At 44.4% G+C, this 144179-nt stretch overlaps 6 protein-coding genes and 2 pseudogenes across 12 annotated transcripts; 4 read left to right on the plus strand and 4 right to left on the minus strand.

Annotated features, from left to right (window-relative positions):
* The first annotated feature begins 14711 nt into the window (after positions 1–14711).
* Positions 14712–16749, plus strand: LOC121270599 (zinc finger protein 436-like). The gene has a single exon (XM_041175979.1). The coding sequence runs from the start codon at positions 15661–15663 to the stop codon at positions 16528–16530; it is 870 nt and encodes a 289-aa protein (XP_041031913.1). The 5' UTR covers positions 14712–15660; the 3' UTR covers positions 16531–16749.
* Positions 16750–21461: 4712 nt separating this feature from the next.
* LOC121270598 (gastrula zinc finger protein XlCGF7.1-like) lies at positions 21462–27085 on the plus strand. Of its 4 annotated transcripts, none has more exons than XM_041175976.1 (3): positions 21538–21591; positions 21986–22122; positions 25567–27085. In XM_041175976.1, exon 3 carries the CDS (start codon positions 25919–25921, stop codon positions 26819–26821), a length of 903 nt encoding a protein of 300 aa, XP_041031910.1. In that variant the 5' UTR covers positions 21538–21591; positions 21986–22122; positions 25567–25918; the 3' UTR covers positions 26822–27085. The 4 variants fall into 4 exon arrangements, with proteins under 4 accessions (XP_041031912.1, XP_041031910.1, XP_041031909.1 ...); XM_041175975.1 differs by lacking the exon at positions 21538–21591 and adding an exon at positions 21600–21783; XM_041175978.1 differs by lacking the exon at positions 21986–22122 and having other exon boundaries at positions 21462–21591.
* LOC121270601 lies at positions 26854–49376 on the plus strand (annotated as a pseudogene).
* An 11244-nt stretch (positions 49377–60620) lies between these two features.
* On the minus strand, positions 60621–74437 carry LOC121270282 (annotated as a pseudogene).
* A 1437-nt stretch (positions 74438–75874) lies between these two features.
* Positions 75875–79984, minus strand: LOC121270600 (gastrula zinc finger protein XlCGF8.2DB-like). 2 transcript variants are annotated; one of them, XM_041175981.1, is made up of 3 exons: positions 79002–79984; positions 78426–78612; positions 75875–76858 (listed from the first exon to the last, which is right to left on the minus strand). In XM_041175981.1, exon 3 carries the CDS (start codon positions 76778–76780, stop codon positions 75995–75997), a length of 786 nt encoding a protein of 261 aa, XP_041031915.1. In that variant the 5' UTR covers positions 76781–76858; positions 78426–78612; positions 79002–79984; the 3' UTR covers positions 75875–75994. The 2 variants fall into 2 exon arrangements, with proteins under 2 accessions (XP_041031915.1, XP_041031914.1); XM_041175980.1 differs by having other exon boundaries at positions 78311–78612.
* A 2233-nt stretch (positions 79985–82217) lies between these two features.
* On the plus strand, positions 82218–88594 carry LOC121270597 (zinc finger protein 239-like). 3 transcript variants are annotated; one of them, XM_041175974.1, is made up of 2 exons: positions 82218–83166; positions 87340–88594. In XM_041175974.1, the coding sequence occupies exon 2, from the start codon at positions 87449–87451 to the stop codon at positions 88493–88495; it is 1047 nt and encodes a 348-aa protein (XP_041031908.1). In that variant the 5' UTR covers positions 82218–83166; positions 87340–87448; the 3' UTR covers positions 88496–88594. The 3 variants fall into 3 exon arrangements, with proteins under 3 accessions (XP_041031908.1, XP_041031905.1, XP_041031907.1); XM_041175971.1 differs by lacking the exon at positions 82218–83166 and adding an exon at positions 83350–83719; XM_041175973.1 differs by lacking the exon at positions 82218–83166 and adding an exon at positions 83350–83719 and having other exon boundaries at positions 87343–88594.
* Positions 88595–122291: 33697 nt separating this feature from the next.
* On the minus strand, positions 122292–124517 carry LOC121270596 (gastrula zinc finger protein XlCGF8.2DB-like). Its single transcript, XM_041175970.1, has 2 exons — positions 124401–124517; positions 122292–124232 (listed from the first exon to the last, which is right to left on the minus strand). The coding sequence occupies exon 2, from the start codon at positions 123871–123873 to the stop codon at positions 122710–122712; it is 1164 nt and encodes a 387-aa protein (XP_041031904.1). The 5' UTR covers positions 123874–124232; positions 124401–124517; the 3' UTR covers positions 122292–122709.
* A 15068-nt stretch (positions 124518–139585) lies between these two features.
* Positions 139586–140755, minus strand: LOC121270283 (interferon-inducible GTPase 5-like). The gene has a single exon (XM_041175599.1). The coding sequence runs from the start codon at positions 140753–140755 to the stop codon at positions 139586–139588; it is 1170 nt and encodes a 389-aa protein (XP_041031533.1).
* Positions 140756–144179: the final 3424 nt, after the last annotated feature.

Consider the following 144179-nt stretch of genomic DNA (forward strand, 5'->3'; position numbering starts at 1 on the left):
TGGCCATCACCACCTGAGGCTGTGTCCAAATTAATCCAGACCTGTGAAATAAATGATCCCATTGGACACAGCCATCTGAATGATGTCCTCTGGGAAACGCTGCAGATTAATTATACAGGCCCACTGCCCACAGTAAAAACAAGGGACTGGTATACCCTGGAAGTTATAGATATGTTGAATGGCCTCTCCCCGGTTTGAACTCGCTGGTATATTAGAAAGTCAGTTGAATGAATGAATCCCTTCCCCTACTTGGAGCAGGTGAACAGCCTCTGCCCAGTGTGAATGGTGTGTCAGCAACTGGTACCTGTTTTTAAAACTCTCTGCTGGATTGAAGCTTTCCCCGTCTGTAAAAATGATGCAGTCACTACAGCTAAAATCTTTTGGGAACCAGATGGGGCTTTCTGAAAAGGATAGAGAGCAATAATGTTTCTTATTGTACAGCAGAAGTAATACAGCAGCTCTGTCATCTCGTGGGTGTGGAACCATATTTCCAAACCCACCTACCACCCAGAGCCCTGTGCAATGGCCAAGATCTTAAATCACTCTGGAGAAATGACACTGAAAAAAGCTGTCATGAAGGTAGCTGATGATATGGTCAAGGCCAATGACTGGGTCACTGCCTCGCCTGGTATCTCAATGACCATTCACTCCACTCCTGTTCACTCCCCCGGTCACAGCCTATTACAGCTCGGCCAATCCAGATTGTAAATCCTCCCCTCCGGGGTCCCACTCCCCATTGCTACTCAACAGACTCAGGACCAGTTTCTCCAGAACCTCCACATCCTCCCTGCCACAGGCAGTGGAGAAGATGGTGCTGCCCATCTCAACACCTCCAGGGAGAAACGCCCCACCCGTTACATTAACTGTTCAGTTGGAGATAAAGCGATATTAAAAGCATTGTTAAACAGGGGGAGCCTGGGTGGGTTACTTGGGAAGGTCCATATGATGATCTACATAAATTGGGAAAACAAGTCTTAGATTGAGTATTCAGTAACAAAAGAAGGAAACACAATATCTATGTTACAATGGAGATCAGTGTAAACAGTAAAAACTGAAAACGTCAGATGGCCAGATGGACAATAAATGCAGAGATAAAAACAAAAAACTGCGGATGCTGGAAATCCAAAACAAAAACAGTTACCTGGAAAAACTCAGCAGGTCTGGCAGCATCGGTGGAGAAGAAAAGAGTTGATGTTTCGAGTCCTCATGACCCTTCCACAGAACCAAGTGAATCTTAGGAAAGGGGTGAAACATAAGCTGGTTTAAGGGGGTGGGGGGAGTTGGGGGGGTTGGTGTGGTTGTAGGGACAAGCAAGCAGTGATAGGAGCAGATCATCAAAAGATGTCACAGACAAAAGAACACAGAGGCGTTGAAGGTGGTGAGATTATCTAAACGAATGTGCTAATTAAGAATGGATGGTAAGGCACTCAAGGTACAGCTCTAGTGGGGGTGGGGTGGAAAGGCTAGCAGGGCATAAAAGATTTAACAATAATGGAAATAGGTGGGAAAAGAAAAATCTATATAAATTATTGGAAAAAACAAAAGGAAGGGGGAAGAAACAGAAAAGGGGTGGGGATGGAGGAGGGAGTTCAAGATCTAAAGTTGTTGAATTCAATATTCAGTCCGGAAGGCTGTAAAGTGCCTAGTCGGAAGATGAGGCGCTGTTCCTCCAGTTTGCTTTGGGCTTCACTGGAACAATGCAGCAAGCCAAGGACAGACATGTGGGCAAGAGAGCAGGGTGGAGTGTTAAAATGGCAAGCGACAGGGAGGTTTGGGTCTTTCTTGCGGACAGACCGCAGGTGTTCTGCAAAGCGGTCGCCCAGTTTACGTTTGGTCTCTCCAATGTAGAGGAGACCGCATTGGGAGCAACGAATGCAGTAGACTAAGTTGGGGGAAATGCAAGTGAAATACTGCTTCACTTGAAAGGAGTGTTTGGGCCCTTGGACGGTGAGGAGAGAGGAAGTGAAGGGGCAGGTGTTGCATCTTTTGCGTGGGCATGGGGTGGTGCCATAGGTGGGGGTTGAGGAGTAGGGGGTGATGGAGGAGTGGACCAGGGTGTCCCGGAGGGAACGATCCCTATGGAATGGCGCCAGGGGGGGTGAAGAGAAGATGTGTTTGGTGGTGGCATCATGCTGGAGTTGGCGGAAATGGCAGAGGATGATCCTTTGAATACGGAGGCTGGTGGGGTGATAAGTGAGGACAAGGGGGACCCTATCATGTTTCTGGCAGGGAGAAGAAGGCGTGAGGGCATATGCGCAGGAGATGAGCCGGACACGGTTGAGGGCCCTGTCAACGACCGTGGGTGGAGAACCTCGGTTAAGGAAGGAGGAATGTCCTGGGTATAATTAACAACAGAACAAACCACTACAGTTAGGTGTGAACTCACTGGAGTCTCAGCAGCTGGTGGGTGAGCAAGTAATTTTTCTTCCCCATTCACTGAACATTTAAATCACATACTTGCCTGTAAGAGACAAGTGGATAAAATCCTTTGAACTTTTAAAGCTGGGGTGTGAACAGGTTGGCAAACTGAATAAATCCCATTGCACAAGTGTAATATCTGAGTGGTCTCTCTCCGGAGTGACTGCGCTGCTGTGTCAGTAAATGGAATAACTGAATGAATCCATTTCCACGTTCAGCTAGTGAACAATCCACTCATGGGTGTGAATTGACTCATCAGTTTCCAGCTCAGATGGGGATCTCAAACCCTTCCGATGATGAATTCCAGATTCTCAACCTGTTCCCAGTAAAAAAAAGAATACTGCAGATGCTGTAAATCTGAAATTTAAACAGACAATTCTGGAATTTTCTGCAGATCTGATAGCATCTGCAGAGGGGAGATATAATTTACATTTCAGATCTGCAACCTTTCATCAGAACTGCACTGTGTCAGTGCACAGAGCTGAAATGTTAATTATCTTTCCCAATCCACAGATGCTGTCAGACATGGTGAGGATTTGAAGCATTTTCTATTTGTATCTCCTGATGAAGGCATATCTCCTGAATTGCACATTAGTTTTATTGATGATGAATTTATATTTATTCTCATCCATCTGCAACTGGAAACATCTTCCACTTGTCTTCCCTGTCAACCCCTTTTATAATCTGAAAAGCTCAATCAGGTTATCTCACTCTCTTTACCAGAGAAAACATCTCCAGCTTGTTCAGTCTTTCTTGATAGGTATAACCTTGCAGTTTTGGCATTATTCCAGTGCATTCCAGTGCAGATGCAACAATCACCCCTTCACCTCCTCAGTTCCCATGTTCTAGGGCCCCAAACACACTTTCCAAGTGATACAGCAAATTACTTGCACTTCTTTCAATTTAGGATCGTGTATTCACTGATTATGATGTGATCCCCTCCACACTAAGGTGAATAAATCAAAATTGGGCAACTGCTTTATGGAACATCACCATTCAATCTTCAAGTATATTCCTGAGCATCTGGTCATTTGCTATTTTAATTCTCTGGCCCATGCCCGGTCTGACCTCTCAGTCCTCAGCCTCCTGCACTGATCATAATCATCACTCCCATTTTTTCAGCAGATAGGTGCTGGTAATGGTTCTGCTATTACTATTTATGCCTATTCTGGACCTGTCTTTTATTTGTTCACTTGTCCCATAAGTTTATTGTCTCATCACAGAATTTTGTCTTGCATTATCCCCCTTTATCATTTAATAACTCCTGCCTTCCATCAACAGTGTTCATTCCTCCTCTTCACCTCTTATCCTTGACTCTGTACTTGTTTGTGAACTGTTACATCTCTAAATTCTTCAACTTTTGATGAAGGTTCACTCACCTTAAGCCTTGATGCTATTGACCTCTCCATAGAGGCTGTTTGACCTGCTGAGTGTTTCCAACAGTATCTGTTTTGAGTTCAAATTTGCAGCTTCTGCAGTATTTTGTTTTTGGGTCGCTGTGGATCAGTTTTCTCTCACTTAATGTGACCTGTTTAAGAAGTTAAAGAAGGAGCCATTAAAGAATGAGGCAACAGTTATTGTCACGCTGTTCAAAAACAAATGGAACAAAATGTTAATTGATCATTTTTTATATAGTTTGATGGGATGTGGGGGTCACTGTCAAGACCAGCAGTTATGACCAAAGCCTAATTTCCATTGAACTTAGTGGCTTGATCAACCATTTTAGAAGGCAGTTAAAAGTCAACCACATCACCGTGGGCCAGGAGTCAGAAGTAGGTCAGACCAGGTAAGGACAGCAAATTTCCTCCTCTAAAGGAAATTCGAGAACCAGGTGGGTTTTTATGACAATCGATGATAGCTTCATAGTCACCATTACTGAGACTAGTTTTCCATTTCAGACTTATTGATGAATTGACTTTAAATTGCACCCACTGGCATGGTGGGATTTGAACCTGTGTTCGCACTTCTGGATTATTAGTCCAGTGGCCTGATCATCTACCCTTAGCAATTGAAACACAAAGTTTCCACATTGGCTCAAAGCAGGAATTTCACGTGTAAAGCAAACATTCTGCCCACTGCACTATGGAAATTAGTGTCAAACACCCGCAACCAAGGGGAGCTGACCATACATCTCTCAGTCCAATTCACAAAAAGGAAATGCTGGGCTTACTGAGTGGGTCAGACTGAGTCTGTGGAGAGAGACATAGTTAATGGTTCAAGACACTGAACTTCCATTAGAACTGGAAAAAAGACACCCAATAATTTTTTTTAAACAAATGCACAGTCAGAGAATGGGGGAGGGGTAAATAACTGAAGAGGAGGTTTGTAATCGGTTGGAGGTATTGAATAACAAGGTTGAAGGTAGGAGGTATTGAATAACAAAAGGATGATGATGCAAGGCAAAAGTTAGAGTAATAGAACTACTGAAGAAACTAAAGGTGGGAGAGCCATTCTGTATCTGTCATCTATTTCTGCTCTGATTGGAAATGTTGATCCATTCCTTCTTTGTTAATCCATTTCACTTCTGTCCTACACTGAAAATTCTCAATCCTTCTCCACCGTTACCTTTTACAAACATTTCATTGAACAAACACACACAGTCACACAAGAAAACAATCACCATTTTGAAGCACTGAATCAATGAAATCATAGAAATATTTTCATAACCATCTTGTTCATGCTTCATATCAATATGTTAGAGGTAATTTTTACTTTGGGGAAGATTAAAATTGTTAGGGTAAGGTTATTGAAATTCTGGACTTTAGAAATTGCCAGGACACCTCAAGAAATGACAGTTCAAAGGCTGGTCCGTGTTTGTTCAATATGATTAGAATAGAAAAGAGAAAGAGAGAGAGAGATCTATAAAATGGCAGAGGAGCTCGTTTAGCCAGAAATCTGGAGACAGAGTGTGTGTGAGCTGTATGGTCCTGTCTTTGTTAAAGAGGTGAATTATTTAAGCAGACTTCAGGGTTAAGAGGTTTGGTTAATTAGTGTAAATATCTATTGGTACATGGGCTCTTTTTAAAAAATGTCATTATACATTGTACATTAGGTCACACGTACAAACTTGTCCCTTGCACTTCCTGTGAAGCGGAGGGCAGTTTTCACTGGCAGTTTCAGTGGATTGAAGAACAGAGTGATGCACAGACACAATGCGGTTCTGATGAAAAGTCACAGACCTGAAATGTAAACGATGTCTCTTTCTCCACAGACGCAAGCAGATCTGCTGAAAATTCCAGCATTTTCTGTTTTATTTCTGATTTCCAACATCTGCAATATCTGGTTTTCCTTAACTGGAGAGGGCTGAGAATGTGGAACTCATTGCAGGAAGGCAGAAAATGCTGGAAAAACTCAGCAGGTCCAGCAGCATCTGTGGGGAGAGAAACAGAGTTAACGTTTCGAGTCTGTATTACCCTTCTTCAGAGCTGAAGAAAAGTGGAAATGTGATTAAATTTATACTGTTAAAGGGGGTGGGGCAGGTGGAGCTGGATAGAAGGCCCCAGTGATAGGTGGGGACAAAGGAGGGATTGACAAAAATGTCATGAACTAAAGGACAAAGGGAGTGTTAATGGTAGTGGTTAGTGCTAAAAAAAAAGTTGCGGATAGTGGCATAAAGATAAGAAAGCAGAATGTGATAATAGCAGAACAAGAGTGGCATTGTGTGAAAGAACAACGTGGAACAAGTAACAGATGGCCCTATAGGGGATGGGGTTTGGGGAGGGGTGGAGTGGGGTTGGGTGGGAAAAAAGGATAGAAAATGGGATAGAAGGGGGATATAAAAAAGAGGATAAAACAATGGATAAATGAATAAAAATGAAAATAAAAACGTGGAAAAAAAACTGAATGTAGAAAAAAGGGGATTAGAAAAAAGGGGTGAGAATGGAGGAGAGAGTTCACGGTCTGAAGTTGTTGAACTCAATGTTAAGTTCAAGAGGCTGTAAAGCGCCTAATCAGAAGATGAGGTGCTGTTCCTCCAGTTTGCATTCGGCTTCACTGGAACATTGCAGCAGGCCAACGACAGAGATGTGGGCATGAGAACAGGATGGACTGTTGAAATGGCAAGTGACCGGAAGGTCTGGTTCATGCTTGAGGACAGGCCGGGGGTGTTCTGCAAAGTGGTCACCCAATCTGCGCTTGGTCTCCCTGATGTAGAGGAGACCACATTGGGAACAGCAGATGCAGCAGACCAAATTGAAGGAGGTGCAAGTGAAGCAGTGCTTCACTTAAAAGGAGTGTTTGGGCCCTTGGATGGTGAGTAGGGAGGAGGTAAAGGGGCAGCTGTTGCGCCTTCTGCGATTACATAGGAAGGTGCCATGGGAGGGGATGAGGTGTTAGGGATGATGGAGGAGTGGACTAGGATGTTCTGGGGGGAACAGTCCCTATGGAATACTGAAGGCTGGAGGGGGGGGGTGGCGGCGCCATCTACCCCTAGCCCCTTTAACAGTATAAATTTCATTACATTTCCACTTCTTGTCAGCTCTGAAGAAGTGTCATACGGGCTCAAAAAGTTAACTCTGTTTCTCTCCCCACAGATGCTGCTAGATCTGCTGAGTTTTCCCAGCATCTTTTGTTTTTGTTTCAGATTTACAGCATCTGCAGTATTTTGCTTTTATCTTTTCAGGAAGGGTTTGAGATTCTCATCTGAGCATAAAGTAATGGGTAAGATCACAGCATGAAAATATCATCACCAGCTGAAGGTGGAAAGGGATTCAGTTGGTCATCCCATTTACTGCCACAGCAGCACAGTCACAGTGCAGAGAGACCTTTCACATATTTCACGAATGAGAAAGGATTTACTTAGTTTTCTCACCTCCCAATCCACCAACTTTGAACGTTCAAATGATTTGATTCACAATCAGTGCATTCTGACTAGCAAGAGGCAGCTTAAGTGTTCTGTGTCTTGAGAAAACTCCACGCACTGACAGTCCAGTGAGTTTCCATCTAACTGTTAAAGTATTAATTTCTATTAATTACACCCAGGATAGAAATATGGTAGAGGACCCGTGCACTTTGGTTGCCGTATCAATTGATTTAATAATATTATATTTTGGCCCTGTGACTCCAATCGATCACAAAACATAATTTTCTATTCAACAATATCATGTTTCAATGACCAGAGTCTTACCCAGCATTCGCGGCGGGGCAAAATGTGCCCTATCCTCGCTGCAGGAGCTTCTTGCGCAGGCGCATTACCGGGTGTGACTCGAGCATGCACTTTGCGGGCATTGAGCAGAGCATGCGCAGTCGAGGCCGCACCAGGAACTGGTCGAAGCTGTTCACAAATATCGAGTCCAGGCGAGTAAATGAAGCCGGTGGATGGGGAGGATTGGAGGCGGCAGAGAGGGTGGGGAGGCTTGATAAATACCCACTGCTGGCCTCAACGTCGGAATAAGGAGCTAGTGCTGCCGAGGTCGCAGCGAACGGGGAGGTAGCTGCGGGCCGCGGTTCTCAGTCACAGGCCGCACTTAACGGCCGCCATCTTTACAGGGGGCTAAGTGCAACAGAGCGCATGCGCGGAGATCCCTGTCCCTGTCAGCAGGAGGAGAGCATATTGTGCATTTCTATCCTGGACTGACAGGGATGGATTTTGGAAACTCCTTTTACAGCGATTTAGAAAGGGAGGATTTACACACAGCAAACTCAAACTCCTCTGACATAGGTCTTTAAAATTCTGATTGGGTTGGACAGATAGATGTGGACAGAATGTTTACACTTCTTGTTCGTAATAAATCCAAGAGGAAAACGGCAGATATTTCTGTCCTCAGACAGTTGTTAGAATTTGGAACTCGCTACTACAGGAAGTGGTTGAGACAAATCCCTTAAATGCTTTCAAAAGTAAACTAGATGAGAACAAGAGAAGAAAAGGATTAGAAAGATAAACTGAAAGGCTGAGATGAGGTCAGCAGAATGGGAGGAGACGCCTGTGGAGTAGAAACTCCAAGACATACTAGATAGACCGATTAGCCTGTTTGTGTAACGTATGTTCCATGTAATTCTTTGTAAACTTATTTTACAGAAAAAAGAAGAGGAAGATTTGCACTCAGAAAAAGTAAACCAAACTTTACATCAAAATCTGACAGTCTCTCAATTCATCTGGATCTGAAGATTTGTATATCTGAAGGATTTAATTGACTGTCTCAGTTGGAAACCGGTGAGAGGCTGTTCACCTGCTCTTCCTGTGTGAAGGGATTGATACAGCTGGTAAACATGCTGACATGACAGCGAGCTCACAATAGTGAAAGGCTGTTCACCTGCTCTTTTGTGAAGGGATTGATACAGCAGGTTAACATGCTGACACAACAGCGAGCTCACAGTAGTGAGAGTCTGTTCACCTGCTCTGTGTGTGGGAAGAAATTCATGTGCTCATCCAACCTGCTGGCACACCAGCTCAATCACTTTGATGAGGAGCCTCTTCAATGCTCTGACTCTGGAAAAAGCCTTGAAACTTCTGAGGAACTGGTCCAACACCAGCAAGTTCTGATGAGAGACCGTTCAGCTGCTCCCACTGCGGGAAGAGGTTCAGGCTGTCCTCCCGCCTCACAGAGCACCAGCTCCTTCACACACACGAGAGGCCATTCAGCTGCTCTCACTGTGGGGAGTTGTTCAGCAAGTCATTGCATCTCACTGAGCACCAGCAAGTTCACACCAAGTACAGGTTCAGCTGCTGCCAGTGTGGGAAGAGATTCGCTCAGTCCTCCCATTACACTGAGCACCAGCTTGTTCACTCCAATAAGAGACCTTTTAAATGCTCAGAGTGTGAGAAGACCTTTAAAAGACACAGTGAACTGCTGAGACACCAGCACACTCACACCAGCGACAGGCCGTTTATTTGCTCTGTGTGTGGGGAGAGCTTCACCCATTCAGTCCAACTTCTGAAGCACGAGGGTGTTCACAATGGGGAGAGACCCTTCATCTGCTCCGTGTGTGGGAATGGATTCACTCGGTCATCCAACCTTCTGGCACACCAATGGGTTCACACCGGGGAGAGGCCATTCAACTGCTCTGACTGTGGGCAGGGATTCACATGGTCATCCCACCTGGTGAGACACCAGCGAGGTCACACTGGGGAGAGGCAGTTCATCTATTCCACTTATGACAAGAGAGTTCCTGAATACACCCAATACACTGAACACCAACGTGTTCACTCTGATAAGAGAACTTTTAAATGTTCTGAATATGAAAAGACCTTTACAAGAAGCAATGACCTGCTGATACACCAGCGTATTCACACCGGGGAGAGGCCGTTCCTCTGCTCCGAGTGTGGGAAGACATTTGCGCATTCATCTGATCTGGTGAAACACCAGCGCACTCACTCTGGGGAGAGGTCATTCCACTGCGCCGAGTGTGGGAAGAGATTCATTCAGTCATCTGATCTAGTGAGACACCAACACACTCACACTGGGGAGAGGCCATTCACCTGCTCTGAGTGTGGGAAGGGATTCACTCTGTTAGCCAACCTGCTGAGACACCGGCGAGTTCACAGTGGGGAGAGGACGTTCCTCTGCTCCGAGTGTGGGAAGAGATTCACTCAGTCATCCCACCTGCTGAGACAGCAACGCATTCACACTGAGGAGAGACCTTTTAAATGCTCTGACTGTGGGAAGTGCTATAAAACTTCCGGAGAACTGATGTACCATCAACGTGTTCACACTGAGAAGAGACCGTTCAGGTGCTCTCACTGCAGGACAGGGTTCAGGAAATCACCTCAACTCACTTTACACCAGCGCATTCACACTGGGGAGAGGCCGTTCACCTGCTCCAAGTGTGGGAAGGGATTTGCTCACTCAGGCACTCCGCTGACACACCAGCGAATTCACACTGGGGAGAAACCGTTCACCTGCTCCGAGTGTGGGAAGGGATTTACTTGTTCACACCACCTGCTGAGACACCAGCGAGTTCACAGGTCACCGGCAAAGTTGGATTTTCTTGTTTTTGCTGCTGAGAATCACATCCAGGACTGAACCTTTTCTCCTTTCTAACTCGAGATTATTTCAGTCCTCATAGCATCAGTTACTCTCATGGACAAGTCCCAGCTCCCCATACCTTCTACAGTGTCTTTCTTAGCCTTGGGATCCAGGGAAGACATTGGTAACACACTCAAGATCACGAAACACAAAACTCAGCCTGTTAATCATTTTCAGCTCCTGAATGTGTGTGTGTCCCACAGCATTTCTCTCACCTTCGATGTGTGAATGGATCATCACATCTGAAAACCTGGCTTAAATTGAAATCCACTCAGTAAATGTATTTAATGAAACTTTGAAGCTGATGAGACAATGTTGAGGTGCCAGTGGGCGGCTGTACTGCTGGGTCAGCCATGGCTCAGTGGGTAACACTCTCACCTCTCAACCAGAAGGTTGTGGGGTCAAGTTGCACTTCAGCCACTCAGCACAAAAACTGAGATTGACTTTCCAGTGCAGTACTGAGGGAGTGCCTCACGGTCAGAGATGCTGTCTTTCAACTGAGAATATTACACCAAGGCCCCCCACCTGGCTGCTCAGTTGGATGTAAAAGATACACTGGCCTTTGTTTTGAAGAAGAGCAGGGGAGTTATTCCTGATGTCCTGGCCAATATTCATCCCTCAGCCAATGTGACAAACACAGATGATCTGGTCATTATCATGTTGCTGTGTGTGGGAGCTTGCTGTGCGCAAATTGATTGTGATGTGTTTCCTAAATTACAACAGTGACTGCGCTTCAAAAGGACTTACCTGATGTAAAGCACTTTGGGACATCCTGAAGTGGTGAAAGGTGCTATATAAACGCAAGTCTTTCTTTTCTCTGTGTTTTGCCTGGAATGGAAAATGCCTGAACCTTTGCTGTTATGAAATGTTGGGGAATATTAATGAGCCTCACATCCTGTTACAATTGTGTAGAAAGGGGATGTGTAAAGATCTGGTCTTTGTATGCGATGTGAACCAAGGAAATGGTATGTGTGTGTGATAGTGACACAGCCTTGTGCTCACACTCAGAGCAATGCACCGATATCCTTGTGGTTACGGTTCGAGCAGAGTCATCACAAATGCAGTGAACAAGTTAAATATAAATATCTCCAGTGTAGCTGTGGCTTGTTAGATCAGAGGTGGAGAGAATGGGGCAAATGAAATTGAACACAGATAAATGTGAGATAGCAGATTTTGGTCAGAAGAATAAGCAGGTCACTTATTACTTGGAAGGTCTGAGTCTGGGTGGGGTAACTCTTATTGAGTTAAAACAATCAAACTAAATTAACAAAATTGGGATAAATCAGGCACAGCCCCTAATTCAGGTCAGCTGTAGAACCAAGAACAAGGTTTAAAGGAAACTTACAAACTTTAAATTAAAATGTGATTAAAGGGGTCTACAAAACACCCCAGTCCCCGCGGTGCCCACTGGGCACGGAAGGCCTTGAGAGTGCCAGCAGACACCGTGTGCTCCCTCTCCAGGGACATCCGGCCGCGAACGTAGCCGCGGAAGAGGGACAAACAATCGGGCGGGACTCCCCCGTCGATCGCCCGCTGCCTGGACCTGTTAATAGCTCTGGGTGGGGTAGAGGAACAAAGAGATCTCCGAGTATAAATACAGCAATCAGAGCAAGGCCATAAAAAGAGAAAACCAAGTGCTAGGTTTTATTTTGCAAGTAATGGAATTGGAAAGTTGGGAGGTTCTGCTAAAGCTGTCTGGAACCTTGGTTAGACCACACTGAGAATAAAGAGTGAATCTGGTCACCATTTTATAAAAAATGATAGCGAGACACTGGAGAGGGAGCATAGAAGATTTATAAGGATGATTAATGAAATACATGTAAATCAGAATCACAGTGCAGAAGAGGCCCTACAGCCCATCGAGTCTGCACCGACACGTGAGAAACACCTGACCTACCTACCTAATCCCATTTGCCAGCACTTGGCCCATAGCCTTCAATGTTATGACGTACCAAGTGCTCATCCAGGTACTTTTTAAAGGATGTGAGGCAACCCGCCTCCATCACCCTCCCAGGCAATGCATTCCAGACTGTCACCACCCTCTGGATAAAAAAGCTTTTCCTCACATCCCTCCTAAACCTCCTGCCCCTCACCTTGAACTTATGCCCCTTTGTGACTGACCCTTCAACCAAGGGGAACAGATTCTCCCTATCCACCCTATCCATGCCCCTCATAATCTTGTCCATCTCAATCAGGTTGCCCCTCAGACTTCTCTGCTCCAACGAAAACAGCCCAAGTCTTTCCAACCTCTTTTCATAACTTAAATGTTTCATCCCAGGCAACATCCTGGTGAATCTCCTCTGCACCCCCTCCGGTACAGTCACATCCTTCCTATAATGTGGTGACCAGAACTGCACACAGTACTCCAGCTGTGGCCTCTTTGTTAAATTACTCCTTCCAAAGTGTATCACCTTACACTTTTCAGGGTTAAATTCCATCTGCTACTTATCTGCCCATCCCATCCCATCCCATCTATATCTTCCTGTGGCCCAAGACACTCAACCTCACTGTTAATCACCCAGCCCATCTTTATGTCATCCGCAAACTTACTAATCTTACCCCCCACGTAGTCATCTATGTCGTTTCTATAAATGATGAATAATAGGGGACCCAGCACAGACCCCTGTGGTACGACACTGGCTTCCAGTCATGAAAGCAACCTTCTGTCATCATCCTCTGTCTCCTACAACTAAGCCAATTTTGAATCCACCTTATCAAATTACCTCGTATCCTATGTGCATTTGCCTTCTTTATAAGTCTCCCATGTGGGATCTTGTCAAAGGCTTTATTGAAATCTATATAAACTACATAAACTGCACTACCCTCATCTATACACCTGGTCATCTCCTCAATAAGTTTAATCAAATCTGTTAGGCATGACTTCCCTCTGACAAAGCCATGCTGACTGTCCCTGATCAAACCTTGCCTGATTAGGTGTTGATTACTATTTGAAGCTTAACTAGTGTGAGTCATCTCAGCTCACCTCAGCTCTATTTCAGAAATGGACTATTAGAAGCACATGAGCAGGGGAGAGACCTCATCCTGAGTGAGACACAGCCAGAGTGAGCGTGGGTCTTGGTAATTTGCTGCACAGTGGGAATTGAACTGATAAAGTCTTTCCCTTTAATTTCTCTGAGTTCAGTAGTCTAGTTAAAAGATAGCTAAGGTAGCTGACTTACCTGACTGTGTGACAGTTAACTGTCAATCACCTGTAGCCTGATTAAGGCCTGAATAGGTGTTGGTTACTATTTGAAGCTATATTCAACACATTACTGCAGTTGATCCTCTCTGATTATCACCAGACCCGACCATGTCTCTATTTATATTGCACATGACTCTGTTATTTGTGCCTTTGATGCTGTCTCAGTTGTTACAAACTGGACCATGTTTCTGTTTATAATTCATTAGACCCTGTCTCAGTTATTTGACCATGTCTCTAATTATATCTACCTATATTACACGAGGCCCTGTATTAGTAACAACATTACTAACAATTCAAAAGTACCTAATTAGTTGTAAAGTGCTTTGACAAATTTGGTGCTCATGAAATGAGCTATATAAATGCAAATATTTCTTAATATTATTTTGAGCTGCACTAGACCCTGTCCAGGTTTATAGTACACTAGACCCGGTGTACTGATTACTGCACTAGACCCTGTCCCTGTTTATAATGCACTCGGCCTTGTTTTGCTTTTTACTGATCTTGAACATGGCTCAGTTATTGCTATATGAGACCAGCCCACTATTTGCACAACACTAGTCAAAGTACCTACTACAGTGCCACTGTAATTTGGGCCCTCTATCTGTTACATTACAGTGGGTCATATCACAATATATCTTAGTTATTCTGGCACTAGAGTCAGACCATGTCTTGCTTAATATTCCATTAGGCACCATCCTTTTCATTACTGCACTAGATCAGGTCTTGGATTATTTTACTCCTCCTGCTGTAACAGTAATCACTGCACTGGACCCTATCTCAGTTGAGATGAATCTGGGCCCTGTCTCAGTCATCCCTACACTAGACCCTGTTTCAGTTAATATTAATCTAGGCCCTGTATCAATAATCAATTGCAGGGTTATGGAGAAAAGGCGGGAGAGTGTGATTAGCTAAGTGATTCTCGCAGATAAGACAGGCCAGTTGTCCTCCTTCTCTGGTGGAACCATTGTTAGATTCTTAGGCTAATGGCGGCCCCGGTTCCCACAATCCGCCGCGTCCCAGAAGCAGGTCTATCCAACTCGCTCCTTTCCCCAGGCGCTGAGAGTGCGCATGCTCCCCAGGGACAGCCGCGGGGCATTCTGGGCGGCTCCTTTGTTGTGAGTCGGACTCGGTGGAAACGGGAGAAGAAACCGGGAAGCGGCGGCCAGGATGGGGGAGGCGCTGCAGCATCGCTTTAATGGGCAGCCCCCACCCCCCAGCCCGGAGAGGTCACCGCACGGCCGCCGGGCACGGCCTCTGTCATTCGGCCTCTGAGAGCCGCACTCGCTGTTCCTGAGGCTGCGCTCGCCTCCCGCTCAGTTTCTCCATTGAATCCTGTTTCTCTCCTTGTTTTTCCCAACTCAGATTCACCGCCTCATTTTCTTTTCTTCCTCTGAGCCCCTGAACTCCATCTGACAGGGTCATGTTGGAGAGCGGGCATTGACTGTCCTGGGAAACAACAGCAAGAGGAGCTCAGAGGCCGGAGGGGCAAAGGGAGCAGCAAGTTCAGTCACCAATCGCGGGGATTGAGGACTGGACCCTGAGTCAGTCAGTCAGGGGAGTCAGAGTGAACCCCTGGGGAATCAGTCATCTCTGAAACATTAAATGAGAATCTCTTTTATCAACAAAACAATTTAACATTTATCAGTTTATTTTTTTATTCTTTGTTATCTCAATCCTAGGACATCGCTGCAGGAATTCCTCAGGACAGTATCCTGGGCCCAACCATCTTCAGCTGCTTTATCAATAACCTTTTTTCTATCATAAGTCCGACTTGGGAATATTTTGCCGTTCCTTCACTGTTGCTGGGTCGAAATCCTGAAACTCCCTTCCTAACAGCGCTGACACCACATGGACTACAGCAGTTCAAGGAGGTGAACAGGAAGATTTGCTGACAGGAAACTCAAACCAAAAATCACGTCAAAATCTGACAGATTCACGCAATACATCAAGTGCTGGATATCATTGAACCTTCAATGTAGAAGGAGAAATGTTTTAACCAGTTGCACAGCCTGAAAAAACATCTAATCATTCACAGTGGGGATAAACTGTATATGAGGTTTGGTCTGACCATCCAACATGGACAGCCACGAGGACAACAGCACCATGGAGAAACCATGGAAATGTGGGGACTGTGGGAAGGGATTTGGTTCCCCATCAAAGCTGGAAATTCATCAACGCAGTCACACTGGGGAGAGGCCGTTCACCTGCTCCGTGTGTGGGAAGGGATTCACTAATTCATCCAACCTTCTGAGACACCAGCACATTCACACTGAGCAGAGTTCAGTCATCTGCTCCGTGTGTGGGAAGGCAATTGGTCATTCATCAAACTTTCAGAGGCACCAGCAAACTCACAGTGGAGAGAGGCCATTCACCTGCTCCGTGTGTGGGAAGGGATTCACTCAATCATCCTACCTGCTGACACACCAGCGCATTCACACGAGGGAGAGTCCGTTCATCTGTTCCTTGTGTGGAGAGGGATTTAATCGATTATCCAGGCTTCTGAATCACCAGAGAATTCACACTGGGGAAAGTCCATACACCTGCTTTATCTGTGGCAAGGGATTTAATCGACCATCCAAACTACTGACACACCAGCGAATTCACACTGGGGAGAGGCCATTCACCTGCTCCATGTGCGGGAAGGGATACATCAATTCATCTGACCTGTTGACACATCAGCGAGTTCACACTGGTGAAAGGCCATTCACATGTTCCATGTGTGGAAAGGGTTTCATTCGGTCATCCCACCTTCTGACACATCAACTTGTTCATACTGATCAGAGACCTTTTAAATGTTCTGAGTGTGAGAAGACATTTAAAAGTGAAAAGGATCTGCTGACACACCAGCGAGTTCACAGTGGGGAGAGGCCATTCACCTGCTCCGTGTGTGGAAAGAGATTCACTCAGTCATCCACCCTGCTGACACATCGGCGAGTTCACAAGTGACACTGGGTTTGAAATCTGTGGTTACTGTTGCTGTTAATCCTGTTCAGGGTTGAATTCTTTTATTCTGACAGCTGGAGTTTGTTTCTGCTGAAATATAATTGTGCAAAGATGGGTAGCAGCTCAGAAGACTGGATAGAATTTAAAAAAAGAAAAGAATGATTGAAAGTTTAATAAGGAGAGAAAAAGTCGGGTACGAGAGAAAGCGAGGTAGAAATATAAAGACAGATAGTAAAAGTAAATATTGGTATTTAAAAATGAAAAGAGTTAACAAAGTGAGGGTTGCTCCTATAGAAAGTGAATCTGGGGAGTTAATAATGGAAAATAAGGAGATGGCAGATGAATTGAAGAGGTATTTTGCATCGTCTTCACTATGGAGGATACAAGTAACATGCCAGGAATGGCTATAAATCAGGAATTGGAAGGGATTGAGGAGCTCAAGAAAATTATAATCACCAGAGAAGGGGTACTGAGCAAATTGTTGGAGCTGCGGGCTGACAAGTCCCCAGGTCCTGAAGGATTTCATCCTTTGTCTTAAAAGAAGTGGCTGGTGAGATAGTTGATGCATTGGTTTTAATTTTCTAAAATTCGCTAGATTCGGAGAAGGACAGGAACATCAGATAGGAAAATAGGAAATATAACTCCTTTATTCAAAAAGGGAGGGAGACAGAGAGCAGAAAACTATAGGCCAGTTAGCTTAACATCTGTCATAGGGAAAATGTTAGAAGCGTTATTACAGGGCACTTAGATAAATTCAAGTTTAATCAGGCAAAGTCAACAAGGTTTTGTGAGAGGGAAATCATGCTGAACCAATTTATTGGGGCTCTTTGAAGAAGTAATAGGTGCTGTGAATAAAGGGGAACTGGTGGATGTACTGTACCTATATTTCCAGAAGGCATTTGATAAGGTGCCTCATTAAAGGTTATTGCAGAAAATGAAATCTCATGGTGTAGGGGGTAACATATTGACATGAATAGAAGATTAGCTAGCTAACAGGAAGCAGAGAGTAGACATTAATGGATCTTTTTCTGATCAGCAGGATGTGATGATTGGTGTGCCACAAGGATCAGTGCTGGGACCTCAACTTTTTAGAATTGATATAAAAGATTTGGATGAAGGAACCAATGGTATGGTTGCTAAGTTTGCTGATGACATATAGGTAGGAAAATAAATTGTGAAGAGGACATAAGGAGGCTACAAAAGGATACAAATAGGTTAGGTGAGTGGGCAAAAATCTGGCAAATGGAGTATAATGTGGGAAAATGTGACATTGTCCATGTTGGCAGGACGAATAAAAAAGAAGCACATTATTTACATGGTGAGAGATTGCAGAGCTCTGAGATTCAGAGGGATCTGGATGTCTTAGTGCATGAATCGCAAAAGGTTAGTGTGCAGGTACAGCAAGTAATTAGTAAAGTTGAAAGAATGTTATCTTTTATTGCAAGGGAAATTGAATACAAGAGTAGAGAGATTATGCTTCAGTTATACAGGGCACTTGGTGAACCTACATCTGGAGTACTATGTGTTGGTCTCCTTATTTAAGGAAATTGTAAATGCATTGGAAGCAGTTCAGCGAAGGTTTAGTTGATCATTACCAGGAATGGGTTGTCTTACGAGGAAAGGTTGGACAGACTAGGCTTGTATCTGCTGGAGTTTAGAAGGGTAAGAGGCAATTTCACACATTGTTGTACAATTTTGTCTTTTGTATCTGAGTGTTTAACATCACCTGGCTGGAGCTCAGAAAGGACAATCTGGGGGAGGATCATACGGCAGGAACAGAACTTCAGCCTGGACACAGTCCTTCAGGGTCACACTGAGAGGGACAAACGGCACTTTGGTCTTTCTCATCTCTCTTCACTGACAGCAAAACCTACATGTGGATTAATTCTGGGGTGGAAGAAATGTGTCACAGCCACTTCTGTGCAGTACGTACAGACTAAAGATGACCAAGGTCAGGCTGTGGAGTCCAAGGCCACATAGAAAAATGGATGGAAAAATACAAACACCCTGTAAATCTAACCCTCCGATTTCTGTTTTGTGACCATCATGTTTCAAAGCTGCTAGGCAGAGAGCAGAAGGCTCCTTTACAACTATGGTTGTACAACCTGAGTCAGGCAGTCTGGAAATGTGCTGTTAAATCAGAGATTGATGTAAAACTGTGCACTGTTCCTGACTGAAACTGAAATGGCATGAATAAGTCTCCAGTTTAAAAATGACTATGGTGATTATTCTGTGAAGTTCTTAAGATTTATTGGTGACAGTCCTGAGTCCACTACTTTAAGCCAATGTCAACAACAACTTGTACTGACATAGCACCTTTAACATAGTAAAATGGAGCTAAAAAATAAATACTGTAAAGTCTGTCTTAAAATAACACAAGGAGGAATTCACAGGATCCTTTTAACTCCTGGGACAATTATACAACAGACATTTGATCTCCAGATAAAGAAGGACCTACACCATGTTTCCAAGAATTCCCTGCTAAATTGATGTGTGTGTGTGTTAGATCCCAGGATTTTGTTGCAGTCTTTCTCCAGTATTAACTGTACTTCCCAATTTGGGAATCAATTAATTCATAAATAAATCAGTTCATCACTTCCTCATGTCATTGTACACTCTGCTACTGAATTAAAGATTTAATGAACTGTACAACAAAGTTTTGTTAACTGGGAATTCTTATCTGTGATTTACTGTAATTCTGCTCCCAGATTTTAAAATTGGGTTTCTGATTTCTGAGTCCAAATTGTTTGTATAAATTTGAATAACAGTGGTCCCAGCATTGCCCCCTGTGGAACATCAATTCCCACCTTTTACCAGTCTGAGTTGCTACTCTTAACCTCTTCTCTCTGTTTTCTGTTTTGTAACCCGCTTGTTATCCATAACAGTGTGTACAAGGTGACCAAGATCAGGCTGTGTGGAGTGAAGGGCCAGGTAGCAGATGATGGAAAGATGGCTACAAAACCGAAATCAGAGGGTTAGATTTACAGGGAGTTTGGAGCCATCTTTTCATCCATTCTGCTCTGTGGCCTGACCTTCACCGAGACCATCGATATAAGGGGAGTTATCCATAATACCAATAGGAAAGTAGGGGCTGCAATTATGCAAAGCTGTCCTGTATTGTCTAAAATCTCCCACCAGGGCTGATCACCAGGGTGGCCATAGACCACCTAATATCTATTGGTGGCTTAGCTATTTGTCATTGTGTCTGTTCAAGATGTTGTCCATTATAGATTAAGGTTCAGAGAAAGTGCTGGAATTAGATAGTCAAAACTGCTTTGAGTCCCTGGAGGGTGATGTTTACTTGAGTTTCTATAACTTTTGGTCCTTACAGACACTGATACTTTATCACCAGTCTTAGCAGTCGGGTTGGCGGTGTGAGGCAAAACTTGGTCCACCCGACCGATAAGAAGTGTATCCTTGTGGGTTTGTGTGTGTGTCAAACCAAATGGAAGGTCCAACTTCCTTTGTAACAACATGAAGAGTCTGCTTTTTTTTTCAAAATCCCTTCCTTTCCCCTCACTATTATCCTCAGTTCAGAAAATCCTTGTGTACATCATCCTCCAGCATGCTACTGTCTCCACTAAATACTTCCACCGGTCTTATTAACAGATAGAAATGGGAGCACTGATATCACAGGAATAATTTCTGAAATGCTGTCATTCTGATTTTAAAGCTTCCTGGAGTAAGACATTGATCCAGAACTTCCCACCTAACACCAATCTTTATCCCCATCTGAGTTCCAGATTTTAATGTGATTGTCCCATATGTTTAGCATCTGTCCGTCTGTGAGAGATGATGGGAATGCAGCCTCAAAACTTTGGTGAGATCAGATGAGATGAACTGCTACACTTCATCTGATGGCTGAACAAGCCGATACTGTAAAGGCAAAAGTGCCTCAAATGAAGGTATTCCTGACTTGTGTTGTGGGATGATCTCTGCTGACACCTTGTTTGTCTGTGTTGGAGTTTCTGAATATCAGCAACTTCAACACCTATGTGTTCTTTTGTTCTGTTGTCTGTGACATCTTTTGATGATCTGCTTCTATCACTGCTTGTTTGTCCCTACAACCACACCACCCCCCCCCCCCACCCCCCCCTCCACACACACACACACACCTTAAACCAGCTTATATTTCACCCCTTCCTTGGATTTACCTAGTTCTGTTGAAGGGTCATGAGGACTCGAAACATCAACTCTTTTCTTCTCCACCGATGCTGCCAGACCTGCTGAGTTTTTCCAGGTAATTCTGTTTTTGTTTTGGATTTCCAGCATCCGCAGTTTTTTTGTTTTTATGTTGCTGTGGTGGTGAACTCCTGTCCACAGCTGGTGTTTCAAATTGCATCAATCATCAGTTAGCTTCCCACTTGTCACGATTAATGTTGAGGGCTTTCATGTCTCATCTTTGAAGCTTTGTGATTGTACAATATAGAAAACATGTTTAATCTCTTTAAACCTGGTTCAGCACATCCCCTGTATGCACGTTACAACAAATTGTTTTTTAGATCAGTTTTTCCTTTACATTCTGTGTTGTTCTGAATATTAACCTTCTCCCTGACCTGTCCTAACCCTCCTGCCGGTTCATTTATTAAAACCTCGTTCCAATGGTGAATTCCCTGTCTGTATAGTTATTCCTTTAAGTTTGTGCCTTGTTTCACCGTTCCCACATTTCAGTAACAAATGTTGAAATATTTGCTCCACACCCACAGGGTTTCATCTGTTTAAAGTCACAAACAGAAAGGTCCAATTTTCTCCTGGAGTTTGAGGCAAATCTGCTTTCAAAATGATGCAGAGTCTCAGATTATGAGGGAGATCCGGGCTCAGCCCCGCCCCTCATTCACTCCAATTGGCTGGAGGGCCAGCAGCTCCCCTTTTGTTCCTGCGGTCCTGCAACCTCCTATTGGTCTAGAGCTGGCATCAATCACCCAGGCATTGGGACTGGAGCATGCGCAGTGTGGCTGCTGGAGCTGGACATCAGTGAGCAGGTGTAATCCAGCCTCGCGTTTGGAGCATGCGCAGTGTGAGTGAGGGCGAAGGAAAGCTGCTTGTTTGTCAGGTCCGCAGCCGGTAAGATAAAGGGCGGAATTGAGGGAGAGATGGAGCCGGCGGGTGGACGGGCAGGCTTTGTAAACACCTTGAGCCGTTCTTAAACCAGAATAACAAGCTACCGGTTCCTCGCTGGTATCTGTGGGCGGCAGTTGCCCCGATCCGCGTTCCTCGATGAGGGACCCGGATGAACGGCCGCCAGTTTGTGCAACGGTACGCATGCGCGGTCATCCATCCCTGTGAGCAGGAGGAGAGAATGTTATGAATTTCTATCCTGGACTGACAAGGGATGGATTTTGGAAACTATCTTTACAGTGGGTTAGAAGGGGAGGATTTACACACAGCAAATTCAGATCTAGAGAAATGTTTGTCCCTTCTCAGTTTCTATCCTGGATATATTATTGTAAACTTACAGAGCACTGGAAGTGGAGGATTGACAGACGGGAAACTCAAACCAAACATCTGACAGAGTCATTCGATTCTTCAGAACCTGAATATCACTAAAGTTTGAATGTAGAAGTGAAACAGTTTGTCTGTAGCCAAAGATTTCAGGTAAGCATGCGAATAATGAACTCCAGTGGGGTAAGAATGGATCTGACCCAGTTAAATCGGAATCAAAGGTTGGCTGGTGAAACTGGAACTGAAAAATTGGCTGCTTTGAAAAAAGAGATAGTTTGGACATAGTTAAGATACATTCCCACGGGACAAAATATAGGGGAAAGAAATCCAAGCTCTCACAATGACAAAAACAACAGAGATTAAGATGAAGAAGAAAAAGTGTACTTTATTGCAGATGTCAGATGTAAAGTAGAACCAAGCTGAATAAAAAAGGTTCAGAGCAGAATTGGAAAAGCAATTAAGAGAAGCAAAGAGAGAGAATGAAAAGAGATTGATGGCTAATGTGTAAATAAATTAAAATGTCTTCTATAGACATACAAAGGATGATGAAGGGATGGGTGGGGCTGATTTGGAACCACAAAGGGGATTCACACGTGGAGGCAGGGGGCAGCATGGCTGAAGTATTAAATTAATACTTTGCACCTGTATTTACTAAAGAAAAAGACATTGCACAGGTCATGGTGAAAGAGGAGGTAGTTGAGACCCCTGAAGGGTTTAAAATTGATGAGATATTGGATAGGCTGTCTGTACTTAAAATGGACAATGTGCCAGGATGGTTTGCATCCACGGATATTGAGGGAAGTGAGATTGGGAATTGCGGAGGCACTGGCCAGAACCTTTCAATCTTCCTTATACTCGGGTGATGTCAGAGGACTGGAGAATTCCAAAGATTCCACCCTTGTTCAGAAAGGGTCTGAAGATAAGCTCAGCAACTACAGGTCTATCAGTTTAACTTCTGTGGTGTGGAAGCTTCTAGAAACGATAATTCAGGACAAAATTAATAACAGCAAATCATGTTTATCTAAAATAAAAACAAAGTTCTGTAAAAACTCTGCAAGTCAGGCAGCATCTGTAGAGAGAGAAACAGAGTTAATGTTTTGAGTCCAATATGACTCTTTCTCAGAATCAGCTTATCTAACTTGCTTGAGTTTTTTGATGAGGCATCAGAGAGGGGTGATGAGGGTAATTCTGTTTATGTGGTGTAGATGGACTTCCAAAAGGCATTTGATAAAGTGCTGCACAACAGACTTGTGAGAAAAGTTATAGCTCATGTGATCAAAGGGACAGTAACAACATTGGTACGGAATTGGCTGAGCGCCTGGAAATAATGAATAGTGGTGCAGTGGTTAATGGTTGTTTTTCGGACTGGATGAAGGTTTATAGTGGAGTTCCCAAGGGATCAGCATTAGGACCTCTGCTATTCCTGAAAAAATATTAATGATCTACACCTTGGTATACAGGGCTCAGTTTCAAAATTCACAAACATTACAAAACTTGGAAGCATTGTGAACTGTGAGGACGATAGTGTGAAAAGGACGTAGACAGGTTGGTAGACAGGGTGGACAAGTAGCAGATGAAATGTAATGCAGAGAATTGTGACATGATTCATTTTGGTCAGAAGAATGCTGGGAGACAATAGAAAAGAAAGAATACAAGTCTAAAGTGGGTATAGGAGCAGAGAGACCTGGATGTATATGTGTATATGTTGAAGGTGGCAGGGCAGGTTGAGAAAGCAGTTCATAAAGCAGACAGTATCCTGGGGTTTATTAATGGGGACATTGAGTACAAGAGCAAAGTTGTTATGTTGAACTTGGATACAAGACTGGTTCGGCCTCAACTGGGGTATTGTGTCAGTTTCTGGGCACCACGCTTTGGGAAGGGTGTGAAGGCATTAGAGAGAGAGTGCAGAAAAGATTCATGAGAATGAAGTCCCTCATCCCTGGGACCAGTTACAAATATAAATTAGAGAAGTCCGGACTGTTCTCCTTGGAGAAGAGAAGGTTGAGAGGAGATTTGATAGAGATGTTCAAAGTCATGAGGGACCTGGACAGAGTGAACAGGGAAAAGCTGCTGTCATTGATGGGAGGATGGAGATTCAGAGGACACAGATTGAAGGGAATTGGGGAAAGAAGCAATGGTCATATGAGAAAAACTTTATCACACAGCCAGTGTTTAGACTCTGGAATGCACTGCCTGAGAGTGTGATGGAGGCATATTCCATCGAGACATTCGAGAGGAAAAGATAGTATTGTTTGAAAAGGAAGAATGTGAGGGGCTACAGGGAGAAGGCAGGGGAGTGGCACATGGTGGATATCTCCTTTAGGGAGCCAGAACAGATGCAAAGGGCTGAATGGCCTCATTCTGTGCTGTAACTATTCTGTGATCCTGAAGCAGTGTGACTGGAAAAGCACTGAGACACACAAACCCTGGAGCACACCTGGAGAACCGTGTTCAGTTCTGGGCAGCAAACCTTAGGAAGCAAACCTTGGAGGGAGTGTAGCACAGATTTAACTGAATAATATCCGAACCCAAAGAGTTAAATTACAAGGCAAGATTGCACACAAGAGTCATGGAGACGTTATGACATAGAGGAGGCCATGCGGCCCATTGAGTCCATGCCAGCTCTCCAGAGCAATCCAGTCAGTCCCATTTCCTTGCTCTATCCCTGTATTCTTGCAGATTTATTTCCCTCAAATGTTTATCCAATTTCCTTTTGCGATCATTCACCATGTCCATTGCCACCCCCCTCATAGGCAGCAAGTTCCAGCTCATTGTCATTTGTTCTCAGAGGGCCAATAGGCTGTGGAATTCTCTTTCCCGAGACCAGTGGGGCTGGGTCATTGAATTTTTTAAAGGCTGAGTTTATCGATTCTCGATTGACAAAGGAGTCGCAGGTTATAGGGGATAAATAGGAAAATAGAGTTGAGGCCACAATCAGATCAGCCGTGTTCTTATCAAATGGTGGAACAGGTTTGAAGGACTGAATGGCCTACTGTTGCTCCTAATTCCAATGTTCATATGTGTGGAAACTCAGTACAGTCCTGCCAGGGTGAGGGTGTTCAGCAGTTGAAACCAGTGAGGACTCTGATCTCTGGGAAGGAAGGAAACCCTGGGGGGTGGGCGTGAAGGATTCAGAAACACTCATTGGAGACCTGCAGGTCCTGCATTTGCTGCTCTGGGGCTTCTTCCCAGGAGCAGGCCCAGATTAACGGCCGTCAACTTGGTTCATCTGGGAGCAGACGCATGTATGGCCACCTCGATGATGCAACAGAGAGTGGACGGGGCTTGAGGGTGTCTGTGACCAGGAGGGAAAATGATTAATTCATTGATTTTATTGTCAGTCTGCAGAACAGGAGCTGGAGAACTGAACCCAGGCAGAGGAGAGGGAGGGAGAAAACCGGGAGTGGAGGAAAGAAATGGTGGAGATGGTGAGATGGGTTTGGGTTTCAGCCCAGGGAGGAGGGAGAGTGTGTGGGACGGGAATTTACAGCTTTGGGGGAACAAGAGAGAAAACAATATTCCATTAAAACTAGAATTGTCTGTTCTGAATTTCCATCCCTGACTGTCAGTAATGACTTTTATAAACTCGTTTTCCAGGGAAAGGATTTGCAGATGTGAAACTCAAACCAAACATCTTCTGACAGAGTCACTCGATTCACCAGGACCTGAATTCCCTCAGACTTTGAATATGGAAGGAGAAATGTTTGTCTGTTCTGTCAGTGGGGAAAGATTTTGAACTTCAGTGTCACCGGAAAAACACCGAGACACACATACACACACCCGAGTGAGAGTATCCCAGTGAACTGACTGTGGAAAGAGCTTTCACCAGTTAAACAGCCTGAAAAAGCATCACATCGTTCACAGTGAGGAGAAACCATACACATGTTGTGTGTTTGGACAAGGTTTCAACTGATCATTCAACCTGGAGAGACACAAGGACACCCACACTATGGAGAAACCGTGGAAATGTGAGGACTGTGGGAAAGGATTCAGTTACCCATCCCTGCTGGAAAACCATCGACGCAGTCACACAGGGGAAAGGCCATTCACCTGCTCTGTGTGTGGGGAGGGATTTACTCAGCCATCTGGCCTTTGGTCACACCAACGAATTCACACTGAGGAGAAGCTATTCAGCTGCACTTCCTGTGGAAAGAGATTCAGACACTCTTCAGCACTCACTGTACACCAACGCACTCACACTGGGGAGAGGCCATTCACCTGCTCCGAGTGTGGGAAGGGATTTACTCAGTCATTTCACCTTCTGACACACCAGCGAGTTCACACTGGAGAGAGGCTGTTCACGTGCTCTGTGTGTGGGAAAGGATTCATTGGGTCATCCCACCTGCTGTCACACCAGCGAATTCACATTGAAGAGAAACCATTCAGTTGCACTTCCTGTGGAAAGAGTTTCAGACAGGCATCCTCTCTCATTTTACACCAGCGAGTTCACACTGGGGAGAGACCATTCATCTGTTCTGACTGTGGGAAGGCATTCACAGTTTTACCCACCCTGCTGAGACACCAGCGAATTCACACTGGGGAGAAGCCATTTCGCTGCACTTCCTGTGGAAAGAGTTTCAGACAGTCATCCAACCTCACTGCTCACCAACACACTCACACTGCAGAGAGACCGTTCACATGCTCCGTATGTGGGAAAGGATTCAGTCGGTCATCCAACCTCACTGCACACCAGCGAGTTCACACTGGGGAGAGACCGTTCACTTGCTCGCTGTGTGGGAAGGGATTTGCAAAGTCTTTCAATCTGCTCACCCACCAACGCACTCACACTGAGAAGAGGTTATTCAACTCTCAGTGTGTGGGAAGGGATTCACTCAGTCACGATGCCTCCTGAGACATCAGCAAGTTCATAAGTGACTGCAGGGGTTGGATTCTGCTGTTCTTGCTGCTTGTAAGCTTGTTTAGTATTGATAGTCTGGCAATATTTTGTTTCTGCTGATGTTAACAACCCTATAACTGGCTGGAGTTTAATATTCTGGAGATGTCACTGATTTTCAGGACTGTAGTGTCCCTTTTTAAAAGCACCATCTGTGATCCTTCCCCTTAATTTCAAAAACTTTCAGTAGGAACCCCTTGACAATAAAATTATGAACTTTTACTACAATCGTAAATTGATATTTGGTGAAAAATCTACAATTCAGTGTCTGAAAGATTTAACTGCAGGGATCTAAATTTTTTTTTCAATGCCAGTGGGAAGAGGATAACCAGGGAAAGAGTAGCACCCATTAGGGACCAATGGTCCTTGAAATTTTGACTAACATTCAAGGCTATGGGCCAAGTGCTGGTAAATGGGATTAGGTAGGTAGGTCAGGTGTTTCTCACGTGTTGGTGCAGACTCGATGGGCCAAAGGGCCTCTTCTGCACTGTGATTCTGTGATTATGAGAAGATTTCAGGTGTGACTGGAAAAATGCAGAGACACACAAACCCTGGTTAGAGCACACCTGAAGAACAGTGTTCAGTTCTGGGCAACAAACATCAGGAAGGATAGAATGGCCTTGGAGGGAGTGTAGCACATATTTACCTGAGTGATCTGAGCTCCAAGGGTTAAATTACAGAATGAGATTACACAAAAGAGTCACAGAGTCATTATGGCACAGTGGAGGCCATTAGGCTCACTGAGTCCATGCCAGCTATGTAGAGCAATCCAATCAGTCCCATTCCCCTGCACTATCCCCATATCCTTGCGAGTTTATTTCCCTCATGCTTCTGTCCACTTTCCTTTTGAAATTACTCACCATGTCCATTTCCACCCCCCTCATAGGCAGTAACCTCCAGGTCATTACCACTCACTGTGTAAAAATATTCTTCCTCACATCTCCCGCACCTTTTACCCAAAATCTTAAACCTCTGCCCTTGAGTCCTTGTACGATCAGCTGATGGGAATAGCTTTTCTTTGTCCACCATATCTAAACCTGTCATAATCTCGTACACCTCTACCAATCTCCCCTCAACCTCCTTTGCAGGAACCATTCTGGTAAATCTCCTCTGCAGCTTCTCAACGACCTGCACATCCTCCCTAAAGTGAGGTGACCAGAACAGTATGCAATTCTCGAATTGTGGCCTAACCAGAGTTTTATAAAGAATTCAACATAACTTCCCTGTTTTTGTTCTCAATGTCACTATTTATGAAGCTCAAGATCCAATCGGCTTTGCTAACCCCTCTCTTAATACATTCTATCACCTTCAGAGATCAAAGCTATGACGCCTCAGGTCCCTCTGTCCCTGCACACTCTTTAGAGCTGTGCCATGAATAATATTTTCCCTCTCCCTATTCCTTCTGATAAAATACATCACCTCATTGTGAGGGTTGTAATCCCTGGAATTTATAAGATAAGAGGTGATTTGATGAAAGTTTTCAGGATATTAATTGGAACTGACAGGATAGATAGAGAGAAACTGGTTGGGGAATCTAGGACGAGTGGGTGGAGGCTAAACATAGAATCAGGTTCTAGCACCTTTTCAGGGAGAGAGTTCCCGATCCGAAAAACTCTCTGTTGGTGCACTTCCCTGTTTTTGTACTCAGTACCTCTATTTATGAAGCCCAAGACCCCATATGCTTCACTGATACCCCCTCAATCTGTCTTGCCACATGAAATTGGTTCAATAAATGGTTTAATCATCACCCGTACTCACAAAGCCTACAGAATGATACAAAATTTAAAATAGTTCCTGTACTATGTGCCCTGAATACCACACACCCGTCCCCATGGTTATGTCATCCCATCTACAAGGACCTTGATGTTTGGTTGATAAGGGAATTATCCAGGGATTTCAGAAGTCAGAATGCAGGGAGAGAGATGGGTGGACTATGACCACCCAGTAGCCAAGACCCCAATGTTAAGGCAGTTTTTGGAAAACACCGCGATCGTCCCTGTGATAGTGACACCAGTAAAATGGGTGGAGGGAAGAGAGGGATCAGTGACTGGGTTGGAATAGGGGCCATGGCTGGCACGGCGCTGGGAAGCACTTAGACATGGAGAATATGTGGGAACAGGATGAGGCTGTGAGGCAGCAATGGACAGGAATCTTCAGTAAAAGAAATAAAAGGCAGAGAGATGAAATCCTGGAACAACAAAAAGGAGTGAAATCCAGAAACGAGATGGTGGACGGACTAATCAAGAGAAAGGGAACGGTCAGTGAGGTCGTTTAGCAGAATAACACTGAGGTGAACAGTCAGAACATGTCTAAAGCGGTTCCCTGTGTGACGTAAGGAGGGTTTTTATTGGATCAGGTACAACAAGGCCAGGAGGACTTTGAAAAATAATAGAGTCCAACAATAGAGAGCACAAGGATCTGGAGCGGGGAGAGTTAATAAACCCAGGGAATCACAGGACCAGTAGGACATTGAAAAAGAATAGAGAGCTCAAAAGGGTCTGGAGGGGGAGGGTTAATAATCCCAGGAAGTCACAGGCTGCACAAACTTCAAATGTGAGCCCAGACCCATTTTAAAACAGTGAACAAATAAATCCCTGATTTTACTGAGACTCTTTTCCGTGTCTCAGCTCCTGTAAATACTGACTGGAAAGGGAACAGAATCTCAGGAGGTTCCACACCGCTGGCTGCTTGTGAGGAAGTGATTTCCGACCAGATTAATGTGCTTTTGCTGTGAGTATTTAATAAAGTGTCCCAACCTCTCATTGTGCTTCCTGTCCAATATCCCCCTCATCCATGGATCTTCTATTTTACCAATGGGGAAAAAAAAATGCCCATTCACAGATTGGTCTCGATGGCGGCTGGTTTACCCAGAATCCCCATGGGTCAGAAAGTCCCCTGTCAATGAGAACGGGAATCCATAGCGCTGGAATGAGGGCCAGGCTGTGCTCTGAGGCAGGGGCACAGCTGGGCGATGTTACTGAGGTGGAAATGGGTGGTTTTAGTGATCTGTAGTCAGAAGCTCAGTTTGGGCTGAAATATGACAACAAGATTGTGAATATTCTGGTTCAGCCTCAGAGAGCTGGTTAGGGAGTGGGGACAATGGCTTTCAACTTCCCAACGTTTAAATGGAGGGAATTTCTGCTCATCCAGTACTGGATGTCAGACAAGTCAGGACGGTGTGTGAGTTGGAGGTGATGGTTTCACTGACACCTGTTACCTTCGTCCTTATAGGTGGAGGAGGTTGAGGGTTTGGGAGATTCTGTCAAAGTTCTGGTTGAGCTGAAGATGTATTAAACACATCTTCACCCCCTGCACCTCCCACCTCTCTCTCTCCTCCCATGGAGGCCAGAGTCTTGTGTAGACCCAGACCAGGTGGCAGGTTCCCTTCCCTGAAGGACATTAGTGAACCAGTTGGATTTTTATGACAATCCAGCAGTTTTCATGGTCACTTTTTCCTAGTGCCGGCCCCACAAATTACCAGATTCATTCAGCTCAGTTTCACAACCTGTTTTTGTGGGTTCTCTCTCACTCCCTTTTTACTGTTTTAAATCAATTTCACAGGGGATTAGAAGGGGAGGATTTGCAGTCAGGAAACAGAAACAAAACATCACAGCAGGATCTGACATTCGTCTGATTTATCATATCCTGAATATCATTTGATTTTGAACATGGAAAGAGAAACCACCGTTCACCTCGCAGTGAAACCGTACACGTGCTCTGTGTGTGGACGACGCTTCAACCAATCATCCGGCCTGTCAAGACACAAGTGCAGCCACACCAGGGAGAAACCATGGAAATGTGGGGACTGTGGGAAGGGATTCAGATTCCCATCTGAGTTGGAAATGCATCGGCGCAGTCACACTGGGGAGAGGCCGTTCACCTGCTCCACTTGTGGGGAGGGATTCACTCATTCACCACACCTGCTGAGACATCAGCGAGTTCACATGGGGGAGAGACCGTTCATCTGCTCTGAGTGTGGGAAGGGATTTCCTCGGTCATCCCTCCTGCTGACACACCAGTGAGTTCACACTGGGGAGAGGCCATTTAGCTACCCTCAGTGTTGGAAGGGATTCACTCAGTTATCTAGCCTGCTGAGACACCAGCAAATTCACACTGGGAAGAGGCCATTCACCTGCGCCCAGTGTGGGAAGGGATTCACTCATTCACCCCACCTGCTGACACACCAGCGAATTCACAAGTAACAACAGTGATGGGATTTTGCTGTTCATCACATCTAGGACTGAATCATGTTCATTGGGGTCTGTTTCTGCTGATGTTAATAAACTACAGCCCACTTACAGGGTCTAATCTGGCGAAAAGTCAAATAAATTAGTTTTGTGTTAAAGACACAGTGTGTTGAATTTTTTTAATATCACTAACACAAGTTAGTTCCTTTTGAAGGGCTCTCCGTCTCCCCTGTCTCCTCCATGCTCACCTCCAACAAGTGTGAAGAGCTCATGGAGCTCCTTTGTCAATAAGATTGAGACAATCCGATCAGCTGCCTCTGCTGCTTCCCTCCCTTCCACTCACCCTCCCTAAAGTTCCCCCTTACCCAAGCCCTGAACTCACATCTTTCTGTCATTTCCCTCCCATCTCCCCTCATGCCCTCTCAGAGCTCATCTTGTCCATGAAACCCACGTCCTGCTCCATCGATCCTACTCCCACTAAACTGCTGATCACTCAACTTCCCAATGTCCACTGACTCTGTTAATAGTTGTCTCTCTCAGGTACTGTCCCTCTCTCCTTCAGATTTCCCATCATTATACCCTTCTCAAAAAACAAATGCTTGACCCCACTGTCTTTCCAAACTATTGCCCCACCTCCAGCCTCCCTTTTCTCCTCAAAGTCCTTGAACATGTTGTCACCTCCCAAATCCCTGCCCATTTTTCCCAGAACCCCATGTTTGAATCCCTCCAATCAGGTTTTTGCACCTGTCATAGTGCTGAAACAGCTCTTATCAAAGTCACAAATGACACCCCATGTGACTGTAATGAAGATAAACTCTCCCTTCTCATCCTTGACCCGTCTGCAGCCTTTGACAATGTTGACCACGTCATTCTGCACCTTCGCCTCTCCCCTGTCGTCCAGCTGGGTGGGGCCGCTCTCTCCTGGTTTCATTCTTCTCTATCTAATCATAGCCAGAGACTCACTTGCAATGTCTTCCCTTTCCAATCCCACAGTTACCTCTGGTATCCCCAAAGGATCCAGCCTTGGTCTCCTCTTATTTCTCATTAAACTGCTCCACACAATGACATCATCTGAAAACACTGTCAGTTCTCACATTTACACTGACAGCTCCCAGCTCTGCCTCACCACCACCCCTCTCGACTTCTCCACTCTTGGTAAATTATCAGACTGTCTGATATCTGGTGGTGGATGTGCAGAAATTTCTTCAAATTAAACATTGGGAAGACTGAAGTCATTGTCTGAATGACTGGTAGAAGCAGATTCAGTAGTAACTTTCAAAAGTGATTTGAATTTCAACTTAAGTAAAGGTTTGGAGTGCTCGGAAAAGGGCAGGGGAGTGCGACAGATTGGTAACATTTTCAGAGACAGGACAGGCACAATGGCCAACATCCGTGCTCTATGAGATTCTATCATATGTTTATTATGAATCGTTCCATTATTATAGATGACAGAATGTCATCAAGCCACAACAGAGAAGAAGGCCACTTGGCCTATCAAATCTGTGCTGACAAATTCGGCAAGCGACCCAGTTAGTCCCACTCCCCCATTCTTTACCCCATCCTAGCATCATTTCTCCTTCAAGAATTTATCCGATTCCCTTTTGAAGGTCATTCTTGAATCTGTATCCATCTGATAGTGAATTCCAAATTCTTACAACTTGTTACTGAAAAGATTTCCTCATGATGCCAGCATAAAAGCAAAATACAGCAGATGTTGGGTGTCTGAAATAAAACAGGAAAAACTCAGCAGGTCTGAGAGCGCCTGTCGAGAGAGAAAGAGAGTTAACATTTTGAGTCCATCTATCACTCACCTTCATTACAGAATACCAAATATAGAATAGCCTGTTCCCTAGTCTGTTCCTCAACATTCGAGTCTAAAAAAAATCTATTCACTCCAGGAATTCATCCACCACAGTAATATTGCTAATTTGGTTTGCCCAACCCATATGCAGCTTAAAGTCACCACTGATTACCATAGCACCCTTGTAACATGCATCTCTAATTTCCTGTTTAATACTGTCCCCCACCTGATCACTACTGTTTGGAAGCCTACAGACAACACCCAATAATGTTTTCTTCCCATTGTTGCTTCTTAGCTCCAACCAGTCTGATTCTATATCTAGATTTTCTGAGCCAATTTCCTCTCTCATTATCGCACTGAATTTGTCCTTAACTAACAATGCCATACCACCTCCTTTTCCATTTTTCCTGTCTGTCCCTAATATTGAGTATGCTTGGACATTCAGTTCCCAGACTTGGTCACCCTGCAGCCATGTCTCTTTAATCACAATCATATTGTATCCGTTTACATTTACTTGCACTGTTAATCCATCTACCTTATTGCGAATGTTCTGTGCTTTAGACTTTTTAACAGTTTTACACTTTTTTGTACAATGGCTCTATTTACTACTAGCCCTTGTTTCCTCTGGCTTCCACTTTTGTTTTCTACTTTTCTGTCTCTCATTTCAATCTTTATTTCCCTCTTTTGTGTCTCCCCACTCAGTTTCCCATCCCCCTGCCAGTCTAGTTTAAACCCTCCCCCACAGTACTAGCAAACACCCCAGCGAGCATATTGGTTGCAGTTATACTGGGGTGCAACCCATCCACCTTGTACAGGTCCCACCTTCCCCAGAATCAGTCCCAATGTCTCAGCGATCTAAATCCCTCCCTCCTGCACCATCTCTCCAGCCATGAATTAATCTGGTATGTTCTCCTATTCCTGATCTTTCCAGCATGTGGCACTTGGAGTAATCCTAATTCCAGGGGAATCCTGGGGGTCTTGCTTTTTAATTTATTTCCTAGCTCCTTATATTCTGCTTTCAGGACCTCATCCCTCTTTTTACCTACATCATTGGTACCTATATGGACCATGACCTCTGGCTGTTCACCCATCCCTTCAAAATGTCCTGCAGCCACTCAGTGGCATCCTTGATACTGGCACCAGGGAGACAACATACCATCCTGATGTCACGTCTGTTCCACTTATGATTGAATCCCCTGTCAATATTTCTCTTGCGTTGTCCCCACCTTGTGCAGCTGAACCACTCATGATGCCACAGGTATTTTTTAATTCATTCATGGGATGTGGGCATCACTGGCTGGGTCAGCATTTATTGCCCATCCCTAATTGCCCTTGTTCAGAGGGCATTTAAGAGTCAACCACATTGCTGTGGTCTGGAGTCACATGTAGGCCAGACCAGGTAAGGATGACAGATTTTCTTCCCTAAAGGGACATTAGTGAACCAAATGGGTTTTCACAACAATCGACAATGGTTTCATGGTCTTTAGACTTTTTAAATTCTAGATTATTTATCAAATTCAAATTCCATGGCGGGATTCAAACCCAGGTCCCCAGAGCATTACCCTGGATGTCTGGATTATTTGTCCAGCAACAATACCACTACGCCATTGCATCCCCTTTGCTTGGACCCAGGGACCCCTGCACTACCTGCCTAATGTTTTTACTCTGTCTGGCAGTCACCCAATCACTTTCTGCCTGTGTACTCTTTACCTGCGGTATAACCACCTTAAAGTATGTGCTATCCACAAAGATCTCTTGTTTGCTTTTGCTCCACAATGACTCCAGCTCCAGCTCTGAAACGTGGATTTTGAGTAGCTGCAACTGGAGACATTTCCTACATACTTGGTCACCTGGAGACTGGAAGTGTCCCTGACTTCCCACATTGCACAGGAGGAGCATTCCACTTGGCCAAGCTGCCCTGTCATGAATTAACTGTATAAGCCAGTTAACTAATGGACTAGCTGCAACTGCAAGCAGAGCCTGTATAATCTTGGTTTTAAAGCTGGGCTAAAACTCACTTTCTCCCAACCCAAAGAGTAACTTTTAGCAATACTTAGAAGGACAAGGGCAGCAGACAGAGGGGAACACCACCACCTGGAAGTTCCCCTCCAAGCCACTCACCATCCTACCTTGGAAATATGTTGCCATTCCTTCACTATTGCTGGATAAGAATCCTGGAATTCCTCCCTAACAGCACTGTGGGTGTACCTACACTATGTGGATAACAGTGGCTCAAGAAAGCAGTTCACCACCAGCTTCTCAAGGGCAATTAAGGATGGGCAATAAATGCTGGCCTAGCCAGCAATTCCCATATCCCATAAATGAATAAAAAAATTTAAAGTATGGTTAGACTTTAGAGAGAAATTAATCCTTAAAAGTCCCTCTCTTACCAAACACCAACTTAAGCACTCCAATGCAACCCAAAGCAACACTCCAGTGAAGATAAAAGCATAACTATCGATGGCTTGCTTTTATGCTGCCTGAATCTAGCTTTTAAAAACCTGTTTAAGCCAGTTAACTAATTAACTAGCTGCAGCTGCAAGCAGAGCCTGTATAACCTCTGTTTTAAAGCTGGACTAAAACTCAACTTCTCCCAACCCCAAAGAACAACTTTTAGTTAGTTGCTAAATTAAAGAAAGATTATACTTTAGATAGAAATTAACCCTTAAAAGTCCCTCTCTCATCAAACTCCAGCTGAAGCACTGTGATGCACCCCAAAGCAGCCCTCCTGTGCAGACCAGTGAGGGTGATAATGGAACATTTTTATATCAAAGTGCAGTGATACCTGATCACCTATTGAGTGAGTGAGCCTATAACATTGTTATTCAAATAATCACAGCTACTGCAGGTGATTCTCTGGCTACAATTTGATAGGAAAGGAATCAGGAGGGTATTGTCCCATCTAGCTGGGCACCAGAGGATGGGCATTGGGGGAAGATGGTTTGGTTCATGGTGTCAATGACTGCAGAGAGGCCGAGAAGGACAAGGAGGGAGAATTCGTCTTGGTGACATGGAATATAAGTTGTGATTCTAAGAGCTCATTCAACACTGTGACAGGGGCAACAGTCATATTGGGGGGATTCAAAAATGGAATTCTTGGAAAGATAGGCATTGAATTGGAAAGTGACAAGGACTTTGGATGCAAAAGGAAAGTTGGAGATGGGGTTAGGAGTTTGTAAATATGTTGTGGTCAAGGGTTGGTTTTATTGAGGAGGGGGTGATGATGGCAGATTTGAAGGACAGAGGGACAGGACCTGAAGAGAGAGAACCATTAACAATGTCAGTGAAAATGGGGAAGTTGGAAGATCAGCAGATTAGTGGGAATAGGGTCAATGAAGCAGGAGGTGGTTCTCATGGACAAGATGAGCTCTGAGAGGGCATGAGGAGAGATGGCAGATAAACATAAGAAATATGGGAGTTCAGGGCTAGGAGAAGGAGCAACTTGAGAGGCAGTTCAGCCCAGTGTGTTAGTGGAAGGGAGGAAAGCAGCAGAGGCAGTTGATAGGATTGTCTTAACCATAGTGACAAAGAAACTCCATGAGCTCCTCACACTTGTTTTTTTCTAATTCAATCATCGCAGTCGAGGCCAGCATTTATTGCTCATCCCTAATTTCCCTTGAGAAGGTGAGGGTGAGCTGCCTTTTTAAGGCAGTAACGTGGTGTAGGTACACCCACAGTGCTGTTAGGGAGGTTGTTCCAGGATTTTGACCTAGTGACAGTGAAGGAACTGCGAGATATTTCCAAGTCAGGATGGTAAGTGGCTTGGAGGGGAACTTCCAGGAGACGACGTTCCCATCTATCTGCTTGCCTTGTCCTTCTAGGTGGTAGCGGTTGTGGGTTCAGAAGGTGCTGTCTAAGGAGCCTGGTGAGTTGGAGTTTGAGAATGGAGGAGACAGGAAAGGGAGAGCATTTCAAAGGACACTTGTGTTATAGATATTAAAAAGACTCAGCACAATGTGTGTTTAACACAAAGCTGATTTATTTTAATTATATCCAGAATATTAACACCTATAACTAGTCTGGAGTTTATTAACATCAGCAGAAAAAGAGCCCAATTTAGTCCTGGATGTGATTAGCAGCAAAATCCAATCACTATACTTACTTGTGACCTCGCTGGTGTATCAGCAACCTGGAGGACTGAGTGAATCCCTTCCCACACACGTGGCAAGAGAATGGCCACTCCCCAGTGTGAACTTGCTGATGTGTCAGCAGGTCGGATGTCCGAGTGAATCCCTTCCTGCACTTGGAGCAGATGAACGGCCTCTTCCCAGTGTGAACTTGCTGATGTATCAGCAAGGTGGATAACTGCGTGAATCCCTTCCCACAATCGGAGCAGGTAAACGGTGTCTTTCCAGTGTGAATACGCCAGTGTGTCACCAGGTGGGATGACCGAGTGAATCCCTTCCCACACTCGGGGCAGGTGAATGGTCTCTCTCCAGTGTGAAGTCGCTGGTGTTTTGTCAGGTGGCATGATCGAGTGAAACTTATCCCGCAGTCAGTGCAGGTGAATGGCCTCTCCCAGTGTGAGTGCGCCTGCGACTTTCCAGCTGAACTGGATAATTATATCCCTTCCCACAGTCTCCACATTTCCACAGTTTCTCCCTGTTGTGACTGCATTTGTGTTTTGATAGGTTAGATGATCGGCTGAAGCCTCGTCCACACACAGAACACGTGTACGGTTTCTCTCCACTGTGAACGGTGCTTTTTCCTTCCATGTTCAAATTCCAATGATGTTCTGGTTATGATAAATTCGGTGACTCTGTCAGATCCCAATGTGATGTTTGGTTTCAGCTTCCTGACTGCAAATCCTTCCCTTCCAATATCCTGTGAAATTGATATAAAACAGAAAAAGAGAGTGAGACAGAACCCAGAAGACACAAAGGTAGGTTGTGAAATTGAGCTGAATGAATCTGGTAATTTGTGGGGCTGGCACCAGGAAAAAGTGACCATAAAAACTGCTGGATTGTCGTAAAAACCCAACTGGTTCACTGATGTCCTTCAGGGTGGGAATCTGGTCGGGGCCTAAACAAGACTCTGGTTCTATGGGTGGAGAGAGGGTGTGTGTGAGAGAAAGAGAGGTGGAAGAGGCAGGTGGTGAAGGAGAAAAATTTCATATCTATAATTTGACAAGAACGTTGACAGAATCACCCAAACCCTCAGATTCCACCACCTAGACAGACCAGGGTATGTGAACACCAGCAGCTCCAAGTTCCCACCCAAGTCATGTACTATCCTGACTTGTCTGACGTCAAGTACAAGATGCGCAGAAATTTCCTCTGAAGCTGAACCAGATTGTTCACAACCATTGTGTCATATTTGACTCCCAGATGAGCTTCTAACCACATATCCACATCATCACCAAGGCTGCCTATTTCTACCTCAGTAATATGGCCTGACTCCACCTTAGTCTCAGTTTATCTCCTGCAGAAACCATTATCCATTTCTTTGTTACTGCAAGGCTAAACGATCCTAACACACTCCCAGTCGACTTTCAACATTAAACCATCCTCCTCCACCCCCATAATCTTGAGGTCATTCAAAGCTCTGTTGCTTGTGTGTTTAGTCGCACTGTCTTGTTCACCCACTGTCACTGTGCTCACTGACCTACAAAGGCTCCCAGTTAAGAAGCGCCGACTTCAAAAATTCTCAAACAAAAACAAAAATAGCTGGAAAAACTCAGCAGGTCTGACAGCATCTGCAGAGAGGAATACAGTTAACGTTTCGAGTCCGTGTGACTCTTCATCAAAACTAAGGAGAAATAGAAATGAGGTGAATTATAAGCTGGTTGAGGGGGGTGGGACAGGTAGGGCTGGATAGAAGGCCAGTGGAGGCAAAGAAGAGATTGCCAAAGATGTCATAGACAAAAGGACAAAGGATAAGGTTCTCATCCTTGTTTTCCTCCATGGTTGTGATCATTCCTATCTCCACAATCTCCACAACCAGCCACACAATCTCCAAGATCTCTGCACTCATCTAATTCCAGCCTCTTGAAAATTCCCGATTTTAATTTCCTTCTTAAACCTCTCTGCCTCTCCACGTCATTTTCCTCCTTTAAGATATTCCTTAAAACCTATCTCTTTGACAAAGCTTTTGGTCACCTGCCCTAATATCTCCTTATGTGGCTGTGGCAAATGTTACTTTGTAACATTTATGTGAAATGCATTGGAAATTTTTATACTGTTTAGGGCATAATATAAATACAAATTATTGTCATTGACTTGGACATATATCGTTGTTCTGCCTCATCAATAAGACATTGTAACTCAAAATATGAAGCAGCTTGATGGACAATTGTTCACATTTTGTCATTGGAAAAATTTCAATAACATTGCTCCCTATAAAGATGGAGGCCGCGCATGCACTCCGCTGCAAATTGCCCCCAATAAAGATGGCGGCCATCTGGTTCTGGAACTGGGAGAAAGCGGCGGCCCTGCTCTGTGCAAAAGAGGGGAACTATCCTGGGTACCGGTTGGTTGTTTTTCGAGGTTTACGGTTTATATAACATTTACAAAGCCTATTCAACCACCGTCCGGATTCCGCCATCGCTCCACCCCGCCATCCCACCCTTTTCGCCTTTACCGAATGCGATCCAAGAAAAAAAAATTCTCTCCATCGCCATTAATCACACTGAGCATGCTTCACTCAGCCCCGCCCCTTATTCATTCCGATTGGTTGGAGGACAGCCGCTTCGACGCGCCTACGGCCCCACCCTCTCATTTCCTATTGGTCCAGATCAGCCGTCTATCAGCCGAGCATTGTGAGATGTCAGGTGAGAGGTCACTGACGTGAGCCGGTTAATAAAAACAGAGGAAATAGAAGCAGGTATAGGTCATTAAGCTCTTCGAGACTGCGCTGCTATTCAATATGATCATGGTTGGTCTTCTGTCTCAACGCCTTACTCCCACTCTCTCCCCATACTCCTTGACGCCTTTAGAGTCTAGAAATCTGTCTGTTTCCTTCTGAAATATATTCAGTGACTTTGCCACCACAGCCCCCTGTGATAGGGAGTTCCACAGGTTGATCACCCTTTGAGTGAAAAAATTTCTCCTCATTTCAATTCTAAATGGTGTACCCTGTATCCTGAGATTGTGACCCCTTGTTCTAGACCTCTCCGTCTCCCCCCAACCCTGCCCCCCGCCACCAGAGAGAGGAAACGTCATCCCTGCATCCAGTCTGTCCAGCCCTGTCAGAATTTTATACGTTTCAATGAGATCCCCTCTCATTCTTCTAAACTCCAATAAATACAGGCTTTGTTGGCCCAACCTGTCCTCGTGCGACAATGCTGCCATCCCAGGAATCAGTCTGGTCAACCTTTGCTGCAGCCCCTCTATGGCAAGTATATCCTTTGTTAGGTGAGGAAACAACAATTCACACAATGCTCCAGGTGTGATCTTACCAAGGCCCTGTATAACTGCAGTAAGTCATCCTTGTTCCTGTACTCAAGTATTCTCACAATGAAGGCCAGCATACCATTTGCCTTAACAGCTCGCTGCACCTGCATGCTTGCTTTCAGTGATTGGTGTACAAGGACACCCAGGTCCCTTTGTACATCAACATTTCCCAATGTAACACAATTTAAATAATACTCTGCCATTCTGTTTTTCCTACCAAAGTGAATAACTTCACACTTATCCATGTTATACTGCATCTGCTGTGTATTTGCCCACTCACTCGACTTGTCTAAATCACCTTGAAGCCTCTTGACATCCTCCTCACCACTCACTTTTCCACCTAGTTTTGTGTGGTCAGCAAACTTGGAAATATTACATTTGTTTCCCTCCTCCAAATCATTGATATATACGGTGAATAGCTGGGGCCCAAGCACTGATCCCTGCAGTACCCCACTATTCACCACCTGCTATTCCAAAAAAGACCCACTTATTCCTACTCTGTTTTCTGTCCACTAACCAGTTCTCAATCCATACCAATATATTACTCCCAATCCCATGTGCTTTAATTTTGCACGCTAACCTCTTATGTGGGACTTTAACCTTTCTGAAAATCCAAATACACTATATCCACTGGTTCTCCCTTATCTATTCTGCTAGTCATGTCCTCAAAAAACTCCAGGAGGTTTGTCAAACATGATTACCCTTTCATAAATCTATGTTGACTTTGTCTACTCCTGTTGATATTTTCTAAATATCCAGTTATCACATCCTTTATAATAGATTCTAGCATTTTCCCTACCACAGATGTTAGGCTAACCGGTTTGTAATTCCGTTTCTTCCCTTCTTCCTTTTTTTAAAATCATGGGGTTACATTTGCCACCTTCCAATCTGCCGGGACTATTCCAGAATTGACAGAATTTTGGAAGATGACAACCAACGCATCCACTATTTCCATGGCCACCTTCTTTAGTACCCTGGAATATAGATTATCAGGCCCTAGGGATTTATCAGCTTTCAGTCCCATTAATTTCTCCAGCACTGATTTTTTTTAAGTAATACTAATTTCCTTCAATTCCTCCTTCTCATTAAACCTTTGGTTCCCTAGTATTTCTTGGAAGTTATTGTGTCTCCCTCCATGAAGACAGAACTAATGTAGTTGTTTAATTGCACTGCCATATCCTTGTTCTCTATTATAAATCCTCCTATTTCGGACTGTAAGTGACCTACATTTGTCTTCACTGATCTTTTTCTTCTTACATGCTTGTAGAAGCTTTTACAGTTCTCTCCTATGTTGCTTGCAAGTTTACGCTCATACTCTATTTTCCCCCCTTAATCAATCTCTTGGTCCTCCTTTGCTGAATTCTAAACTGCTCCCAATCCTCAGGCTTGTTATTTTTTCAAGCAACTTTATATGACTCCTCTTTGGATCTAATACAATACTTCATTTGTTTTGTTAGCCATGGTTGGGCCACTTTTCCTGTTGTGTTTTTGCACCAGAAAGGAATATATAACAGTTACAATGCATACATTCATTCCATATATAAGCTATTGCCTATCCACCATCATCTCTTTTAATGACATTCCCCAATTTATCTTAGCCAGCTCACGCCTTATACCCATGAGTTCCCTTTGTTTAGATTTAGGACCTGAATTGGACTACTTTATTTTCCAACCTGAGGAAGAATTCTCTCATGTTATGGTCACTGTTCCCTAAAGGACCCCGCACCACAAGATTATTAATTAACCCCTTCTCATTGCACAAAACTAAATCCACGATAGCCTGTTCCCTAATTGGTTCTTCTACTGGTCTAAAAAACCATCTCATACAGACTTCATAAATTCATCCGCCACAATTTTATTGCTAATTTGGTTTGCCCAGTCTACATTAGATTAAAGTCACCCATGATTACTGTAGCACCTTTGTTATATGCATCCCTAATTTCCTTTTTAATACTGTCCCCTGCCTTACCACGACTGTTTGGAGGCCTGTACACAACCCCCACTAATGTTTTCCACCCCTTGTTGCTTCTTAGCTCCACCCAGACTGATTCTACAACTAGACTTTCTCAGCCGATATCCTCTCTCACTATTGCATTGATTTCATCCTTAACTAACAATACCATTCCACTTTCTTTTCCTTTGTGCCTGCCCTTCCTAAATATCGAATACCCTTGGATATTCGGTTCCCAGCCTTGGTCACCCCTTAGCCATGCCTTTGTAATCGCAATCATATCATAACTGTTTACTTCTATTTGCACTATTAATTCATCTATCTTATTGTGAATGCTCCATGCATTCAGAGACAGTGCCTTTGGAGTTGTCTTTATTCACATCTTCTTTTGTACTATTGCCCTATTTGCTGCTAGCTCCCGTTTCCTCTGCCTTCCACTTTTGCTTTTTACTTTCCTGTCTTTCATGTCTATCTTTGTTTCCCTCTTCCGTGTCTCCCACTCAGGTTTCCATCCCCCTGGAGTCTGTGGGCTGTGGTGCAGGTGCCAATGATTGTGATTTGGGGGATCCCATGGAATCCCCTCTGGGGCAGCTTTCCTAGTGAGCCAGTCTGCCTAGTTATTACCATCACCCTCTTCACTAACTCCTGCTGCTGATGTACCTTCACCTTACAAAAAGCAGTTTGTCCTGGACACTTACCAGCAACATCCCGAATCATTCAGAGTTTGTAGTGGTGACTGGGTGGATTCCTTTCTGTTGTCGAGAAGCCATATGTTTTTTGCCAGGATGAAAGATTCTGCATGAGGGAATTACAACCAGAGGAGCTTTCAGAATAGTGGTGCTTCTCTCAGTAACGGTTTGAAGGGCTGTGATGATGTTTTCTAGGCTGAATATTGTGGTGGTTATTTAATAAGGATATTACAGCTGTCATGAGGAATCAAAGACACAGAACAAGTCTGTTTATAAAACAAAGATCCATCCAGACGAACAGTGGAGTCTAACAATGATGTGTCTTTTACTGGTTCATTGTACATAGCCTCTTTCACCTGACATGTATGTGAGGTTCTTTCATACTGCAACATCCCAGCCAATTCTTAATTGTGAGGTTGCAGGATATTAATTCATCTACTCTATTACATCAGCGATACTCCCTTAATTGACCCTGTATTAAAAATGTTACTGTGGTATGTGGGGTATGTAGAATTATTGAATTAAGCTCTACCAGGAAACTCTGTGTGCTTAATTAACCAGTGAACTATTCATATCTGCTTAGTACACTGGGCAATCGATCTTTGCACAAGGGTGAGTATGTCTAAGAGCTGTCCAACTGAAAATCTTCTCCATTCATCTCTTGCATTACGACAGCAGACTGACAGCAGACTGTTCTGACTCCGCCAGCAGGGCTGTGAAATCAATTTTAAAATCTTGCAGAGAGCCAGCACAGGCATGATGGGCCAAATGGTTTCCACCTGTGCTGTATCATTCTATAAAACAGTGAATATTCAGTATCTGGAGACAAATGAGAGAGGAACCATTAAGAAAACCTTTATAAGTTCTGTAGTTCCACAGCAGAGCAACAGTTTGAATCACTTTGAGAAATAGAACATAGCATTGCACCCGTTCATAAGCATGTATGTGATTTCTTAAGTTAACGTATCCCAATTTTTAATAAAATTATTTTCCATTCTCTGTTTGGAGAATCAATAGAGCTACTGTTACCCAACATGCCCGGCGGCTGTGAACGTGCCCTATTCACGGTACAGGAGCCCAGTGCGCAGGTGCAATGCTGGATTCCATCTCGGGCATGCGCAGTGTCACTTTGATCAGAGCTCTGTGAGTGCAATGGAGCCTTTTTTTCTGCGGGTAAGAGCTGGTGGGGCAGAGTGCGGAACAGAGCCGGGAGTCCTGGGTGGGGCGGGTGGAGAGAGGGGAGATTTTATAAACAGCGCTGGAGGCCACAAGCTCCGAATTAGACCCTGCAGGTCTGGCGTTTGTACTTCCGGGGCTTTTTCTCTGGAACAAGCCCAGATTAACGACCACCATCTTTCTTCAGCGCTGAGCAGAGCGCGTGGGCTGCAATCTTGGTGACGCAACAGAGTGTGGGCGGGGCTCCAGGTTCCTGGTGAGATTGACAGGTCCGGGTTAACGGCCGCCATCTTTCCAGGAGCCAGGTGCTTTAGGACGCATGCGCGACAATCCTAAACACACAAGACATCAGAATTAGGAGCAGGAATAGGCCATTCGGCCCATCGAGCCTGCGCCGCTGAAGAAATAAACTCATGGCTGATCTGATTGTTCCTCCTGCCCCCATAATCCTTAGGTCCCTTGTATACTGAGCCTCCATTGCTCATTTGGGAAGAGAATTCCACAGACGAATGACCATCTGAGAGAAGAAATTTCTCCTCATCTCAGTGTTAAATGGAAGACTTCTTAGTTTTAAACACTGCCCCTTAGTTCTAGATTCTCCCTATGAGGGGCAACACCTTTCAGCATCTATCTGTCTAGAGCCCTCAGAATCTTATACATTTCAGTAAAATCCTCTCTCATTCTTATAAATTCCAATGACTACAACCTCTAACCTTGCTTCAAATGAAAAACTCCCTCATCCCAAGAATCAGACTAGTGAACATTTACTGAACTGCCTCCTGTGCAAATAATAAGTCTTAAGTATTCCTGGGACTGGAAAAAGGAGGGAATGTTGTGAAATTCTATCCTGGACTAACAATGATGGATTTTGGAAACTCTTTTTACAGGGGATGAGAAGGGGAGGATTTACACACAGCAAGCACAATTCAAGAGAAAGGTTTGTCTATTCTGAATTTCTAACCACTACTGACACTTATGACTCTTGTAATCTCCTTTCACAGGGAGCTAAAGATTTGAAAACTGTGATATTTTTCCCTGACTCAGTGCTTCTGATATCTTTCCAACTGCAGGCTCCAGCAGGAGATTTTAAATTTGAAAACAGTGAAATTGTTTCGGAGGTGAGTACTATTGAACATTCATCTACACTTTAGAGCTTTTAGTGCTGTGCTCTGGCTCCATGACTCTGGAGCTGGTGTGGCCCCTTTACTGTGGATCTGAATCCATGTCCATCTATTGCTCTGTTCCACCTCTGCCCTCCCTGATCACCTTTCTGCTATGGTCTAACTTCCTGTGCCTGCAGTAGTGGTTGTGATTTAACCATGTTTGGTATTTTACTGTTCTTTCTACAGTTACTGCCTGACCTGCTGAGTACTTTCAGCATTTGCTCTTTTTATTTCAGTTTTCCAGCAGCTGCAGTATTTTACTTTTGTTTTATTCCAAGTGTTTCCCTCAGAACTGAGTCTAGAAACACAGATAGACCAATTAAGAACTGATTGGTAATGGGCTGGGTGTTGGTGCAAAGGTCCCCGGCCCCAAGAATGGGTCCTTTTTCACAGAATCATTGAATGGTTACAATACTGAAGGAGGCCATTTAGCCCATCATACCCGTGCTGGCTCTCTGCAAGAGCAGATCAGTTGGTCCCACTCCCCTGCCCTCTCCTCATAGCCCAGTAGTTTTTTTTTCTCTCTCCAGGATCTTATCTAATTCCCTTTGTTTTGTTGCATTAGTTTGAGCTGGAGTGGAGTTGGAGTAGAAGCTGCTGAGTTTAACCTCAAGGACTTTGGAAGCTAGTTGGGACCAACGATTTTAGTTGTGAAACTGTCAAGGGAGGAAGATTCCAGGGGAGATCTGGTTGCTAAACGGACATTTAGGAACAAGCATTTCTTTAGATGCTTCAATCTATTTTACATATACATATTTTAAAAGTTTGTGGAATTTGGGTGACACTAACAAGACTAGCAGCAGATATTGTCAATCCTCAGTTACGTGTGGAGAAAATGATGTTTGACCTTCTTGAACCGCTGCAGTCAGTATGGTAAAGGTGCTTCCACAATGCTGTTCGGTAAGGAGTTACAGGTTATTCACCCAGTGGTGATGAAGGAATGGCGATATATGTCCAAATCAATGGCAATGATTTGCATTTATATTGTGTCTTTAACATAATAAAACTTTCCAAGACATTCACTGAAATATTACAAAGCAACATTAGACACCGAGTCACATAAGGTGATATTAGAGCAGGCGACCAGAAGCTTAGTCAATGAGGTAAAGAAGTGGAATGATTAAAGGAGGAAATTCCTGAGCTTGGGCCAAGGCAACTGAAGCAATGGCTACCATTGCTGGTGTGATTAAAATGTGGAATGCTCATGATGCTGCAATTAGATGAGTGCATGTATTTCAAAGGATTATGTGACTGGAGGAGATTACAGAGATACAGATGGGTAAGTCTAGAGGTAACAAAGGAATGGAGGAGAGTTTCAGAAGCAAATGAGCTGAGACCAGGAATGAGCCGAGCAATGTTACTGAGGTGGAAATAGGTGATCTTGCTGATGACGCGGATCGGTGGTCAGAAGCTCAGTTTGGGGTAAAAGATGACAGCGATCTTGTGAACAGTCTGGTTCAGCTTCAGGCAGTTTCTGAGGAGAGGGATGGAGTCAGTGGTTATGGAGTGGAGTTTGCAGCAGGGACTGAAAACAATGGCAATCGTGTTCCCAGTATTTAATTGAAGAAAATTTCTGTTCACCCAGGACTAGATGTTAGACAAGTCAGGATGTGGTCTGAGTTGAAGGGGAACTTGCAGGCGATGGTGCTCACATACAGCTTCTACCCTGGTCCTTCCAGGTGGTTGAGCTTGATGGTTTGGGAGGTTCTGTCACCTTTTGGCCAAACTGTAGATTGAAAAAAGGACTCTCTTTCATCCGCTGCCTCTCTCTTTCTCTTTCTCCCTCTCTCTACCTCTCTTTCTATATCTCTTTTTCTCTATCTCGGGCTCACTCTCTCTCTCTCTCTCTCTCTCTTCCTCCTATAGTGTCCAAATTCCCCTTTAGGTCCAGACTGGGTGACAGTTTCCCGTCCCTGAAGGACATTAATGAACCAGTTGGGTTTTTATGACAGCCCTTCAGCTTTCATGGTCTTTTTTCCGATTGCAAGTCCCATAAATTCATTCAGCACAATTTCACAGTCTGTCTTTGTGTTTTTGTGGGTTCTCTGTCACTTTTTTTTCTGTTTTAAATTTCACAGGGTATTAGAAGGTATTAGTCAGGAAACTGAAATCAAACATCACATCAGGATCTGACGGAGTTGCCCAATTTATGTTAACGTGAATATTATCGGATTTTGAATATGGAAGAGAAAAGCACCATCCACAATGGAGAGAAACTGTACGTGTGTTGTGCGTGTGGACGAGGCTTCAGCCGATCATCTGGCCTGTCAAGACACAAGCGCAGTCACATTAGGGAGAAACCATGGAAATGTGAGGACTGTGGGAAGGGATTCACTCATTCATCCGCCCTGCAGAATCACCAGCGAATTCACACTGGAGAGAAACCATTCACCTGCTCCGAGTGTGGGAAGGGATTCACTCGGTCAGCCACCCTGCTGAATCATCGGCGAGTTCACACTGGGGAGAGGCCATTCACCTGCTCCGAGTGTGGGAAGGGATTCACTCAGTCATCCCACCTGTTGACACACCAGCGTGATCACACTGGGGAGAGACCATTCACCTGTTCTGTGTGTGGGAAGGGATTCACTCGGTCATCCCACCTGATGACACACCAGCGAGTTCACACTGGGGAGAGACCATTCACATGCTCTGTATGTGGGAAGGGATTCATTCAATTATCCAACCTGTTGGCTCACCGGCAGGTTCATACTGGGGAGAGACCGTTCACCTGCTCCGAGTGTGGGAAGGGATTCACTCAATCCGGCAGCCTGCATTTACACAAGCTCACTCACACTGGGGAGAGACCATTCATCTGCTCAGAGTGTGAGAAGGGATTCACTCGGTCATCCGACTTGCTTATACACCAGCGAGTTCACACTGATGAAAGACCTTTTAAATGCCCAGATTGTGGGAAGTGCTATAAAAGTTCCGGTCAATTGATCTCCCACCAACGTGTTCACACTGAGGAGAGACCGTTCAAGTGCTCTCACTGTGGGACTGGGTTCAGGCGATCAACAAACCTCACTGTACACCAACGAATTCACACTGGAGAGAGACCATTCACCTGCTCTGAGTGCGGGAAGGGATTCTCTGATTTATCCACCCTTCTGAAACACCAGCGCGCGCACACTGGAGAGAGGCCATTCACCTGCCCTGAGTGTGGGAAGGGATTCACTCAGTCAGCCAACCTGCTGAGGCACCAGCGGATTCACACTGGGGAGAGGCCATTCACCTGCTCCGAGTGTGGGAAGGGATTCACTGACTTGTCCAACCTGCTGAGACACCAGCGAGTTCATGAGTAACTACCATGATTTGATTTTGCTGCTAACCACATCCAGGAATGAACCATGTTCATTGGGATCTGTTTTTTCCTTCTTCCTCTTCCTCCCATTTTACTTGGGGTCACCACAATGCTGCTTGATCACCTTCTCTATCTCCTTCTGTCACTCACACATTCCTCTTTCAATCCCACTGCATTTCTGTCTCTGGCCACCACATTTTTCCATCTGGTCTTAGACCTTCGTCTTCTCCTTCTTCCTGACAGTCCCATGTCCATCACTCACCTCACCACATTTCCTCTCTCTCTCCACAACAAATGACCAGACCATTTCAATCTCTTCTCAGCTATATTCTTTGATGTTTCTACAATCTTCACTGACCCCCTGTTGTACTGGTTTCTAACCCTGTCCTTTCTTGTCACTCCACACATCCATCTCAGCATCTGTATCTCATTAGTATCCAGTCATTGTCCTCTCTTCTTGATATTGTCCAAGTTACTCCAGGTATTTGAAGCTACTCATGTTGTCCAAGTCTTCACCCATCATCTTTACACCTTCAATATGATTGTCTTCCTTAGGCTCAAACCGACAGTCCATTCATTGGGTCTTTGGTTCACTAATATCCTTCAGGGAAGGAAATCTATATGGACTCGAAACGTTAACTTGGTTTTTCTATTTCCATAGATGCTGCTAGACCTGCTGAGTTTTTTCAGCATTTTCTGGTTTTATTTCAGTTTCCCAGCATTCATAGTATTGTGCTTTTATTTTTAAAATCTCCATGTTGTATTGACCTTCCCGGTATTTCTCCATCACTTGTCTCAAAACAAAAATAGCTTTGGAATCTGTTTCTGCTGATGTTAATAAACTCTATCCCTGTTATATGTGTTAATACTCTGGATAAAAGTCAAATAAATCAACTTTGACAGACAGTATGATGAGTCATTTTGATCTCTCTCACAAATTAGTGCCTTGTTAAGGTCTCTCCCTCTCCCCTGTCTTTTCCTCCTCACCAACAAGTGTGAGGAGCTCATGGTGCTTCTTTGTCTCTAAGATTGACACAATCTGATCAGCTGCCACTTCCTCTTCCTTCCCACTAGCCCACCAGGAAAAATTTTGCCTCAAGATCGGCCCAGCTGTAGCCCTAAACTCACATCTTTCTTTAGTTTCTCTCCTGTCTCCCCTTTTCCCCTCAAGAGCTCCTGTTGTCCGTGGGACCCACCTTCTGCTCGATTGACCCTATTCCACTAAACTGCTGACCACACAGAAGAGTTTGAAGGAGGATAAGTTTATGCAGGGTGGAAGATGGGGGACCAATCAGGAGAAGATTGGAATTGTCGATTCTGGATGTAACCAAGACATGGATGAGGATTTCAGCAGCAAATGTGCTGAGGCAGGATGGAAACAACTGATATTACAGGGGTGGACGGAGGTGATCTTAGTGTTGGAGAGGATATGTCCTCCGTAACTCAGCACTCACCTCAGGGTCAAATAGGAAACTAAGGTTGCAATTGGCCTGGTTCAGCCTCAGACTGTGGTCAGGGAGGGGGATGGAGCTGGTAATGAGGGTAACAAAATTTATGGTGGGGGGAGGTTTCATGGGCCTGACCATTAATCCACCTCCTGGGCCACACTGTACAGACCAGAGAATTGATCCAATTCTGCTTCATTGGATTACAAGCCATTTGGTCCCATCTCAACGTGTTAGCGAAAATTACTGTTCACCATGTGAGAGAATGTGCCTCATCAATGACTACAGGAGTGTGATTCCTCAGCACCGGATTGTACTCTGAGCATGTGCAGTGCAAGTGGTGGATGTGCAACATGCTGATCAGAAGCTGGGCAGTGAGGACAAGGAATATTGGGTCCAGGAACAGACCATTTGTTTCAACTAGCCTGGGTGGTTATCTTCAACATGAATCTCCTTCCATTCCATCTTCCTCATTTCAGTCTTTCAGCTTATCTTTCTATTCTCTTTTCTCTCATGTAACCACCCCCTTTCCTTTTGAAAATATCTAAGCTATTTCACCTCAACCACCTCCTGTGGTAGCGAATTTCACATTCTAACTATTCTCTGACTAAAGACGTTTCTCCTTATTTGCCTGTTGGATTTATTAGTTACCATCTTGGACATATGGCCCTAGTATTTTATTCTCCCAGAAGTTAATTATTTAAAAGACCTCTAACACCTCAAAGTCTCTTGTCGAAAGATAAAAGCGCAAACCTGTTCAATATTTCAAAAAACTGCAAAATCTGTTATGAGATTTATCCTTGCAAATCTTTTTGCATTTTCACCTGTGCTTCTTTGTCCTTTCTATAGAACAGAAACCAGAGCTGTTCACAGGATCTTACATGAATTGAACATAATTTCACTACTTCTGAATTCTGTAGCTCTAGAAATAAATGCCACTCCTTTGTGAGCATTTTTAATTGATGTGCTGACTTGCAGTGATGGTTTTAATTAATTGTTCACTTCTATCCAGAGATTGCTTTGCTCTTCTGCACCAGTAACTTTTTTATTTTCTCAGGTGCATGTGATGTTTGTATCTTTCACATCAAAGTGCATCGTCACAACTTATCTATGTTAATGTTCACTTACCACTTCACTGCCCAGGCTGGAAGTTTTGTAATGTGTATGTTACAATTTCCCTCAGTTTTAGATATATGCCCCTAGTTTGGTATCAGCTGCAAATCTTGACAATGAATTACTTGTTCTCAGGTCCAAATAGCAGTGCTACGAGAACTTGTTGATCACCTTTTTTGACCCTTTTCCAATCTGATATTGGTGAGGGAGGTGGGGGTGCATTGCACAGACTTCGTATCAGGTATGGAAGGTCCAGGCTTTTGATTTTCTACATATTATAGGCGCTTACATTGTATTGCGCCTTTGGCCCCGATCTCGCTTGGGATACCAAGACATTGATTTTCAGTCAACAGCTCAAGCTGTCAATGGCGGTTTGTTTACCCACAACACGCCGCGCTGCAGAAAGTCTCCTATCAACGACGATAGGAGTCCAGTGCGCAGGTGCAGTGTGGGTGTGCGCTCTGAGCATGCTCAGTGTCAGTCATGGTGACAGAGTGAGGAGGAGCAGATGGTTCGGGAGGCGAGAGGAGATTAAACTGCCTTAGCCATGTATGGTACGTCTTTCCCCTAGAGTCTTTTTTCTCAATGGAATGTATCTTTCTGAGTATTATGAAATATCTCCTTAACTATCTGCCACTGCATCTCTACTGACTTAACACTTAGTCTAATTTCCCAGTTCGCTTTGGCCAGCTCTGTCTTCATACCCTCATAATTGTCCTTATTTATGTTCAAAACACTAGTCTTAGACCCCTTCTTCTCTCCCTCGAACCGAATACAAAATTCAATCATATTATGATCACTGCTACCTTGGGGCACCTTTACTATGAGGCCATTAATTAATCCCTTCCCATTACACATTACCAGATCCAGAATAGCTGCTTTCTGATTGTCTGCAGCACATGCTGCTCTAAGAAATTGTTCCGAAAACACCAGGTTAACTTTGCCATTCGGATTCATCCAATCTATATGTAGGTTAAAATCACCCATGATTGTTGCTTTATCTTTCTCACAAGCCCCCATTATTTCTTAAAAGCAAAAAACTGCGGATGCTGGAAATCCAAAACAAAAATAAATATAAAAATACCTGGATTAATACCTACCATTATTTCTTCCTGGATACCCCGTCCTACAGTGTGGTTACTGTTAGGGGGCCTATAAACTACTCCCACAAGTGACTTCCTACCTTTATTTTTTATCACTACCCAATCTGATTCTACATCTTGATCTCCAGAACTAAGGTCATCTGTCTGTTGTACTAAGGTCATCTGTCTCTGTTGTACTAATGTCATCCTTAACTGACAGATCTCCCCATCCACCTTTTCCTAGCTTCCTGTACTTCTGAAACATCATGTGCCCTTGAATATTCAGGTCCCAGCCTTTGCCACTTTGAAGTTATGTCTCTGTAATAGCTTTCAGATCACAATACCTCTCCCCAGTATGTACAGTTTAGTACTGTGTACAGTTTTGGTGTCCTTAATTAAGGGGAGCTATTCCCAAGAATAACTTGGGAGCAGTTCAGAGAAGGATCACCAGGCTGATTCCTGGGATGAAGATGTTGTCTTGTGAGGAAAGGTTGGGCCTGTACTCATGGGAGTTTAGAAGAATGAGAGGTAATCTTACTGAAACCTATAAGATTCTGAGGGGGGTTGACAGGGTAGATGAAGAGAGGCTGTTTTCCCTCGTGGGGGATTCTAAAACTAGGGGAGCAGAGCCTCAAAATAAGGGGTCTCTCATTTAACATGGAATTGAGGAGAAATTTCTTCTATCAGAGGGCCATTATTCTGTGGAATTCTCTTCCCCAGAGAGTAATGGAGACCAAATCATTGAATATATTCAAGGCTGAGTTATACAGACTTTTGATTGACAAGAGAGTCAATGGGCCTTGGGTGACAGGCAAGAAATTGGAGTTAAGGTCACAATCAGATCAACCATGATCCTATTGAATGGAAGAGCAGGCTCGATGGGCCAAATGGCCTACTCCTGCTCTTATTTCTTATGATGTTATGATCTCTGTGCTGAGGACAGAAAGCAGCTCTTACAGGAGAATGGGGAGAGTGTATATTAGGTACAGCAAAGTGAGAATGGAGGGAGAGGGTGTGGGGCAGAGATTTACAGCTTTTGGGGAATGAGAGAGGAAAGAATGATCCACAGAAACTGGAATTGTCTGTTCTGAATTTCCATTCTGTACTGACGGTGATGACTTTCTGTAAATTTGTTTTACAGGATATTAGAAGGGGAGATTTGGAGACAGAAATTGCAAAACAAATATCACATCATGATCTGACATCACTTGATTCATTGGGATGTGAATACCATTGACCATTTTAACATCAGTTTGACTGGAACAGCACCAAGTCTCACACCCAAGTGAGAGTGTTCTAGTGCACTGACTGTGTAAAGAGCTCTAACCAGTTACACTGCCTGAAAAACATCACACCATTCACAGTAGGGAGACCCTGTGTTCTGTGTGTGGACGAGGCTTCAACTGATTATCCAACCGGGAGAGACACAAGGACACCAGCACCATGGAGAAACCGTGGAAATGTGGGGACTGTGGGAAGGGATTCAGAACCCTGAGCTGGAAACTCATCGACGCAGTCACACCGGGGAAAGGCCATTCATCTGCTCGAAGTGTGGGAAGGGATTTGCTCAGTCATCCACACTGCTGACACACCAGCGAGTTCACAGCAGAGAGAGGCCATTCATCTGTTCTCAATGTGGGAAAGGATTCACTCAGTCTTCAAATCTGCTGAAACACCAGCAAGTTCACTCCGGGCAGAAGCCGTTCACCTGCTCTGAGTGTGGGAAGGGATTCCGTGATTCATTTCATCTGCTGAGACACCAGAGTTTACACTGGGGAGAGGCCGTTCACCTGCTCTGCGTGTGGGAAGGGATTCACTCATTCATCCACCCTGCTGGCACACCACCGAGTTCACACAGGGGAAAGGCCATTCACCTGCTGTGTGTGGGAAGGGATTCACTCAGTCTTCCAATCTGCTGAAACACTGGCGAGTTCACTCCGGGCAGAAACCATTCGCCTGCTCTGAGTGTGGGAAGGGATTCAGTGATTCATTCCACTGGCTGAGACACCAGAGTTCACATGTGATTACAAGGGTTGGATTCTGCTGTTAATCACATCCAGGACTGAACCATGTTCCTTCTGACAGTTGGTGAAGTGGGAGGGTCAGAGGGTTTCTTTCTGCTGGACTGGCCAGTTTCACGACTTCCCTTCCAGTGGACTGATGCTTTTCGAGCCTGGGAGTGCACATTTCCAGTGAAATGATCAACAAAGGCAGATGAAGTACATTTATTTTATCCTGGATAGTAAATAGTATTTTTCCAATACTACAGGTGTCTTATCTTGTTTTTCACCTGTCTTTGTTTCGAGGGTTGCCACACTATGAATAATCTTTCTCCACTGATTTCTATTCTCTGCTGCCCTCACTGCCTGTCCCATTGAGAGGTCAGTCCACCTTCTGATATTATCCATCTATTCCATCTTGGGTCTTCCTTGTGCACATTTTCCAGGTGTTTGTTTTTGCATTACCTCTTTTTGCAAACACTCGCCTCCTGTTCGCATCACGTGTCCAAACTCTGTGAGCTTCCCTGATATCACTGCCTCAAACAAGTTCCTCTTAACACCAGCTTTCTCGAGCACCCACTTGTCTGTCCTCCTCGCTGTCCATGACACACGGAACATTCGTCTAAGGCCTTTCATTTCAAAAGCTCTCATTTGAGCCTCCTCATTCTTCTTGATGGTCCAGCTTTCACACTCGTACATTGTCACCGGCCACACAAGGGCTTTCACAAGACATGTTTGCTGTAATCGAGATGCTGTGGCTGCTCCATACTCTGTTAAGTGAGCTCACAATGCCATGATCCTTGCTAAGTCTGGCCCAAATTTCTTTGGTGACTCTGTATCTACCACTACAGGTAGATATGAAATAAATACGTTTGTCCCTGTTCCATTGACTCTACAGCACAGGGCCAGGCCAGTCAGCTCAACTGGTCTGTGTCAGTATTTATGCTCCACATGAGCCTCCTCTCACCCCTCTTCACTTCCCCCATCAGCATATCCTTTTATTCCTTTCTCCCTCATTTATGTATCTAGCTTCTCCTTAAATGTATTCACGCTATTCACCTCAACAACTCGCTGTTGTAGCGAATTCCACATTTTCACCACTCGCTGGGTAAAGAAGTTTTTCATGAAATCCCTATTTGGATTATTGAACCCCTTCATAATCTTAAACTCTTTAGTCAGGTCACAGTGCCAATGATTATGTTTTGGGTGGATCCCATGGAATCCCCTCTGAAGCAGCTTCCCTGGTGAGTCAGTTTGCCTGGTTATTACCATCAACCTCTTCACTAACTCTGCTGCTGATGTACCTTCACCTTGCAAATAGTAATTTGTCCTGGATACATACCAGCATGTCCCAGTTCTCCACACTGGGATTCCTTGTATGAACAGGGTGGGATGTGTTTTCAGACAGAATGTCCCAGTTCTCCACCCTGGGATTCTCAATATAAACAGGGTGGGATGTGTTTGGAGACATATGTCCCAGTTCTCTACCCTGGGCTGCTCAGTATGAACAGGGTGGAATGTGTTTTGAGACAGGATGTCCCAGTTCTCCACCCTGGGATTCTGAGTACGAACAGGGAGAATACCTTTGATCTGTCCGCAAGCATGACCCAGACCTCCTTGTCGCTTGCCATTTCAACACTCCACCCTGCTCTTATTCCCACATGTCCATCCTTGGCCTGCTGCATTGTTCCAGTGAAGCTCAACGCAAACTGGAGGAACAGCACCTCATCTTCTGGACTGAATATTGAGTTCAACAATTTTAGATCATGAACTCTCTCCTCCATCCCCATCCCCATTCTGAGCCCCCTTTCCCTCCCAATAATTGATATAGATTTTTCTTTTCCCACCTATTTCCGTTATTTTTAAACGTATTTCCATCCATTGTTTTATCTCTACCTTTTAGACTATTTCGATCCCTTCCCTTCACCCCACCCCTGCTAGGGCTATCTGTACCTTGCTTGTCCTGCTTTCTACCCTTAATTAGCACATTCCTTAGATAATATCACCACCTTCAACACTTCTTTGTCCTTTTATCTATGACATCTTTGGCAATCTCCACCTATCACTGGCCCTCTATCCAGCTCTATCTGTCCCACCCCCCATAAACCAGCTTATATTTTACCTCTTCTATTTTTACTTAGTTCTGTTGAAGAATAATACGGACCCAAAACGTTAACTGTGTTCCTTTCCGCAGATGCTGCCAGACCTGCTGAGTTTTTCCAGGTATTTTTATTTTTGTTTTGGATTTCCAGCATCCATAGTTTTTTGCTTTTATATTATATGAACAAGGTGGGATGTGTTTGGAGACAGAATGGTCTCAGTTCTCCACACTGGGATTCTTAGTATGAACAGGGTGCGATGTGTTTTGAGACAGGATGTCCCAGTTTTCCACCCTGGGATTCTCAGTATGAACAGTGTGGGCTGTGTTTGGAGACAGGATGGTCTCAGTTCTCCACCCTGGGATTCTCAGTATGAACAGGGTGGGATGTGTTTGGAGACAGGATGTCCCAGTTCTCCACCTTTAAAGGGACAAGGAGAGGACCAGATGGATAGAATGGTGATGTTTTATGACATCAGTACAGTGCCTGGGATCTCATTTCCCTGAACTCTGCTCGATATTGGCTGGGAGGGTTTGATGGGACAGTGCAGAAAGAGTTTTACTCTCTTATTAAAACCGTGCTGTACCTGTTCTGTGGCACTGTTTGATGTGGCACATTGTGGGAGTTTTTATCTGGAGCTAGCCTGGGCTGTACTTGCCCTGGGTGTGTTTGATGGGACAATTTAGAGGAAGCTTTGCTCACTATCTAATTCCAACACTTGTACCTAACTTGGGAATATTTGATGGGAAAGTGTAAAGGGACCTTTACTCTGTTTTTAACACGTGCTGTACCTGCCCTGAGTGAATTCCATATTGGAACAGGCACATTAAATTCTCTCACCTTGAGAAATGCTTTAAAAGATTAAACTAGTTAATTCACAATACATTCCTAATAGAGAGAGGCTGTTTAAATATCCTATGTACGGAAAGAAATGAGACACCAGTTCATCTGTGACTGCAGGTGTTGGATTCTGCTGTGATTCATCTCATTCAGGCCTGTACCATGTCAGAGTTCCAGTGAACTTGAATATCTGTGAGACTTTTTAAATTAATTTTATTGATTTAATTAATTTGTGCATCTCAATGGCATCACAGAGATCAACCATTATTTACTATTTGGGATTTTCAATGTCAGGGTTTTTGCCCAACAATCCCTGCAGAAGGAAATGTGCCCTGTTCACTCCACACAAGCTCAGTGTGCAGGTGTAGTGCTGGACAGTATCTGAAGCTTGTCCGGTGTTGCTTTGACCAGAACCATGCAAGTGCTGGATGCACTCTTCAGGCAGGTGAGCTGGTGGCATGCAGGGGATCAAGGCTTTAGAAAAGCCTGGTGAAGGCCACAAGACCTGAATAAGAACCTGCAGGGCCCACATTTGCCACTCTGGGACTTTTTCCCGGGAACAGGCCCAGGTTGATAGCTGCCATCTTGCTTCAGGAAGTAGCCCAGCAAATGCGTGGCCATCTTGGTGAGGGAACAGGGAGTGGGTGGGGCTTCAGGGTCCCAGTGACCAGGAGAGAAAATTATTGAGTTATTGACTTCATTACTAGTCTGCACACAAGTGAGAACTGAACCCAGCCAGAGTAGAAGGAGGGAGAAAACTGGGAGTGGAGGAAAGGAGTGGTGCAGATGGCACAATGAGTTTGGTTCTCATCATAAGGAGTAAAGCACCAAGACACTGCCAAGTGAGAGTGTTCCAGTGCACTGGCTGTGGAAAGAGCTTTAACCAGTTGCAGAGCCTGAACAACATCACACCATTCACAGCAGAGAGAAACCATACACATGTTTTGTGTGCGTGGACCAGGTTTCAACTGGTCATCCAACTTAGAGAGACACAAGGACACTGACAACATGGAGAATCTGTGAAAATGTGAGAACAGTGGGAAGGAATTAAATTATCCAAGCTGGAAAGTCATTGGCGAACTCACACAGGGGAGAGGCCATTCATTTAACCTGTCTGCTGGAAAGGATTCACTTAGTCATCTAGCCTGCTGTTACACCAGCGAGTTCACACAGGGGAGAGGCTATTCACCTGCTGTTTGCATGGGAAAAGAATCAGTCAGTCATTTACCAGCTTCCTATGTTGAAATAAATTTGATAATGGATCCACTGCTTTTCAGAGATCTCTGGATTAATTTCAAATTGTAACAGGATGTTGGCCTCTAAAAGGCTAATTATACATTGTGTTCTTACACAATTATCTGGACCCAGACCCCTTCAAACAAGCTCATAAAGTAGGAAACAATGGGTTGTTGTTTAATGTTTATTCCTGTTACACAAGTGACTACATACTGATACTATGAGGTTACTGGATACTCACAGGTGGAATTAACAGAAAGAGTTGTGAGTGCAATCAGCACATCGTTCTAATCTGGTTACTCTGGTCAAAGTTAGACCAGGTCAAGAGCCCCAAGCTTTTGTGAATTGAACCGCTTTTGTTTTAGTAAGGTCTTGCTAACTTGATAACAAATATCAACATCTTCTGTTTTTGTAAATTAAAATGGAAAAAGATCAATCTAATTAACTCTTGTAAATGATTTGATCCTCTTTAAGTGAATCTGAGAGATAATGTAATTTCTTTTGTCACAGTTTGTGCCTGAAAATCTCTTCTGAGAGACTTAATAATGTCTTTGTATTGAGTTCATTCCTGACCCTCTGGCTCAGTGTTGAGAACATACATTATCTTTCTTTTCAGATCTTTGATCTATTCCTGTCTAATCTTATCCTCAATAGGACCTTCTGCTTCTATTACAGATTCATACCTTTGAGAAATATTTAATAAAGCTATTAGAACTATTCAGATCTTCCTCACCTGGCCTCCCTCTGTTTACATACCCCACCTTGAGGCTCAAGAATGTTATTCCTTTTGTAGCTTCAAAGCTTCACACTTGGTCAGTGCAAGCATTTCCAGTCTATTCTTTCACCTTGTAATCTGACTTTGAATCCTCTTCATCAACCAGGCCATGAACATTAGGGGAATTGGCATAATCATAGTAATACCAAGAGGAAATTAGAAGCAGTGATTATCCAGGGATGTTGTCCTGTATTTCACATTATCTGCCAGTGGGGCTGATCACCCAGAGTAACAATGAACCACTCAATGTTAACAGTAGGAAGGTGAATTTAACGTGGTTAATTCTATCCTGATTGTTTTAAAGTCTGTTTCTCGATGGAGTTAGTGTTAATGCACTGATAATATAAAAAGTCTCATTCTACTAACCACATTAATCAGTTTATGTTGTTGTGTTGTTGAGTTCCTGAGCATGTCTGGGACTCATTCCTCAGAGCAGGTTCACTATGCATTTCCACATGTTATTCACTTCACATGTAACAAATCACATTTGTACACACACACACACACACACACACACACCAGTATCCCAACATCATGCTACACATGCCATCTGATACAAGCCACTCTTGCCTTTTAGGTAAACTTACCAAAAAGGAGGGTGTCTGACGATCTTGGTTTTTCTCCCCACTGCATAGTGCAATGCCTCAGGTACTGACCAAACTATTAAATGCAGTTACCTTGAAAAGTTCAGAGGCAAGGATACAAACATCTTCAACAAAAGGCTATCAATTTACTAGTCTCATCTACACTTTCCTTTCTTCCACTTAAATGTACACGGATACCAGATTGATCTATTATCTTGAACTATACCCAGGATGAGTTATTCCAACGTTCATTTGTTGGTATGATTGTCTCTCTCTATTTTATTCTAAGTGGGCCATCCCATTAATCACCATTCTATCTCATTCATGAGTCCTGGGGGAACTTTACTGTCCAACTCAATAGTCATATAATATGGTGTTTTTACATTAGAGATAGAAGTACTTGCAATCAGTTTAGACCTAACTCCATACCTCCCATCATCAAACATTTTATCTTGAAAGATAACAAGTGGGATAAATCCAAACCTTTAAAAGACAGTCTTTAGTTCAAATCATCACAGTGGACAGGGGTTAACTTCTCTTGTTTGCAAAGATTGGAGCAAATGTTCTCAAATGTGCACAATTGTATCAACTTTACATAGCTTTTCAGATCAAAGATGAACCAAATGCCATTTTTGTTTCTCCAATTCTTTTGGTATTTCTCACAGCTCTTGTGTTCTCTCTTCAGATTACTGTTACAATCCCAGCTGATGTTAATACTGGACAATAAGATCCCAGAGTGAATCCTGGTTTGACAGATCCTACATTTTTTGAAGAAACTGTGAAGGAAAGTTCGTCAACAGGAGTCTGTTGATGAACTTATAATGCAAGGAATAAACTATTTATTAAACAAGAAAAAATGAACTATATTACACCAGACAAAAAGGTTGGAAAGATCTCAATACCAACAAAAAAAGACACTTCAAATTTATGCTATTCCTTTACCCCAGAAATATCTTTACAGACACATAAACCACTTAAGAGTTACCACTAGCTTGACACAAAAGCCTCTCGTTTGGGGCTGGCACAGTTGCAAACAGTTTTCTTCCGGTGAATTCCTGAGCATTCACTCGATGCTTATCACCCAACTTGTATCTCTCCCCGAGACACCCAAAAAACACTCTAAACTCATTGCTTCTTCAACTGCAAAGTGAACAAAGAAGTTCCCTAAACTCCATATTCCAGTAGCACCTCTGCTAAACTGATCACTTTACTGAGTTCTATAACTGATAATTCAGTTAACTGCTGTTCCCAATAGCTTTACAATTTTTCTTATCAGAGAGCTTAAAATTCCTGTGTTCTCTCTTTGACACACTCTGAATTCTCAATGACAGATGCAACCAAGGCAGATTCCTTGGATTTCTCAACAACCCACCTAGACACTTGTCACACTGTGAGCCAACTGATCTCACCGAAACTTTCTTTCTCGAGGGTTTCCAATCTCCACATCTGAAGACCTCACCTTGGAATTCTTTCCAAAAGTCACTCCCACTTGGGCAGTTTCAACAATGTCCCACCTCACAGGTTTTCAATCTCTCCTTCCAAGATTCCTTTCCACTGGATTCTTGAGTACACTCAAGCATCACATTCCAAACACAATTTCAGATCTTTGGCTGTGCCAAGCAGAACACCACTGCTTCAAAGAGGTATCCAACAGCCCACAGCATGGAGTCACTGACCTTCGGCAACCTCCTCGGATCTTCAGGTCTTCTCTCAAGTCCACTTCACTACAAGTCTGCTCACTGCAGCTCCTTATTTAACTCTGAGCCTATTTATCTGCTCCTTTCCTTTACCTTATTTAAGGGGACTATTCCTGTCCCCTATCTTCATCCTTTACCTGGAACTACCTTTTGAGACCTCTCCTTGATTTGGGAACTTCTCCCTCTCCCATGTCCTGCTCCCTGGGACATCTACAAGATAATGGCGCTCCATCTCAGGTCATCTGACATGCATTTCCGAACTGGAGTTCCTGGCCTCTGAACAAAAGGTGAGTTGAGCTTTCATCACATGCCTTTGCAAATGACTGTAATATAACTGAAGAAAATTAAAACTAAATAAGTTAGCATTGAAGTTTCAACCTTCTTAGACCAAAAAGAGTCAAAGAGGATGGAGCTCCCTACAGCTTGTAAGTTCCAGATCATAACTTCAAGGCTGAAGCTTATCTTTAGGGAATCTAACTTTTTGGTGCCTTTTGCAGTTCTACAAGTAAATTGTAATTGATGCTAAAAGGTTTACTTTCACTCACTAATTACAACGTTTCACTTTTCTCAGCACATAAGCTGGCAGCGTTTTAAATCCCAATTGTATGCTTCTTTTGTAGCTGATGCATGGAGAAGATCATTTCCACTGTAGATCTGCCAGCACAGAAACTGCACTGTGATCCTGGATACACTCGGTCTGCAAAAAGATAAAGTGTTTAAGCATGACCGTAGTGTACGTCTTCCTTCTGACACTAAGGAGTGAGATGTCTCTCTAATTGTTACAATCTCCTCTCTCACCTTTGTTTTTGTATATTGTGATGACTTCTGCATCATGCATGTCCTGTGGAACAGATGCTACCTTCCAGAGAAGGAGGTGCTCACAATATCTGGGACTTCCAGTACCTGAGCAGTTTGGTTGGAATTCCATCCTTGCTGGGTGTTTTTATGCTTGCTAAGAATAATTGGGCCTGGTCAAGCTCAAATGATGTGGGTTCTTTATCCAACTCAACTATGATGGGAAGTTGCAGGAGAGAGTCAAACAGACTGGGAGATGTCTGTCTCACGGGGGTACAACTCACAATAGTGTTCAGCCCAGTGGGACATCTGTTTACTTCTGTCAGTGAGTACGTCACCATCCGTGATTTCAGGGGTCAACTTTGGCGATGGTCGGACCTAGTGCCCTTTTGATCCCATCATACATTGCACATAGATTTCCATTGTCACAGGCAATTTGGATTTCTTGACATAAGCTATCCAGTGTTTATTTATACCGTATCTCCCTGTCTTATGCACAATCATCTTGGCTACTTTCAAGTTATGCAGTGTTCTAGCTATTGGGTTTATGTTGTGCATCAGGTAGGCTTTGCTTTTTGCTTCAATGATAGATGCCATCTCTGCTGAGTTGTTCTCAAACCAGATAATAATAATAAACAAAAACAGAATTACCTGGAAAAACTCAGCAGGTCTGGCAGCATTGGCGGAGAAGAAAAAACCAGTCTTTGTTGTGGGTTCCACCTTTATCAAATGTTGCTGCTGCTGTCAGAAATGATTGAACTCAGCGACTTCCAAACTTCATCAATATCAATGTTGATTGATGAAGCTTTTATTGATGTGCTTGTAAAATATTTCACTATTTTGTTTAACATTCCTTCTTAATTTGATTTCATGATCAAGGTATCATTGAAGAATGTGCAAGTCAGTAAGAATAGTCAGCAAGGATTAATCAACACATTATAACTGGAGATGTTAATCACTGGAATCTTTCTGACACTGAATTGTAGATTTTGAATCAAATATCAATTTAGGATTGAAGTAAAATCCAAAATTTTATTGTAAACTAGCTCCTGGGGAGAGTTCTTCAGGGGAAAGACCACAAATGGTGCTCTTAAAAACGGACATTGCAACCCTGAAAGTCAGTGACATCTCCAGAATATTAAGCTCCAGCCAGGGTTGTTAACATCAGCAGAAACAAACCTAATATTGTCAGACTATCAGTCCTGGGTGTGATTAACAGCAGCAATAACAGCAGTGTCCAACCGCTGTAATCACTTGTGAACCCGCTCGTGTCTCAGTAGGCGTTGTGACTGAGTGAATCCAGTCCCACACAAGGAGCAGGTGAACGGTCTGTTCCCAGTGTGAACTTGCTGATGTGTCAGCAGTTGAGATGACCAACGGAATCCCTTCCCACACACGGAGCAGGTGAACGGCTTCTCCCTAGTGTGAGTACGTTGGTGTTCATTGAGGTCAGTTGACTGCCTGAAACTCTTTCCACAGGAAGTACAGCTAAATGGATTCTCCTTCGTGTGCTTTTGGTGGTGTGACTGGAGGGCAAATACCTGAGTGAATCCCTTCCCACACACGAAGCAAGTGAATGGTCTCCCACCCGTGTGAATTCGCTGGTGTTCAGTGAGGATGGATGAAGACTTGAACCTCTCTCCACAGGTTGTGCAGCTGAATGGCTTTTTCTCAGTGTGAATTCGCTGGTGTGACCGAAGGCCAGATGACCGAGTGAATCCCTTCCCGCACACTGAACAGCTGAATGGCTTCTCCCCAGTGTGAATGCGTCGATGGATTTCCAGCCGAGATGAATAGGTGAATCCTTTACCACAGTCCTCACATTTCCATGGTTTCTCCATGGTGCCGGTATTTTTTGTCTCTCTCCAGGCTGGACAATCAGTTGAACCTTTACCACATTACAACACGTGCACAGTTTCTCCCCACTGTGAATGATCTGATGTTTCTTCAGGCTGTGTAACTGGTTAAAGCTCTTTCCACTGTCAATTCACTGGAACACTCTCACTCAGGTGTATGTATCTTAGTGATTTTCCAGTCATAATGTTTGAAACATTTCCCCACAGACAGAACAGACAAACATTTCTCCTTCCACATTGAAAGCCTGATGATATTCAGGTCCTGATGAATCGAGTGACTCTGTCAGACCATGCTGTGATGTTAGGTTGATTTACAGGCTTCCAGTCTGTAAATCCACCCATTCTAATACCCTGGAAAAGGAATTTACAAAACTCATCACTGTGAATACAGGATAGAAATTCTGAACAGACAAATCTAGTTTCTATGGAATATGCTATCCTTTTGTTCCTGCAAAGCAGTAAATCCTCATCCCTCACAGTCTCCTTGCTCCCCGTGCTGGAATCCAAACCCCAGAGTGACCAACTGTACAGTATTTTACAGAATTGTCCCATATTTGAGAGTCAACTGTCCAGGTGCCGGAACACTGTCCCACAATTTGGACCTTTCTGGTCGCGTCCTGAGGCCTACTGCTTCTGTGTTCAAACAGCTCTGGCAGCTAATTCCCCTCATTACCCCCACCCCTCACCAACTCTGGCAGCACCCCACACAGAATCCCACCACCTACTTGTATGGACTTCCATGGCAGGCTGTCCCTCAATTTTCTCCATGAGAGTTGGTCATCCTGCCAAATCTATCACACCATTCATTTCCTCACTCCCAGTTTTATCACTCTCTGTACTCTGGCTGGGTTCTGTTCGCAAATCCCTGTGTGGAGAGTGAGAATATCATCAATGAATCGATCATTTTCTCTCCTGGTCACTGGGACCCTGAAGCCCCGCCCACTCTCTGACGTTTCGCCAAGATGGCCGCACAGAAAGTTGAAAGTACCAGAGCTGCAAACACGGGACCTGCAGGTTCTTGTTAGGGGTTTGGGGCCTCCACCGGGTGTTTCTGAATCCTCCCTGCCCACCTCCCAAAGTTTCCTTCCTTCCCAGAGATCAGATTCCTCATTGATTTGAGCCCAAAGTGTAACCTCTTATTTATTGTCCCCCCCTCCCCCATCCTCTGATGTGAACCATCCTCCACTCGCTGACCCAGGATGGCGGCCGTTAACCTGGGCCTGTTCCCAGGAGGGAGAAGCCCCGCAGCTGCAAACCAGGAGCTGACAATTATTCATAACGATATAAAAACAAAAAAACTGTGGATGCTGGAAATCCAAAACAAAAACAGAATTACCTGGAAAAACTCAGCAGGTCTGGCAGCATCGGCGGAGAAGAGTTGACGTTTCGAGTCCTCATGACCCTTCGACAGTTCTGTCAATGCTGCCAGACCTGCTGAATTATTCATAAGGGTTATTCCAGCTCACAGTGCCCGGGGAGTGATTGACGGGAAGGACGGACCAATAGGAAGAGGGGATGGGGCTGGAGGACCGAACGAGTGAGCCTGGTCCTCCAACCAATCGGAATGAATGAGGGGCGGGGCTGAGTCATTTTTCTCCGCAGGCGTCCAGCTGCACATTGTCTCCGATAAAGGTAGCGGCCGTTAACCGGGGCCTGTCTCAGGGAAAAGCCCGAGTCGTTGTAGCCGGTTCAAATCATACGCGAGCTTCGGATTCGGGACTTGCATCCTAGACGAGGTATTTATGAATCCTCCCAACCCACCCGCCGATTCGTTCCCTCCTTCATGACCCAACCGGCGATAACTCACCGGCTGAGAATTTCGATACAGCCAACTCAGTTCATCACTATCATCGGCAGTGCGCATACTCTAACTCACATTGCTCTGCTGATTGGCAGCAGCTCCGGACCAATAGGTAGAAGGGGCGGGGCTGGAGGACTGCATGCGGGAAATTGAGCGGCTCATCCTCCGACCAATCGGAATGAATGAGGGGAGGGGCTGAGCCCGTATCTACCTCATTGGCTGAGACTCTGCATCATTTTGGGAGCTAATTTGCCTCCAACTCCAGGAGAAAACTGGACCTTTCTGTTTGTGGCTTTAAACAGATGAAACCCTGTGGGTGTGGAGCAAACATTTCAACATTTGTTAGTAAACTGTGGGAACATGATGAAACAATGTAGAACTAATTCAAGGGCTGACGTCAAGGAATAACTGGGCAAGCAGGGAATGTCACCATTAGAACAAGGAGAGTCCTTTTCAATAAATGAACAACAGAAGGGTTAGGACAGGTTAGGGATAAGGTTCATACTGTTCATATATATACAGCAACAACTGGTCTCGAAGACAATCTCTTGCAGTTTGTGTGCATGGGGTGTGGGTGCTCAATCAGATTTAATGGAGTTAAATACATGTTTCCTTGACAAAAACAAAAATTGCTAGAAAAACTCAGCAGGCCTGACAGCATCTGTGGCGAGAAAGACAGAGTTAACGTTTCGAGTCCATGTGACTCTTCTTCAGAACTTGTTTCCCAGATTGGACAATCACATTAAAATGTTGAACGCAGATGGGAATATATATTGGTGTGAGGTGGGAAGATCTGGTTCCACGTACTCTTACGGCAAGCCTTAAAATCAGAGTGACAGTATTTCAGAACTGATTCCTGTCTTAGCAGCTATCCCATTGCTAACTGTTGGTAAGACCGATGGAAGTCTTTAAAGTAAAGTGGAGACCGTAGATGAGTTGGAGGATGATGTACACAAGGAATTTGTGAACTGAGGATGATAGTGAGGGGAAAGGAAGGGATCTGGAAAGTAGCAGACAGTTTGTGTTGTTCCAGCACATGGTCAGCCTATAGCTTCACTCTGGATGAAGAATCTCTGAATGGTACCATTCAAATCATTCAATGAGATTCTAAGAGAACCAACATCGTCTGCTCAGAGAGGGGAAGGTTTGTTTTACAGTTAATGAGAAACAGCACACACACTCACAGACACCCACACACAGAAACCTGCATACAGGCACACATATACCCATAACACACAACCACACACTCAAACACAGAGACCCACATTCACACTCACACAGGCGTACATTATCCTCCAGTGATTCTGAGTGGTTTGGCCATATAATTTCACGGTTTTCTCTGAAGCTTAAATCAATTTTGAACAACATCTGGGACACAGGAAACAACAAGCAATAACATTTGAGTGATCTAATGTCACCCTGGGTGATCATCCCTGGTTGGAGATAGGGTAAAATACAGAAGAACATCCCTGGATAATCACAGCAAGTACTTTCCTCCTAGTATTACAGATGATGCTAATTCCTCTTCTATTGATGGTCTGCGGGATGGAAAGAATTGTAAGACAGGTTACAAGGAGAAAGAATATAATGGAAATGTTTGCACTGACCAAGAGAAAAGCTTTGAAGCTACAAAAGAAAGAATCTTCTTGAGCCTCGAGGTGGGGAATGTAGACAGTGGGAGGCCAGGTGAGGAAGACTCAAATAATTCTAATAACTCTATTAAACATTTCTCGATAGTACAGACACTTACACCCATTAAACTAAGAATCTGCAATAGAAGTAGGCTCTAGGAGGTCATACTGAGGATAAGATTAGAGCCTGTTGACAGACGCCAGTACATTAATGATCTGGAAGAACAGACAAGGTATGTTCTCAGCATTGAGCCAGAGGGTCAGGAGATGAACTGAATACAAAGACATTATTAAGTCTTGCAGAACAAGATCAGATGTTCAGGTAGAAACCAAGAGAAGAGTAATGACGATATTGCACAGATTCACTAACGAGGATTACATCATTTATGATTTGAAATGTTATGATATGGCAGGTGGTATTTGCCAGACTGACTAAATACACAAGGGAGCCTTGGCCTCGCTAGCACAATGATTTGCAATTTGTACTTATTACCAGAAGATTTGTGCACTGATTCAGAAGTGATACGTCCACTGACATCTTTAGAGATTTTGGAAATCAAATTAAAACATTTATTAACAAAAGAAAAGAGTAAATCACATACACAAGATTACAGTTACATGGTTACTTCATATTATAACAATTTCCAAAATTCCTAGTTAGCCAGACTCCAGACTACAAATTCCTAGTTAACCAGACACCCCCTTTAAGGCAACAGTCCAAAATAGATTTTAAATTTATTGTGACAATCCAGCAAGGTTACCCACTCAACAGTGGTGTTCCAAAGGCTTTTAACACAACTTCTGGCTACAGGAACACAGACTTCTGCAAAGTGGCTAGAGGTTTTTCTCCAAGTCGGTTTTACACTTGTACCTTTCAGATATTACACAGCCTTCCATCCTTCTTTAAATATATTTCTTCCTCTTTAATCTCTAAACCCCATTGTTCCTTCATGTCTTTGGCATTTACTTTTCCCATTATATGAAATTCTTTTATGTTGTCATTATGGCCAGCACTTTTGGGAAAACTCAACATAATAACCTGCCTTATTTATCTTGTTAGTTGTCAACATCTCATCATGTATTTTTGAAAACCAAACACCTCTGCACATATCTTAAAATGCAAATTCTATCTGCCAAGGCTTTACCCGACTTTGTTTATTAGCATTTCACAGGCCCTTTTTATACGTGACTTCTTTGATAATTTGAACCTTGCAGTCTATCCATCTCTAATTTAATTAAATCAGCCACGCAGACAGAACCACCCACACACACAAACATAAGCCTACTCTACAATACCCAACAATATGAAAAATATGATAGTTTCGTGACAGACTTAAAGGGTTATTGTATTCTGTTTGATAAACAAATAACCAGAATGCGTTGACATGTTATCATCAAGTTAGCGAAATGTTACTAAAGTCAAAAACGATCAATACACAAAAGCTTGGAGTTGACCATGTCTACCTTCGATCAGACTGATCAGATTCGAATAATGTGCTCACAACTATTTCTGATGAGTCCTCCCATGGGTATCCAGTAATCTCATGGTCTCTGGGTGTTATATACTAGAAAAAGAAACATTAAACCAATGTCTCAGTGTTCCCTAGTTTCCGAGCTTGTTTAAAGGGAGACAGATAATTCTGTAAAAACACAAAATGCATTTAGCTTTTAGGGAGCAACACTCTAACAATTTGAAATGAATTCCAGGATCTGTTAAGTACAATATCCATTATCAGGAAATGATTTTCCAGACAGGAAGCAGGTGAATAGCTTCATTCCACTTTGTCATTGACATTTTTACAGTTTTCATGATGATCAAATCCCTTTACAAATAGATATACACATACACACACACACACACACACACACACACACACACACAAACATCCACTATTCAGTGTGAACTCACTGATCAGTCAGAAGTTTAAACGACTGAGTGAATCCCTTCCCACACACACAGCAGGTGAACAGTCTCAGCCCTGTGTGAACTTGCTGCTCTGTCCAGAGATTGGATGAATTAATGAATCCAATCTCATGTTCATATCACCTGCACAGTCTTTTCCTAGTGAGAACATGTTGGTGATTCTTCAGGTCAGTTGATTCCGTGAATCCCTACCCACGCATGGAGCAGGTGATTGGCCTCTCTCCAGTGAGAACTTGCTGGTATTTGAGAAGGGTGCATTTCTGATCTTCCCACATCCTGAGCATGAGATGGCCTCTCCCCAATGTGACTGCGCTGGTGGACAGTGAAATGAGATGACTGCCTGAACTCAGTCCCACAGTGGGAGCACTTGCAAAGTTTCATACCAGTGAGCATTTTGGTGGAACATCAGGTCTCCAGAGCTTTTATAGCACTTCCTGCAGCCTGGGCATTTAAAAGGTCTCTAGTCAGTGTGAACCCGTTGGTGTTTCAGTAAGTTGGATGAGGTACTGAATCCCTTCCCACAATCGGAGCAGGTGAATGGCCTCTCTCCAGTGTGAACTCGCTGGTGGGTCAGCAAGTGTGATAAGCAAGTGAATCCTTTCCCACACACAGAACAGGTGAATGGCCTCTCCCCAGTGTGAGTGCGCCGATGTGTCGACAGTTGGGATGACTGAGTGAATCCCTTCCCACACTCAGAGCAGATGAACGGCCTCTCCCCAGTGTGAATTCGCTGGTGCGTCAGCAGGCGGGATGAAATACTAAATCCCTTCCCGCACTCAGAGCAGGTGAAAGGAATCTCCCCAGTGTGACTGCGCTGATGTACAGTGAGTTCAAATGATCGCCTGAACCTAGTGCCACATTGAAAGCACCTGAACGGTCTCTCATTGGTGTGAACACGTTGGTGGGACATCAGTTCCCCAGAGCTTCTATAGCACTTCATGCAGTCTGGACATTTAAAAGGTCTCTCAGCAGTGTGAACACGCTGGTGCATCAGGAGGCGTGATGAACAAGTGAATCTCTTCCCACACTTGGGGCAGGTGAATGGTCTCTCCCCAGTGTGAGTGCGCTGGTGAGTCAGCAGGTGGGATGACTGAGTGAATCGCTTCCCACAGTCGGAGCAAGTGAATGGCCTCTCCCCTGTGTGAATGCGTTTATGTGCCAGCAGTTGGGATGACTGAATGAATCCCTTTCCACACTCAGAGCAGATGAACGGCCTCTCTCCAGTGTGAATTCGCTGGTGTATCAGCAGGTAATATGAGGTAGTGAATCCCTTCCCACACTTGCAGCACGTGAATGGTCTCTCCCCATTGTGATCTCGCTGGTGTGTCAACAGGCTGGATGAATGAGTGAATCTCTTCCCACACTCAGGGCAGATGAACGGCTTCTCCCCAGTGTGACTGCGCCGATGAGTTTCTAGGTCAGACGGGTAATTGAATCCCTTCCCACAGTCCTCACATTTCCATAGTTTCTCCCTCGTATGACTGCACTTGTGTTTCGACAGGCCAGATGATCGGCTGAAGCTTCGTCCACACACAGAACATGTGTACGGTTTATCTCCACTGTGAACGGTGCTTTTTCCTTCCATGTTCAAAATCAAATGATATTCCAGTTATGATAAATTTGGAGGCTGCATCAGATCCTGATGTGATGTTTGATTTGAGTTTCCTCACTGCAAATCCTTCCCTTCTAGCACCCTGTGAAATTAATTTAAAATAGAAAAAAGACAGTGAGAGAGAACCTACAAAAGCACAAAGAGAAATAGAGCGAGAGAGAGGGATGGAGCAGCAGGGAGCTAAGGAGAAGGATTTTAAATATTTACAACTTGACCAGAACCTTGACATAACCTGCCAAACTTTCAAACTCCACCATCCAGAAGGACCAGGGTAACAGGTGTATCTGAACACCATCACCTACAAGTCACCCACGGTCTTGACTTGTCTGACATCCAGTAATGGATGAACAAAAATTTACTCCATTAAAATATTGGGAAGCCCAAAGCCTCTGTCTTCAGTCCCCACTACAAATTCCATTTCCTAGCCACCAACTCCATCCCTCTCCCTGGAACTGTGTGAGGCTGAATCAGACTGTTCACAACCTCGGTGTCATATTTCACCCAAAGATGAGCTTTCAACCACATACCCACATCATCAAAACCACCTATTTTCACCTCAGTAACACTGCCCGGTTCTATCCTGGTTTCAGCTCATCTGCTGCTGAAACTGTCACCCATTCCTTTGTTACCTCTAGGCTTAACTATCCTAACGCACTCGCAGGCAGCTCCCACATTCAACCTCCTCTAATGTTGAGCTCACCCAGAGCTCCATTGCCATGTGCTTCCTTGCACCAAGTCATATATGTCCATCACCCCTATGCTCACAGATTTACAAAAGCTCCTATTTAATAAGTACCTACATTTTTAAATTCTCATGCTTGTTTTCAATTTCCTCCATGCTCCCTGTCTCTGTAATCTCCTCCATGCTCTTATCCCTCCCTGTCTCTGTAATCTCCTTCATACTCTTGTCCATTCCTGGCTCTGTAATCTCCTCCACACTCCTGTCCATCCCTGTGTCTGTAATCTCCTCCATATTCTTGTCCCTCATTGTCTCTCTAATCTCTTCCAGTCACACAATCCTCTGAAATATCCACACCCTTATAATTCCGGCCTGCTGACCACTCCTGATTTTAATTGCTCCACTGTTGGTGGCCCTTCTTTCAGTTGCCAAGGCCACAAGCTCTGGAATTTCCTCCTTAAACCTCTCCATCCCTCTATCTCACTTTCCTCCTTTAAAATACTCCTTAAAACCTACCTCTGACCAAGCTTTCGGTCACCTGCCCTAATATCGCCTTAGAAGGCTCATTGTCAAATGTTGTTTTGTAACATTTGTGTGAAACATCTTGGAACATTGTACTGCATCAAAAGCGTGACATTAATACAAATTAGTGTTGTTGACTTGGACATATATGACCTTCATCATCACTGGGTAAATAACCTGTAATTACTTATCTAACATCATTGTGGGAGCACCTTCGCCACATGGACTGCACTGGTTCAAGAAGGTCAACCCTCATCTTCTCCACAGGCAATCGGGGATTGGTAATATCTGCTGCTGGTGCTGTTGGTGAAAGGACAGGGGCATTGGACTAGCTGATTTGCTTTTGTCAAGAGCCAGCCTGAACACAACGTACTAAATAGTCTTCTTCTGTTTTGTAATCATTCAATGATTCTATGACTCAATGAAAAAGAACCCACGCTGGAGGCCAGAGATCAACTTCTGCCACCAAAGCCCACCATGATGCAACCCAGCTCTTAATCAGTCTGTCTGTGTTTCCAGACTTGGTTCTCTGAGTGATGCCTGGAATAAAATAATAGTAAAAAACTGCAGCTGCTGGAAATCTGAAATAAAAATAAAAAGCGCTGGGAATACTCAGCAGGTTGGGCAATTTCTTTGGAGCAAGAAACAGCATTAACATTTCAGGATGCACAGAATGAATTATGGGGAATAAAAATGGTGCAGAATTTGATGGGCAGTATTAGGTCATAAGTGGAAGAGAAATGGACAATAGCGCAGGTTAAACAAGACGTGACGATGAAAGATCATGTGAGAAGATGGAATGGTTGGGGAATGGGCAGCAGTGGAACCTCATTTAGACATAGTCAATGGAAGTAACAGTAAAATACTAAACATAACTACAATACATTCATTATCAGAGGCAGAGGAAGTTAGATAATGGCAGAGAGGTGATCAGGGAGGGCAGAGGTGACATAGACCAATGGATGGACATGGGTTCAGTTCCACTGTAAAGGAGCCAAACCAGCCCCAGAGATGTGGAACTTCATACAAATAACAGAGCATAGAACTAAAAGCTCTAAATTGCAGAGCTTCTTATCATGTCCCTGGACAGTCCATACATGGCCCAGCCAGAACTGGACACATTGTTGCACCTTATTGTTGAATTTGGCAAGATCTGCAACAGTGTAGGGTTCCTCTAGTGATAGGCATTGCAGGAGATGTTGCATAGTCTGTGGCTCAGTTCCACATTCACAAGTTGTCAGGCTGGTTGTATATCCCCATTTGATTAGTGACCCTTTTAACAACTTACACTAGTCCTGAGTTGGTTAAAGCACTTCCAGGTTAATTGCAGATGAATGGTCAGAAATACCACTGAAACAATTTCAGTTTTCAATTTTAAAATCCCCTGCTGCAGCCTGCAGGTGGAAAGATATCAGAAGCACTGGAGTCCGAGAAAAATCTCATAGTTGAGGAAATACCCACGAACTCCAGCCGGAAAAAACATCAATTGACCACTACTGTTTGTTACCTGTCACTCAGCCAATTCCGTATCCTTGTTGTTCGTGTCCCTTTTATTGTATGAGCTAGAACTTTGCTCACAGCTTAAAGTCTGTTGTGTGACCCTGTATCAAATGTCTTTTGGAAATGCACGTACATCACATCATTACTCACATTAACCCTCTCTATTACCAATTCAAAAAACTCCCGCAAGTTAGTTAATTATGATATTAAACAGTCTCCCCTCCTGCTTCCTGTAAAGTTAAAGATGATTTTTTTAATAAACAAATGCATCCCTGTCAGTCCAGGATAGAAATTGACACCATTCTCTCCTCCTGCTCCAGGATCAGTAAAGTGAGTTAAAGATGATTTCTCATTAACAAATCCATTGCTGCATTTCCTTCATTAACCCACATTTGTCCACTCGAATAAAAGCAAAAAATTGCGGATGCTGGAAATCCAAAACAAAAACAAAAATAGCTGGAAAAACTCAGCAGGTCTGGCAGCATCTGCGGAGGGGAACAGTTAACGTTTCGAGTCCGAATTACCCTTCAACAGAACTAAGTAAAAATCCACTCGGGCCTGGCATCGGGAGAAAGCCCGCATTGGTCGTTCCGTTCGGTGCAAAGGCGGGCCCAGTACTTTCCTATTGGGGGTGTTGAGGCCTCCACTGGGTGTTTGTGAAGCCTCCCCTCCCACCCACTGCCCCTAACGCTGCCTCCGCTTCTCCGCCTCCTTCCCGCCTGAAGATGAGACATACAAGTGGCTGTCCCTAGCCATCGCCCACACTGCGCATGCTCCAGATCACTAAGACCGGGGAGTGATTGACGGTAGCTCAGGACCAATGGGAAGGGGCAGGACTGGAGGACCGAGCGGGAGAGCTGGTCCTCCAACCAATCGGAGTGAATGAGGGGCGGAGCTGAGCCCAGATCTCCCTCATTGGTTGAAACTGCATCATTTTGAAAGCTGATTTGTCTCAAACTCCAGGAGAAAACTGGACCTTTCTGTTTGTGGCTTTAACCAGATGAAACCCTGTGGGTGTGGAGCAAACATTTCAACATTTGTTATTGAAATTGATTCATTCAGGACAGACGGCAGGGATGATTTATTTGCAGTGTAGTGAGAAAGGGAAAAAATGTCCATGAACTGATAATCAGTTATAGGATATTCATCTCCTCTCTCAGCAGCAGATGAGCTGTGGGTGGAGACAAGTAACGTTATGGAGGTGGAGATATGTGGTATTTGTGTTGGTGTGGCTAAGTGTTGGGAAAGTCATCTTGGGATCAAATAGACATCACAATTCTGAACAGTGTGATTCGGCTTCAAAACAGTTCCTAGAGAGGGATGGACTTGGTAGTTAGGGAACAGAATTTGTAGTGGTGACTGTAGACAATAGCTTTGGTCTTCCCAATTGTTAATCGGAGGAAATTTCTGCTCATCCAGTACTGGATGTCGGATAATCGGTTTGATAATTTAGTAACAGTGGAAGAATGAAGAGGGATGCTGCTGAAGTAGAGCGGGGCATTGTCAGTGTACATGTGAAAACTAACAAGGTGCTTTTGGATGGTGTCGCCTAGTGGCAGCATGTAGATGAGAAATGGGAGGGACCAAGTATAGATCCTTGGGGGACACCAAGTTCAAGGTCCTTGCAGAGGAAAAGAAGGTTGGAGTTGGGGCAGTAGTTTGCAAGGATGGTGGGGGTCAAGGGTTTTTTTCAGGATGGTGATGATGGTGGATTTAAGGGTGAGAGGGACAATATCAAAAGAGAGAGACAACCATAAACAGTATTAGCTAAAATGGGGAAAATGGAGCGTCAACAGTGTAGTGGGATTAGGAGTGAGGGACTAGGAGGTAGGTCTCATGAATAAAATGAGCTCTGACAGGTGTTAATGGGAGATAGGAGAGAAACGGGGGAAAGATGCAAGTTCAGTGCTACGACAAGGAGGAACTTTGGAGACAGTTTGGCCCTGTGGGATAGTGGAAGGGAGGGAAACAGCAGATGCAGCTGATCAGATAGTCCAAATCTTAGTGATGGAGAAGCTCCATGAGCTCCTCACACTTATTGTTGGAGGTGAGGATGAAGGAGATGGGGAGAGGGAGAGCCCTTCAAAAGAAACTAACTTGTGTTAAGAGATATTAAAATGATTTGCCAGACTGTATTGAACACAAAACGAATATATTTCACTTTTATCCAGAATATTAACCCCAATAACTGGGCTGGAGTTTATTAACATCAGCAAAAATAGACTACAATGAACATGGTTCAGTCCTGAATATGATTAACAGCAGAATCCAACCCCTGCAGTCACTCATGAACTCGCCGGTGTTTCAGCATGTGGGATGACTGAGTGAATCTCTTCCCACACTTAGAGCAAATGAATGGCCTCTCCCCAGTGTGAACTTGCTGATGTCTCAGCAGGGTGGAGGACTGAGTGAATCCCTTCCCACACTCAGAGCAGGTAAACGGCCTCTCCCTCGTGTGGATGTACTGGTGTGTAGAGAGTTGAGATGATTGCCTGAACCCAGTCCCGCAGTGAGAGCACCTGAACGGTTTCTCATCAGTGTGAACACGTTGATGAAGCATCAGTTCACTGGTACTTTTAAAGCACTTCCCACAGTCCAGGCATTTAATAGGCCTCTCCTCAGTGTGAACACGTTGATGGGACATCAGTTCCCAGGAACTTTTATAGCACTTCCCACAGACTAAGCATTTAAAAGGTCTCTCGCCAGTGTGAACACGCTGGTGCGTCAGGAGTTGCGATGACTGTGTGAATCGTTTCCCACAGTCAGAGCAGGTGAACGGCCTCTCCCCAGTGTGAACTCGCTGATGCTTCAACAGGTTGTTTGACTTCGTGAATCCCTTCCCACACTCAGAGCAGGTGAACGGTCTCTCTCCAGTGTGACTGCGTCGATGAGTTTCCAGTTCAGATGGGTAACTGAATCCCTTCCCACAGTCCCCACATTTCCACAGCTTCTCCCTGTTGTGACTGCACTTGTGTCTCGACAGGTCAGATGATCGGCTGAAGTCTCGTCCACACACAGAACACGTATACGGTTTCTTCCCACTGTGAACAGTGATTTTTCCTTCCATGTTCAAAGTCCAGTAAATTGGGTGACTTCACCAGATCCTGATATGATGTTAGGTTTGAATTTCCAAACTGCAAATCCCCTGTGAAATTGATTTAAAACAGAGAAAAGGGAGTGAGATAGAATCCACAAAAACACAAAGGCGGATTGTGAAATTGAACTGAATGAATCGAGTAATTTGTGGGGCCAGCACCAGGAAAACGTGACCATTAAAGAAGCCGACTGTCATAAAAACCCAACTGGTTCACTAATGTCCATCAGGGAAGGGAATCTGTCACCCAGCCTGGACCTCCACAAGACTTTGGCCTCCATGAGAGGAGAGAGTGGGGTGGGAGACGCAGGCGAGAGAGATTTTATTTTTCTACAACTCAGTCAGAACTTTGACAGAATACCCCAAACCCTTAACCTCCACACCAAGAAGGATCAGGGTCGCAGTTGCAAGTGGATGAGTGTAGCTCCCACAACACTCAAGAAGCTTGGCACCGTCCAGGATAAAGCAGTCCGCTTGATTGGCACCACATTCAGAAACATTCACTCCCTTCACCACCAATGCACAGTGACAGCAGTGTGTACCATCTACAAGATGCACTGCAGAAATTCACCAAGGCTCCTTTAACAGCACCTTCCAAACCAACGACAACTACCACCTAGAAGGACAAGGGCAGCAGTTAGGTGGAAACACCACCAACTGGAAGCTCCCCTTCAAGTCACTCACCATCCTGACTTGGAAATATATCGGCTATTCCTTCACTGTCGCTGGGTCAAAATCCTGGAACTCCCTCCCTAACAGCACAGTGGGTGTATTTGCAGCACATGGACTGCAGCGGTTCAAGAAGACAGCTCACTACCACCTTCTCAAGGGCAACTAGGGATGGGCAATAAATACTGGTGCAGCCAGCATCCCGTGAATGAATTTTAAAAATCCTTAGTTGCCTCTGGATTTAACTATCCTCACTCACTTCCAGCTGGCCTCGCACATTCAACCTCCCTGTAATCTTGAGGTTGTCCAAAACTCTGCTGTGTGTTTACTCACACCAAGTCTTGTTCACCCTTAAGCCCTGTGCTCACTGGCCTACAAATGTCTCATTTAAGAAGCACCAACATTTTAAATTTCTCATCCTTGTTTTCAAATTCTCCCCATGGTTGCATTCATCCCTATCTCTGTGATCTCCTCCAGCCACACAACCCTCTGAGATATCTGCACTGCTCTAATTCTGGCGTCGTGAGAATTCCTGATTTTACTCACTCCCACCTTGCTTGCCAAGGCCATAACCTGTGGTATTTTCTCCCCAACCTCTCTGTTGTTCTTTAAGATACTCTTTAAAAACTAACTCTTTGACCAAACTAGTTGTCACCTGCCCTAACATCTCCATATGTGGGCTTGGTGTCAAATCTTGCCTTAGAACACTCCTGTGAAACACACGTTGGAAAGTTGTATTCATACAAAAGGTGCTATATAAATACATGTTGTTGTTGCTGTTTTATATATATCACCGTTCCTTCATTTCTGGCTGAAAATCCTATAACTCCTTACCTAACACATTGTGGGAACACCTTCACCACACAGACAGCAGCGGGTCAAGAAGGTAAAACATCTTCTCCACAGGTAACTGGGGACTGGTAATATATGCTGATCTTGTGGGACTAACCGATCAGATCTTGCAGAGAGAGCCAGCACGGGCACAATGAGATAAAGAGCCTCCTTCTATATGACTTGAAGAAAATGGACCTGTAGTGGAGGCCAGGGGCGAACGTCTGCCACCAATGCCTATCCTGCTACAAACTAGCTCTGAGTTGGTCTGTATGTGTTTCTAGACTCAGTTCTGCAAATAAAGCCTGCAATAAAACAAAAGGAAAAGAAATGAATTATAGTGCAAGTAAAATAATTCCTGAATATAAAAGATTTTGCAGGAAGATAAAGCTGGGAAGCAGTAGCACATGGTCAGGGATGGCCAGTGGTGGAAACCTCAATTAGACATAATCAGCATAACTATCAGTAAAATACTAAACATGGTTAAAACACACCCATTAGAAGAGACAGAGGAAGTTAGTCAATGGCAGAAAGAGGATCAGGGAGAGCAGAGGTGAAACAGAGCAATGAATGGACATGGATTCAGATCCACAGTAAAGGAGCTACACCAGCCCCAGAGCCATGGAACCTCTCACAGATAACAAAGCGTAGAACTTAAAGCTCTAAAATGCAGATGAATGGTCAAAATACTCACCTCTGAAACAACTCCACTGTTTTCAATTTTAAAATCTCCTGCTGGAGCCTGCAGCTGGAAAGATATCAGACGCACTGGAGTCAGAGAAAAATCTCCCAGTTGAGGAAATACCTGGGGAGGGGGGTGATGTCACCGCGCAATTGTCGGCATGTGATGACATCACAGACACGAACACAGAACATCTGGGTCTGTGCAAACCACACATTATGAAGGATGTGAGGGTTCTTTAGAGGGTGCAGAGGAGATTTGCCAGAATGGTTCCAGGAATGAGGGATTATAGTTGCAAGGTTAGGCTGGAGAAATCGGGATTGTTCTTCTTGGAGTGAAACCGATTGCTGGGAGATTTGATAGAGGTATACAAGTTTATAAAATAAAAATAAAAATACCTGGAAAAACTCAGCAAGTCTGGCAGCATCTGCGGAGAGGAACACAGTTAACGTTTCGAGTCCGTATGACTCTTCAACAGAACTTATGCTAGTTTTATACCAGGTAGATAAAGATTAATTGTTCCCATTAACTAATCAAAAAGATTTTGTGCAAGAAATACAGAAGCGAGATGTGAGGAAGAACTTCTTTTGACGCAGCGAGTGATAATGTCTTGGGTAATGAGTGGGCCTCTGAATTACTGATCCAGTAACATTACCACTAGGCCACTGTCTCTCCCTCGTCTCTTTGTTTGAGGTTGTTCCCGGAGAGAAGCCGGAAGCGGCGGATAACGAGAGTGGAGAATGTTCATTGTTCATTGAGTTCTGTTGAAAGGTCATGAGGATTGGAAACATCAACTCTTTCCTTCTCCGCCGATGCTGCCAAACCTGCTGAGTTTTTCCAGGTAATTCTGTTTTTGTTTTTCATTGTTTAATATTCGGCTCTGGGGCGGCACTCATAATTTGTAAACCCCGCCCCCCTGCCCTGGGTTTATTAACCCGCTCCCGACAGTGATCTCTCACCTGACACCTCACAATGCCCGGCTGATTTACGGAAGCTCCGGACCAATAGGAGGCGGGGTTGAAGGACTGAACGGAAGCTGCTGGTCCACCAACCAATCGAAGTGAATGAGGATCGGGGATTTTGCGTCACGACTGGAGCTTTGCGCATGCGCGCCACCGAGCAAGCCCTGGTGCTGAATCCGGATGAGAAACAACAGGAGAGCAGGAGATGAATAGAGCGGTTTAGGCGGGGAGGATTCATACATATACTATGCAGCCGTGAAACTCCGAAAATCAAGGTATTAGATTTTCATCAACGGGTCGCCATTGTTGGAGGGGGCAGTATGCAGCGGAGAGCATGCGCGATCGCCATCTTTATAGGGGCAAGTCTAGATGGGCGCATGCGCTGTCATCCTGGATCCGGAAGTGGGAATGTTGTGATTTTTTTTTTGTCCAGGGCTGACAGTGATGGACTTTGGAAACTCCTTTTACAGGCAGATTTGCTGACTAGAAACGAAAACTAAGCATCATCTCAAGATCTGACAGAGTCAATCGATTCATCAGGGCCTGAACGTCATCAGACATTGAACATGGAAGCAAAGTGGGGAGAAACAGTTCATGTGTTCCGAGTGTGGACGAGGTTTTACCCGATCATCTGACCTTTCAAAGCACATGCACAATCACACTGGGGAGAAGCCTTGGAAATGTGGGGACTGTGGAAAGGGATTTAATTACCCATCAGAGCTGGAAATTCATTGGCGTATTCACACTGGGGAGAGGCCGTCCACCTGCTTGGTGTGTGGGAAAGGATTCACTCAGTCAAACCAACTTCTGAGACACCAGCGAGTTCACTTTGGAGAAAGGCCTTTCATCTGTACTCAATGTGGGAAGTGATTTCATGCTTTGTCGCATTTTTGTCAGACTCTTGCGTTCACACCGATGAGGGATTGTTCAAATGTTCTGACTGTGAGAAGAGATTTAAAAACACAAGGGATCTGCTGAAATGCCAATACATTCACACTGGGGAGAGGCCATTCACCTGCTCTGTATGTGGGAAGGAATTCACTCAGTCATCACAGCTCAATAAACATCAACTTGTTCACAGTGATAAGAGACCGTTTAAATGTTCTGACTGTGGGAAAAGCTTTAAAAGCACAGGGGATTTGCTGAGACACCAACCCACTCACACTGATGAGAGGCTTTTGAGCTATACTGTATGTGGGAAATGATTCACTAATTCATCCCAGATTTCTGAACACCAGCGAGTTCACACTGGGGAGAGACCCTGAGTGTGGGATGCGATTCACTCGGTCAAGCATGCTCATTTAACACCGACTAGTTCACACTGATAAGAGATCGTTTAAATGTTCTGACTGTGACAAGAGCTTTAAATGCTGAGGCACCAGAGCACTCACACTGGGAAGAGGCTCTGCATGTGGGATGGAATTCACTGTCTCCTGCAACCTGCTGAAACACCAGTGCACTCACATTGGGGAGAGGCTGTTTGTCTGCTCCTTGTGTGGGAAGGGATTCATTCAGTTATCGTAGCTCAATAAACATCAGCTTGTTCACACTGATAAGAGACCATTTAAATGTTCTGATTGTGGGAAGAGTTTTAAAAACATGAGTAACCCGCTAACACACCAGTGAATTCACACTGGGGAGAGGCCATTCAGCTGTTCTGTATGTGAGAAACGATTCATTAATCCATCCCACCTCACTGAACATCATCGAGTTCACACTGGGGAGAGGCCATTCACCTGCTCCCTGTGTGGGAAGGGTTTCACTCAGATAAGCACCTTGATTTCACACCAACTTGTTCACGCTGTTAAGAGACCATTTAAATGCTGACTGTGAAAACAGTTTTAAATGCAAAAGGAACTGCTGAGACACGAGCGCTGTCACACTGGAGAGAGGCCATTCCCCTGCTCTGTGTGTGGGAAGGAATTCACTGACTCATCTGGTCTGCTGAAACACCAGCGTATTCACACTGGGGAGAAGCCTTTCAAATGCTCTGCATGTGAGAAGCGATTTAATCTATCATCCACCCTGCTGAGAAACCAGCAAATTCACAAGTGAATGCAGGGATTAGGTTCTGCTGTTATTTCTGCTGCATTCTCACAGTTGGGGTTTGTTGCTGCAGATGTTAATAACTGGGCTGAAGTTTAATACTCATATACATTTAATCTGCATGTTGTATAAAGTAAAGCGGGAAGGGTCACTTTTTAAAAAGCTTACTTCCAGTAATGGAAACTACCATGAATGTGGTGAATCCCAGTAAAACAATTAGGAAATGAAAGTAATGTTTGTGTCTGGACTTTGTTTTTGGATGACTGTGGGTCAGAGCAGGATGTGTGAGGGCAGTTCAGGGTCAGATGCTGAAATACTGCGCCCCACAGGAACATCACAAACTTCCCTTCTTGGCGCATCTCAGGATCAGACACCTGCATCCCAAGAGGACATCACAAATTGCTCCTTTCCGGGACAGCTCAGGGTTGGATACTGAACATCCTGCCCCACAGTGACATCTCAAACTGGTCCCACTCTGAGATAATCATTGCTGGAGGGACAGCAACCAGGACATAGGAACAAGATGAGGCCATTCAGTCCCACAAGTCTGCTCCCCCATTCAATTAGATCATAGTTGATCTGCACCTCAACTTCATTTTCCCATCTTCGATCCATTTTCTTTGAGATCTTTATTTAACAAGAATCTATCGATTCCCAATTGAAAATTTCAATTTATCCCCAGCCTTTTTGCGGAGATTTTTCCAGATTTGCATCACCTTTTATGTGAACAAGTTGTTTCTGATTTCACTACACGGGTTATGTATCAAACAATGACTCAATGTCGAACACAGACACCATGGACACAAATCCAGTTAACCTGTGAGAATACATGCAGCTGGACAGGGGTTACTGAACTGAATTCTGACCACAGAAAATTGACTCGAGCAAAACCAGGCTGAACATGAAGATAAGGCAGAAACACAAGCAGATGTGATAGTTGACAATTAACCATAAATCAAACTGAATTAGAATGAACATTGGAGGAGCTTGATTAGATTCATAATGCAGAATCAGTCATTAACAGACAATTTCTTTATGGATAATGGAAAATACTGGACAAAGGAATGATTTCATTCTGAGACGATGAGGAGAGGCTTGGTAGAGGATAGCTAGGTTTCTTCAGCTACTGTAGTTCATCACTCTCACAAGGAAGGAGGCGGTTAGATTATGTAAGTACCACTGTTAAGTTGCAAAAGTAAAATCAAGACTTTTTTTGGAGTGGATATACAAAGGAGATCTGTCAGTTTGGTGGCAATCGTAACTTTTACGGTTATTAATAAAGAATAACTTCACATTCCCACCTCTGAGTCAGAAACTGCATTGCAGACAGTCCTGGTGAGTGGAGACGGCTCTCCAGCTCATTCTGGGTTGAAGTCAGGCAGGATCAGTGTGTCCGGCGGGTCTGACTGTTTACTCCCATTGTGTGAGTTGTGAGAACTCATCAAACTCTCCCGGTTGAAGCCGGACCAACAGATCAGCTGGATCTGTCCTCCAGCCACGCCCCCTCTTCCTATTGATGCGGAGCAGCCGTCAATCACTCGCCGGGCATTGTGATCTGGAGCATGCGCAGTGCGGGTGATGGCCATGGTTTGGGGCTTGTTTGTCTCATCTTCAGGCGGGAAGGAGGCGGATAAGCGGAAGAAGCGTTAGGGGCAGTGGATGGGAGGGAAGGCTTCAGAAAAACCCAGTGGAGGCCTCGACGCCATAAACAAGAAACTTCAGGTACTTTGTTTGCACCAACGGAGCGGTATCTTTCTCGGTGAAAGGCTCAGGTTAACGACCGCCATCGAAATGGGGGTTGCGCATGCGCGGTCACTATCCTTGTCAGCAGGAACTGAGACAGAGAATGAAACTGGTACAGAAACAGCCCCTTCGGCCCATCGTGTCCATGCTGGCCACCAAGCATCTATCTATTTTCCAGCACCTGGCCCGCAGCCCTGTCTGATATGGCGTTTCAAGTGCTCATCTAAATACTTCTTAAGTGTTGTGAGGGTTTCTGCCTTTACCACCCCCCCTCAGGCAAGTGTGGTGCAGATTCCAACCACCCTCTGGGGGAAAATAATGTTTCCTCAAATCCCCTCTAAACCTCCTGCCCCTTTCCTTAAATCTATGCCCCCTTACCTTAAATCTATGCTTTTATTGACACCTCCACTAAAGGGAAAAGTTTCTTCCTATCTACACAATCTATGCCCCTCAATTTTGTATATCAATGTGGTGAATTTCTATCCTGGACTGACAGGGATGGATTTTGGAAACTACTTTTACAGGAGGTTAGAAGAGGTTTTGGAGACAGAAAACTCAAACCAAACATAACATTAAGTCTCGATTAATCAGAACCTCAATATCATCGGCCTTTGAATTTAAGCATCGAGTTCCAGGTCGTCATCACTCACTGTGTAAAAAAAGCTCTTACTCTCATTCCCCCTGTATCTCTTGCTCAAAATCAAAATTTTCAATATGTGTTCATAATCCTTTTACAATCAGATAATGGGAACAGTTTTTCTTTATGTGCCTTATCTAAACCTCTTATAAGCTTGTACACCTCTATCAACTCTCCTCAATCTCCTTTGCTCCAAGGAGAACAACCCCAGTTCTCCAACCTAACATTGCAACTAAAATCCCTCATCCCTCGAACCATTCTGGTAAATCTCCTCTGCACCTTCTCAAGGACCCTCACATCCTTCATAATGTGTGGTGATCACTGGTTTGCACAGACCCAGATGTTCTGTGTTTGTGTCTGTGATGTCATCACACACCGACAATTGCGCGGTGACATCACCCCGCTCCCCGGGTATTTCCACAACTGGAAGATTTTTCTCTGACTCCAGTGCTTCTGATATCTTTCCATCTGCAGACTCCAGCAGGAAATTTTAAAATTGAAAACAGTGGAATTGTTATTCAGCGTCCATCTACAATTTCGAGCATTTAATGCTATGCTCTGTTATCTGTGAGAGGTTCCATGGCTCTGGGGCTGGTGTGGCTCCTTCACTGTGGATCTGAATCCATGTCCATCCATTGCTCTTTTTCACTTCTGCTCTCGCTGATCTCCTTTCTGCTGTTGCCTCATTAATGGGTATATTTTAGTTATGTTTAGTATGTTACTGTTACTTTCACCGACCATGTAAAAATGCATTTTCCATGGCTGCCCTTCCCTCAACAATGTGCTGCTGGCTTATCAGTTTTATCTTCCCACAGTATCTTTCAGTCAGGACTTGTTTTTCCTGTGCTATGGTCCATTTCTCTTCCACTTCTGACCTTATAATGACCATCAAATTCTGCACCATTTTTATTCCCCATAATTCATTAACGCACTGAAACGTTAACTCTCCACAGATATTGCCTGACCTGCTGAGTATTTCCAGCATTTTCGTGTTTTATTTCAGCTTTCCATCAGTTGCAGTATTTTGCTGTTATTTTATTATAGGCGGCACTCAGAGTTCAGAGACACAAGCAGACCAGTGAAGAGCCAGTTTGTAGCAGTGTGGCTGTTACAGAAGTCCCTGGCTTTCAGTGCAGGTCTATTTAATAGAATCAGAGTATGATAACAAAAAACAGGAGGCCCTTTAGCCCATCGTGCCCATTCTGGTTCTCTGCAACACCAAATCAGTTAGCCCTACTCCCCTACCCAATCCTCATGGTCCAGCAATTGTGTTTTTCTCTTCAGGTGATTATCCAGTTCCCTTTTGAAAACCTTTTTTTGCATCAGTTTGAGCTGGAGGAGAAGCTGCTGGGTTTAACCCTAAGGACTTTGGAACCCAGTCAGACCCAGAAATTTCCAATGTGAAATTGTCAAGGGAGGTAGATTTCAGGAGAGATAAGGTTGTTGAATGGACACTGTCCAGATAATGTAAATGAGTATTGTTTTAGGAAAAAGTATTTCTGTAGATGCTTTCAATCTACTTTACATAAACATATTTTTAAAATTTATCCTTGGGATTGGGTGTCACTAACAAGGCCAGCAGCAGATATTGCCAATCCCCAGTTGCCTGTGGAGAAGATGATGTTTGACCTTCTTGAACCGCTGCAGTCCTTGTGGTGAAGGTGCTTCCTCAATGATGTCAGATGAGTAGTTACAGGTTATTCACCCAGCGATGATGAAGGAACAGTGATATATGTCCAAGTCAACAACAACAATGTGTGTTTATATTGTGCCTTTATGTACTAGAATACTCCAAGGCATTTCACAGAAATGTTTCAAAGCAACATTTGACACCGGGACACGTCGGGAAATGTTAGGGCAGGTGACCAGATTTTGGCGAAATAGAAGCATCTTAAAGGAGGAAAGCAAAGTTGAGAGGCAAAGAGGTTTAGGGAGGAAATTCCTCAGTCATACAAGCTGAAGGTGTGGGAACAGTTAAAATCAAGAATGTTCAGGAGGTTGGAATTAGATGCGTGCAGATATCTCGGAGGGTTGTGAGGCAGAAGGAGATCACAGAGATAGGGAACAGTTGGGGAGGAATTTGAAAATAAGACTATAAGTTTTAAAATGTAGGTGCTTCTTAAACAGGAACCTTTGTCAGTCAGTGAGCACGGGGGTGATGGGTGAACAAGACTTAGTGTGAGTAAGCACACGGGCAGTAGATTACAGGGAGGTTGGCCGCCCCAGAGTGTGTTAGGATAGTTAAGTCTAGAGGTAACAAAGGAATGGATGAGAGTTTCAGCAGCAGATGAGCTGAGACTAGGGTGGAGTCAGACGATGTTACTGAGGTGGAAATAGATGATGTTGATGATAACACTGAAATGTGATTGTAAACTCATCTCGGGATCAGATATTACATAAAAATCATGAATAGTCTGGTTCAGCCTCAGACAGTTTCCAGGGAGAGGGATGGAGTTGGTGACTAGGGAGGCGAGTTTACCACAGGGACTGAAGACAATGGCTTCAGTCTCCCAATACTTAAATGGAGGAAATCTCTTCTCATCCAGGACTGGATGTCAGGCAAGTCAGGATGTTGCGTGAGTTGGAGGGGAACTTGGAGTTGATGGTGTTCACATACACCTGTTACCCTGGTCTTTTCAAGTTGTGGAGGTTGAGGGTTTGGGAGTTTCTGTCAAAGTTATGGTTGAGTTGGTCTCTCATTTACTACGTGCCTCTCCCACTTCTCTCTCCTCCCATAGTGTCCAGAATCTTGTGTAAGCCTAGACTGGATGGCAGGTTCCTTTCCCTGCAGGACATTAGTGAACCAGTTGGGTTTTTACGACAATCAAGCAGTTTTCATGGTCACTTGTTCCTAGTTCTGACTGCACAACTTACCAGATTCATTCAGCTCAGTTTCACAACCTGCCTTTGGTACATGTGGGTTTGCTCACTCCCTTTTTTCTGTTTTAAATCAATTGCATAGAAGATTAGAAGAGGAGGATTTACAGTTCAGAAACTCAAACTAAACATCACATTCGGATCTGAATGAGTTGCCCAATTCATCAGGACCTGAATATTATCAGCCTTTGAACATGGAACCAAAAAGCACCATTCACCCTGGGGAAAAACCATGGAAATGTGGGGACTATGAGAATGGATTCAATTACTCATCTCAGCTGGAAATTCACCAGCGAATTCACACTGAGGAGAGGCCATTCACCTGCTCTGAGTGTGGGAAGGGATTCACAAAGTCAAACTACCTGCTAAAACACCAGCGAGTTCACACTGGGAAGAGGCCGTTCACCTGCTCTGAGTGTGGGAAAGGATTCATTAATTCATCTGATCTGCTGACACACCGAAGAGTTCACACTGGGGAGAGGCCATTCATCTGCCCCAAGTGTGGGAAGGGATTTGCTCAGTCATCCACCCTACTTATACACCAGCGAGGTCACACTGGGGAGAGACCATTCACCTGCTCTGTGTGTGGGAAGGGATTCACTTGTTCATCAAACCTGATGAGACACCAGCAAATTCACACCGACAAGAAACCTTTTAAATGCACAGACTGTGAAAAGTGCTATAAAAGGATTGAGGAACTGATGTCCCATCAACGTTTTCACACTGACGAGAGACCGTTCAGGTGCTCTCACTGTGGGGCTGGGTTCAGGCAAACATGTGAACTTACTGTACATCAGCGAATTCACACTGGGGAGAGACCGTTCCTCTGCTCCGAGTGTGGGAAGGGATTCACTCAGTCATCCAACCTGCTGAGGCATCAGCGAGTTCACACTGATGAGAGACCTTTTAAATGCCCAGACTGCGGAAAGTGCTATAAAAGTTCTGGGGAACTGATGCGCCATCAACGTGTTCACACTGACGTGAGACCATTCAGATGCTCTCAATGTGGCACTGGGTTCAGGCAATCATCTCAGCTCACTATACACCAGCAAGTTCACACTGGAGCGAGACCATTCATCTGTTCCGTGTGTGGAAAGGGATTCAGTCAGTCATCCCACCTGCAGAAACACCAGCGAGTTCACAGTGCGGAGAGACCATTTATCTGCTTCGTGTGTGGAAAGAGATTCATCCGGTCATCCACCCTGATGAGTCACCAGCGAGTTCACAAACAATTACAGTGACTGGATTTTGCTGTTAATCACGTCCAGAACTGAACCATGTTCATTGCTGTATATTTTTACTGATGTTAATAAACTCCTACCTAGTTATCATGGTTAGTTTTCTGGATAAAAGTCAAATAAATTAGCTTTGTATTCGACACAATGTGTTGAATCTTCTTAATATCTCTAACACATTAGTTCCTTTTGAAATTCTCTCCCATCTCCTCCATCCTCACCTCCCAACAACAATGTGTGAGGAGCTCATGGAGCTTCTTTGTCACAAAGATTGAGACAATCTGATCAGCTGCCTCTGCTGCTGCCCTCCTGCTCACTAGCCCACTGGGAAAAACTGTATCTAAAGTTCTTCCTTCTCCGAGCACTGAACTTGCATCTTTCTCCAATTTCTCTCCTATCTTTTAACTTCCTCAAAGTTCATCTTGTCCATGAGACCTGCCTTCTGCTCCCTTGACCCTATTTTCACTAAACTGCTGACCACCCAACTTCCCTCAACAATGGGGGTCTTCCATTTATTAATGGAGACATGAAGTACAAAAGCAAGGAAGTCACACTGAATCTTTATAAATTACTTTTTAATCCTCAGCTCAAATATTGTGTTCGGTTCTGAGAGCCGCTCTTCAGGAAAGATGTCAAGGCCTTGGAGAGAGTACGTGGAAAATTGACCAGAATAGTATCAGGGATGAGAGGTTTCCGTTATGTGGAGAGACTGGAGAATCTGGGATGGTTCTCTTTAGAGCAGAGAAGATTAAGGTGTGATTTTAATAGAAGTGTGAGCATTTTTGAAGAATTTTTATCAAATAGAGAGAAATTGTTTACATTGGCAGGATGGTTGGTAACTGCAGGACACAGATTTAAAATAATTGGCAAAAAATCCAGGATGGAGATGAAGAGAGATTATTTTACTCAGTGAGTTCTAATGATCTAGAACACATTGTCTGAATGACTGGTGGAAGCAGATCCAATAGCAACTTTCAAAAGTGATTTGGAGTTTTACTTCATAAGGAGAGATTTTCAGGGCTCGGAAGAAAGATCAGGGGAGTGGGACAGAATGCCAACATTTTCAGAGAGACAGTACAGACACAATGGGCTGAATGGCCACCATCTGAGCTCTATGATTCGATCGTAAGGTGTTTATTATGAATCATTATCCTATTATTGAATCATAGGATCTCATCAGAGTACAGCACAGAAGGAGGCCACTTGGCTCATTGAATCTGCACTGGCTCTTTCAAAGAGCAATCCGGTTAATCCCACTCTTTCCCCATATCCTTGGACGAGGATTCAGCCAATCATCTGGCCTATCAAGACACAAGCCCAGTCACACAGGGGAGAAACCATGTTAATGTGGGGACAATGGAAATGGAATAAATTACTCATTTGAGTTGGAAATTGATCAGCACAAAAACACCAGGGAGAGGCCATTCCCTGTGTAGGAAGTGATTCGCTCGGTCATTCAGTTCTCAAGCACACCAGCAAGTTCATACGAGAGAGAGAGGGAGGGTTTAAATGCTTAGAATGTGACAAAAGTTTTAAAAGCCGGCTCCTGTTTTTATTGGTGGACGTGGCCTAATGGACTGCTTTCTGAGGCCCAATTGCTGCTGCAGAAAAAGCTTGTGAAAAGGTCAGTGTTCATTTTTTCTGAAAAGCTGATTTCTTCAATAATCAGGATCATAATGTATTAATAATCAGGATTGTAATATTAATAGTCAGGATAATATATTAACAATCAAGATCATAATATATTAATCAGAATCATAATGTATTAGGATCATAATACATTCATAATCAAGAAAATATATTCATAATCAGCATCATAGTGTATCAATAACCAGGATACTGTTACATTAATAATCAGAATCCTATTGCATCAATAAAGAGGATCCTATTACATTAATAATCAAGATTCCATTACATTAATAGTCTGGTGCCTATTTCATCAACAATCAGGATCTTATTGTATAAATAATCATCCTATGAGATTAATAATCAGGATTCTATTACATTAATAATCAGGATCTAATTATATTTAATTAAACAGTTCCATTTGCATTAATCGTTAGCTGCCTATTGGTTCAATTATCAGGAATTTATTGCAATTATCAGGATGCTAATGCATTAATAATCAGAATTATTTTAATTAATAATCAGTCCTATGGCATCAATACGCAGCATCCTATTACGTTAAAGTCATTTTCCAATTGTATCCATAATCAGGATCCTATAAGATGAATAACCAGGAGGCTATTATATTAATAATCAGAGCCCAAGTACATCAACAATTCCTCCAAACCCACTCAACAGCTCTTGTACCCTCAAATTTTCAATCTGGGGTCACACAAAGTCTGAGGCATTAAAATGGGATCACACTGGGCAAACATCTGGGAAGATAAAAACAAAAAACTGCGGATGCTGGAAATCCAAAACAAAAACAGAATTACCTGGAAAAACTCAGCAAGTCTGGCAACATCGGCGGAGAAGAAAAGAGTTGACGCTTCGAGTCATCATGACCCTTCAACAGAACTAGGTGAATCCAAGGAGAGGGGTGAAATATAAGCTGGTTTAAGGTGGGTGGTGCGGAGAGAAGTGGAGGGGGCGGGGTGTGGTTGTAGGGACAAGCAAGCAGTGATAGGAGCAGATAATCAAAAGATGTCACAGACAAAAGAATACGGAGGTGTTGAAGTTGGTGATATCTAAATGAATGTGCTAATAAAGAATGGATGGTAGGGCGCTCAAGGTATAGCTCTAGTGGGGGTGGGGGGCATAAAAGATTTAAAAATAATGGAAATAGGTGGGAAAAGAAAAATCTATATAAATTATTGGAAAAAACAAAAGGAAGGGGGAAGAAACAGAAAGGGGGTGGGGATGGAGGAGGGAGTTCAAGATCTAAAGTTGTTGAATTCAGTATTCAGTCCGGAAGGCTGTAAAGTGCCTAGTCGGAAGATGAGGTACTGTTTCTCCAATTTGCATTGGGCTTCACTGGAACAATGCAGCAAGCCAAGGACAGACATGTGGGCAAGAGAAATGAGTTCCGTGGGGCAGGAGCAAGCTGACACGATCAGTCTACCGGGACAGTTCTGTTTTTGGATTTTGGGTAGAAGGTAGAAGCGGGCCGTCCGAGGTTGGGCGACTATCAGGTTGGAAGCTGTGGGAGGAAGATCCCCAGAGGAGATGAGGTCAGTGACAGTCCTGGAAACAATGGCTTGATGTTCAGTGGTGGGGTCATTATCCAGGGAGAGGTAGGAGGAAGTGTCTGCAAGTTGACACTCAGCCTTCTGGGAAGCACTGATTTAAACAACCTCTTTCTGGACTTAAATGCACTTATCTCATGACTCATCTCACTATCAATGTCACATCTCCCTGTTCTTTCTCCCTGATAGAAGTTATTATTATTTGTGGTTATCAGGTGTCGTTGTGAGCTTACCCTTGTTCTGCTATTATCACATTCTGCTTTCTATGCTACTATCAGCACCTTTTTTAGCCCTTACCACTACCATTAACACTCCCTTTGTCCTTTTGATCATGACATCTTTGTCAATCTCTCCTTTGCCCCCACCGATCGCTGGCCTTCTATCCAGCTTCACCTGCTCCACCCCCATTAAACAGTATAAATTTCATCACATTTCTACTTCTCTCCAACTCTGAAGAAGGGCCATATGGACCCTAAACGTTAACTCTGTTTCTCTCTCTATAGATGCTGCTAGGCCTGCTGAGTTTTTCCAGAATTTTCTGTTTTTGTTTCAGATGTCCAGCATTGCAGTATTTTGCTTTCAATCTCAAAGACAACCTCTTGTAGTTCAGGTGGTGGTGGTGAGTGCTCAATCACATTTGGAGGGGTTAAATGATATGTGTTTTCTATTGCATTACATTTTCTGTTACAATCACATAAAAATCTAGAACTCGGATGGGAATATGGATTGGTGTTAGGTGAGAAGATCTGGCTCAGTGTATTACTGCAGGAAGTCAAAAAACTAGAGTCACGGTACTTCAGAGCTGATTCCTGTGCAGGCAGCGATCCCATTGCTAACTGTTGATAAGGCTCCAGTGGTGCTGTAGGATGATGCACACAAGGAATTTGTGAACTATCTGAGGGTCATAGTGAGGGGAGAAGAAGGGGTCTGGAAAGCTGCAGACTCTTCATGTTGTTCCAGGAGAAGTGAGGTCTGGTTGTGTAGATGGCATGTTTTACACAGCACATGGTCAGCCTGTGATAGACCCTGGATGAAGAATCTCTGAATGAAGAATCTCTCTCTCTCTCCATGGACACGCAAACACCCACACAAACAGATACACACGGGGAAACTTCCTGTCCAATTGGGTGGACGCCAACCAACCTGACTAACATTGGGGATAAAGTATTGGTGTCTGTAAGGGCCACAACGTTTGAGAAATTCAAGGAAACATTACCCTCCAAAGACTACAAGCAGTTTTGCCCGTGCAATTCCACCTCTTTCTCTGAACCTTAAATCTATACTGAACAACATTTGGCACAGAGGCAACAACAACACATTAACATTGAGCAATCTATTGCCACCCTGGGTTATCAGCCCCATTTAGAGATAGTGTACAATACAGGGCATAATCCTGGGATAATTACAGCCACTAACTTTCCTCTTGTAATTACAGAAGATGCAAATTCTTCTATATTGATGGTCCAGTTGATGAAGAGAATTCTAAGGCGGGTTACAAGGAGAAAGAGTATAATGTTGTTTTGACTCTGTAGTCCAATATTTCCCTGACTTTGATCATTGCTGCTCCAATGTCATAGGACACATATTGCACAATATCTAAAAGGAGCCATAAATATTGCACAACTTCACAATTTACAACATTACTCCTGATGTTCATGTGTTCCCTAGCTTTCTTTTCCATTAGTTTCATTTACAGATCAATAAGTGATGGACTTGTTGCCATCTCAAACAAAACTGTTTTCACCACTAAGGCTCCGCTCTTATTTAATAGTCTTCATGACATCATCGCACCAGGACTGGATGACATTATAAGAGTCCATTGTTTCTTAATGATCCACATCAATAGCAACAGGAAATATTAATAAACCTGAGCACATTATCTAGGCTGACACTCCAATGTGACATTGAGGGAATGTTGCACTGTGAGAGACAGTGTCCTTCAGATGGAACTTGTGGAGGCTCTGGCCACAATCTTGTAATCCTCCTTATATAGTAGTGGTGCCAAAGAACTGACAGGTTGCAAATGTTACACCCTGTTCAAAAACGCAGCAATTACAGCCAATTAGCTTAACATCAGTGGTGGGGCAATGATGAAGCAAAATTTAATTGCCACTTGGAAAAGTATGGATTAATAAATGGAAACCAACATGAATTTGTTAAAAGCAAATTGTATTTGACTAACTTCATCAAGCAAGAATGTATAAAGTACTGGAGTTGATGCCTTGATGGATAAAACGGTGGCTAGTATAGTACCACACAATAGACTTGTCAACAAAGTTGAAACCCATCAGATTAAAAGGGTAGTGGCTGCCTGGATATTAAATTGGATCAGCGACAGAAAGCAGAAACGTTTGTTTTTCAGGATGGAGGGAAGTTTTCAGCAGTGTGACCACAGCGTTCACTACTGCCATCTTTAATATATATCAATGAAGTGGACTTGGGTACACAGGGCTGAATTTCAAAATTTGCATGTTTCAAAACTCAGAAATATAAGAAACAGTGAGGAGGATAACAAACTTCAGGAGGACAGGGAGACACTGGTGAAAATGGCAGACACATAACAGATTAAATGCATACACCATACTGCTTGGCACATCTTACATTCTTAACAACTTTGGGAACATTGAATAGTCAGGATGGTGAGGCATTAAACAGATGGGAAATGGATTTAGAAACAGTATAAAGAAGAAATTAATAGGGAAAATACAAGCAGCAAGTGCCCATGGAAATAAAAATGAGATTGACTGAATGCAAAAGCATTAGACACAAAACTAGAAGACAGAAAACACTAGCTACTTAAGATTATTGGAATTAATCTGTCTGGGAAACCATCAGCCATAAGGTATTTGACTGAAATAAATGTGTGTGATGTAACAATCATGAAATACACAAATAATTCCAATATATGTTATATTGCTAACAGGTCAGCGAAGGCTTGGATCATACAGAGCCAGGGGATCTGCAGTTTCACAACCATCAGTGTGTTATACAATATAAGAGACCATTTTTCAGAGCCACTGATTTGTGTCAGTAATATCTGTGCATTCCTGTTTTGATTGTATGGAAATTATAGCTGTATTTTGGGACTAAATTGGACACATGAGCATAGAAATGTCAGCAATCATCCATTTTAATATGAGGAGAGTTAACATTCCTGTGAAGGGGTTTGGAATGTTTTTATACCGTTAAGCTGCTATAAAAATTCAAGTCATTGACTGTGGGAAGGGAGTAAACTCCCTGTCAGAGCTGCAAACTCATGATACAGTCACACCACAGATTGACTGCTCAGCAGCTGAATGTGGAGAGGCACTTGATCATCCCATTTATTGACAAAGCAGCACAGTCACATCAGAGAGAGGCTGTTGACATATTTCATGAGAGTGAGGGCATTTTGTCATTTTTCCAACTGTTCACACTGCAGTTTAAAGATTCAAAGGGTTTAATGCATGATCAGCATATTTTTACTGTAGAGTCTTTTTACATGTTCTGTTTGATAGGAAAAGACTCACTTGTTCATCGACCTGCTGACATACTAGTGAGCTCACATGTAGTTCAACAGGGGATGGATTCTACAATTATTTCTACTGTTTTGGCGACTCTTAATTTCCTGACCAATTCCAATTCCCCTTCTCTGAAAGTGGATAGTGGCCTGTGCATTTTGGGTTCCTCTATAACCTGTTTTCTAATTTTATTTGTGGTTCTTCAGTCCCAGTCTGCACCCGGTAACAGCCAAGAAATCACGAAAACCATGTCTCATTTACAATGGCGGGGCATTTCCCCAGCATCTCTCGCAGCGGAGAATGTCCCCCATCCAGACCACAGGAGCCCAGTGCGCAAGTGCAGGACAGCATAGTGTTTGGAGCATGCGCAGTGGGAGTGATAGCGAAGGGATAAAAAACTCTCTGACCTCTCTGTCTCAATCTCTGGTGATAGACTGTCCACCAATATCCATTACAAGCCCACCAACTCCCACAGCTACCTCGACTACAGCTCCTCACACCCCGCTTCCTGTAAGGACTCCATTCCATTCTCTCAGTTCCTTTGCCTTCGTCGCATCTGTTCTGATGATGCTACCTTCAAAAACCGTTCCTCTGGCATGTCCTCATTCTTCCTTAACTGAGGTTGTCCACCCACGGCCGTTGACAGGGCCCTCAACCATGTCCGGCCTATCTCCCGCGCATCCGCCCTCACGCCTTCTCCTCTCTCCCAGAAACATGATAGGGTCCCCCTTGTCCTCACTTATCACCCCACCAGCCTCCGCATTCAAAGGATCATCCTCCGCCATTTCCGCCAACTCCAGCATGATGCCACCACCAAACACATCTTCCCTTCACCCCCCCGGCGGCATTCTGTAGGGATCGTTCCCTCCAGGACACCCTGGTCCACTCCTCCATCACCCCCTACTCCTCACCCCCCACCTGTGGCACCTCCCCATGCCCACGCAAAAGATGCAACACCTGCCCCTTCACTTCCTCTCTCCTCACCGTCCAAGGGCCCAAACACTCCTTTCAAGTGAAGCAGCATTTCACTTGCATTTCCCCCAACTTGGTCTACTGCATTCGTTGCTCCCAATGTGGTCTCCTCTACATTGGAGAGACCAAACGTAAACTGGGCGACCGCTTTGCAGAACACCTGCGGTCTGTCCGCAAGAATGACCCAAACCTCCCTGTCGCTTGCCATTTTAACACTCCACCCTGCTCTCTTGCCCACATGTCTGTCCTTGGCTTTCTGCATTGTTCCAGTGAAGCCCAACGCAAACTGGAGGAACAGCACCTCATCTTCCGTCTAGGCACTTTACAGCCTTCCAGACTGAAAATTGAACAACTTTAGATCTTGACCTCCCTCCTCCATCCCCACCCCCTTTCTATTTCTTCCCCCTTCCTTTTGTTTTTCCGATAATTTATATAGATTTTTCTTTTCCCACCTATTTCCATTATTTTTAAATCTTTTATGCCCTGCTAGCCTTTCCACCCCACCCCCACTAGAGCTGTACCTTGAGTGCCCTACCATCCATTCTTAATTAGCACATTCGTTTAGATAATATCACCACCACCAACGTCTGTGTTCTTTTGTCTGTGACATCTTTTGATGATCTGCTCCTATCACTGCTTGCTTGTCCCTACAACCACAGGATGGTCTGAGGGCCCTTAGCTTCTTCTGGTTTCGAACCCACCCAGGATTACAGGTATCTCCGGGACATAAAACGTTTCTCGGATTGCTGTTCCCGTCACATTCTGAGATCCACACTCAGTGCCATGCGCCGCCATATGAACACACTCAACCTCTCCCTCCAGCAGCACCGCCGCACCCTTTTTCAAAGCTGCACGTGCCCTCAGTTTCATCTTATTCTTCGTCTCATCCGACGCCTCAACAAGAAACTTTTCCTCTTTCTCTCAAGTGCTAAGGAACACAAGCTCCAACAACTCATCGACACCAACATCCATCTAGGACCCTCCACCCCTGCCTGTCCCTCCGTCCCCACCCCATCTTCCAATCCCAGCCCCGGCCGTGTATTCACTATACCCCCTGACCTTCCCCTCTCAGACGCTGAACGTTCAGTGCTCAGCAAAGGACTTAGTTTCATACCCTTACGCCCTCATCTCAATGAATTTCGGGCTCGGCACGATGCTGAACTCTTCTTCCGCTGTCTTCGTCTCCGTGCTCACTTCTTTGGGCAGGAGTCCTCTCCCAGTTCCACAGATCCTTTTACCCACCTCCAATATTCTCCCTCCACCTGGACCCCTCCCTCTAGATTCTTACCTTCTCTTTATCTTTTCGTTGAGAACTGTCGGTGCGACATTAGTCGTCTCAACTTCTCTGCTCCTCTCACCCATTCTAAATCCGTCTCTCCCTGAATTTACTGCATTCCGTTCTCTCAGGTCCAACCCCAACATTGTCATCAAACCCGCTGACAAGGGTGGTGCTGTTGTTGTCTGGTGCACTGACCTCTACTTCGCGGAGGCTGAGCGTCAACTCGCAGACACTTCCTCCTACCTCTCCCTGGATCGTGACCCCACCACTGAACATCAAGCCATTGTTTCCAGGACTGTCACTGACCTCATCTCCTCTGGAGATCTTCCTCCCACAGCTTCCAACCTGATAGTCGCCCAACCTCGGACGGCCCGCTTCTACCTCCTACCCAAAATCCACAAACAGAACTGTCCCGGTAGACCGATTGTGTCAGCTTGCTCCTGCCCCATGGAACTCATTTCTTGTTATCTTGACTCCCTTCTCTCTCCCCTTGTCCAGTCCCTTCCCACCTACATCCATGATTCCTCTGACACCTTACGTCACATCAACAATTTCCAGTTCCCTGGCCCCAACCGCTTCCTCTTCACCATGGACATCCAATCCCTCTACACCTCCATCCCCCACCAGGATGGTCTGAGGGCCCTTAGCTTCTTCCTCGAACAGAGGCCCGAACAATCCCCATCCACCACTACTCTCCTCCATCTGGCTGAACTTGTTCTCACACTGAACAATTTCTCCTTCAACTCCTCTCACTTCCTCCAAATAAAAGGTGTGGCTATGAGACCCCCATGGGCCCCAGATATGCCTGTCTCTGTATGGAGTATGTGGAACATTCCTTGTTCCAGTCTTACTCCGGCCCCCTTCCACAACTCTTTCTCCAGTACATCGATGATTACTTCGGTGCTGCTTCATGCTCTCGTCAGGACTTGGAAAAATTTATTAATTTTGCTTCCAATCTCCACCCCTCCATCATTTTCACATGGTCCATATCTGACACTTCCCTTCCTTGACCTCTCTGTCTCAATCTCTGGTGATAGACTGTCCACCAATATCCATTATAAGCCTACCGACTCCCACAGCTACCTAGACTACAGCTCCTCACACCCCGCTTCCTGTAAGGACTCTATTCCATTCTCTCAGTTCCTTCGCCTCCATTGCATCTGTTCTGATGATGCTACCTTCACAAACAGTTCCTCTGACATGTCCTCCTTCTTCCTTAACTGAGGTTTTCCACCCATGGTCGTTGACAGAGCCCTCAACAATCTCCGGCCCATCTCCCGCGCATTTGCCCTCACGCCTTCTCCTCCCTCCCAGAAACATGATAGGGTCCCCCTTGTCCTCACTTATCACCCCACCAGCCTCCTCATTCAAAGGATCATCCTCCGCCATTTCCGCCAACTCCAGCATGATGCCACCACCAAACACATCTTCCCTTCACCCCCACTGGCGGCATTCCGTAGGGATCGTTCCCTCCGGGACACCCTGGTCCACTCCTCTATCGCCCCCAACTCCTCACTCCCCACCTATGGCACCTCCCCATGTCCATGCAAAAGATGCAACACCTGCCCCTTCACTTCCTCTCTCCTCACTGTCCAATGGCCCAAACACTCCTTTCAAGTGAAGCAGCATTTCATTTGCATTTCCCCCAACTTAGTCTACTGCATTTGTTGCTCCCAATGCGGTCTCCTCTACATTGGAGAGACCAGACGTAAACTGGGCGACCGCTTTGCAGAACACCTGTGGTCTGTCCGCAAGAATGACCCAAACCTCTCTGTCGCTTGCCATTTTAACACTCCACCCTGCTCTCTTGCACACATGTCTGTCCTTGGCTTTCTGCATTGTTCCAGTGAAGCCCAACGCAAACTGGAGGAACAGCACCTCATCTTCCGTCTAGGCACTTTACAGCCTTCCGGACTGAATATTGAATTCAACAACTTTAGATCTTGACCTCCCTCCTCCATCCCCATCCCCTTTCTGTTTCTTCCCCCTTCCTTTTGTTTTTTCCAATAATTTATATAGATTTTTCTTTTCCCACCTATTTCCATTATTTTTAAATCTTTTATGCTACCCCCACCCCCACTAGAGCTATACCTTGAGTGCCCTACCATCCATTCTGAATTAGCAATTTGTTTAGATAATATCACCACCTTCAACACCTCTTTGTTCTTTTGTCTGTGACATCTTTTGATTATCTGCTCCTATCACTGCTTGCTTGTCCCGACAACCACCACCCCCCTCCCCCCCCAGCCACTTCTCTCCTCCCACCTTAAACCAGCTTATATTTCACCCCTTTCCTAATATTCATCTAGTTTTGTGGAAGGGTCATGAGGACTCGAAACGTCAACACTTTTCTCCTCCGCCGATGCTGCCAGACCTGCTGAGTTTTTCCAGGTAATTCTGTTATTGTTTTGTGATAGCGAAGGGAACGTACCCACATGTCGTCTCTCAGCCAAGAAGGTAGCTGCATGTCGGAGGGAGCGATGAGCACAGTGAGCGGACGGAAAGGCTCCGTGAACACCCAGTGAAAGTGTCAAACCCCGAATAAGAAGCTCCCAGTCCAGTCTGGGGTTTCCTGGAGCCGCTAAGCTTCCTGTGGTCACAGGCCCGGGTTAACGGCCGCCATCTTGAGCAGGGTCGATGTACTGCAGGGCGCATGCGCGATCATCCTTGTCCCTGTCAGCAGGAGGAGGGAATGTTGTGAATTTCGGGACTGACAGGGATGGCATTTGGAAACTCCTTTTACGGGGGCGGGGTTAGGAGGGGAGAATTTGCCAACAGAAATTTAAAGCCAAGCAACACATCAGGACTCATAGAATCATTCGATTCATCAGGACCTGGATATTATTGGCCTTTGAGTGTAAGCATTGAGTTCCAGGTCATTACCATTCACTGTGTAAAATTTCTGCCTCACAATCCCCCTGTAGATCTTAAATCCGTTTCCCCAAATCATTTTGTGGTCTGCTAATGGGAACAGCTTTTTTTTATCTACCTTATTTAAATCTATTATAAATTCGTCCACCTCTATCAAATCTCTCCTCAATCTCCTTTGCTCCAAGGAGAACAACCCCAGTTTCTGCAACCTAACATTGCAACTATAATCCCTCATTCCTGAAACCATTCTGGTAAATCTCCTCTGCACCCTCTCCAAGACCATCACATCCTTCATAATGTGTGGTGATCACTGGTTTGCACAGACCCAGATGTTCTGTGTTCGTGTCTGTGATGTCATCACACAGCGACAATTGCGCGGTGACATCACTCCGCTCCCTGGGTATTTACTCAACTGGGACACTTTTCTGTGACTCCAGTGCTTCTGATATCTTTCCATCCGCAGGCTCCAGCAGGAGATTTTAAAATTGAAAACAGTGAAAACAGAAGTGAGTCACTCAGCATCCCTTCATTGTCGATAGGTCAAAATCCTGGAATTCCCTTCCAAATAGCACTGTGGGTGTACCTACACCATATGGACTGCAGCAGTTCAAGAAGGCAGCTCACCACCACCTTCTCAAAGGCAATTAGGGATGGGCATTAAATGTTGGCCCAGACAGGGGAAGTCCACATCCCGTGAATTAATACAAAAGTGAGTATTTTTGACCATTCATCTAAAATTTAGAGCTTTTAATGCTATGCTCTGTTACCTGTGAGAGGTTCCATAGCTCTGGAGCTGGTGTGGCTCCTTTACTGTGGATCTGAAACCAAGTCCATCCATTGCTCTGTTTCATCTCTGCCCTTTCTGATCACCACTCTGCCATTGTCTAACTTCCTCTGTCTCTAATAATGGGTGTATTTTAGTTATGTTTAGTACATTTTACTGTTACTTCTGCCAACCATGTCTAAATGAGGTTTCTGCCACTGCCCATCCCCTGACCATGTGCTGCTGGCTTCCCAGCTTTATCTTCCCACAGTATCTTTCATGGACAGGAATTGTTTTTCCTGCACTTTAGCCCGTTTCTCTTCTGTTTTTGAGCTTATATTGACCATTAAATTCTGCACCATTTTTAATACCCATAGTTCATTTTGAAGACTGAAACATTAACTCAGATTCTCTCTCCACAGATATTGCCTGACCTGCTGAGTTTTTCCAGCATTTTCTCTTTGTATCTCAGATTTTCAGCACTGCAGAATTTGCTATTATTTTATTGCAGGCGTTGCTCACAGAACCGAGTCTAGAAACACAGGTGGACCAATTAAGAGCTGGTTTGTAGCAGGGTCAACAATGGCTGTAGAAGTTAGTCCCTGGCCTCCAGTGTAGGCCCATTTTCATTGAGTTATAGAACCATCGAGTGATTGCAATACAGAAGGAGGCTATTTAGCCCGTCACCCCGTGCTGGTTGTCTGCGAGAGCAACTTAGTTAGTCCCACTCCCCTGCCCTTCCCTCATAGTCCAGCGATTGTAATTTTCACTTCAAGCATTTATCCAATTTCCTTTTGAAAGCCTTTGTTATATTAGTTTGAGCTGGAGAGGCGATGGAGGAGAAGCTGCTGGGTTTATAACCCCAAGGACTTTGGAAATCAGTCGGACCCAACAATTTCCGATGTGAAATTGTCGAGGGAGGTAGATTCCAGGAGAAATCAGGTTGCAAAAGGACATTGTTCCAGAACAAGTATTTCTGTGGATGCTTTTATTCTATTTTACATATGCATATTTTTAAAATGTATTCTTGGATTTGGGAGTCACTAACAAGACCAGCAGCAGATATTACCCATCCCCAGTTACCTGTGGAGAAGATAATGTTTGACCTTCTTGAACCGCTGCAGTCCATATGGTGAAGGTGCTCCCACAATGCTGTTAGATAAGGAGCTACAGGTTATTCATCCAGCGGTGAGGAAGGAACAATGATATATGTCCTAATCAACAGTGTTTCATAGAAATGTTACAAAGCACCTTTGACACCGAGCCCCATAAGAAGATATTAGGGTAGTAGGTGACCCAAAGCTTGGTTGAAGAGGAGGGGGGAAGGTGGAGAGGTTTAGGGAGGAAATTCCAGAGCTTGGCACCGAGGCAACAGAAAAAATAGCCACTGAAGGCCTTTTAAAATCAGGCATCAGGAGGCTGGATTAGAGAACATTTATCTTGGAGGGTTGTAAGGCTGGAGGAGATCACAGAGATAGGGAGTGGTGAGATTATGGAGGGATTTGAAAACAAGAATGAGAAACTTAAAGTGTAGGTGCTTCTCAACCTGGAGTATTTGTAGGTCAGTGAATACAGGAGTGATGGGTGAACAAGACTTGGTGCAAGTAAGCACACGGTCAGCAGAGTTTTGAATGACCTCAAGATTACAAGGAGGTTGAATATGGGAGGCCGGCCAGGAGTGTGTTAGAATAGTTAAGTCTAGAGGTAACTAAGGAATGGATGAGAGTCTCAGCAGCAGATGAGCTGAGACTAGGGTGGAGTCGGGTGATGTTACTGAGGTGGAAACAGGCGGTCTTGGTGATTCTAGATTTCCCCCTATTTATACCTTTCTCTGTTGCCTTGTCTCTACTCTGATTTACCACACCTTCCCAATTTTTTATTCTTCCTGTCAAAATGGACAATTTCACATTTTCCCACATTATACCCCATTTGCCAAATTATTGCCCACAGACTTAACCTATCTATATCCCTTTGTAGCCTCCTTACATCCTCTTCACAACTTCCTTTCCTACCTATTTTTGTATTATTAGCAAATTTAGCAACCATAACTTTGGCCCCTTCATCCCAGTTATTTACATAAATTGTAAGAAGTTAAGGCTGCAGCACTGATCCCTGTGACACCCCACTCATTACAGCTTGCCAACCAGAAAATGACCCATTTATGCCTACTCTCTGTTCCTGTTGGCCAGCCAATCTTCTATCCATGTCAATATGTTACCCACTACACCGCAACTTTTATTTTCCACCATAATCTTTGATGTGGCACCTTAGCAACTGTGTTCTGGAAATCTAAGTACAGTGCATTCACCGAGAGGGATGGAGTCAGTGGCTCGGGAATGGAGCTTGTTGCTGGACTGAAGACAATATTTAAATGGAAGTGATTTCGGCTCATCCAGTACTGGAAGTCAGACAAGTCAGGATAGTGTGTGACCTAGAGAGGAACTTGGAGGTAATGGTGTTTGCATACACCTCCTACCCTGGTCGTTTTGGGTTGTGGAGATTGACGGTTTGGGAGATTCTGTCAAAATTCTGGTTAGTTGTAGTATATAAAACTCCCCTTAATCTCCTGCCTCTCCCACCACTCTATCTCTCTCTTTCCCTCTTCCCATAGAGGCTAGAGTCTTGTGTAGGCCCAAATTGGGTGACAGGTTCCCTTCCCTGAAGGACATTGGTGAACCAGTTGGGTTTTTATGATAATCCAGCAGCTTTGATGGTTATTTTTTCCTAGTGCTGCCCCCACAAATTCATTCAGCTCTATTTCATAACCTGCCTTTGTGTTTTTGTGGGTTCTCTCTCACTCCCTTTTTACTGTTTTCAATAAATTTCACAGGGTATTAGAAGGGGAGGATTTGCAGTCAGGAAACTGAAACCAAATGTCACATCAGAATCTGACGGTGACGCCCAATTTATCGTAACTTGAATATCATCGGAGTTTGAACATGGAAGGAGAAAGCACCATTCACAGCAGGAAGAAATCGTGCACGTGCTCTGTGTGTGGACAAGGTTTCAACCGATCATCTGATCTGTCGAAACACCAGTGCATTCACACTAGAGAAAGGCTGTTCACCTGCACTGTGTGTGGAAAGGGATTCACTCGGTTATTCACCCTGCTGAGACACCAGCGAGTTCACACTCGGGAGAGACCGTTCACATGCCCTGAGTGTGGGAAGGGATTTACTCAGTCATCCACCCTGCTGACACACCAGCGCACTCACATGGGGGAGAGGCCATTTACCTGTCCTGAGTGTGGAAAGGGATTCAATAATTCAACTAACCTACTCAGACACCAGCGAGTTCACACTGGGGAGAGGCCATTTACCTGCTCCATGTGTGATAAGGAATTTACTCAGTTATCCCACCTGCTGAGACACCAGCAAGTTCACACTGGGGAGACACCGTTCACCTGTTCTGATTGTGGGAAGGAATTCAATCAGTTATCCCACCGACTAAGACACCAGCTAGTTCACACTGGGGAGAGGCCATTCATCTGCTTTGAGTGTGGAAAGGGATTCACTCAGGCAAATGATTTGCTGAGACACCAGTGAATTCACACTGGGGAGAAGCCATTCACCTGCTCCGAGTGTGGGAAGGGATTCACTCAGGCAAATGATTTGCTGAGACACCAGCGAGTTCATACTGGGGAGAGGCCATTCACCTGCTCCAAGTGTGAGACAGGATTCACTCGGTTATCCAACCTATTGGATCACCAGCGAGTTCACACTGGGGAGAAACCGTTCACCTGCTCTGAATGTGGGAAGAGATTCACTCAGTCATCCAGCCTGCAGAAACACAAGCGAGTCCACACTGAGAAAAGTCCTTCCACTTGCACAGAGTCTGGGGAGGGACTCATTCAGTCATCCAGCCTGCAGACACACCGACAAGTTCACACTGAGGAAAGTCCTTCCACTTGCACAGAGTCTGAGGAGGGACTCATTCAGTCATCCAGCCTTCAGAAACACCAGAAAGTCCACACTGAGGAAAGTTCTTCCACCTGCACAGAGTCTGGGGAGGGACTCATTCAGTTATCCAACCTGTTAACAGACCAGCGAGATCACACTGACGAGAGACCTTTTAAATGTCCAAACAGTGAGAAGTACTCTAAAAGTTCCCTGGAGCTAAAGTACCATCAAGGTGTTCATAATGACGAGAGACCGTTCAGGTGCACTCACTGCAGGACTGAGTTCAGGCGATCATCTGACCTAAGTGAATACCAATGCACTCACTCTAGGGAGAGACCCTTCACTTACCCCGAGTGTGGAAAAGGACTCACTCAGTCACCCAAACTGCAGACACGCCAGCGTACTCACACTGGGAAGAGGCTGTTCACCTGCCCCGATTGTGGGAAGGGATTCACCCAGTCATCCAACCTGCTGAGACACCAGCGAGTTCACACTGGGGAGAGACCGTTCACCTGCTCTGATTATGGGAAGAGATTCACTGAGTTGTGCAACTTGCTGACACACCAGCGAGTTCACACTGGGGAGAGGCTGTTCGCCTGCTCCGAGTATGGAAAGAGATTTATTAATTCAGCCAACATGCTGAGACACCAGCATGTTCACACTGGGGAGAAACTTCACCTGCCCGGTGTGTGGGAAGGGATTCACTCAGTTATCACACTGGCTAAGACACCAGCGTGTTCACACTGGGGAGAAACCGTTCACCTGCTCCGTGTGTGGGAAGGAATTCACTCAGACAAATGACCTGCTGAGACACCAGCGAGTTCACACTGGGGAGAGACCATTCATGTGCTCCGAGTGTGGGAATCAATTCGTTCAGTTATCCACCCTGCTGAAACACCAGCGAGTTCACACTGGGAAGAGGTCATACACCTGCTCCAAGTGGGAGAAGGGCTTCTCTCGGTCACCCAACCTGCTTCGACACACCAGCGATTTCACATTGGGCAAGAGCTTTTAAATTCCTGGACCGTGGGAAGTGAAATAAGAGTTCTTGGGAACTGTTCCATCTACATGTTCACACTGATGAGAGACCGTTCAGGTGCTCTCACTGTAGATCTGTGTCCAGGAAATCATTTCAATTCACTGTACACCAGGAATTTCACAGTGGGGAGAGACCATCCACCTGCTTGGAATGTGGGAAGGAATTTGCTGAGACACCAGCGAGTTCACAAGTAACCATAGTGATTGGATTTTGCTGTTAATCATAATTAGGACTGAAGCATGTCCATTGGGTCTGTTTCTGTTGATGTTATTAAACTCCAGCCCAGTTATAGGGGCTAATATTCTGGATAAAAGTCAAATAAATCAGCTTTGAATCAAATACACTGTGTCAAGTCTTTTAAATATCTCTAACACAAGTTAGAAGTGCTCTCCCTCTCCCCGTCTCCTCCAACAACAAGTGTGAGGAGCTCATGGAGTTTCTTCATTACTGAGATTGAGGCTATCTAAACAGCTGCCTCTGCTGCTTCCCTCTCTTCTAGTAGCCCACTGGGACAAACTGCCTCTAAAGTTCCCTCTTTTCTGAGCCCTGAACCTGCATCTTTCTCCAGTTTCTCTCTCTTATCCCCTCATGTGCTCATCTTGTCCATCAGACGCACCTTCTGCTCACAAGGGGCTGAATGGCCTCCCTCTGCTGTAACAATCTGTCATCAACCCTGTTACTACTAAACTGCTGATCACCCACGTAAGCTGGTGTAGTTCTCTATTTTCAGGTGTTACGCTGCTTTCATTTAAATATGTAAAATGTATAATGAGCAGAACAATGGTCTGTTGGTCTGTTATTGATGTATTAATAGAGATTGATTGTCAGGATTGACCAACAATAATTATCGCATGGTGTGAATGGCAGGAGTTGGAACTTGATCTTTGTACTTTTGCAATCCCTATGTCATCGCTCTGTTGGCAAGATCTCAGCCTCACATTCCCAGATTCAGACAAAGATTAACCAAGCCTCAGTCTCTAATGGCAACCAGATTATCAACAATCCTGTGCGCCTTAGAAATCGCTCTACTGCTATGTGTTGGCCGGGTGGATCGCGCATGCTGGGTCTTTGACAGTTCACAATGCCCGAGTGATTGATGGCAGCTCCAAACCAATAGGAAGAAGGGGTGGGTCTGGAGGTCCGAGATTGCATCATTTTGAAAGCTGATTTGTCTCAAACTCAGTATCTTTTCACAGCATCTTTACAGTGCAGAAGGAGGCCATTCGGCCCATCGAGTCTGCACTGGCTCGCTGAAAAGAGCATTCCACCTAGTCCCACTCCCCTGCCTTATCCCCTTGCACATTCTGTCTTTTCAGATAGCAATCCAATTCCCTTCTGAATACCTTGATTGAACCTGCCTCCACCACCCTTTAGGAAGTTTGTTCCAGACTCCTACCACCCTCTGGGTGAAAAAAATTTTCCTCACATCACATTTACTCCTTTTGCCAATTATTTTGAATCTGTGGCCTCTAGTCCTTGATGTTCTTTTGAGTGGGAACAGTTTCTCACTATTTACACTGTCCATACACCTCGGGATCTTGAATACCGCTATTAAGTCTCCTCTCAGCCTTTTTTTCTCCAATGAAAACAGTCCCAAACTCTCCAATCTATCCTCATAGCTACAGTTCTTCATCCCAGGAAGCATTCTTGTGAATATCCTCTTTACTCTCTCCAATGCCTTCACATCCTTCTTCAAGTATGGCACCCAGAACTGGATGCAGTACTCCAGATGAAGCCTAACTAGTGTCTTACACAAGTTCAACATGGCCTCTTTACTCTTGTACTCAATGCCTCTATTAATAAAGCCTAAGATGCTATATGCTTTATTAATTGCTCTCTCAACATGCCCTGCCATCTTCAATGACCTATGAACATATACACCGAGGTCCCTCTGTTACTGCACCTCCTTTAGAGGCTCACCTTTTATTTTAAACTGTCTCACCATACCTTTCCTGCCAAAAAAATCACCTCACACTTCTCCGCATTGAACTTCATCTGCGACTTGTCTGCCCAATCCACCAAAACCTTTATGTCCTTTTGAAGTTCAAGACTATCCTCATCACAGTTGACAACATTTCCAATCTTCGTATTATCTGGAAATTTTGAAATCATGCCCTGCACACCACTCCAGGAGAAAACTGGACTTTTCTGTTTGTGGCTTTAAACAGATGAAACCCTGTGAGTGTAGATGTACAAAGGGACCTGGGTGTCCTTGTCCATAAGTCACTGAAAGCTAACATGCAGGTGCAGCAGGTAATTATGAAGGCTGTTGGAATGTTAGCCTTTATTGCAAGAGGATTTGAGTACAGGAGTAGTGAAGTCTTGCTTCAATTGTACAGAACTTTAGTTAGACTGTACCTGGAGTACAGTGTGCAGCTTTGGTCCCCATACCTTAGAAGGGATGTTATTGCCATAGAGGGAGTGCAACAAAGGTTCACCAGAAACAAAAACAAAAATAGCTGGAAAAACTCAGCAGGTCTGACAGCATCTGCGTAGAGGAACACAGTTAACGTTTTGAGTCCGTATGACTCTTCATCTGATGAAGAGTCATACGGACTTGAAACATTAACTGTCTTCCTCTCCGCAGATGCTGTCAGACCTGCTGAGGTTTTCCAGCTATTTTTGTTTTTGTTTCAGATTTCCAGCATCCGCAGTATTTTGCTTTTATCTAAAGGTTCACCAGAATTGTTCTGGGGATTGCGGACCGTCTAATGAAGAAAGATTGGGGAAACTGGGCCTGCATTCTCTAGAGTTTTGAAGAATAAGAGATGACTTCATTGAAACCTACAAAATACTTAAAGGAATAGATGGAGTAGATGCAGGTAAGATGTTTTCTCTGGTTGGGGAGTCTAGAAGCGGGGGACACAATTTCAAAATATGGGTTAAGCTACTTAATACCTAAAAGAGGAAAAATTTCTTTACTCAGAGATTGTGAATCTTTAGAATTCTCTACCCCAGAGGGCCGAGGAAGCTCAGCCATTGAGTGTGTTTAATGTAAAGATTGATAGGTTTCTGATTAACAATAACGTAAAGAGTTACGGATAGTGTGGGTAAAAGGTATTGAAGTGTTCAATCCACCATGATCATATTGAATGGCGGAGCAGACTTGATGGGCTGAATGGCCTTTGCCTGTTCCTATGTTCCTTTATGTAATGCAAACATGTAAACGTTTGTTAATGAAATGGATTCATTCAGTACAGACAGCAGGAATTATTTCAGGAAATTATACAGTGCAGTGAGAAAGGAAATTCAGTGTCAGGATTGGGGAGCTGGGACTTGTTACTGAAGGTTTGAGAACTGAAATAATCTGGAGTAAGAGAGGAGAAAATGACAACAAACTGAATATGAATAAACATGGAGCACCATTACCCAATTTCCTTCATCCCCGGTTTTAATCTCTCCACCATTGGTGGCCGTGCCTTCAGCTGCCTGGACCCTGAGCTCTGGAATTCACCTCCCTAAACCTCTCCACCTTTCTACTTCACTTTCCTTCTTTAAGACACTCCTTATAACTGCCCCCTTGACCAAGCTTTTAGTCATCTGACCTAATATGTCCTTATGCTCCTGTGAAACACTTTGGGACATTTTATTATGTTAAAAGCGCGATATAAATATCAGTTGTTGTTGTAGCTCAGTCAGACCTAATCACTTACTGAGTGAGTGAGTCTGTATCAATGTAACTCAGATAGACACAGCTTGTGTCATAGTTCAGTGAGATCTGGTCACTGACTGAGTGAGTGAGTTTTTAGGCTTGTTAGGCCTCGGGGGAAGGAAGCTCTGAACTAACCACTGGACTTTCTGTTCTGCACAATTAGGAAAGGGTGAATGTTTCCAAACATTGAAAATTACTAATAAAGTCATTAAAGATGGTTTGTTGTTGTGAGCTGCATTATCTGGTAGAATTAGAATGAAGGAGTGGGATTGATCCACAGCCTGAGTCACCAGTTTAAAGACAGGAGGAGAGAGAATCTGGAGTGGTGAAAAGAAATAGTAGGAGACTGGACACTGAATCTGGAACAATGAGCAGAGAGGGAGAGGAGTGTGTGGGTCAGAGATTTATAGATTTGGGGGAATGAAAGGGTAAAAATATTCCACAGAAACTAGAATTCTCTGTTCTGAATTTTTATCCTGTACTGACAGTGATGACTTTTGTAATCTCTGTTTACAGAGGGGATTTGCAGATGGGAACCCTAAACTAAAAATCTCGATAAGATCTTAAGGAATCACTTAATTCATGTACCTGATTATTGAAGAAGAAATGTTTGTTGTGCCTTTGGAGAAAGATTGAAATCATAATTTTGATTGAAAAATCACCAGGAGACACACACACAGACACCCCCGAGTTGGAGACTCATCTCAGGGTCAAAACATGACATCAAGCATATGAAAAGTCTGTTTGAGTGTCAGACAGTTACCAGGGAGAGGAATGGAGCTGGTAGCAAGGGAATGAAAACAATGACTTCAGTCTTCCCAATATTCAATTGGAGGAAATTTCTGCACATCCACCACTGGATAACAGACAAACAGTCTGATAATGTAACAAAAGTGGAGAAGTTGAGAGAGGTGGTGGTGAAGTAGAGCTGGGAACTGTCAGTGTAAATGTGATAACTGACACTGTTTTCAGATCATGAGCGGATTTTACAGCCCCGTTGTGCTGGGCGCGGGGCCGGGAAATCTGGTGAGCCGTTCAAAAATCCGTTGACTTTGGCGGGACTGGAAAATCTTGCCAACAGGAGGGGCTGTAAAATCTCACCCTCTGTTATTGTGTGGAGCAGGTTGATAAGCTGAGGCTGGATCCTTCGGGACACCAGAAGTAACTGTGTGAGTGGGAAGGGAAGACATTGCAAGTGATTCTCTGGCTATGATTAGACAGGAGAGAATGGCCCCACCCAGCTGGACAACAGGGGAGAGGCGAAGGTGCAGAATGATGTGGTCGACCTTGTCAAAGGCTGCAGACAGGTCGAGGTCGAGACAGAAACATGATTGGGGGGGGATTCAAACATACAGTTCCAGGAAAGATGGGCAGGGATTTGGGAGATGACAGCAAGGACTTTGGAGAGGAAAGGGAGGCTGGAGATGGGTCAGAAGTTTGTAAGGATGACGGGGTCAGGGATTTGTTTTTGAGGAGGGGGTGACGATGGCAGATTTGAAGGAGAGAGGGACAGTGTCTGAGAGAGAAAACTGTTAACATATTCAGTGAACATGGGGAAGTTGGCTGATCAGCAGCTTAGTAGGAATAGGGTCGATGGAACAGGAATTGGGATTCATGGACAAGCTGAGCTCTGAGAGGACAAGAGGGGAGATGGGAGAGAAACTGGAAAAAGGTTCCGAGCTCAGACAAGGATGAGCTTTAGAAGCAGTTTGGCCCGGTGGGATAGTGGGAGGGAGGGAAGCAGCAGGGGCAGCTGATCGGATTGTCTCAATCTTAGTGACAAAGAAGCTCCATGAGCTCCTCACACTTGTTGCTGGTGAGGATGGGGGAGACAGGGGAGAGGGAGAGCCCTTCAAAAGGAAATACTGAAAAGACACAGCACAGTGTGTGTTTAACATAAAGCTAATTTATTTGACTTTTAGCTAGAATATTAGCTCCTGTAAGTGATCTGGAGTTTATTAACAACAGCAGAAACAGACAGAAGCAGATGGTTCAGTCCTGAACGTGATGAACAGCAGAATCCAATCGCCATCATTACTTGTGAGCTCGCTGGTGTCTCAGCAGTTGGGATGAGGTAGTGAATCCCTTCCCACACTCGGCGCAGGTGACTGGCCTCTCCACAGTGTGAACTCGCTGATGTACAGTGAGTTGAGATGATCGCCTGAACCCAGTCCCACAGAGAGAGCACTTGAATGGTCTCATATCAGTGTGAACACGTTGATGGGACCATCAGTTTCCCAGAATTTTTAAAGCACTTCCCGCAGTCTGGGCATTTAAAAGGTCTCCCATCGTTGTGAACTCGCTGGTGTGTCAGCAGGATGGATGAGATAGTGAATCCCTTCCCACACTCAGGACAGGTAAATGGCCTCTTCCCAGCGTGAATTCATTGGTGCTTCAGCAGATTAGATGACTGGGTGAATCCCTTCTCACACACTGGGGGCAGGTGAATGGTCTCTCCCCAGTGTGAATTCGCTGGTGTACAGTGAGTTCAGATGATCGCCTGAACCCAGTCCCACAGTGAGAGCACCTGAACAGTCTCTCGTCAGTGTGAACACGTTGAAGGCACATCAGTTCCTCAGAACTTTTATAGCACTTTCCACAGTCTGGACATTTAAAAGATCTCTCCTCAGTGTGAACTCGCTGGTGACTCAGCAGGTGGGCTGAAATAGTGAACCCCTTCCCACACTCAGAGCAGGTGAATGGTCTCTCCCCAGTGTGAACTCAGTGTGTCAACAGAGCGGATGACTGAGTGAATCCCTTCTCACACATGGAACAGATAAATGGCCTCTCCCCAGTTGACTGCGCCAGTGACTTTCCAGTTTGGATGGGGAAATGAATCCCTTCCCACAGTCTCCACATTTCCATAGTTTCTCCCCAGTGTGTCTGTGCTTGTATCTTGATAGGTCAGATGATTGGCTGAAGCCTCGTCCACACACACAACACACATATGGTTTCTCCCCACTGCAAATGGTGCTTTTTCCTTCCATGTTCAAAATCCGATGATATTCAGCTTACGGCAAATTGGGCAACTCTGTCAAGTCCTGATGTGATGTTTGGTTTGAGTTTCCTGACTGCAAATCCTCCCCTTCTAATCCCCTGTGAAACTGATTTAAAACAGAAAAAAGGGGAGTGAAAGAGAACCCACAAAAACACAAAGGCAGGTTGTGAAATAGAGCTGAGTGAATCTGGTCATTTGTGGGGCTGGCACTGGGGAATAGTGACCATGAAAACTGCTGGATTATCATAAAAACCCAACTGGTTCACTGATGTCCTTCAGGGAAGGGAACTGACCACTCAGTCTGGGTCTACACAAGACTCTGGGCTCTATGGGAGTAGAGAGACAGAGAACTTTGACAGAGCCTCCCAAACCCTCAACCTCCACGACCCAGAATGACCAGGGTCACAGATGTATGTGAACACCATCAGCTCCAAGTTCCCCTCTGAGTCACACACCATCCTGACTTGTCTGACATCCAGTAATGGATGAGCATAAATTTCCTTTATTCAAATATTGGGAAGACTGAAGCCATTGTCTTCGGTCCCCACAACAAACCTCACTCCCTAGCCCCCAAATCCATCTCACTCGGTGAATGTACTGTACTTAGATTTCCAGAAGGCATTTGATAAGGTGTCACATCCCATGAATGAATTAAAAAAATGAATGGCAAAAGGTAAGTACAGGTCAGAGGCTATGAATCATGTGAGGAATAACTCACCTCCTGACTCCCCAAAGTCTGTCCACCATCGACAAGGCACAAGTCAGGAATGTGATGCAATACTCCCCACTTGCCTGGATGAGTGCAGCTCCCACAACACCGAAGAATCTGGACACCGTCCAAAGCAGTCCGCTTGATTGGCACCACACCCACAAACATTCACTCCCTCATCCACCAATGCACAGTAGCAGCAGTGCGTACCATCTACAAGATACACAGCAGAAATTCACCAATGCTTCTTAGACAGCGCCTTCCAAACCCACGACCATAACCACCTAGAAGGACAAGGGCAGCAGATAGATGGGAACACCATCACCCAGAAGTTCCCCTCCAAGTCACTCACCATCCTGACTTGGAAATATATCGCAGTTCCTTCACTGTTGCTGGGTCAAAATCCTGGAACTCCCTTCCTAACAGCACTGTGGGTGCATATGGGACACTTGCCTTTATCAATTGAGGCATAGATTACAAAAGTAGGGAGGTCATGTTGGAGTTGTATAGAACCTTGGTAAGGCCACAGCTGGAGTACTGTGTGCAGTTCTGGTTGCCACATTATAGGAGGGATGTGCTTACACTGGAGGGGGTGCAGAGGAGATTCACCAGGATGTTGCATGGGATGAAACATTTAACTTATGAAGAAAGGTTGGATAGACTTGGGTTGTTTTCGTTGGAGCAGAGAAGATTGGGGGGGCAAGCTAATCGAGGTGTACAAGATTATGAGGGGCATGGACAGGGTGGATAGGGAGCAGCTGTTCCTCTTAGTTGAAGGGTCAGTCACGAGGGGACACAAGTTCAAGGTGAGGGGCAGAAGGTTTAGGGGGGATGTGAGGAAAAACTTTTTTACCTAGAGGGTGGTGACGGTCTGGAAAGCGTTGCCTGAGAGGATGGTGGAGGCGGGTTGCCTCACATCCTTTAAAAAGTACCTGGATGAGCACTTGACACGTCATAACATTCAAGGCCATGAGCCAAGTGCTGGTAAATGGGATTAGGTAGGTAGGTCTGGTGTTTCTCACATGTCAGTGCAGACCTCTTCTGCACTGTGTGATTCTGTGATGTACCCAGCCCCCTCCACACTGGGCAGCCATAGATTAGGAGCCTGGGTCCGAAGTGTGACCAGGCATTGAGGAGCAGGCCTTCAAGGGCTGCAACCTCTCACAATGAATATATACATGGCCCATGGACTCCTGTAGGCTGCAAACATCACCTGCAGCCTGGGGGTGGGTGAAGCTGTTTAAAAATGTGTCGCCCAGATTACTTCGACTCCCAAGCACTGGGAACCGGTTGGTAACAATCCCTGCAGCCCCGCCCACTCACTTTTGCGTCACCAAGACGTCAACGCATGCGCTTTGTTCCGCGCTGAACCAAAATGGCGGCCGTTAACTTGTTCTTCTTCGGAAAAAAGAACCGGGATGAAAACGGGGGTATCTCAGGGTCTTATTCGAGGTTTGGAGCCTTTACGAGGTGTTTAGAAACCATCCCCGTCCTCCCGCCGTCTCTATCGCTCCCTCCGTGTTTTCACTTCCTTACCAGACAATGGGCTCCACATCGCCATTATGGCGCATGCTGCAAACACTGGGTGGTACTGGGGTTTGCGCACTGCTCGCCTGTGATGGGGAATAGGGGACATTCACCACCGCGGGCGATGCCGGGTAAAGTCCTCGCCATCGAATGTCCTAATTGGCGAATAGTGAGGCTTTTTTGCAACGATGCGGGGATTGGGACGAGTGTCTGGCAGTCAATAAAATTAGCAACCAAATTTAAAAGAAGCCCAAGTGCACAAAACCTCCATTATCCACCAAAAAGAAGGGAATTGCAATTCCCCCAAAGTTTTACCGAAACAGCAGCAATGACGCGGAATCCAATCCCTCCAGTCAAGTGTGAACTCAGCAGATGGAGTGAGTGAGTGAATGAATCCTTTCAGTGAGCAGCTGTCAGGATTGTTGTCTTGTGGATATGCCTGGTCGCGTATTTTTAGTTATACTGTCACACACCAATAGCACAGAAATCTTGGAAACAGACTGCAGCTCCTTTTTTTTCATTCATCACAGGATGTGGGTGTCACAGGCAATGCGGGCATTTATTGCCATCCCTAATTGCCCTTGAGAATGTGATGGTGAGCTGCCTTCACGACCTGCTGTAGTCCGTTTGAATTTTACTTTCTCCGAGTGGTTTTAATACACCAAGTAGCTTGTGCACCATTTCAAAGGGTCAAGCATGTTATTGTTGGTCTGGAGTCACCTGTAGACCAGATGAGATTGGGATGGCAGGTTTCCTTTCCAAGAGGATGTCAGGAGACCAGTTGGACTTTTATAATAATGCATTCATTTCATGATCACTGATAACAGTTTTATAGTTGATTTTTATTCCAGATTTATAGAATTAACCGAATTTAAAACCTCTAACCGTTGTGATGGGATTTGAACTCACATCTCCAGATCATTATTCCCTCTAGATTACTAATCCAGTATTGTAACCACTATGTCTGGGCATGTCATTAGAATGCCTGAACTCAGATTAACAAACAGGTGCTGTATTCAGAGCTACAGCAGGAAGGCCCTTCACATAGGGCCAAAGGAAACTTTTCAAAGACAACTTCAAGGCCTCTGTGATATTCTGCTCTCTTCACAGGAACACTTGGGAAGCAGATTCCCAATTGCCTCCTAAATGTTGATTCATCATCCATAAACTTTTCAATCAACAAGAGCTACCACTGAGAGAGACGAACAGAGAGAGCAGCTGCTCGAGTCAACAACCCATCACCAACTCAATTGGCCAACAACCCCCATGTCCTCACTGCAGGGAGAGCCTGCAAGGCTAAAATAGGGCTCATTAGTCATTTGTGAACCCACAGCTAACTTTGACATCCCAGTCAACCACAAGAAAAAATCATCCTTGACACAAGGGATTACCAATGGATAACCACAATGTTATTGTAACCTTTTTCTGGGGATTGACTGTTAGTTATACGATTATAACAGCAGTTAACAGCCTCCATGTGTTTTCTTAGTGCAGATTTGAAACAATTTATTTTGAGTGTGCTTATGTTAAATGAGTTAATACTGATTTTATAAACCAATGGTTAGACCTCAGTTGGAGTGCTGTATTCATTTCTGGGCAACATACTTTAAACAGGATGTGAAAGCCTGAGAGAGGGTGCGAAAGAGATTTGTAGAATGGTACCAAGGATAAGAGGCTTCAGTTATATGGAGAGACTGGAAAAATGGGGATTGTTTTCCTTGGAGCAAAGGGTTAAGAGGAGAGGTGGTGCCATAGTGGTATTATCACTGGACCAATAATCTAGAGACCCAGGGTAATGCTCTGGAGACTGGGTTCGAATCCCACTAAGTTCTCATGATGACGATGAAGCCATTGTCGCTTGTTATAAAAAACCCATCTGGTTCACTAAGAAGGAAATCTGCCATCTTCACCTAGTCTGGCCTGCACTCCATATGACTCCAGACCCACAGCAATATGGTTGACACTTGAAATGCCCAGAACTTACACCACAAGGATTGCAACAGGTCAAGAATGGCAGCTCACCACCACCACCTCAAAAAAAATGCAATCGCAGTTTTCAGAATCACACAGTACAGAAGAGGCCCTTTGGCCCATCAAGTCTGCACCAACACGTGAGAAACACCTGACCTAACTAATCCCATAGCCTTGAATGTTATGACGTTTGTCAAAGCAATCATGAATGGCTTTGACAAATTAAAGAAAGAGGAAGGATCTCCAGCAGCAGAAAAATTGTTAATCAGAGGATATAGATTTCAAAATTTTTTTTAAGCAATGTGTTGTTGTGATCTCGAATGCACTGCCTGAAAGGAAGCAGATTCAACAGCAACATTCTTGGGAGAATTGAACAAATACTTAAAGGGAAGAAGTATTCAAGTTTATGAGTAAAGAGTAGGGGAGTGGTACTAATTCGATAGCTTTACTAAAGAACTAGTATAAACATAATGAGCTGAACACCTTCCTTTAGCTCCTGTACCATCTGAAAATGATGGCCGATGATGCACCCAGAATGCTTCAGATGGTAGAAGGTGGCCAATCAACATCAACAGGAAAACAAGTCAGATTTTTCTCCCTTTCTTTCGTGAAGGTGCTGTGTGATGGTGAGATTCAATCCCAGTCACTGTTTACCCTCCTGTACCATGCCAAGTGGTAATTCTGAGCTTATGACCCTATACTGTGAGCTATAATAACGGTATTTTATTCAAGAAACAAGTTTTCAGACCAAAGGCTGAATTACAGTCTGACTTACATGAGGAAATTCACATATAGACTAAATAATCAAGTTAAAAACATGGAAATGTGACAATCAAATACCAGAAACAGGTTCCAGTTGAAAACTGGCAGGGAAAATGTTTCCTGTGATAATAATAAAAACAGACACCAGAAATGGAATTAAAGGCGGGTTATTTTCGAATAATAACAGTGGCAGAGTACAAGTGTAACAATTACACACAGGGTCTGATACAGTAAGAGTGCAGATGGGGCCTGAAGGAAGAACAGCAAAGGTTTGGCTCACTTTGAGTGTAAAAAATACAGTGTTCCAATAATAAGAGTCAGGTTTCAGTGTGTTAGTGAACCCATCATTGGATCCAGTACAATGATAATACAGTCAGTATCTAGTGCACCAAAACCAAAGATTGGATCTCATATAGCAGTCTGAGTGAGTCATGGCCTATTGATATATCAATGTGTTGCCTAATGTCTAATAACAGAGCCAAGGATCACTGCAATGTGAATGGGATGGGTTTAGTGTAATAACACAGACACGGTCTAGTAGAATGGGAACTGATGTCAACATTGACTAATTGGTGACACTCTCAGCCTGAGTCAGAAGGACTCTAGTGTTATGTGGATAATATTTGTGTTAAAAGTTTGTGTGTTATGGTGAGTGTCACAGGGAGGTGTGTGATAAAATAGGAGTGGAAATGTCATCACAGAGACACGTTTGACTGACTCCACCTGACTGAGAGCTGTTATACCCAAGGGGAGGGCAACGACAACATGGGGAACTCCAGAGATTTCTGATATCTGAGGTGAAAATCATGCATCTATTGGAGGAACTGAAAAGAATCAGTTCCTTCTCATCCTTGCCTGCAGTTCCTGAGTTACACAGAAAAACAGGAAACAGATCTGACAGCTCGTAGAAACTAATGTTTTAAATCTTCTGTTTGAGACATATTATGATTGAAAAGATCAAATGTTAAAACCTCAGGAGAGGAAAATTCAGAATGTTAAAAACGAGTGAACCGTCCAATTAGTCCCATTCACTATAACTCTGCCAATTTTCCTCTCTTCGAGTAGTGATCCAATTCCCTTTGAAAGTTATTATATCTGCTTCCAACCCCCTGTCAGTGTGTGCATTCAAGATCATATCAAATCACTGCGTAAAAATGTTCTCATCACCCCTTCCAATTCTGTTGTCAAATATCTTAAATCTCTGTGTCCTCTGGTTACAAACCTTCCTGCTCCTGGAACCAGTTTATCCCTTTCGACACGATTACAAATCCTTCCTCATTTTGAACATTTCCATTAAATTTCCCCCTAACCTTTCCTGATCTAAGAAGGACAGCCCCTGTTTTTCCCACTCAAAAGAAGCATCAGATTGCACTCGAAACCTTAAATCTGTTTCTCTGTCCACAGATGATGCCAGACCTGCTGAGTTTTTGCAGCATTTTCTGCCTTTAGCTGTTTTTCCTTCTTTAATCAATCAAAAACCCTTCATGATATTGAACATCTCAATTAAACAGGAACACAATGACATCGAGAGAGATATCGAGGAAAGGAGAGACAAAGACTGAGAGAAAAACTGAGACACTTAAAAAGAAAAACAGAAAGATGAGGTGGTGAAAAATAAAGCTGAGAAATAGAGGAAGCAAGTAATACAGAATGATGTGAGAGAATGATATAAAATGGAAAGGAGCAGGCTATCAGTTCCTAGCTGTGCAGAGCAGAAGGAACTCAGTGACTGACCCACAGACACGGCCACATATGTCCGGGAATAGAGACTCTGACCAGAAACAACAGGCTCATTTGTAAATGTCATGCAATGTGATCTATGTGACTCTGCCCTGACTCTGTGGCCAGATATAGGCCACCTTGACAGATGTTCTCACCAGACTGTGGCCCCTGGATTTATTTTCTGCTCAGAAGTGAGGTGTGTGGTTTGGAATCAGCAGCAGAGAAACAGGAAGTTGTGTTTCCTGAGAATGAAACAGCAGGCGTCATTTTCAAGTTATCACCGAGAACAGTCTTCCTGCCTGTGAGGGTGAACTCACTCTGACAGCATCAAGAACAACCACACAGATTGTTGCCGGTCTCAGCATTACATTCACCTCCATTCCCATTTTAAAGGTTTAAACACATGAGCTTATTTAGGCTTTTAACATATTCACTGAAGGGGGAAATGAGCTGATGGTTTTCCTTGGGAGAAATGAAGGGAAATTATATTTTAAAAATTTTTTTCCAAAAAGGATTATCAGAAAATAGGAGATTTAAAATGAATCGCGGGTGAGAGAGAAAAAGAGAGAGAGGTGAATGAGTCTCTATGTTAAGCGCTGCCTCAGACAGAGAAGAGAGGTTAAGTGTGTTAGGTTCCTTCTCAGAAAGAGAGAAAAGAAAAATTAAGTGAGTTTAGGTGCTATCTGAAACAGAGAGAGATTAAGTGACATTGTGTCTGAGAGAGAGGTTAAGTGAGTGAAAGAGAGAGAGGAGAAAGGTTAAGTAAAATTAAAGCAAAATATTGAGGATGCTGAAAATCTGAAATAAAATCAGAAAATGCTGGAATTCAGCAGGTCTGACAGCATCTGTGGAGAGGGAAACAGCGTTAATGTTACGAGCCCGTATGACTGAAGAAGATTGTACGCTCTGAAGAAGAGTCATATGGACTGGAGAGGTGAAGTGAGTTTGAGGACAGATGTGCTCATACTGGTAATTGAATGGTCAGTGTGAGATTGTTTTCTAAACAACAGCAGCCCAGAGAATGGATTCCAGATAATTGACAGTGCTATTACAAGATTTGCAAAGATATTACATTTTGAATAAATGGAAATAAAGGAGTAAAATACTTGGCATGGATAAGTAATTCAGGAAATACATTGCAAACGTAAAGAATGATGTATACACAAAGACACAAATAGGCGAGCGCGCGCGTACACAAACACACACACACACATTTTGTGTTGAGCTGGTTTTAGTTGTGTCTGTTCACCAGATGATAGATTTTTAATTGGATACCATTAGGATCCTGTAGCAGTCCATTCGACTGAGGAGACAGTTCTAGATTCTGTCTGACACCATCAGTGGGTCAGGTGGAAGCTAAATAGAAAACCCTGCAGGAAAAATAATCCTTAACATTAAAAATCTATCTGAGCAATTGACTCAGTGCTACGCCAGTGTGAATTGGTAAACTTTAACACAACAGAGTTTGTCACTAAGTAGTGTAAAATACAGTGCAGTAATGCTCACCTTTAGTCTTGTCCCTCAATCCCAGTTAATCTCTGGGAGATTGTTTCAAGATTCACCCCATCCTTTCAACACAAATATTACCCACATAACACTAGAGTCATTAGAAATTGATGTGTGCTTCCCACACACTGTCCTTTTAAATAAACCTCACTCCTACCAGCCTTTGACTATCAAAAACATAACAGAGTTAATAGCTGCTGATAGCTATCAGTGAGATTAAATTTATACTTGAAATGATTAAATCTTCACATGCAAAATATATTTTGTTTTATTCTTTGATAGGATGTGGGTGTCTCTGGCAAGGCCAACATTTGTTGCCCAACCTTAACTGCCCTTGAGCAGAGTGGCTTCCTCGATTATTTCAGAGGGCAGTTAAGAGTTAACCACATTGCTGTGGGTCTGGCCTCACATGTAGGCCAGACCAGGTGAAGATAGCAGATTTCCTTCCATAGAGGACATGAGTAAAGCAGATGGGTTTTTACAATAATCAATGATAGTTTCATGGACACTATCACTGAGACCAGATTTCAATTGCAGATTTTGAATATCAAGATGAGGTTAGAAGTCTGTTCAATTAGCTCAGGTTCTGAGGGTGAAATCGACAATTTAGAGATTCTGAAATCAGTGTCGTCACTGTAACCAAGCTGCTACTAAAATGTTTAAGGAGCCATTTTACATCTACAGTTTGACCATAACATTGGTTAATACCGTTACTGTTAAACTTCCAGATAATAAAATCATAAACAGCAACTTCAAGCAGAAGGAGCAGAATAAACAAGATGGAGAGAAACACGACAGTCCACAGGCGAGTACCACATAGAGCAGGTTCACACACCCAGGGACAGGGTGGGTTGGTGCGCCTGGGGGCTGGGCGGACTCGTGTGCCTGGGGGTGGGGTGGGTTGGCGTGCCCAGGGGCGGGGCAGGGTGGCACACCCGGGGCAGGTTCATACACCCAAGGCTCACCGGGAATGATCAGAATAAGGAGACCAACCAGAAAACTACCAATGGGAATCTTCAGCTGAACACATCACTCATTCTTAAAGGGACGGACACTGTGAAGTTAAAGGGGCAGACACAGCTTCAGCCTTCTCTCTGTTACCTTTCTGATAGTTAAAGGCTGGTAGGAGTGAGGTATAATTAAAAGGACAGTGTGTGGGAAGCACACATCAATAAAACTGGGAATTCTTGGACATAACACTGCAGGTCGTTCTTTATCTGGGAATCAAACTGTTGTATTATTGTCCCAGCAATTAACGGACTCTCGTGAACTCCTCCAGCTTCTAGTTTAATGCAGATTTTAACCCAATAAATTTCAGCATGTTTCGATTCAGTTACTCGGGACTGACACACAAACACGTTGAAACATTTTAGACTTATTAAGAACCATTTTCCATCTGGAAACTTAAACCTGCTGTTTCACTTTCAGTCAGGAACAGATTACAATTTTACACCAACCTTTCATTTGACAGCACGTTTCCAGCATTCACCATTGTTCTTCCTGACTCTAAAGCCAATTGTAAAAGAGTTCCGTGTCTAGGAGCTCTGAACCATGGAAGAGAGCAGCTGAGACACATTTCTTACACACCTCAGGATTCACCCACATGAGGATTGTGCTGTTAGTGAAAAATGATGAGAAAAACCAAAATGTTGTTTGGGGGGGTCCCTCAGTGTGACCCTGATGGACTGTGTCCAGGCTGAAGTTCTGTTCCTACCGTAAGATCCTCCCCCAGATTGTCCTTTTTGACTCCAGCCAGGTGATGTTAAACACTCAGGTGGGGAAAAACAAAAGTCTACAAACAAAGCTGATTTATTTCAAATTTATTCAGAATATTGAACCTCATCAACAGGTCAGGACAGTCAGAATGAACATGGTTCAGTCCTGATATGATTAACAGCATCAACAGGAGTAGAATCCAAACCTTGCTGTCGCTTGTGAACCCACTGGTGTGTTCGCAGGTGTGATGACTGAGTGAATGCCGTTCCGCAGGCATTACAGGTGAATGGCCTCTCCCCACTGTGAACTCGCTGGTGTTTCAGCAGATAGGATGAATGAGAAAATCTCTTCCCACACACAGAGCAGGTAAATGGCCTCTCCCCACTGTGAATGCTCTGGTGTGTCAGCAGGTTGGATAACTGAGTGAATCCCTTCCCACACACAGAGCAGGTGAACGGCCTCTCTCCAGTGTGTACTCGCTGGTGATTCAATAGGTTGGATGACCGGGTGAATCCCTTCCCACACACGGAGCAAGTGAATGGTCTCTCCTTCGTGTGAACCTGTTGGTGTGTCAGAAGGTTAGATGAACGGGTGAATCCCTTCCCACAGTCAGAACAGGTGAACGGTCTATCCCCCGTGTGAAGTTGCTGGTGTATCAGAAGGTTGGATGAATTAATGAAGCCCTTCCCACAGTCGGAGCAGGTGAACGGCCTCTCCCCAGTGTGAATTCGCTGGTGATTCAGTAGGGCAGACGGACGGCTGAATCCCTTCCCACAGTCAGAGCAGGTGAATGGCCTCTCCCCAGTGTGAGTATATCGATGTGTTAGCAGATCTTTTTTGCTTTTAAAGCTCTTGTCACAATCAGAACAATTAAAAAATTTGTTGTCAGAGTGAACAAGTTGATGTGTCAGAAGGTGGGATGATTGAGTGAATCCCTTCCCACACACAGAGCAGGTGAACGGCCTCTCCCCCGTATGAATACGTTGATGTATCAGCAGATCTTTTCTGCATTTAAAACTCTTCTCACAGTCAGAACATGTAAACGGTCTCTTATCAGTGTGAACAAGTTGGTGTGTCACAATGTGAGATGACCGAGTGAAGTCCTTCCCACACACAGGGCAGGTGAATGGCCTCTCCTCAGTGTGAACTCGCTGGTGTGTCTGAAGGTTGTACAAATGGGTGAATCCCTTCCCACAGATGGAGCAGGTGAACGGTCTCTCCCCAGTATGACTGCGCCGATGAACTTCCAGTTGGGATGGGAAATTGAATCCCTTCCCACAGTCCATACATTTCCATGGTTTCTCCATAGTATGGAGGTCCTTGTCTCTCTCCAGGTTGGACGCTTAGTTGAAGCCTTGTCCACACACAAGTGAACAGTTTCTCCCCACTGTGAATGGTGCCATATTTTTGCAGACTGTGTAACTGCTTAAAGTTTTTTCCAAAGTCAGTTCACTGGAGTACTCTCACTCAGGTGTGTGTGTGTTGGTGCTTTTCCAGTCACACGGATGTTTGAAAGCTTTTCCCAAAGACAGAACAGACAAACATTTCTCCTTCCACATTCAAAAACTGATGATATTCAGGTCCTGATGAATTCAGTGCCTTTAACATATCTTGATGTGATGTTTGCTTTGCGTTTTCTGTCTGCCAGTCACCTCTGTTTAATACCCTGTAAAACGAGTTTACAAAAGTCATCACTTTAAATCCAGGACAGAAATTCAGAACAGACAATTCTAGTTTCTATGGAACATTTTTTTTCTCTTCTTCCCCCAAAGCTGTAAATCCCCGTCCCACACACACTCCCTCCTCCCTGGGCTGAAATCCAAACCCATCTCACCATCTCCACCATTTCTTTCCTCCACTCCCAGTTTTCTCCTTCCCTCTCCTCTGCCTGGGTTCAGTTCTCCAGCTCCTGTGTCTCTGATTCAGGGTCTCAGGCGGGACCCCAGCTGCCTTCAGGCGGGACACAGGAGGGGGGACCCTCCCGGGTGGGTCTTACCGAGACCCTGAGTCCGTCCCCCCAGTTTCTGAGCCCCCGGGCGGCCCGCGGTCTCCCCGCAGTTTCTGAATCTCCCGCTCCGGAGCCTCTTCTCCTGAACCCGGCTCTGTCACTGGGAAGAAGCCCTGGGGCTGTAAACACGGGACATGGAGGCGGTGATCCGGGATTGCGGCCAACACCGGGTGTTTCTGAAGCTTCTCCCCCGACCCGCCGCCTCCAGTCAGTTTCTGTCTTCCTGCAGCTCGGACACCAGCTCCTGACCCAACACCCGCACTGCGCATGCTCCAGTCAGAGAGGCACTGCGCCTGCGCAACAATCGCCTGTTGTACAGATAGGACACATTCCCCCTCTCGGTGAATGCTGGGTAACTCACAACGCCATTGACAACATGTTTCATTGAATACAACATCATCTTTTGTGGTCCGATTACGATTTGAACCCTGGATATAAAATGGTTCAGTCAGTTGACACAGCATCCTGGATTTGATTAACAGCAGGAAAAAAGCCTCAATGTCAAATGTGAACTCACTGGATTCTTAGCAGGCAGTGTGAACGAGTGTGTCTTTTCTGATCTTTTTTCTGGTGTCTCCCCTTAGCGGCTCTTAAAAGAACCTTTTTGTGTGTGTGGTTTGTCGATCTGATCTTTTTTCCGGTGCGTGTGTCTTTTCTGGCAAGCAGAACATTTAAACAGCTCCTCATCACCAATTGATTGTATATCAATTGCTTTGAACTTTTAAAGCTGTTGTTAACTAGTGGAAATAGTGAATAGATCCCTCCGCGCATATAAAGTATCTGAATAGTCTCCCTCTGACATGACTGTGTTCTTGTGTCAGTAAATGGGATGACTAAGTGAATCTCTATCTACATACAGCTGGTGGACGGTGTTTTTGTGGTGTGATTGTATCCATGAGCTCCCAGCTCAGACATGCTTCACAATCTCTTAATATAATAATTTCCATATTCTCACATTCTCCTGGTCAAAGAAAAGCAAAAATACTGTGGATGCTGAAAATATGCAATAAAAATAGAAAATGATGGAAATACTCTGATATTGAGTAACTTCCAGAACAGAATTGACTTAATATGATGTGTTGCAGCCATAGCATTTGGAAGTTGGTCGGCACCAATGTGATCCACAACAACATCTACAGTAAATGCATCATGAGGAAGGTCAGCTCAGAGTTGTTGAGCTGGAGCCTGAACTTTGGACAATGGGGAGAAAGTTGCCTGGACAATTTGATTCAGCAAGCAACCACTTGCCTTAAGTTACATAATATCAGATTTAGTCTGTGGTCAGGGATGGGAGGGTGTGACTACTGGTTTTACAGGTATGGGTATCAAGAAGGTAGCACTTTGCACTTGTCCAATAAATTCAAAGTTCTTGGAGCCATGAGGACAGCAGCTTGATGTATGAGCAAAGTGACCATGGTACCGAGTTACAGGGGACCATTCAAGTTGGGGGTGGGGGGTGGCGGAGAGAACAGAATGTAGGAACAGTTGGGGACAGTAGCCAGGGGTGTGAGTCACAAATGCTGTGCAGCCTGCTCAGTAATGGATTTAAGGACATCTCATCGGGCTGGAGAGTAATGTGGAGAGGGAGGGAGAGGGGGCCCAGTTATCGTGGTTCATATAGGTACCAGCTACATAGGTATTATCATGTAAGAGTTCTGCTCAGGGAGCTTGAGCAGCTAGAGCCTAAATTAAAAAGCACACACAAAAGTAATAACCTCTAGATTACTGTCTCATCCATCAGTAAATTGGCATAGAGTAGGCAAAATCAAAATGTTCAATGTGTGGTTCAACAACTGGTGTCACAAGGGTGATTTGGAAGAACTCCTTCTGACTTTTATTAAACGGGATTGCCTGGGTGGTTATGTTATTAGGCTAGCAATCCAGTGGACTGGATGTGTGTTTGGATCCTAACATGGTAGGAAGGAATTTAAATTCAGTTCATTAAATAAATCTGGAATTGAAAGCTAGTCTCAGTGACGGTGACCATGAAACTATCCGATTGTTGTAAAAACCTATCTGGGTCACTAATGTCCTTTAGGGAAGGAAATCTGCCAACCTTTTCTGGTCTGGCTTACGTGTGACTCCAGGCCCCAACAATATGGTTGACTCCTAACTGCCCTCTGAAATGGCCTAGCAAGCCTTTCAGTTATACTCAAGGCAACAGCTCGCCACCACTTTCTCAAGGAGCAATTTAGGGAAGGGCACTAAATCCTGACTTTGCCAGCGGTGCCCAAGTCCCATGAATGAGAATAAAAGCTTGAAGGCGATCACTCTTTCATCAGATATTCAACTAGGTAAGACTGCATTATACTACTGAAACTGGGACAGATCCTGGGGAATAGCAGAGGGGATCCTATTCTGCTACTATCCGGCATTATATCAGTCTCAGGAGTATCGGAATAGTTTCACAACACAATCTCTAAATTTGCCTCTGACGCCAAATTGGCAGGGGCTGCTGGAGGAAAGAGTCAATACTGAGGAGGGCTGCAACAAATTACAGGAGGACAGCAACAAACTTGCAAGATGGGAAAATAATTGGCAAATAAAGTTCAGCACAGATAAATGTGAGGTAGGTCATTTCGGTAGGAAGAACAGAGAGGTCACTAATTACTTGGAAGATGGTAGTCTAGGTGGAGTAGAGGAACAAAGGAATCTCAGGTACGAATATGTCAATCATTGAAAACCGTGCCACAGGTTAGTGAAGCCTTAAAAATAAGCAAACAAACACCAGGCTTTATCTCTAGAGGGCTAGAATTGAAAATTAGGGAAGTTCTGCTAAACCAGCACCAAACCGAGATTAGACCAGACTTACGGTACTGTGTGCAGTACTGCATATTATAATATGTATTTTATAATACATATTATAAAAAGGATACAGGGGCACTGGAGAGGGCACAGGGAAGATTTTCAAGGATGATCCTAGAAATGCGTGGGTATACATATCAGGCAAAGGTTGGCAGGCTGGGTCTCTTTTGGAAAAAATGAAAGGCTGAGGGGTGACCTAGTAGAAGTCTTTAAAATGATGAAAGGTTTCGATAAGAGTGGATACAGAGAGAACTTTTCCTCTTGTGGGGAAGATCAGAACCAGAGGCTGTCACTATAAGACAGTGACCAAGAAATCCAATGGGGAATTCAGGAGAAACTCCTTTACCCAGAGAGTAAGAGAAAATGTGGAACTTGATCCCACAGGGAGTGGTTGAGGTGAATAGTGTAGACGGGTTTAAGGGAAGCTAGATGAACACACGAGGGAGAAAGGAATAGAGGGGTTACAATCATAGATTTGGATGAGGAATATAGGAGGAGGTTCGAATAGAGCATAAACAGCAGCATGGGCTGGTTGGGCCATGGTCTGTTTCTGCGCCATTTAATCCAGTGTGTAGTTTCCGACCAGCGTCTCAGTTCCTTCTGCTAACATCCTTCATGCCAAAAACCAACACATTTGTAAGAGTAGGCAGAACTTTAAACAGTAGTGAATAAAAATGGGGCTCATGAAATACTTCAGGAGCCAGCTGCGAGCTTTCCTCATCACCGTCATGTGCACGGGTGGGTAGCTTAAACCCACAACTCTATACCAGCACTCTACTCGCGGTCTCAAGTTTCTAGAACACAGTCAGGACAGTTTTTCTCGAACAGTACATTTTCAAACTGGCTCGGGAACAGGCCAGGCGTGAGTTAGAGAGGAGGGGTAACCGGGGGGATTTGTTAATCATTCAACAGCCAATGATTGCCTTGCAAACGGTGACCACAATACCACTGAATTTGAGCTCCAGTTTGGGAGGGAGAGTCAGTGGCTGTATTTTGGTTATGAGAATGATGAAAGTCAATATAAGTTACGATGGTACGATTTTTAAACGGGTGTTTCCCTTCCTATTTACCTCCTCAATAATAAATTATTGCATGAGCCCCGTTTTTATTCACTATTGTTTAAAGGTCTGCCTGCTATTACAAATCTGTTGGTTTTTCGCATGAGGGATGTTAGCAGAAGGAACTGGGGCACTTGTCGGAAATCACACAGGATATAGGGCACAGAAACAGGCCATTCGGCAGCATAGGGAGAGGCCATTCAGCTCCTCGGGCCTGCCCCCTCCCCTATTCAATAGGATGGCGGCTGATCGTCTGCCTAGACTCCACCTTCCCGCCCTATCCCTTCGCACCCAAAATCCTATTAGTCTCAGACTTGAATAGACTTAGTGACGGAGCATCCACAGCTCTTGGGGGGGTTTAGAATTCCAAAGATTCACAACCCTCCGAGTGAAGGAATTGCCCCTCATCTCAGTCCAAAATGGATGACCCCTCACCCTGAGACTGTGACGCCCTCGCCGCCCCCCATTCTAGACTTTACAGCCGCAGGAGGGAAACAGTCTGTTGGCATCGACCCCGTCAAACCCTCGAAGAATGTTCAAAGTTTCAATCAAATCACCTCCCGTTCTTCCAAACTCCAGCGGTAACAGTCTCCCCTACTTCAATCTCACCTCGTAGGATGGCCCTCTCATAGGGATTCACAGATTGATTAAGGAGGCTATTCTGCGCTTCATGCCTATGCCAGCATCCCAGGGATCAGTCTTATGAACCCTTACTGCATCCCCACCAAAGGCAAGTCTCCTTAGCTAAGGAGACCGAAACTTGTGCACATGTGCTCCAGGCGTGGTCTCGCTGAGGCCTTGTATAATGGGGGCAAAACTTCCTTACTCTTAAAACAGCACCTCCCTCGCAATGGGAGAGCCGACATGCCATTCACTGCCCTTTATTGCTTGCTGCCGCCAGCTTGCCGCACTTCGGGTGTGGGGCGCCCAAATCCTCCCATGCGCCAATGTTGGCCAGGGCTCCGTGAGGTGACTGAAGGGTGCAACGCCAAAGCAATTTGCTCTGGGGCGTTGCCCTGGCTCCCTTCGAGTGAGGGGCACTTGGTGAATCCCAAGGGAAATTGGCGCCGTTCTCCCATTTGCCCCACGTGCAATGATGATGGTGTGATGATGATGATGGTGTGTGTGTGTGTGTGTGTGTGTGCACGTAACTCCTGCCATTTCGTCTTACCTGGACCTTTGGTGCTCTGAGACCCTTTACTGCCTTATTTCAACTCTTCGGCCTGCCACTGGTCACTTGCCTACCTCCAACCTCACACACTTCGCTGACTTGCTCTAGGACTACGTCGCAACCTCTCCTATCTCTTAATGCTCATCTTCTCTCTTAAGAGGGAAAGTTTTCATTTAAGTCCAACAGTTCTGACCTGCAGTCAGAGCCACATTGGTTGGCCAATGTTTGGTTGACCTTTGACCCTGCCTAAACTGGCATCCCAATGAGGTCATGGCTGCCTTTTATTTCACTTTTTAAGAAAAGGGGAGCCTCTCCTGATTAGAGTAACCTTATTTCAAAAACAGTGCTCCCTCTTATAATGTTTTACTTCTACTGTATTCCATGACCAGCCCCTCCACTTCACACCCTCAAATGGCGTCGCTTCCCCCTCCATCTAGTGGCTTAAATACCGGGGTGGCTGCAGGGAGGGGGCGGGGACAGCCATCGCCGCATGCCCCCGCGACCAATCACAGTGGGTGTTTCTGCTTCGCCCATCATGCGGCGGCGGCCCGCCGTCCAATCAGCTCCCCAGCACCTCCAGACCCCGCACGGGGGGTGGGCGGTGGGCGGCTCGAGCTTTCCCACCAACGGCTGGAATTCAAAATGAGGACCACGTGGTTGGCGTGGTTATTCGGCCCCTCCCGCCATTACAAGCCCCTTTCCCCCAAAATGCATCGCAAAAAGGCTTTAACATGGCTGAACGATATGAGGACCTATCTTCTCCAAAGACATGAAGATGAAGACATTAAGATGACAGAAAAAGAGAACATCTTAAAAGGCATTCGCAAAAAGAGAGCATATCTTCTTAAAGGCCATGAGATGACTAAAAAGGACATATTTTCTCAAAAGGCATTTAGATGATTGATAAATAGAACACATGTTCCCAAATGACTGGAAAAGAGGACAAATGTTCTAAAATGCATTAAGATACAGAACATGTCTTCTCAGAAGGCATTAAGATGACTGAAAAAGAGAACATATCTTCTTAAATGCATTAAAATAACCAAAATGAGGACATATACAAACTTACGAACTCAGAGCAGGAGTCGGCCTCAAGACCCTTCAACCTCTGCTCCGCCATTTCAATAAGATCATGGCTGATCTGATTGTAACCTCCTCCTACCCCGATAACCTGTCACCCCCTTGTCAATCAAGAATCTATGTAGCTCTGCCTTAAAAATATTAAAAGACCTTGCTTCTCCCGCCTTTCAAATAAGAGAGTTTCTTGACCCATGACAACCGAGAGAAAAAATTTCTCCTCATCTCTGTCTTAAATTAGTGACCCCTTATTTTTAAATAGTGACTCCTAGCTCTAGATTCTCCCACAAGAGGAAACATCCTCTCCACATCCACTGACCCCTCAGGATCATAAATGTTTTGATCAAGTCACCTCTTACTCTTCTGAACTCCAGTGGATACAAACCTAACCTGTCCAATGTTTCCTCATAAGACAACACACCCATTCCTGGTATTAGTCTGGTAAACCTTCACTGAACTGCTTCTAACACACTTACAACCTTCCTTAAATAATGTGACCAATACTGTACACAGTACTCCAGGTATAGTTTCACAAGTGCCCTGTACAACTGAAGCATAACCTCCCTACTTTTGTATTCAATTCACCTCGCATAAACGATTACATTTTATTATCTTTCCTAATTACTTGTTCTATCTGCATACTAACTTTTTGTGATTCATGCACTAGGACAATCAGATCATCCAGAATGTTAGAGCTCTGCAATCTCTCACCATTTAGATAATATGCTTCTTTTTTATTCTTCCTGCCAAAATGGACAATTTCACATTTGCCCACATTTTACACCATTTGGCTGGTCTTTGTCCACTCACTTAACCTATCTATGTCTACCTGTGCATGTCCTCTTCACAGCTTACTTTCCTACCTATCTTTATGTCGGCAGCAAATGTAGCCACCAAACCATCTGCCCTTTCATCCAAGTCATTTACATAAATTGTAAAAAGTTGAGGTCCCAGCACTGTTCCCTTTGGCAAACCACTCATCACATCCTGCCAACCAGAGAGAGATCCATTTATGGCTACCCTCTGTTTCCTGTTAGCCAGCCAATCTTCTATCCATGCCAATACACCCCTACATCCATGAGCTTTTATTTTCCACAATAGCGCTTGTGTGGCACCTTATCAAATGCCATCTGAAAATCTAAGTACAGTACATCTACCGGTTCCTCTTTATCCATAGCACATGTGGCTCATTCAAAGAACACCAATAAATTGGTTAAACATGATTCCCCTTTCAAAACACCATGTTGACTCTGCCTGATTGCTTTGAGTTTTTCTAAGTGCCTTGCTATAACATCTTTAAAAATAGCTTCTAACATTTTCTCTTTGACAGATGTTAAGCTAACGAGCCTATAGTTTCCTGCTTCCTGTCTCCCTTCCTTCTTGAATAAAGGAATCACATTTGCTATTTACCTATCTAATGGAACCTTCCCAAAATCTGGAGAATTTTGAAAAGCTTCTTAAAAGGCATTAATATGATCAAATATCTCCTCAAATGCATGGAGGCGGCATTTTATAAGGCATTAAGATGACTAGAAAAGATAGCATTTCTCAAGAGGCATTAAGATAATCGAACAAAGGAAAATATCTTCTTTAAAAGGCATTAAGATACGGAAAAAGAGAAAATATCTCCTTAAGAACCATTAAGAGGATTGAAAAAGAGGTCATATTTCCTTAAAAGGCATTAAGATGGCTAAAAAAGAACATAATCTCATCTAATTGCTGAAAAACTGGAAGGAATTATTGAAAGCAAGTTAATCAACAATGAACGCCAGGATGGTTGATCAAGGCCAAATAATTGCCTCCATGTCAGAACAAGAGTTGTCAACACAAGCCATCAAGAGTCGCTAAACTTTCTTGAGGTGCAACCACCCACTAAAAACTTAAGTGTAGCCCAAAGAGTCTCGGGGGAGATGACAGTGTAGTGGTACTGTCACTGGGCTAGTAATCCAGCGGTCCAGGCTAATGCTCAGGGGACACGGGTTCCGGTCAAGAAGATTTAGCAGAAGCGAGATATATTCAGAAACAGGAACCTGTCCTCTGCAGGCAAAAGGAACATGTCCAGGCATTGTGCCTTTTTTTGAATTAAACTAAAGCCTGGGGGGAAACAGTTCCCTTGGTGCATTGTGCAAAGTAACACCTTGTCCAATCTGCTAAGTGCAAGACGAAAATCTTCGCAGCGTGTCTCCTCAGCAATACACAACTCTTATCTATTCGAAACAATTTGGTAGATATGTTGCCTTTATAAAGCACCTTTCATGACATCCCAAAGCACTTTACAAGTCATTGAAGTACTTTTGAAGCGTAAGCACTGTCGCATTGGAGGGTTACCAATGTGATTGCTTGCTTTTTTGAATGTCATTGGACAAGAGATAAATGCTCATGGTACAGTAAGGAGAATTCCCCTGCACTTCTTCGGAATAATACCCTTATGATCCTGTACATCCACCCGAGAGGGCAGATAGGGAGCCCTCGGTTAAAAGCCTCATGCACCAGTACTGCATCAGGAGTGTCAGCCCAGCTTGTGTGCTTGAGTCACTGGACTGGGCCTTGAATCCACAACCTCTGACCCTGCGGGCAGGCTTCTAGCCAACAAGCTATGCTGGGTAAACCGTCAGGCTTTGTATTCAAAAATCAGGGTGATTTGATTGAAGTGTGTACAAGATCCCGAACGGCCTTGACAAGGTGGATGTCAAAACGATGTTCCCTCTTATAGGTGAGTCCAGAACTAAGGGGCACTTTTAAAATTAGAGGTTGCCCTTTTAGGACAGAGATGAGGAGAATTTATTTCTCTCAGAGGGTTGTGCGACTTTCGAATTCTCTGCCTCAGAAGATGGTGGAGCCGGAGTAATTGAATATTTTTAAGGCGGAGGTGGACAGCTTCTTGTGGGGCAAGGGAATCAAAGGTTACCGGGGTTAGATGGGAATGTGGAAATCGAAACACAAGAGGATCAGTCATGATCTTATTGAATGGTGGAGCAGGCTTGAGGGGCTGAATGGACTCCTCTTGTTCCTATTTCTTATGTTCTAATGTCCCAATCATGTCAATACTTCCTATGGGGAAAAAATGTTAACATCTCCACTGATAGAGGTGAATAAGATTAGGGCAGGTTTAGATAAAGTAGACAAAGTAAAGCTGTTCCCATTAGCGAGGTACAGGAGACACAGATTTGAGCTTTGGCACAGGGGATGCGGGGGAGATGTGAGGAAGAACTTTTGTACACAGCGAGTGGTAATGAACTCGCTGCCCACGAGGGTGGTGGAAGCAGAGACGATGAATGATTTCAAAAGGAAATTGGGTGGAAACCTGATGGAAATAAACTTGCAGGGGTATGGTGATAGAGTTGGGGGAATGGGAGTGACTGGATTGCTCTACAGAGGACCAGCATGGACTTGATGGGCCAAATGGTCTCCCTTCTAAGCGGTAATGGCTCATATGACTATCATCTCTGACCTTATACCCTACCATTGAACAAAATGTTAAAGTCTCTTTTCCTACATATATTCAAAAACTTTCTACACAAATTTCCATTTGCTTTTTCAACTCATTAAAACGTCTAGCAAACAAATTGAGGCTTTAAACAATTAAACATTTCACATGATTACATTTATCCGTAGGGTTTTTATTTGAAAGGGCCGATTTTTCTACACGACAGCAGCACAGAAACAGACCATTCAGCCCATCTGCTGCATGCCAGTATTTCTGCTCCACTTCCACTTGAGCCTCCTCCCACCCACTTACCACATCCTTCTGTTCCTTTCTCTCTAATGTCTCTCCAACTTCCCTTTAAACATATCTATGCTATCCACCTCAACCCCTCCCTGTGGTAGCAATTTCCACATTCTCACCACTCGCTGGGAAATGAAGTTTCTCCCAAATTCCCCATCAGAGTTTCCATTCAAAAGGTCTCAACCTCTTCCAGCACTTTGGGTTTAAGACTCAATATCCATTCACTTAGCTGTATTTTCACTGTCGAAATATATATATATCAAAGGCTCCTTGGTAGCTGGAATATAATGGCACTGAGACAGACGAGTCACTGAATGTTCTGGTTCAACCCTCATCAGTGTGCGCATTCCTTTTCAAAACTATTGAAATGAAATGCTAGAGGGGAAAGCTTTAAAATGTTTATTTGGATAAAATTCCTGTTTAATATTTTGAAAGGTGGTGATTATTTGTGCAGTAATTTAACATCTCCTACTTGGGCAGCCCTTCAGGGTCGAGGATGACTTGCGTCCACTCCAGTCTGATGGGTTCTAAGATGGCTGAGAAGCCCAGTGTCCGATCTGCAGACTGTGCCACATGCAGTGGCAGTTGGCGATTGAAGGGTGGGTCGGATAGCTCCTCCACAGGTTTGTGCACTCTCAGATACCTGGGCTTCACCTTCACAAAAGAACCTCCTCCATCCATTTTGGTCAGTCACAAGCCAGGGACTCCCATGAGTCGGTGTTACTTGTGTGGGTGTGGTGGGGGAAGGAGGGGAAGAAGCATCACTGAAGCATCTCCTGCCTCCACTGAGTTCTGAGTACAGCAATTGCTTCAGGAGTTTGGTATCAGGTATATGAAAGACCTGATTTTTTTGGGGGGATTTTTTTTCCCCAAACACACCATACATTGGGAAGTCAAAATGTGCTGATGGTGTCGCATATTAAATCATTCTTCTAGCATAGATGCTACCCAGAGGGACTCATCAACTTGGTAATAATAATCTTTGCTTGCCAATATGCAAAAATTTGAGGTTTAGTTGTCAGAATCCTCCAGACCCACTTCAAACTCGCAGGCTTCCTATCTAAAATGGAAACCCATTTTTTGGCTGCGATCTCACCTTAAATCTTGCCCTTCCAAAGGGGCTTCCTTGAAGAAAATGTTCATATTTCGCTTGCTTTGGAACAGAGGAGACCAAGGAGCAGAACGTAATTGGTGTACAAAATTAAGCATTTTATCTGTAATGGAGAGGGCCATGATGCAGAGTGGATATGAAGTATCCATTTTCCTCCGGCAGTCCTCTCAAATACAGAGCTCCTAAGTGTGTTGATACTCAAAGAGAGGCAGTGTGTGCAGACACGCACGTGTGCATGCAGGAGATTAATAGGAGTCAGGTTGTCTTGAAGTTTCGAAAGATTTAAAGGATAGGGGTGTTAAGCTTGAGGTACAAGTAACTAGGTTAGATCTAAAATTAGCATTTTTAGACAAGTTGAGAGTTTGTTTGAATATCAAAGGGGAGTCAGAGGAACCAAAAAACATCTTGACTTTTCGCAGGAGTTCCATAGGTAGAGTAGTGGGGTTAGTATATTTTATTGACCAAAAAAGCAAAGACAAGACAGAAACATAAGAAGATTTTATATGTGGAAGGATTTGAGTTTCAAAGAGGTGTGAGAACAATGGAACTGGGATGGAAGGGAAAGTTTAGGATTAGAGCTGGAGTTCTGGGCCCTGAGAGGATGCCATTTGAACCAGCCATCCAGTCAACAGAAAAGTCCTGGGCTGCAGCAAGCAGTTTTATTCCAAAGTGGATTCCAATGTCGAGTGGAAGAGGGTAGAGGTTATGTGCAATGCCTTTATTAAAGCTACAACACTTTGCCTTGGTTAACTATAAAATCCTGTAATATTACACATCTATAAAGATACTGTTGCCTGGGAGGTGTTTACTTGTAGGCTTGACCAAGTAGAATTTTTCTTTTTTGGGGGAATGTTTAAAAAATCATTAGTGGTGTAATTAATCTGGTGTGTTTAAGTTTCCTTTTATTGTTGCTAATAAAACTTTTGGGATTTTAAGAAATAAAACCCTAAGATTGGTACCCTCCTCCTTGTTTTCAGAAGACATAGGGAAACTTGTCTTGAGATTTGGTTTGCACAGCAATTAACACCAGCTGTGGTTATAACAATGGAAGATGGTCACAATCCCAAGGACTTTCCATGTAGTAAGGTACATCGAGCCAAAATTACTAGTGGACAACCAAAGCAATGGTTCAAGGATGCTTGTAGCCTTGACACGAAGGCGCTAACCATCAACAATTGCACCAGGGAGTCAATTCTTATAGGTTGGCATGTTATGCCATAAATGGCCAGTGGCAACAATCCCCAATGTCACTTGGCAGCTTCATGGTGCAGTGCCTGAGGCAGAACCTGTTACTTGGTGTACCTTTGGTTTTGAAGGCCAAGTGAAGACACCCTCTGAATGGATCATTTGCTACTTGACCACCATTGCCCACAGATTGACCTCACCAAGGGGAATGCTGGTGTCCTTCAACAACCAGGAGACAAATTTAATGTCATTGGCAGAAGGATTAGACGGGCATAGAATGAACATACCTTGGCTGAGAGGTCAGAGGCCAGGAACCATGTGACAAGTAACTCATCTCCTGACTCCAAAGCCTGTCCACCATCTGCAAGACAAGTCAGGAGTGTGATGGAATACTCCACTTATCTGGATGAATGCAGCTCCCTCAACACTCAAGAAGCTCGACACCATCCAGGACAAAGCAGCCCCGCTCGATTGGGACTCCATCCACAAACAAACATTCACTCCCTCCACCACTGACAGCCCTCCACCACTGACAGTAGCAGCAGTGTCTACCATCTATAGGATCACTGCAGGAATTCATCAAATCCCCTTCAACAGCACCTTCCAAACCCACAACCACCACCAACTAGAAGGACAAGGGCAGCAGACACATGGGAACACACCAGCTGGAAGTTCCCATCATTACCACTCACCATCCCGAGTTGGATATATATCAGCCGTTCCTTCACTGTCATTGGGTCAAACTCCTGGAACTCCCTAACAGCACTGTGGTGTATCTGTACCACATGCACTGCAGCTGTTCAAGGTAGCTCACTACCACCCTCAAGGGTGGCTAGGGATGGGTAATAAATGCTGGCCCAGCCAGCATAGCCCACATTCCATGAATGTACATGGCAGCAACTATATACACATCTATTGGATATAGACATCGTTGGCTTGGTCAACATTTATTGCCCATCCATAACTGACCTTGTTCAGACATGAAGAGTCAACCACATTGCTGTGGATCTGGAGTCACATGTAGGCCAGATAAGGACATTTAAAAGTCAGTGAACCAGATGGGACTTTACAACAAGACGTGGGTTTTTTTTATATATTATATATGCACATATAAATAGAATTCAAATTTCGCCACTGGGATTTGAACCGAGGTCCTCAGAGCATTACCCTGGGTCTCTGGAATACCAGCCTGGTGAGAATACCACTACTTCCCCAAAAAAGTGCACTTGGAAATCTGTGTGTCATGCTGTAACCCACAAGGATAGGGACCAAACCCAGTTGGCACAGACTTGGGTCAAATAGCTTCACTATGCTGCAAATCAAAAATTGCTTTTAAAGTTACCCAGGGTTTGGGAACGTGTGTATATGTAATCCAGTTTTACAGAAACATAACTACACAGTTAGCACAGAAAATAATTCCAAGGTAGCTGACTCCAGGATAAATTGCATAAGTTATTCATTTTAATAAATCAATTCCTCACAGGTGACAGACAGCTCCAAAAGTCTTATGACCTATATACAAACCCAATTATGAAAACAGTATTTACAGGAAATTCTTGAACAGGAAAATGATAAAGTGGACGACAAACAGGTTGCATGCAGCAGTTAACAAAATGTTGAAACTTTTTTTAAATAGATATTTAAGTCAACTGCAGTTAAATCCTTCACTAAAGCTACTTTGGAAAGTCAGATAATGGTCACTGTACACAATAATGTTATTAAATTCTGAACTCTCAAAATAACTAGCGAGTTCAGTTACCAATTGGAAATAGACTGAAATGTTGAGAGAATTTTGACACTCCCAATAGCATTCCATTCGTGAAATAAAATACTCACTCAGCTGTAATCTGTACAAGAAACAGCTTTGTTTACATTTTCAGCAAAACTTGTTTACTTGCATTGCTCAGAAATCACAACTTCCATTTCTTTTGCACACACTTGCCATTTCCTTTGAATCCTGGCCTTTCACTCACCAACTCCCCCTGCAGTGACAAGTTTCCGATATCTACTCCTGCTGGGAGGAAAACAAAGCCGTGCCGTCAATAGTCAGCCATTCTGCCCAAATATTGGGCTCAAGTAGTGTTGCTGTGCTTGAAACAAAGGTTAAATTTTTTTTAAAAATTGAAGTGTTCCATCATATTCCCAACTGCTCGACAACCACACTGGACTCAGGTTTTAAGTCAAAAATAACACGCCCATCACCTTTAAAAGTGGAGAGTCAGCAATTCAATCTACACTAGGGCTTCCAAAGATGGTCTTTGGCTGTTTCATGGTGTTTACTATTACAACATCATCAAGAGGTATTGCTACTTTTAATATGTGAAAGATAGAAGAGATGATCCCAATATTGTATCAACAACAGCTTAAAATTACAAAAGAAAAACACATCTGGGTTATTTTGCTCATTCAGACAAATTGAGGGTCAGTCAATAATGTTGCATTGACAGCAGCTGGAGGGTTGCAGTAATGTGCTTAGACGAAACTTCACACCCACCTAGCATGGTAGCTACCAGCTGCAGTGAAATACGAGTCTTGTAGTGCCTAGCCTTCAATTTTAGCCCATGCCCATGTGCACTGCCAAGTAGAATTTCATCTGAAAGCCAATTTCATTCAGTAGTGTGACAAGTGAAGGTCTAGGGATGAAATGGAGATGTTTTGTACTTTAAGAGAAGGCATTGTGCATTAACAATCTTGTACTGGCAGAGCATTGAAAGCCTCTGCAACAAGGTTACATTGCAGACTATGGAGGAAAAGAATAGGGAATCAAGCCACGTCACCCACCAGAGGATACCAACAATGGCCTTTGATACTGAAGTTGAGGTTTCGTCTCCCTTCATTTGTACCAAACACCACTGGATTGTTGTGCCTCAAACAAAGTTATTTACCCTTCATTACATCCTCCATTTTCCTCTGAATCCGGTAGGCATCGTCCGTAAACTTCTGCAGCATGGTATCCAACAAGCAGATGGTGGAAGCCCCAGACAGCTTCCCTCCAGGCAGGGTCTCGAGAAAGGGAATCCACTTCACATAGCTGTGGGAGACCGGCGCGTTCATCTCCGTCCACTTCAGCAGCTCCTCCGAGATGCATTTCTCTGTCAGTATCCTTGCCATAGTGGTCTGGATCTCATCCGAGAGGACAAAGGTCGGCTGGCGAATCAGCTTGGCCCTTTTGCTCAAGGCCGGGTAGTCCAGCTCGAACAGGACGCGGTAAAGCTGGATCTCGTCGTACAGAAAGTGGACATTGGCCTGGTAAGGCAGCTGCTTGACAGGGATGGGGTCGATGACGCAGCTGTAGACTGCTGACAACGGAATGAACTCCCTCATAGAGTCCTTCAGCTCCATCTTGTTGGCCAGGTAGTGCAGGGAGAGCAGCAGGGCGTGTTTCTGGAGTGGAGGCGAGGAATTTCTCTGCAGAGCCCGGACACACTCCAGAAAGTCAAACCTGTCAGCATGGTGGCAGGAGACACAGAAGAAGTGAGCAGTCACGTATTCAATGTCCAGGTTTGTAAAGTGGCCGATGGTGAAAACATGCAGGACGTCATCAATGAACTTCTTGTCCCTGTAGCCAGGAGGGCCCAAGTCAATCTTGGTGCGGATGAAGTAGAACTGCTTTCCTACCCGCCTGAGCTCACTGGCAAGGGCTGCGGCCTCCCACGTGAACCACGTCGATGACAGGATGAAGAAGCCGACGTACTTGTCGACCTCCACTGCCTTCAGGTAGTCGTCCGACGAGAAGCTGGGTCCCCGAATGCTGGGCAGCTCCCAGAACACAGAGCTGGGGTTTCCCGGCCGGCTGTAAGCCGCCGGCTTTGTCACCTGTTGGGCGGGGCCAGTGGGTGCTGCGCTGTCTTCGCCATCCTTGAAACCCATGACGGAATTAATAAAGGCGGACTTCCCCACTCTCGGGCTCCCAGTGACCGCCACATGAACCGTCACGCTTTCCACTCTGCTCCTCTCAGCTTTCACCAAAGATGCCACTTCAGATATCCCGCCATGGCTCATGGCATCTGAAAATCGTCCTATAATCCCTGCAATTTCCAAATCCATGCTCGGAAACCTGAGAGAAAAGTAAACCATAGTTAGAATCTAATCTACACAGTGTAGAACAAAGAATGAACACACCGATGAGCTCCAAGAGTCCTCCTTCCGTTTCTAAGACCCACAAACACGTTGGAGGAAAGGGGGAGTAGGGGTGTGGCATAGTAATCCAGAGGCACAGGGCAATGTTGTATGGGCCTGGGTTCAAATCCTGTCATGGCAGATTGTTGAATTCTAATTCAACAAATACCTGGAACTAAAAATCTAGTGACGGCCATGAATCCATCTGGTTCACTAATACCCTTTTGGGAAGGAAATCTGCTGCTGTCTTGCCTAAATAGCCAAGTGGTTATAGTACTGGGTTTGGAACCCCAAGATCAAGAGTTCAAATTCTATCGGGGACCTGGGTTGGAGGGTGTTGCATGCAGCAGTCCCCTATAATAAGAGGATGCATAGGTTCATGGACTCTCAGGACACGTGCCCTTTTTGCGGTCTTGTGGAGTCCGTGGGCCATGTATACATAGGGTGTTGTAGGCTGCACTCCCTTTTTAGTTACTTGAAAAACCTTTTATTGATTTTTGTTTGCACTTCAGCCCCGCGCTCCTGATCTATGGGCACCCGGTGCGGAAGGGGGTCGGGAAGGAGGAGGACCTCCTCGTGAACCTGCTCCTGGGCCTGGCCAAGTTGGCCATTAACAGGTCCAGGCAGCAGGCGATCGATGGGGGAGTCCCGCCCGATTGTTTGTCCCTCTTCCACGGCTACGTTTGCTGCCGGATGTCCCTGGAGACGGAGCACGCTGTGTCTGCTGACTCTTGAGGCCTTCTGTGCTCGGTCGGCACCACAGGGACTGGGGTGTTTTGTTGACCCCTTTAAATCACATTTTGATTTAAAGTTTGTAAAGTTCCTTTAAACTTTGTCCTTGGTTTTACAGCTGACCTGAATTAGGGGCTGTGCCTGATTTATCCCACTTTTGTTGATTTGGTTTTCATTTAAAAGATTATCAAGAGTTCATTGATTTGGTTTAACTGTTTTCATTTAAAAGATTATCAAGAGTTCAAATCTCACTATGGCAAACTATGAAACAATGTAACTTCATCTGAAACAGATGGAAACAGGTTTTTACTCGAAAGAGTTACCTGGTCTGGCCTGCATGCTGTTAATTCTGACACCCACGCCCCATGAATGAATAAAAAATTAACTCAAGGCCAACTGAGGGAAGTCACTGTTTCTCAGGCCTCGAGGAAACAGACAGGTCACTTTGTATAGATGGAGGCCTGATTTTAATCCTTTGCGTGCTGGTCTGTTAGATACAATGGCAAGATTTGTCACACAAGGAGGTCATTCGATCTGTCAGCTGAGCAATTCAGCTAGTGCCATTACCTTTTAGTCCTGCACATTCTGCTGTCCTGTAGCCAAGACCTCACTGTATTTTTTATAAAAAGTATGTAGCTAAATTACATTGTAAAACTGGATAAAGACTTTCAAATGACTGGAACCATTACTGGCTGACTCAAACAAAAGGAACTTCCTGGCATTGAGAACAGCTGCCAGCTCGTTATCTCTGAAGAGATGCCAATGATTATTGTGACTGCAGAGATCAAAACCAAGGGAATTGTACAAAGACCAATTACATTTCTAGGGTCAAGGCCTGGCCAACAGAGATGACCAGCCTGATAACTCAAAGGACCCCAAAACCTCTTGGAAATGATTAATGATTGAAACATTAACCATCAAGAATCCAGACTAAGGCATATAAATCCTTTGTCCAAACCAAAGTGGAGAAGTGGGAGTCATTTCACGTGATTCTCCCCACTGTAGCTGGGAGAACCAGTTACTCTGTCTTGTGGAGCTGTGAAGCAGATTGCTATCTTCCAAAGAGCAAGTGGCAGCAGAGCCAGGACTCTGTCCAAGTTTAAATTGCCCTGGCCCCCATCTACACTGTTCCTATTGGAATGTACTGTACCAGCACCTACAAGACTAATTCATCTCCATGTGCTGATCTCATCATGGAAGTTCTGCACACTGGAAAATTGAATTATCCAGCATTAATCTTCAATCTGCTGACTGTGAAAGGAATACATCATTGGACCTTTGATTCTGGACTCCAGTGAAATAATATTTTCTGTGGTCATTGCCCTGTATTTCTTCCTTTATCCCTCTTGTATGAATGTAAAAGTAGCTGGGGAGGGGGGTGTGGTGTGGCAAACCCTCCTTCCTGCTTTGTACATGTAAAATAAACTACTCCGATTCCACCCTCGTGTTTGCTGTGGAGTGCTTAATAAAAATTGGATCACATCAAAACTGAGGCTTGGGCAAAAAATGCCACTACTTTTGAAATCATTCATCACCTCTGCTTCCACCACCCCTCACGGGCACTACCTCAGTGTTCAAAAAATAATGTTCTTCACACTACTCTTCCACCCCCTCCCCCCACCCCACACACCCTGTCTTAGCTAAAATCTGTTCCCAGTCCTTGGTATTATCAGCTTTTCATCGTACAGGTAAAAAAAGGAAAAGCTGGGATTGCTCTCTTGAGCATGGAGAAGCTTAAGACGACATTGAGGTTGTCAAAAATATCACAAACCATTTAATGGAAGCAGAGTTAGATTTTAAACAGGGATTGCTGAAAAAGCTGCAGCAAAACGAGAAAGTTTTATTTTTAAACGGTTGTGAAATGATGGCAGCAGATTCTAAAATGAATATTCTTTTTGTGGAACTTTAAGGCTACAGGGTTACACAAAAGCAGAACTAATCAGGTATGGGTCAGTACCTGCAGGACAGGCTGAACAGCCTCTCCATGCTGTACAAATGCAGAAACTGTTTAGCCTGCAGATGGCCAACAGTGATGGTCTAGCATTCAGCTGGACGGCAGGGTAAATAAACACAGGATTAATTATATCTAATGGAGGCATTTCCCATATGTAAGAAGTCAGTCAACCAAACCCATTTCTACTCAGATGTACAGAGGACAACTGCAAGGCACAGGGCCCTCTATGACCAGTTGTCTATTTAAGTGTGCGGGTAAATCATTTCTTCAAAAGACCTCAAGCAGGCTACCAGGGTCATTGACCAGAGGAAGTCAATTCTGACAGCACAGAACTAAACAAACCACTCAAATTCCACCTTTTGATTTGCACATCAATCCAAGAAATACTACGATGCACTGTAAAGATACTTTTGGCATTGTAAGATGACAACACTTGGCCCGTTGTGTCTGCACTGGCTCTCTGAAAGAGAATTCTGCCTAGTCCCACTCCTCTGCCTTATCCCTGTAACCTTGCACACTTTTCAGTGAGCAATCCAATTCCCCTTTGAATAGCTCGGTTGAACTTATCTCCACCACCCTTTCAGGAAGTTCATTCCAGACACCAACCACCCTCCAGGTGAAAAGATTTTCCTCATCACATTTGCTCCTTTTCCCACAATTAGTTTG

Source organism: Carcharodon carcharias, chromosome 27, assembly GCF_017639515.1.
Source record: "Carcharodon carcharias isolate sCarCar2 chromosome 27, sCarCar2.pri, whole genome shotgun sequence".
In the NCBI taxonomy this organism is placed as follows: domain Eukaryota; kingdom Metazoa; phylum Chordata; class Chondrichthyes; order Lamniformes; family Lamnidae; genus Carcharodon; species Carcharodon carcharias.

Excerpts from the sequence above, each read along its gene's own strand:
- LOC121270599 (XM_041175979.1), top strand. The coding sequence starts at position 15,661 with ATGGACAGCCACGAGGACAACAGCACCATGGAGAAACCATGGAAATGT.
- LOC121270598 (XM_041175978.1), top strand. The coding sequence starts at position 25,919 with ATGGAGAAACCGTGGAAATGTGAGGACTGTGGGAAAGGATTCAGTTAC.
- LOC121270600 (XM_041175981.1), bottom strand. The coding sequence starts at position 76,780 with ATGGAAGGAAAAATCACTGTTCACAGTGGGAAGAAACCGTATACGTGT.
- LOC121270597 (XM_041175974.1), top strand. The coding sequence starts at position 87,449 with ATGGAACCAAAAAGCACCATTCACCCTGGGGAAAAACCATGGAAATGT.
- LOC121270596 (XM_041175970.1), bottom strand. The coding sequence starts at position 123,873 with ATGGAGAAACCATGGAAATGTATGGACTGTGGGAAGGGATTCAATTTC.
- LOC121270283 (XM_041175599.1), bottom strand. The coding sequence starts at position 140,755 with ATGGATTTGGAAATTGCAGGGATTATAGGACGATTTTCAGATGCCATG.